The sequence below is a fragment of the Sprattus sprattus genome, assembly GCF_963457725.1.
Source record: "Sprattus sprattus genome assembly, chromosome: 12".
NCBI lineage: Eukaryota > Metazoa > Chordata > Actinopteri > Clupeiformes > Clupeidae > Sprattus > Sprattus sprattus.
The window spans coordinates 32277637-32384617 of NC_137910.1; the positions used below are offsets into that span (position 1 = coordinate 32277637).

Consider the following 106981-nt stretch of genomic DNA (forward strand, 5'->3'; position numbering starts at 1 on the left):
GAGGAATGTCGTCTATCGTTTTTGGCAAGTACCCGTATAATAAGCGGGATAATGTATTGTCCGTCGGTCATTCTCCAAAAATAATTCCCTTCAGGACGAAACAACACCCTCCGCTGCGCGTCGGGGTGTTGTTCGCCCCGTCGGGAATTATTTTTGTAGAATGACCTCCGGACAATACATTATCCCTTACTTATTATACGGCTCTTCAGAATGTTCCAAAAAGTACCGTTGATTTGAATGGGCCATCCCTACGTCATACCCATACATTAATTCCTGCTAACAGACCTCTGCGAAAGATAATCACCGCTGTCATTGGCAACGGGTTTTGTACTTCTAATTCACATCTTTCATATCATTCCGCCAGAAGTCCAGTCATTTTAACGCAACAGTAGAGAGTAATTTGAAGTCAGCAAGTAATGGGTTGCTATGCAACACCTGAAACTTCAAAGTTCTATTTGCTTGAAGAACTATTTATTTCTAAACGGGACACATGAAACGGCACCTAAATCATTAAAAATAGGTATGTTGGAGGAATGTCGTCTATCGTTTTTGGCAAGTACCCGTATAATAAGCGGGATAATGTATTGTCCGTCGGTCATTCTCCAAAAATAATTCCCTTCAGGACGAAACAACACCCTCCGCTGCGCGTCGGGGTGTTGTTCGCCCCGTCGGGAATTATTTTTGTAGAATGACCTCCGGACAATACATTATCCCTTACATATTGCACTCTTAAATTATAATCTAACCACCATGAGTACGTAATTATGTTTATTTTCAACACTTGTATAGTTGATAGGGAGCGTCTTGTATTAATTGACCTTAATATCCCTCGGGATCAAAAAAGTATCCATCTGTTAGCCAGATAAACTAGCAAAATTGAAAGGAGTTAGACCGGACTATAAATTGACATGCTTTGAATCGTTTTCGGTCAGCAGCGTTCTTTGAGCAACTATAGTCAAATGAGCTCCGGCAACTTCCGGTTACGATTTTTCAAAATAAAAGCGCTATACATGTCTATGGCAGAGACATCCGCTATTGCCAAAACCGGATGTTTCATTTACAGTAACCATAGACATCCTATTACGTAACACTGCTACGCATAGACATGTATAGATAGACACCATAGACATGTATATACATGTCTATGATAGACATGTATATACATGTCTATGATAGACACCGCCTCCACTGCTTCAGCCCGTTGCCTCGGCGAAACGCGTCGCCGCCATTTTGGGAAAGGAGCACTCTGCCGTCAGAGGTCTGTCAGACGTGTCAAACAAGCGCAAGTTGCCAGGAGCTGCGGTTTTTCTGGATAAAAATCACGATAACCTTTTACATTTCGCAACAAATTTCATGGAGTATTCAAAGGTTTATGCTCTACGTGAAGTGTGTGAAAAAGATTTGCCTCTACGTTACTTTGAATCTCGCTAGTCAAATCGCCAGACATACATGTGCATGGGTCTATGATAAACGCTCACTTTTCTTTCAAAACTCGTGCATTTTGAAAATACTGAGAAGATCTATAAACTATCGAAATAGTGCTTCTTTAGTTACTAGTATTGACCATCATTAAGAGAAAGAGCATACATCAAATAGTGAGAAACTGGCAGTCAGTGTGTTTTTCATAGTTTAATTCCTTTTCAAGTATGTGCATTAAGAAACCTTGAACAGTGCAATTGGCAATACACAGTTATTTCACAATTATATATTGTGTCAATTGCACTGCATAGATCTGAAAATGTTAGGAGCATGATTGTATATTATGTCAAATTGTACAAATGTACATATATATATATTATAATATGAATATATACTTATACTTAAAATATATTATATTGTATCACATATTATATATATCATATGTTATTCCATTGCACATTATACTGAGTCATTATATTATATTGTATTATATATATGCTATGTTATTTATATTACAGTTCAACTATTGAGATGTGTAGGCTATGTATATATTGAGATGTGTATATTTTTACTGCTATAGAAATATATAGATTTTTTTTGTAGCCTAATGTTGATTTGTGAAATAACTGTGTATTGCCAATTGCACTGTTCAAATGCACATACTTGAAAAGGAACTATTAAACTATGAAAAACACACTGACTGCCAGTTTCTCACTATTTGATGTATGCTCTTTCTCTTAATGATGGTCAATACGTAGTAACTAAAGAAGCACTATTTCGATAGTTTATAGATCTTCTCAGTATTTTCAAAATGCACGAGCGTTTATTATAGACCCATGCACATGTATGACTGGCGATTAAACTAGCGAGATTCAAAGTAACGTAGAGGCAAATCTTTTTCACACACTTCACGTAGAGCATAAACCCTTGAATACTCCATGAAATTGGTTGCGAAATGTAAAAGGTAATCGTGATTTTTATCCAGATAAACCGCAGCTCCTGGCAACTTGCGCTTGTTTGACACGTCTGACAGACCTCTGACGGCAGAGAGCTCCTTTCCCAAAATGGCGGCGACGCGTTTCACCGAGAAGCAGTGGAGGCGGTGTCTACCTATACATGTCTATGCTGCTACGCGCTTCTGCATAGAACATAGACATCATATATGATGTCTATGGCATAGAAGATCACAGTCAAGTATTTCCGGGTTATGAGAACTTCCACTGTTGCTGAAAGAACCAATCAGCCAAACTATACTGTTTGGTATTTGGCTGGTTACACCAGAGAGGACGTTGGTTACGTCACACGCAGAACGAGCGCAGGTAGTTTTACAACGCTCTGGTTGCACAGAACTCTTTGCTTTTGAGGGGTGTTGATTGGGGGGCAAACAGGACTGCATTAAGTGCAATTTACACAGGTTTGATTCGGTCTGGGATTGATTATGGGTGCTATATTTATGGTTCTGATGCTCCGAGTCATCTAATGAAGCTGGATATGGTCCAATATAAAGCTCTGAGAGTGTGCTGTGGAGCATTTAAGACCACTCCTGTGGCAGCAATGCAAGTAGAGATGGGGGAAATGCCACACAGACTAAGAAGGGAGCAGTTGGCATTGGTTTATTGGACCAACCTTAAGGGGCATAGGAATGATCACCCATGTCAAAAAGTGTTGTTACCTTGCCAGGAGAAGGAAAAAAAGCAGAGTTCAAGTTTTGGATGGACAATACAGCAAGCTGCTAGGGGAATGGAAATCTCTGAGTTGAGATTAAGTTCGACAGTTGCATATTCTAGGGTTCCTCCATGGATGCTTGAGGAGGTGAAAGTAGATTTCTCTCTATTAGAGCGTAGGGAGAATGGGGAGTGTGTGGATGAAAACATGGTCCAAATACACTGTAATTTACAGTATCCCAACAGCATTCAGATGTATACTGATGCATCTAAAATAGGAAACAAAGTTGGGGTGGCTTTTGTGATCCCAAAGTTAGATGTAACAGTGACAAAAAGAATGACTGATGACTTGGCTGTGTTTACAGCTGAACTAGCTGCAATAAGACTAGCGTTAATGTGGGTTGAAGAGAATAGACTCAAATGTGTAGCAATATGGTCTGACTCCAGTTCAGCTCTAGTTTCAATAAAAAACATGCACTCTGAATCAAGACCAGACATTGTTTATGAGGTGTTGGAGTCAGCAAATCGGGTGCAGAAGGCAGGAATTAATATTTCCTTTGGGTGGGTTCCAGCACACATGGGAGTTAAAGGAAACGAAATGGCTGATAGATTTGCTAAACAGGCAGCACTAAAACATGATGTAGACAAAAATGAAAGTCACAGTAAAACAGAGATCAAAAGCATTATTAAGGACAAGGTTGGGGATATATGGCAGTACATGTGGGACCATGAAACAACAGGAAGGAATTTTTATGAAATTCAAAGAAGAGTTGGGGGTAGCAGGAGTACTGTTAGGAGCAATCAGGAGGAAAACATCCTGTCAAAAATGAGGTTTGGACATATGGGACTAAATAACACTCTAGTCAAAATTAAAAAACATGTTGATGGACTCTGTGATTGCGGAGATAGTCAAGAGACCATAGAACATGTAATAGAGGTGTGTCCAAGATATCAAAGGCAGAGAAAGGTACTTACTAGTCTCCTGAAAGAAGAGAAAGTGGTATTGAAGATTTCTAACATTTTACAGAGAAACTCGGGAGATATTTGTTTTAATTAAATTTTTCATTTTCTTAAAAAAACAGGTTTATTTTATAGGATTTAGTTAGGGTGTTCAGATCCACACTCCAGTACAGAAGGTGGCGGTAATGCACACTAAAAGTTGCTTGCCAACTGCCATAAAACAAAAAAAGAAGAAGAAGAAGAAGAACTCTTTGCTAAATCATAAACTCTGCACGCGACGTTCCGTAGGATGGCAGCCTATATTGGAAGAGTGTTTGGCAGTTCGGTAATTTGATCAAATTGCTCTTTTTAAATTCATGTTCAGTTTTCAAAAATACTTGCGTTAAGGTTACCGTAATCCGAAGGACAGCGACATTGTAAAATCTTCCTATGCAATGCGTTGTGTGAAGTTATTTAGAGTCAACATATCTCAAGGTTACATTACTTTGGCTTTGACACGTTTGAATGTGAGGCATTCACGTTTGTAGGTTATAGAAAATACTTCGCTGTTCGTCTGGAGTTTAAAATTGACCCAACCTAGCTAACTTATGCCAATCTAATGTTAGATGAGTTGTCAGACATTCGTAGGCCTTTACTAACGTTTGACTCACCTTGACAGCAGTGGCGTTAGGTCACGTTACTTAGTTTAAGGTTGTTATCTGGACGCATTTTCCGGCTAATTATAAGAAACACTGTTTTTAGGTGAAGCGCCTTGCAGTCAGTGGGATTCGAGCAGCATCCTCACAGACTGGAATTGCTGCGGGCGGGGTGTCAACAAATCACACTAAGAATTTTTCAACCAGTAAGTTGGCTTCACAAGGAAATGTATAACTGAAGAAACCTAGCCAGCGATTTACTCTTTTAGCAAACAGCAGTCTGCTGTATCCTTCCTAATTGCGTAATTCATTATGACTAACTTTACTGTTTTCTTTCTTTATCTTCATACACAAAGCTTGCACTAGGTGTGCCGCTGCGGTTACCCAACATGCTCCTCATTTCAAAGGCACTGCTGTCCACCAAGGCGAGTTTAAAGAGATCAGCCTAGATGACTACAAAGGAAAATACCTTGTGCTTTTCTTCTACCCGCTCGACTTGTAAGTATGTTTAATGACAACATGATGCTTAATGAACATTGTCCATTTTTGGGCAGCTTACTGCTCCAAGGTGTGTGCTAAGAACAAAAAGTCTGTCAACATTCTGAGGCTTCAGTGAGGAACGGAGAGCTATTACAATTTCCTACCCCTGTACTGAACACCCTTTCTGAATGACCAAAATTGAAGTTATGCCAGTCATCTCATCTGTCAGTCAGGCTGTGACAGTGTTTTTTTTGTTTTCACTGACAGTTCATTTTGGTCCTTGGATCCAGAGCTGAGTGGGTAGATTTGGGGCTTCATCAGGTGTCAGCACCAGGGCATAAACAGCCGTCTCTAAAGTAGGCATGCGATCTAGGCCATTGGCAGATGATGGCCAGACAGTGGGCCTGACTGACGTTTGCCCCCCCCCACACACACACACATAAGAAATCCCAATTGAACCCCAATTGAACCCCTAGTAATACAAATGGTGAATGGAACCACAGAGCACCCCACATAACAAATCCCAATAGTAAAAAAAACACGTTTAGCCACAATCCACAATCACTGGGCTCCCAGTAGCATGTGTGAACTGCACCATGTGGCCAAGGTTCCAATCATTCCACTTTTTCACCAGGTGAAAGGACAGTAAGAATTTTGGAAATGTTGTGTACTGTTTTGAAGGTGACATTTTTTTTCAACATGTACTACACAATGCCAGAGAAATGGAGGAAAACCTGCCGTTGCTTGTTATAGAGACACCTAATGGCTGATGTTGAAACTGTGAACTATATTAAATGTGTTGGTTTTGAATGAACTGTGAACATCCGTTGTTAGCTCTTTTTGTCTTTTTATGTGTCCAGCACGTTTGTGTGCCCGACTGAGATCATCTCCTTCAGTGACAAGGCCAATGAGTTCCATGACATCAACTGTGAGGTTGTTGGTGTATCTGTGGATTCCCATTTCACTCACCTGGCCTGGACCAATACTTCAAGAAAGGTACAGTTAATGCCCTTTGTGTTCAACCCTGTGTATGGCAAGAGATTCAGTGTAAACAGGGACATACCAAGTTGTGTCATATTAGGGTCAGCTTTTTGCTTCATGCTGCATATTCTATTGATTAACTGTGAATAAAATTGCAGAAAACAATTTGCATCAACAATTACATCAAGTTCTGTGTTGTTCAAATGTTCAACAGTTTGAGTGGGTGAATTTGGCTGTTGCAAGGTCAACCACTCTGCTGCATCAGTGGGATTATTATAGCCTCCTTTTTGAGATTTTCTGAAATGTCTGTAATTACCAAAGTTGGTGCTTCTTATCCCAGTAGATTCAACACGGGGATGACCAGGGACCTCACCTCAAAGTCTATATCCCCAATGTTCAGTGCCAAATCTCTTATATGCATTAAATTGAGCAAAAACCATCAATTCAACATGAGTATCTAAACTCTAAAATGTATGCAATCTGTGGATAGTTGTGGTAGAAGATAGTAATAGGGATTAGGAATAGTGGATTTTCAAGTACATTTAGTCTTTCCCAGTGGGTCAGTGGGAAGTTGTTTGTCTTGTAATCCGAAGGTTCCCCCACTGTCTCAGTCTTTGGAATCTTTCCAAATCCAAAACTCTCAATTCTCAAAGGTCTGTGGCTTACAGTCTCATTTACCTCAATGACCATCGACAGTTCTCAATGGCTGCCCCTGCTTGGAACTTGGAAGTTCATTGCAGCTTACGGCTATATTTATGATTGTTATTCATATTATTATGACCACCACGCGACGGTCATATAGGTTTAGTCAGAGTTTTTTTTTTTTCCTGGTTTTTCTGTTTTTTGTTTTTTTTTCCTGTTTGCCGATTTTCTGTCAACGATTCCTGGGACACTGAAATACCGGGGTGCACGAAATTTGGTGGGCATGTAGCCCCACTAGATTAGCGTGGAACCATTGATTTTCGTTTTGATTCGTTGCACCTCCGTCGGACTGGACCCCTTTTAAAGAGGGTGGGGCGATTCAGTTTTCTGTGAATAAGTCGAAAACCGTAGGGCCTAGGAGGACCACATTTTTTTTGTATGTTGCTCTTAAGAGGCCACGTCAACCATTCCACTACCACTTATTTCATGTATAGCGCCACCTAGTAACAAATGAAAAAGCAAAAATGGAGTGTTGTAAAAAATGTTAATTGTAAGTTGACAAGGTCAGAACTGCACGAAATCGGAGGTGTGGGATCATTATGACACCTTCTGATTGCACGTTAAGTTTCGTGGAATTCCGTGGGGGCATGCAATAAATTGATCTAGGGTTAGGGTTAGGGTTAGGGTTGGGGTTATTTTGGCGTAGCTTGACGGAATTCGGTACACGTCTTCATCAAGCTTGGACGCACCAAAAAGTCTCTTGACGCCAAGGTGGCAGGTCCACAGGAAGTCGGCCATTTTGAGTGGAAGATGCGTTTTGACGGCGTTTGCACACCTCGCATCTGATCGAACTCCTCCGACAGATTCAATGGTAACGCCTTTAAATGTGGTCAGGTTACTCTTCAGCCATGGGCGACTTAAAGTTATATAAGATTTTCTCATTAGTCGGAAGGTGTGGGCGTGGCAGACCCTCAAACTTTGCCAACTTGCCAGTGCTTGCCACAAAACACAAAGTCTCTTATAACTCAATCGCATATATGTCAAAGTGCTCGAAAAATTACCAAATTTGCCAGGGACATCAAGCCTGTAACCGTCCATCTTCGGTAGAGTTTTTGTCCATGGATGGAGCAAAATGGCTCTGTAGCGCCCCCTAGAACATTGCAAAAAACCCTGCGCATTGGGATTATTTTGGCGTAGCTTGACGGAATTCGGTACACGTCTTCATCATGCTTGGACGCACCAAAAAGTCTCTTGACACCATGGTGGCAGGTCCACAGGAAGTCGGCCATTTTGAGTGGAAGATGTTTTGACGGCGTTTGCACACCTCGCATCTGATCAAACTCCTCCGACAAATTTAATGATAACGCCTTGAAATGTGGTTAGGTTACTCTTCAGCCATGGGCGACTAAGGCTAGCTTTACACGACAACGATCTGAACACAAACCGCAAAAGTGGCGTTGCGTTCCCACTTTTAATTTCGCGTTTAGACGAGAGTCTTTGGGTGGAAATCTGCATGCAGACGGTGACGCAAAAGTGTGTGAAATTGAACTTAACCGGTGCAGACGTGGAGGTACTGCAGGATGTATATGTGTCCATTCTATTCCACTATGGCTATTTTAACGCGATTGGGAGCGTATTTATTTATTAATTCACTTACATTTGCAGTGTTCGTGTACATTTACATTTAGTCATTTAGCAGACGCCTTTGGCCAAAGCGACGTAGGCTACAAGGGATAGAACAGTCTAGCTACGAGACCTAGTGTAATTAATGCGCCTTCTCTGTTCTGTTTTATCTGTGATTACTCGGCTTATTTGCTGAAATGACTCCTGGATATCAAGGCAGCTTGAATCTCCGAGTGATGGAAATAATCCGACATGTTTGTTGTTGTGTGGCTGTACTGCACATGGATATGATGTCAACGCGTATGCCAGGATAGCCAGCGTGAGCAGCTCAGAGCACACTTTTGCGTTTTCAACCCTTTAGACGGGAACGCAACGGTGGAGCGTTTTTAAGATTTCCACTCTGGAGGGTGGGTTCATTTTTTTGCGTTTTTAAGCCCCCAAAACGCTGTCGCCATCTAAACGAAAGGCACATCTGATAAAATATTTTGTCGTTTTCACCCGGGAGCGTTGTCGTGTAAAGCCACCCTAAAAGTTATAGAAGATTTTCTCATTAGTCGGAAGGTGTGGGCGTGGCAGACCCTCAAACTTTGCCAACTTGCCAGTGCTTGCCACAAAACACAAAGTCTCTTATAACTCTTGAGTTCATTGTTTGATCCAGAGAAAATGTCTTAGGGTGGACGCTGGATCCGGCCCGAACGCATACATATGCCTGACTGATATCACCTATAGCGCCACCTGTTGGTGGTTGGAAACTTCACTTTGTATCCACACCTCTTTATGTGACCTGTTTTAACAAACTACATTGCAAAAGAAAAATATACCAAAACAATCCACAAAAAAGTATTACACAAAACATTACATAACCAAATCATCAAAATCTATCACAAATAATTCCTTTAATACATAAAAATGAAACACAAACCAATTAACACACACAAAACACATAAAAACACACAAACACACCAAGACAACCATGACTCATTCTATGCCAAAACCTACTGAACAGTTCGGCGGTCATATTTTGTAATGCTTTGCGTTACGTCTAGTTGTTGCGTTACGTCTAGTTGTTGCGTTACGTCTAGTTGTTATACTTTTTACCATCATTTCCCCAGTTTATAAATAGATTTTGCCCTACGACATACGCACAGCACAGTAAATCGGCCAGGTAAAGCTCTCCCCCTTATACATACAATTCCGTTTAATGTATCAGGTGAAAACAACATGGGATGATAACAAATTTTCATTCACACTCCATAACGATAAAGTAACAGGTTTTGCGTATTCCCACCCGACTGCTACGCAGAAAGCAACTACATAGTAGGCATAATATAAACAAAAACAAAAAATAAAATTATTAGTCACAGTAAAGTAGTAGAAAAAGAGGCAAAAAGTGAAGCGCTAGCAGCAGTTCCAGAGCCGGTAAAGATGAGGGGTATATTGACGAGGATAACATTTACATTTAGTCTTTTAGCAGATGCTTTTGTCCAAAGCGAGGTACAAGGGAGAGAACAGTCAAGCTACGAGCATTAGAACCCTGGTGTAACAATAAATACTAAAGGGTAATATGTAAGGGATAATATATAGTCAGGTGGTCATTATCAAAAGATAAATCCTAACAGGACGAACAGGACTTGTGTCGTCCTGAAGGGATTTATTTGACCTCTATTTTACCTCTGTTTAATGATTTTGTTGCTGTTTTGTGATTTCCGCTAAGAAAAAAATGTTTTTGCTAAGCAACCCATTACCTGCTGACTTCAAGTAACAATGACTTTCCGTTACATTAAATGACCGGACTACTGTGGAATGATGTGAATTAGAAATACAAACCCCTTGCAAATGACAGTGGTCATACATTTTTCACAGTGGTCAATATAAAGAAATATCAGACATCCAAACGTTGGGGTGGCCCATTTAAATCAATGGAACCTTTTAGGACATTCTGAGGACCTTTATAATATTGTTATAAATATAACCTGTAAAAGACCCAATGGCTATGTACATTCAATTGTGGTGATGTACAAAGGAAGTGACTAGAGCATGCAGGACGTGATCGCAAACATGTGGTCACTGACTGACCTGATGGTCTGGGAGAAAAAAACTGTTTGCGAATCTGGTGGTCTGTGTTTGGATGCTCCACTAACGTCTCCTTGATGGCAGCAGCGTGAACAGTCCATAGCTTGGGTGGCTGTAGTCTGCTTTGATCTTCCATGCTTTCCTTAGGCATCGTGTGTGGTAGAGGCCCTCCACGGAGGGGAGGTAATGGCCAATGATGCGCTCCACTGACTTCACCATCCTCTGGAGGGCCAGGCCATCAGCAGCGGTGCAGCTGCCATACCAAGTAGTGATTGCAGCCAGTGAGACTGCTGTCAACGGTGCATCTGTAAAAGTCTGTGGATTTTGGGAGACATGCCAAACTCCTCAGGAAGTATAGGTGCTTTTGGGCAGTTGACTGTCGTGCCAGTTTGTCTGGTCCAGGAGAGGTCATCATTGATGAACACACAGAGGAACTTGAAGCAGGACACTCTCTCCACTTCAGCTCTATCAATGTGAATGGGGGCATTGTCCTGACACCATGCTGCCCAGACACTGACCTCCTCTCTGTAGGTATGGTTGGAGATGAGACCCAGGATGGTGGCGTCGTCTACAAACTTAATGATGACTTTGGAACTGCGCTAGGCCACACAGTTGTGTGAGCAGGCCGTATATGAGGGGACTGCGTAAGTATGCAGCCCTGAGGGGGTCCAGTGTTCAGGGTCAGTACAGAAGTGGAGGGGTTACCCATTCTCACCACCTGGGGTCTGCCTGTCAGGAAGCCCAGGTTCCAGTTACAGAGAAAGTTGTTGAGACCCAGGATCCTGAGCTTGCGAACGAGCTTAGTTTGCAGAGTTGTGTTGAATGCTGAGCTGTAATCTTTGAACAGCAGTGTTGCCCTTATCTAGGTGGGAGAGGGCGCTGTGCACTGTCAGGGCAATGATGTCATCTGTGGATCTGTTGGGGCGGTATGCACATGGGAGAGGATCCAAGGTCACAGGAAGGGAGGAGCAGATGTGGGTTCTGGCAAATCGCTCAAAGCACTTCATAATGATGGAGGTCAGTGCTACAGGGACAGGAGTTGTTCAGCCAGGTTATGGGAGATTTCTTTGACATGGGTATTGTTTGTTTGAGGCAGTTGGGGACTGCAGCCTGGTTCAGGGAGAGGTTGGAAATAAAGTTAAATACCTCCCCAAGCTGGTTGGGGTACACTCTGAGGACACGGACTTGAATGCCATCTGGCCCTGGTGACTTCCAAGGGTTTACTTTTAAAAGCTCTCCTCATGTCTGCTTGCAGATAGGGACAGAATGCAGACATCCTGATCCTCGGCTAATGTTGCCATAGGGATGGTGTTGCTCACCTCAAACCATGTGTAAAAGGTGTTGAGCTCATCCGATAACCCAAGGCTTTTGGCTGGAAAGTCTTAACATTGACTTTCGGGCAGATGTCATCAATGCACTTGGAAATATAGGCTGAGACAGAGTGTGTGTGTTCATCAATGTCCCCATCAGCTGCAGCACCAAACTCCTGTCAGTGTGTTTTTCAAAGCAGTTCTGGAGAGTGGCAATAGATTCCTCACTCCAGCGTTCCAAACTGTTTTCCCCTGTGTAAGACGTTGGCTGTAGGAGGAGAAGAATGGATGTGTTATCTGCCATACCAAAGGCTGGGCGGAGAAGGGGTTTATAACTGTAGTTGAGAGTAATATTGATCAAGAGACTGTTGTGGTCTTGTCAGATAAACAATGGCTGTAGAAGTGGATTGACTGGTTCTAATTGCATGTTGAAAGTAATAAGCACTTAATGTTCATAAAGATCATGAGCTAATTCCCATTTTCCCAATTTACAAATCCAAGTGGATATCTCATATCTTCAGTTTTCAATATGTGTGTCATTTAGCAAAAGACATACATCAAATATCTAAACTGTGGAATCAATGTATATTCCTTTGTCTCAAATCCTTGGTATTTTGTTTACTCACTTTCACAAATAGCTCAGTGGTCTTACAAAGTCTTTTAATCCCAAAGGTTCAGGATGCGACTGCGAACCCTGCTTCCGCCAGCTTCTGCTTTTGCCACTGTGTCTTACGTTCTCAAACGCTTCAGTTCGTAAACTCTTCATTATCATCGTGTTAAATTCCCATACCCCCCGAAATCTTTCAAAAATTCATAAGAGCAAGTAAAACAAAACTTGATACATACTGTACATACAGTGCCACTTGAAAGTATGTGAACCCCAACAAAACCAACAATTTTCGTCTGATTGTAGACCCATGTACATTTACCCCAGATGCTGCCAGAGAGGTCCGAAACTCTTTAGAGGTGATGTGTGGGTTGACACTTACCTGATTTATTCTTCTTCTGGTGCTTCTTGGTGATGGTCTTGATCGGCGTCCACCTCAAGGCAGAGATGCGGTCATTTTGAATGCCCTCCATTTCTAAATAATTTGTCTTGGATGGATGGATGGAGCTGGAATCTTTTGGAGATGGTCTTATAGCTTTCCCAAGACTGATGGGCTGTCAGTACCTTCTTCCTGATGTTCTCGGATATCTCGTTTCCTCTCGGCATTGTTGATCTCTGTGGGTACACCTTGGCACTACAGTAGTTTGGTTGGTTTCCTCTCTCTTTTAATCTGTGTTGCCCAAACCTTTCCCTAAGGATGTCTCAGTTGATGGGTTTGCTTAATTGACTAATTAAGCACCCAAATAAGTTTCACCGAATCTGTTACCTGCTTGACTTTACCAATTTAGCTGGGGGTTCACTTACTTTTGTAATGGACTAATTCCATGTTTCATGTAGTTTTGGCTACTCAAACAATTCCCTCCAAACAAGTACATGCAAATGATAAACATAAACCTGACATTTCATCTATGGAAAATTGGTGATGAAAAAAATGAAAAATCATGGTAAAACAGCAGAAAACTCTTAGTGCTCAAGGGGTACACATACTTTCAAGTGGCACTGTACACTTGAATTCCGTAGAAGCATTATCATTGATGCTATCTGCGTTAGAGCTGCTTTATTTAAATTTGAAACTTGGTGTACCTACTTTTGACCACCAAGCATGACTTAACCTTCTGTTAAACCTAGTCCTTTGTGTTGAAATTTAGCTTGTAGTTATGCCAAGAAATGTTCAGTTTCCATATTGGAAATTCAGATCGTGCACTTCTTCTTTGAGCAAGTCCTTGGAATTTTTTACTTGACAGGTTTTCTTTCATTACTTGCCCTGGACGACCGGACCAGAAAATAATTGAACCTTGTAATCTTCCCCACCTCTTTTAGTAGATATAGCACTGCAATGAGAGAATTAATTCCTAAGAAGTGTACCATTGATCCATTTATGTTTATTTTGTAGACTGGAGGTCTTGGTAACATTCACATCCCCCTTCTGTCGGACCTCAACAAGCAGATTTCTCAAGACTATGGCGTTCTTCTAGAGGGCGCAGGAATCGCACTGAGGTAAGACACTGAGGCTCAGTTCCATTCCTATTCTAAAAAGGTCTACAAAAGGGACAGGTGAAGGGAAATCTACATTATTTTTGTGCCCCCTAAAATACAATCGATAAATCAGCATGCCAATGTTATTTGCTAAAATAAAATAATTGCAGATCTATCGGTATCGATGTTTATAACTGCAGATAAATAGGTGCAGTTCGCAAATTCTAATCCCATACACTTTTTTTTGTATTGGATGTATTGTCCAAACTGTCCCCCATGTCTTGTAACCATTGTACAAAAAATGTCATTCTGGAGAGATTGCTTTCCATATTCCACTTTTTTCAACATATTTCTCTGATTTCTTAATGAAACCCCTTTTTTTTCCTGAAGATTTGCAGATACCACTCGTGTTTTACAACAAACCTGTCACAAATCTTTTCTTTTCTAAAGTAGAGGTTGATTATTATTATTATTGTTGTTGTTGTTATTACAGCTAAAGGTAATGTATAGGTGAAAAGATGATTTTAAGCAAGAAATAGCACTTGACAAAACTCAAAAGGTAGCGAAAATGTGCAGAAATTATTTCTGAATGCATTTTATTGAAGGGAAACAATAACAGTCTAAGATTAACTCAAATGACCATGTGTAGGACCGATACAACTGTGGGTGCATGGACATTACAGGTGTATTTCAACAAGAAACATGCCAATGATTTTAAAAGCTGTATAGATATTGGTTCGATTCATGACGGCTGCAGGATTCCTGTGTAATGATTTGAAAAATATTGTTTTATTGCTAAAACAAAATGTAGTGATTTATTCCTTTCTTTGTTTGTTTGTAAGAGGTCTGTTCATCATTGATACGAATGGAGTGGTGAGACACATGAGTGTGAATGACCTACCCGTGGGACGCTGTGTAGAGGAAACTCTTCGCCTGGTGAAAGCCTTCCAGTTTGTGGAGACACACGGTGAAGTGTGCCCTGCCAGCTGGAAACCAGAATCCCCCACGGTTAGTCCTACATCTCTACAGCTTTACTCTTTTGCTTTGTATGCATGTATATGGAAAGGCTCCTCGACATACACATCTCAAGTTCAGTGTCTAACTCAAAAACATATGTAGTATTGAGAGTACCACTTGGTTCTGGAATTTGAGGCCCCACATGTTTGGTATGTATTTGTTTACCTAATGTATTACTTTAATGAAACAGTGATATTTCCAATCTGTATGAACTGTTCTTGTGACTGTACAATATAGACTAAATATGTTCATAAATCATACAACCTTTTTTTTCCAGAACAGTTTCATCTTCATATATCGACGAAGATTGCTATGAATGAATATTAATAGTTTTTTGTTCCCCTTCTAGATCAAACCAACACCTGAAGGATCGAAGGAGTACTTTGAAACGGTTAACTAAGCCAACTTTTAAGCTGATAGACAGTGATCATTCCAAAAATGGTGGTCATGAAATGGTGTAAACTGAAAATAAAGTCTTGGTCTGGCCCTACAACATAAGCTGCAAGAAAAAGTTGAATGAAGCTTGAATTTACATAGACTAACCTGTGGGATTGGATTCCTGGAATCCTGAAGCCATTGGAAATGACATTGTATACATTCTGATTAGTGCAAAAGTATGTTAGTTGTTTGTTGATCTCCACAAAATAAAATCCTCAATCTCAGATTTGTGTCTGATCATCTAGTTCTTTAATTGATTTTGGATGTGGTGGTTCTTAACGACTGCCAAGATATTGCGTCTCTCAAAGGTCACCTTAATTAGACTTGTAGTCACGAATAGGCAATGTAAGCAGTGTTGGCTTGTTCATTTCTGTCAGACATGCACAGTATAGGAATCTAGAGCTTCATCAGAGCCAGAGCATTTGTCAGGGTTTTCAGTGATCTGTATTACCTTAAGTATTATTTTATTTTTTATAAAACAAAAAGAGTGGCTGAAGGGTTTGAATTCAATTAGTATGAGATGTAATATTTAAAAGCAAACCCCTTCTAATTACCATGCTGATGTTACTGAAGCCTCAAGTGGATTGAACAACTATCCCTGTCTGGACACCATTACTCTTCATCAATTCGTACTCCAGTCTAAAATATTAAAGGCCTTCATCATCAGTTCCACCATGGATTGATTTACTGGTTGGGTAAACCCAATCAAGTCTGTCCTAGGCCTTGTCATTATGTCTGCATTCTGTTCATGTGGAGCATGTGGTGTCACCAGTGGCACTCCTTCATTTGTCATTGAAGTGTTTAATCACAGTTGGTTTAGTTGGTTTTCAAAACAAAAACACCTCAGACCTGATATACAGTGCAGAATATGTAAGGGATAATGGACACACCATGCAGGCAGCAGAAATGAATGCATGTTTGAGGTGGTAATGCCCGAAGTGCATATTTTCTCTGCTACCTGAACACTGAAGTGTATATATATCCACCAGTGGATTTTAGTTCTGGTCTGGACCACCATCATTTTTTGTTTAACTGGAAGTGGATATGTAGTAAATAACCTCTAAGCATGTGTATTGTCATTAAACCAGGGGTGGGAACGAGGTTGTGGTCAGCACTCCTTTACAGGTGCAATAGTGTCTAGGACTGAGGTATGTGCAGAATTAAAACATGAAATCAGCTCATTGATGCCTGACTGCCCTGGCTGCTTCACAGCCCACATTGCCTCTGTCGCGAGGTCATGCCGCTTTGCGCTTTACAACATCCGCAAAATCAGGCCGTACCTAACCCAGTATGCCACCCAGCTCCTGGTGCAAACCTTGGTGGGTTCCCGCCTCGACTACTGCAACGCCCTCCTAACGGGCCTGCCGGCATGCGTGGTAAAACCACTACAGATGATCCAGAACGCAGCGGCGCGCCTGGTGTTCAACCAACCAAAGAGGGCACATGTCACCCCGCTACTCACTGAGCTCCACTGGCTGCCAGTAGCTGCTCGCATCAAATTCAAGTCACTTATGCTTGCCTACAAAGTGCTTACTGGGTCTGCTCCCACCTACCTAAATGCTCTTGTAAGGGCAAATGTCACACCCAGGACGCTGCGCTCATCCAGTGAGCGTCGTCTGGCACTGCCCCCAGTGCAAGCAAGGCAATCCAGACTATTCTCAGTTGTAGTTCCACGTTGGTGGAACGACCTGCCTAGCACTACCAGAGCAGGAGCGTCCCTCCCTACCTTTAAGAAACTCTTGAAGACCCAACTCTTCAAAGAGCACCTCTCTTCCTAAACTGGCACCTTGGCTCAACCTGCACTTAAGCAGCAACAGGCCCGCACTTCTTTCTTTATTCTTTCTATGTCGTTTTATAAGCAATATTTATTGTTACACCAGGTTTTTTAATGCTCTTAGCTTGATTGTTCTCCCTTGTACGTCGCTTTGGACAAAAGCGTCTGCTAAATGACTAAATGTAAATGTAATGTAATGACTGGGAGTCAGACTGAGGAACAGGCACAAAACAGACTAGCCTTGCAGTCCCTTATATATCACCTAATGCTAGAGTGCATGTATCTAGTAGTTGGGTGCAGTAGACTGGCATTTACCAACTTCACCAATGCAGATGGGGGTTCACTTACTTTTGCACATACACTAATACCATGTTTCATGTAGTTTTTTTGGCTACTCACACAATCCCCTCTAAACAAGTACATGCAATTGATAAACATAAACCTGACATTTTTTCTATGGAAAATAGAAAAATCATGGTAAAACAACAGAAAACTCTTAACTGCTCAAGGGGTTCACATACTTTCAAGCGGCACTGTATGTGACCAAAGCGAACCCTAGCTCCTGTCCATGCCTATGTTCATGCGTAGGAACAGTGACCCAATGACCTGAAACACTCAATTCCATTTAGGAAATGCCTTGCCTCCCTTCTTCTGTGCTTTCTAATCCTTCCTGCCCTATCACAAATGTGCCAGCTCTTGAACATCCCACAACACCTGGAGCCCCGTCTTCTTCTCTTCAATGCTTATTTCCAGCTCTTCCTCAGCTATCTTATGTCCCTTCTTTTAAATTCTGGGTCTACCTTCCGCTTGATGCTCATCTTCCCAATTCCCTTCTTTTATAACTCATAGATGAAACCTAAAGGGACACTAGGGACAGAAAAAAAGCCGAAACGAAAACGTGAAATATTCTCCCACAAATATTTTGCACTAAATGTATTGAAAGCACCATGATGCAATTTCATGTTTTACGCTAGAGTTGTGCAGTCAGAAAGTAAGACTGGAAATATTTGCTTAGACGAACCTGTGTAGGATAGCATAAAGTGTACCCAGTGGCGGTCCGTGCATTTCACGACTAGGCCTTCAGCGATGTCCCACACGATGTTAAACTGAGTGAATCCACCTCCTAATACCATCATTATGACGCCATGGCTCTCGAACCATTATATTTATACAGAAAGGCAGTATAAGTGAGCATTGCATCACCTTAACATAGTCGAGTACAACAGACTTTATTAATATTTCCGGAGCATTTAAAATCAATACACCCGTATTAACAATACATTAAGAGTAGTAAACTCTCAGTTAAATGATCGCTTGGATATTACTGTCACAACTTAAAAATAAAAGGCGATTTTCAGGGATTAGTCTACAAAGTTTTATTAAGTCCACCGAAAGTAGCCTATGTGAGCTTTAACAAGTTTGTCCACTAAACATCGCATTGTCCCACCTGCAAAGCAGTTTCATTAAACGTCCCATCCTCACGATATCCAGTTTTTCTTGAAAGTTCCGTCTTGAAAATGGCGTTGTAATTGTATCAAAAACTGGAATTGTCAAGTTGGTGTAAACTAGTTTATTTGAGTTGGTTAATGTAATTATATTTAGTCTTACCAATTGAAACAACTAGCATAATAAGCATTGAAACCGATGTACGTCGTTTAGCCAGCTAAACTGAGCACTGAAGCACTGCACCGGTCTGCCTCAGTATCCAATCAAAGGACGTTTACGTGTCACGTTCAAAGCGAGGAAAGAAATCTTTCGGGCCTTCTAGAAGGCCCAGTGTCGCCAACTCGAAATCTGATTGGTTGTCACAACTGTCTGTTTCAGTTCATTCAACTTAAATGAACTGAAACAGCCAGTTGTGATAACCAATCAGATGTACACGGGCCTTCAATGTGAATTCTGAAGGCCTCAGGGAAGATTTCTGTTCTCGGGGAAGATTTCTAGGAGCGTGGCAACACATGATAGCTGAAATATGATTGGATGAAAGCTCTAACATAAATTAACAACGCTGGGAGCTATGAAATGAAGATAATGGACTATGGGGAATAATTTAATACATATTTATGAAAAGAAAATATTAAAATTAAATGTATTTTATTACATTTATCTTCTGATGATGTTTAGGCCAGCAGAGAAGGCCTTGAAGGCCCTGACGGACCACCACTGAGTGTACCTTATAAAGCCTTTTTATAGAAATTAAATAATAAAATAAATACAAATTTTACAGCTTGTGTTCCTCTTTGTTGTCTCCTCATATTGGGCCTCATTCTCGACCTTTTTCTGTAATTCTTCAGAAATGTTTCTTACACGACTTCGCAAAAACAACGTAATAGAAACGCTTCCGCTGCATTCCCGCATGCTTGAAAATGTGTTCATAAGCAGCCGAAGTCTTCTCAGCTGGGTTCCTTCCGATTAGCTTCTTAGATTGATGCGCGTTCTCGTGAAAGTGGATTTGCATACATACACGCCCTGCCAGCTCCTTATTAGGAGACGCAATTTTAGAAACGTGTGCTGTCGCAATCTCCCGAATCCATCCCGTAACAGGTGTTCATTAATAAGGTGGAGATATTGTATAACGTTGAACGTCCGAAGTCCGTAAAACACATTTAAGCAGTCACTTTCTTTTTTTTATCGAAAAATAGGCACCATAGGTGTGAAGACTGGTCCCAAGTATGAGTATAAATTGTAGTCCGTCCTGTCGTTCGAAATGGCCACCATAGGGGTGAAGACTGGACACCAGTAGTAGTATAAATTGCAATAAATGCATGCCTTAAGTCTTAGAGATTGAGCTTAGTGTTTATTTATTTATTCACTTACATTTGCAGTGTTCATGTCATTCACAATCAGTCTCCTAGCAGACGCGGCCTTTGTCCAAAGTGACGTACAAGGGAGAGAACAGTCAAGCTACGAGCATAGACCTAGTGTAACAATAAACACTACCTCGTATAATTGTGACTATAAATGTGAAACGTAATTGTTAATGATACAAATATTCTCGTATTTATTATTATCATAATTATTTTAATCCGAGGATGTCTGTAGAGTTGACGTGAACGCAATCACCAACGGGTTCTCACAAATTCGCCCGTTAACCCTTTTACTGTAATACGGAGTTTTTTCAAATGTCATTCCTCAACGCGATTCCTCAAATAACCACAAGATGGCCCGTGGAATCCCATTTGAGAAGATTCCGGTATTTCGAGTTCTTTGTCTGAAGTTCAGAAGAAAGCACAGAAGAAAAAAATAACGAGAATGCAAATGTTTTCATAAATGTTTCCGAAGTGGAGTTCCTTCTGAAATCCTTCGGAAAGTCTTCCCAACTGCTGTCGAGAATGAGGCCCATTGTTCAGTGCAGGAGATTCGTACATAACAATAGCTGCCAGTTTCAGACAGCGTCAACAACCGTTGAGCTCATCTTGACAATAATTTGAGAACTCCTTCCACTGACATCAGACAAGGTTTAGAGGAATACCTAAAAGAAAATGACCCTTGATTGATGGAATGTGTATTACCTCCCTCTGAGGAAACCATGGAGGACATGAGGATGGGAGGCTAGGACTTAAGGACTATGGCCCTCATTCTCAACAGCAGTTGGGAAGACTTTTAGAAGGACTTCAGAAGGAACTCCACTTCGGTGGATTTAGGAAAACATTTGCCATTGTCCATAGTTTTTGCACCTGCGATTTCTTCTGAACTTCAGAAGACTTTCAAAACGCGAAATAGCAGTCGTAACTCTTCTGGAATCTTCTCCAATGCGATTCTTCAGGGCCATCTTGTGGTTATTTGAGGAATCGCGTTGAGGAATGACATTTTGAAAAAAACTCTGTGTTAAAAGGGTTAACGGTTGAATTTGTGAGAACCCATTGGTGATTGCGTTCACGTCAACTCTACAGACATCCTCGGATTAAAATAATTATGAAAATAATAAATACGATAATATTTGTATCATTATTAATTACGTTTCACATTTATAGTCATAATTCTACGAGGTAGTATTTATTGTTACACTAGGTCTCAATTGCTCGTAGCTTGACTGTTCTGTCCCTTGTACGTCACTTTGGACAAAGGCGTCTGCTAAATGACTGAATGTGAATCCACGACACGAACACTGCAAATGTAAGTGAATAAATAAATTAACGCTAAACCCAATCACTAAGAACAAAGACATGCCCTTACTGCACTGTTAACTCTTACTCGTGACCAGTCTTCACACTTATGGTGACCATGTCAACTACCAGCACTGACTGCATTTTATAATCCTACTCGTGACCTGTCTTCACACTTATGGTGGCTATTTTTCGATAAAAAAAGTGACTACTTAAATGTGTTTTACGGACTTCGGAAGTTCAACGTAATAAAAGATCTCCACCTTATTAATGAACACCTGTTACGAGTTGCTTTCTTGTGGATTCGGGAGATTCCGACAGCACACGTTTCTAAAATTGCGTCTCCTAATAAGGAGCTGGCAGGGCGTGTATGTATGCAAATCCAGTCCAAATCCAATTTCACGAGAACGCGCATCAATCTAAGAAACTAATCGGAAGGAACCCAGCTGAGAAGACTTCGGCTGCTTCTGAACGCATTTTCAAGCGTGCGGGAATGCAGCGGAGGCGTTTCCCTTGTTTTTGCGAAGTCTTGTAAGAAACATTTCTGAAGAATTACAGAAAAAGATCGAGAATGAGGGCCTATGTTCTATTCAATCCGTCATGTCTGATTTGTAGATTTGTAGAAGTAAGCACTCTTCTTTTCTTTTCAGATCTGAATGAAACTCTGTGTTCTTAGTTGTAGTGTTTATTGGTGTAGAGCAAAAAAGGTTTATCTGGCAGTACCAACAGCATAAACCTGAACAAGTCTCCGGACAATTTAGACTTTACAGAGTTTTCTTCTTACACCTCTAATGGACCCCTCTTGTCACTCTCAATCATCCTAATAAGCCCTTCCCCATGGAATATATCTTGCTTTTAATTGGAGAATTGGGGGCCGGAAGTTTTAATGTACGTATTTGGTCAGCCATCTGGCCCAACAAAAGGCTCCTGGTATATAACCCACACGTCAGAAAATGAAACATCAGTATGATTGCACATAATCATTTTTACAAGTTTAGTAGTCAGACTGTCATGGTGGATTTCTAGATTGTTGATTTTCTTTCCACACAGATTGAGTTTTCATTGCCATGTTTTCCACTCCACCCTCTCCCTGCCCACTTTGACTCCATTTTCATCTTCACACGGAGGGTCCGCCACGTTAAGTGTCATCCCAAACCAACACGTGGGGAGTTGGAATGCATCAATAGACTCTTCACAAGGAAGCTGTATTGTTTTTTTGTGCTGAATCTGAACCTTAAACTGATTTGTACACTGAACAACTAACATGTAAAAGTAGACCTACATAATACAAGATGTTTGTGACTAGATAATATGGAGTATGGAAAAGTGAACATAAATAAAAACATGAAATGTCCTTTGCTCACATCATTTAAAGTTTTAAAGAGGAGAGTAATCAAGTGTATGTAGCAGAATGTCTTTTCCCCAAGCATTCACTCTGTGGTTGAGTCCCAGTGAGCTGCTGTTGTTTGCATTCACTCTGTGGTTGAGTCCCAGTGAGCTGCTGTTGTTTGTTCGACTGCCTGAACCTGCAGCTGGAGAGATGTGTCAGTAGTAGGGATAGGAGATCTGCCCCCACATTTACATTTACAGACACTATTCAAAATGCTCATTCAAACCTTGGTTAAACTTTATTTGAAATACTCTATAAAGTTGTGAGAGTCAATAGATGACTCAGAGCTCAAGTAGTACTCAGAGCTCAAGAAGAAACAAATGTAAAATGGCATAAAAAAAGGCATAGTAACATCTAAGCAACACAAAAATACACTTGGTCTCAGATGGTTTCACAGTGTCAAGGTCTGTACTCGGCAGTCAATAAATAACATAATAACCATGAAATACCATAACTGTCTTCAATCTTACATTGTCAACAGCTTTGGATGGCACTGTAGTGAGGGGAGAGAGCAGTCACTCCACCCGGCCTCCACTGCTCGGACGTAAATATTTCTGATGTTAATGAAGGATAGTTGACCACTAGATGGTGCTGTTGAACCAACCAATATAACTGGTTGACCATTAAGGTGGTTCTTGAGCTGCTAGTTTTAACGTAACAAGCTGGTGAGGAAGGCTGGCTCCATGGTGGCAACTGAACTGGATAATCTTGAGGCGGTTGCGGAGGAGAGGACGAGGAGGAAGCTGGACGCCATCGTGGAGAACCCCTCCCATCCCCTCTATGATGAGCTACTGCAGATGGGGAGCACGTTCAGCCACAGACTGATCCCTCCTCGGCACACCACTAAGCGCCTTGGCCAGTCCTTCGTGCCAGTAGCCATCACACTCCTCCACTGAGGACTGACCCCCCACATAATAACTTTGATCAAATATATGCCAGCTGCGTTGCACTTATCTTGTTCATTTTATATTTATTTATATAGTTTATTCCTATTACCTAGCTGCTATTACACCTGCGTTTCCCTACGGGGATTAATACAAGTTTATCTATCTAGTCAAATTCAAATCTCCTACTCTTGCCTACAGGACAGCTACTGGATCTGCACCCATTTTCTCCTTCAGATGTATTCCCCCTCTCTACCATTCCTCTCAGCTCCGCTGATGAACACTTGTCTCTCTGTTCATTCAAGTGAGAGTCTGCATGTTTTCAAGGATTCCCTCAAAGACTTTTCAAGTTTGGGATCACCTTGAAAACAAAACTTTCCAAAATATTTGTATCCATCAAAATAGGTAAAACAATTATTGAAAATATAGTCAAGAAATATGTGCTTGAAAATGGGCTTTTACCAAAGAAGTTTCCTTATGCAGCAAAGACAAACTCTCCAGGATTACAGCATGACTGCTCCTTAACCACATAGTTCTTGCATCATTTCAAGCAACACTTTTGGCCCATCTTGTTGCAGGACCAAATGAGCTTTAGTCAAGTGCAGTCCACAGGGCCTGGCATGGAGTTATGGCCAAATGGACCTTAACCCATTTAGGCCTAAAACGCCTGGAAAAAATGCCTGTAAAATGCCTGCGATTTCAGAAACCTCCCCTAAAACCTGAAGTTTTTCTAGAAATTCAGCAATTGTGTCAACGCCTACTACATTACTGATTTCTCAGCCCCTGTAACAGATAGGAACACAATTCAAAAAGTATTTGAGCGCTTACACCTGTGGCTTTCATGGGGATTTTTATTTACAAATATTTACAATATTTACATACACCTTCTCAAAAGTAAAAAAAAAAATATGTAAAAGTGCAGATCAGCACAAAACAGTAAAAAAAAACTTAAATAAGCTATATGACAAAGTATATAACAAAGTGAAATAAAGTATATAACTATATAATTAGGGCCCGAGCTGCTGAAAGCAGAGAGGCCCTATTGGAATTGCTCAGTTTATTAGGGCCCGAGCTGCTTAAGGCAGCGAAGCCCTATTGTAACTGTATGGTTTCTTATTAGGGCCCGAGCTGCTGAAAGCTATATGACAAAGTATATAACAAAGTGAAATAAAGTATATAACTATATAATTAGGGCCCGAGCTGCTGAAAGCAGAGAGTCCCTATTGGGATTGCTCAGTTTATTAGGGCCCGAGCTGCTGAAGGCAGCGAAGCCCTATTGTAACTGTATGGTTTCTTATAGAGAGGATGGCAACATCAGCAGCCTGAAATATCAAGGGATTCTTGATGGCGATTACATTCCAAACCACAGGAGACGGCAAATTCTTCAGCAGGATGGCGCTTCTTCTCATATTTCGGCCTCCACATCAAAGTGGATGCAGTATGGATGCAGTCCTCCAAGCTCATCTGAGTCATATATGATATTGTTTTTTCCCCCCAGGGCACCATGACTTTATGCTCTGATGCTATTGTAGCATTCTTGTGTTATCAAAGTAAAATTCAAAATTAAAAAAAATATTTTTGTGTATGCGACAAGACTTTTGTCCAAACCCAATCTGACCTGTCTGTCCTTATTACATGATAAAACTCAATTAATGATACACAACTTTAAGTTGGTATAATAAGCATAATCTAGAGGCCTTTGCCTTTCATATGAGCCATTTCTGATTCCAATTGATCAACTACAAGTCAAGTTATTATCTGTTGTTCCTACAACTTGGATAAGTGACATGACTTTTGTCAGGCATTGTATTGTTCTATTGATGAACTATTGTTCCCCTTTTTTCCCCATAGACTTGCATGGCAGAACTCTGTGGCATTATGACATCATAATAGGGTTATTATGTGCTTCACTGACACCTGCGCCAAGGTTCCAAGGCTCCTCTTCTCTCCCTCTTCATTCAACTGTATAACAAGGAAGGCTGTGCGGTGCGCGTCGGCCATCGACCAGCGCCTTCCCCGACGTGCGCGCGCGTGCTCGGGCCCGCTCAACGCTGCTTGCAGCTTTAATTATAAGTTTATAATTCTTAACGGGAAAGTTTTAACTTTTGAGTTGTTTACTTGTTTTATTATGAGCAGAAGGGAATACGATTAACATCTATTTTGTTGTCCGTGTAGTTTTTACATACCAGGGATATTTAATGCTCATTTGGACACTATGGATGGAGAATGGACCTGACCGTGTCAACCTCTGAGTTGTTTACTTGTTGTATTATGAGCAGAAGGGAATAAGATTTTGATCAACAATTATAACTATTTTGTTGTCCATGTAGTTTTTACATGATATTTTTATGCTCATTTGGATACTATCACTGAGATACAGATGAACTACTTTAGTGTCAAATATTCCATTCAAAGGGAAAAAGCAGGAATAATTCAAATAAAAAACAAAACAAATTTCAAGTACATCTTATTTATCAACTGATAAATACTGTATGCTGGGCTGAAATGGAAGGCAACCAAAGCATTCACTATAATAAAGTCAAACGAGGATTCAGTAGCATTAACTGATTTTATTATAAGGCTCTTCAGAATGTTCCAAAAAGTACCGTTGATTTAGTACGTCATAGGTCACATTAATTCCTGCTAACATACGGCTGCGAAAAGATATATGACCGCTGTCATAGGCAACGGGTTTTGTACTTCTAATTCACATCTTTCATATCATTCCGCCAGAAGTCCAGTCATTTTAACGCAACAGTAGACAGTAATTTGAAGTCAGCAAGTAATGGGTTGCTATGCAACACCTGAAACTTCAAAGTTCTATTTGCTTGAAGAACTATTTATTTCTTAACGGGACTCATGAAACGGCAACTAAATCATTAAAAAGAGGTACGTTGGAAGAATGTCTTCTATCGTTTTTGGCAAGTAACCGTATAATAAGCGGGATAATGTATTGTCTGTCGGTCGGCTGCGCGTCGGGGTGTTGTTCGCCCCCTCGGGAATTATTTTTGGAGAATGACCTCCGGACAATACATTATCGAAATACTAGAATATATCCACAAGTTTCCTGGGGTGGTTACTGGGGCAACGTCAGTGGGCAGTACTTCCGGTAGAGCACTTCTTTTGGAGGCTTATCACATCGCAGCTCAGCTGTGTCTGGTAAATATTATGGCTTTAAAAAGTTCGGGAACAACGTGTGCCGTTCGTGGATGTACTTATAACCGTTCAAAACTAAACAGTTGGTTGAAATTGGAGTGTTTTGACCACAATGTGTTTCTGTGCATACGTGTGTGATCTTTGCACTTCACAACTGCCTTCCATTTTTTCTTTTAGCCTCGTCGTCTTAAGGCAGTGGATGGAAGCTGTACCATTTCGGGCAAGAACACTCTAATTTCTTCTTTGGCTTGTTTAGCTAAACTCCTTGAATCCTTGAACAAGCCAAAGAAGAAATTAGAGTGTTCTTGCCCGAAATGGTACAGCTTCCATCCACTGCCTTAAGACGACGAGGCTAAAAGAAATTGGCTAAAAAACCTTAACTTAAAACATCCGCCGAAAAGGTGTTATGTCTGTTCGTTTCATTTTGTGGACAAAGTGCCAACTGAGGAAAACCCTTACCCAACGCTTTATCTCGGTTATGAGAAGCCACCTGAGAAGAAACGCCGAAGAGTCGTCAGGATGATCGTTGACAGTCAAGTTGCAACAACATCAGGTAGGCTTGACGGCTACATTGACGCAATATTTTTTTTAAAGCAACATTACGTTAGCATACAGTTTACTCACGGTGTTAAAGCCGTCTTGTTTTCTGCGCTTTAACATGTCTTAAATTATACTTACACAGGGGGCAAAGGGATTAAAAACATTGGGCCTCATTCTCGACCTTTTTCTGTAATTCTTCAGAAATGTTTCTTACACGACTTCGCAAAAACAACGTAAGAGAAACGCTTCCGCTGCATTCCCGCACGCTTGAAAATGTGTTCATAAGCAGCCGAAGTCTTCTCAGCTGGGTTCCTTCCGATTAGCTTCTTAGATTGATGCGCGTTCTCGTGAAAGTGGATTTGCATACATACACGCCCTGCCAGCTCCTTATTAGGAGACGCAATTTTAGAAACGTGTGCTGTCGCAATCTCCCGAATCCACCTCGTAACAGGTGTTCATTAATAAGGTGGAGATATTGTATAACGTTGAACGTCCGAAGTCCGTAAAACACATTTAAGTAGTCACTTTTTTTGTTTAAATCGAAAAATAGGCACCATAGGTGTGAAGACCGGTCCCAAGTACGAGTATAAATTGTAGTCCGTTCTGTCGTTCGAAATGTCCACCATAGGGGTGAAGACTGGCCACCAGTAGTAGTATAAATTGCAATAAATTCCTGCTTTAATTCTTAGAGATTGAGCTTAGTGTTTATTTATTTATTCACTTACATTTGCAGTGTTCATGTCATTCACAATCAGTCTCTTAGCAGACGCGGCCTTTGTCCAAAGTGACACAAGGGTACAAGGGAGAGAACAGTCAAGCTACGAGCCATATAGACCTAGTGTAACAATAAACTCTACCTCGTATAATTATGACTATAAATGTGAAACGTAATTGTTAATGATACAAATATTCTCGTATTTATTATTATCATAATTATTTTAATCCGAGGATGTCTGTAGAGTTGACGTGAACGCAATCACCAACGGGTTCTCACAAATTCGCCCGTTAACCCTTTTACTGTAATACGGAGTTTTTTCAAATGTCATTCCTCAACGCGATTCCTCAAATAACCACAAGATGGCCCGTGGAATCCCATTTGAGAAGATTCCGGTAGAGTTACGACTGCTATTTCGAGTTCTGAAAGTTGTCTGAAGTTCAGAAGAAAGCACAGAAGAAAAAAATAACGAGAATGCAAATGTTTTCATAAATGTTTCCGAAGTGGAGTTCCTTCTGAAATCCTTCGGAAAGTCTTCCCAACTGCTGTCGAGAATGAGGCCCATTGACTAGATCTATGCTGTACGCCAGGGGCGTTCAGTAGCCCCCCCAAATGTTTAATTTTTTTATTTTGAGATCGTCAAATTCACAACAACCGATTTAGTGAACTTATTTTGTTTTAATTTTTAGAGTTAGAAATAAAATAGTCTCGAGTAGCACAGGACTCCCGCCTGTTTGAGACTGTAGTGGCAAGTGCACGACTATGTTTGGTCGTGAGTGAGTGAGCCTCGCGAGACAGACAGACATCGATAATGTCTAGTAAACAAACTTGTAGCGACTGTCCGACCCAAGCTGCTGAAAGCTGCCAAAATCACCAAGGACACCAAGGACCTCATTCCATGGCTGCCCCGTGACACTATCAGAGCAACAATGCCACAGGTTTTTCTGCAACATTTCCCTGATGTTACATGTATTATTGACTGCACAAAGAGTGGTCTGCAAAAAGCTAAAAACTTAGACTCGCGCTCAGAGTCTTACTCCCATTACTACGCAAGTAATACTGTAAAATACCTTGTTGCCATTGCCCCATCAGGGATGGTGATGTTTATTTCAGAGGCTTTTGGTGGAAAGTGTAGACACAGGTACATTACACAGAACTCTGGGTTTCTAGATTGTTTACGTCCTGGTGATTTGGTGATGGGGGACCGTGGGTTCACAATTAGAGATCTTGAACGGGCTAAAAGGCGTCTCAAAGTCTACAAGATCCTGTCACAAACCGTGCCAATAAGCTTAGTTCCTAAATTTGATAAAATACTTCAGATTTGTGCAGCTCTCGTAAATCTGAGAGGAGAGCTTATATCCAGCAATTAATGTCTAACATAATCTTACACAATCTAATCTGTTATGTTTTACATATTCTTACACAACATACACTGTGTGCACAATTATTAGGCAAGTTGTATTTTTGAGGATTAATTTTATTATTGAACAACTACAGTGCTCTCGGTCAATCCAAAATGTCAATAATCTCAAACCTGAATATTTAAGAAAGTGAAAGTGAGGTTTTGGCTTTCTTAGGAGAATATCTATGTCTGCACAATTATTGGGCAACTATGAGTGTGCAGAATTATTATGCAACTAAATGAAAAACAACAAATTTCCCATCTCACTGGTCTATTTTCATCTGTTTAAGTTAGAATAATAAACAAACAACTCAAACCATACAAATAAACATTTCTGACATTTAAAAAATAAAGTCAGTGACCAATAAAGTCACCCTTCTTTTTAATAACAGTAATAAGCCTTCCATTCATGGAGTCTGTCAGTTTCTTGATCTGTTGACGATCAACGTTTTGTGGAGCAGCAACCACAGCCTCCCAGACACTGTTCAGAGTGGTGTACTGTTTTCCTGCACTGAAAATCACCTGTTTAAGAAGGCTCCACAAGTTCTCAATAGGGTTTAGGTCATGTGAGGAAGGGGGCTGTCAAGCTAAAAAGGCACCGGGTGCCTAAAAGAGCCCGGGTGATGTAATGTTAACTTTCGAACGACTCTTGAGTGACAGTTGCTATGCCAACGCCAATACGTCACCCTAACGCGATTTACTTCAGAGCATCTTGCATTGTACTTTGCTACCTGAGACCAGCTTGCTTGTATTTGACCTACAATAAACCAACCAAAACAACCATGTGCTTGATGTTTGACTTTGGTAGGAAAGTGGTTGATTAGTTAGTTGGTTATAGTATCAAAGTAAGCACATTTCATTAGCTAGCTCGTGCTAGTGTAACGAGCTATCTTGTTAGCTTGAAGCTATTCATCTGTTGTTGTGCTTAAATTAAGAAAGTCCTTAATGTGTTGTGATTTTAAGACATATCTGACGGCACCCACAATTAAATTTGAACAAAACAGGGCATTGTTTGCACAACATTTTACTAAAGAACAACGGGGGCTTGCTAGCTTTGACATGCTAGCGGACATTGCTAACTTACAGGTTACCAGCAGGCAGGTGTAGCTAAAACTTTTTATTCGCTTAATATTGTGCCTAAACGGATACTATGTACCCCGACACTTTTTGGCTATCAGTCAGAGAGTCTCAAGAGTAGTTCGAAAGCCATCAGCTACGTTTTAGTCGCTTAATGTTGTCGCACAAAAGGAGGAATTGCTATTAGCAATATAGATGCTAGCGCGCGAAACCTGTTGATGTGTGCTTACTTACAAAAGACCGGCAGCCAATATTAAGCGTGTAAAAAGTACCTGATGGCTTTCGAACAACTCTTGAGACTCTCTGACTGATAGCTAAAAAGTGTCCGGGTGCGTAGTGTCCGTTAAGGCACAATATTAAGCGACTAAAAAGTAGCTGATGGCTTTCGAACGACTCTGAGACTTAAAGCTAATAAGCGCCCGGCCTACGTGGTGAACGGATTACGTAATGCTAACGTTGGCATAGAAACTGTCACTCAAGAGGCGTTCGAAAGTCAACATTACGTCACCCGGGCTCTTTTTGGCATCCGGTGCCTTTTTAGCTTGACAGGGCCATGTATTATTCTTTCATCTTTAAGGCCTTTACTGGCTAGCCACGCAGTGGAGTACTTCGATGCATGTGCTGGAGCATTGTCCTGCATAAAAATCATGATCTTTTTGAAAGATGCAGACTTTTTCCTGCACCACTGCTTGAAGAAAGTGTCTTCTAAAAACTTGCAGTAGGTTTGAGAGTTGATTTTGAGTCCATTTCACTCGTTTCAACTTGAAAAGATCCAATTAGCTCATCTTTAATAATACCAGCCCATACCAGTACCCCACCTCCACCTTGCTGGCGTCTGAGTCAAAGTGGAACTCTGTGCCCGTTACTGATCCAGCTACGGGCCCATCCATCTGGTCCGTCAAGAGACACTCTCATCTCATCCGTCCATAACACCTTTAAAAAAATCTGTCTTCAGATAGTTCTTGGCCCAGTCTTGACGTCTTAACTTATGTGTCTTGTTCAGTGGTGAACGGGTTTAAGCCTCCCTTACCTTGGCCATGTCTCTGAGCACTGAACACCTTGTACTACTGGGCACTCCAGGTAGTTTGCAGGTCTGGAATATGACAGCACTGGATGATAATGGGTTCCTGGTAGCTTCACGTTTGATTCTTCTCAAATCTTTGGCAGTTAATTTGCGTCTTTTTTTCTCAACACGTTTCTTGTGACCCTGTCGACTATTTGCAACAAAACATTTGACGGTTCTGTGATCACGCCCCAATATCTTAGCAATTTCAAGAGTAATGCATCCCACTGAAAGACTTTATACAATTTTTGACTTTTCACAGTCAGTTAAATCTCTTTTATGGCCCATTTTGCCTTAGGAAAAGAAGCTGCCTAATAATTATGCACACCTTGATATAGGGTATTGATCTCCTTAGGCCACAACCTCCCTCACTACACAGATACATAACACCTAATATGCTTAAATCCAATAAGCATTCAAGTTTATGCAGCTTGGAGTTGGAAAATATGCATAAAAATTATGATATGGTCAAAATACTCACTTGCCTAATAATTGTGCACACAGTGTATTGTATATTTATGAATTTATTTATGTATTCCTATTTTTTAATTGTAAAACAAATATTTGTAAATAAAGTTTTTATTATTTTACATATTAACCATTGTTTGGATCTCACAGAGTGAGACTTACATTGCCAACTGATATGTGGGTTAATTACAAAGAAGTTCGAGGTATTTGGGGCAGAGATGTAGTTTTTTTCCTCCAAAATCATCAGCCAACCTAGGAAGCATGTGTAGAAAATAAAATATTTCCAGTTGCTCTACTTGTTTGTCAGTGTAATCTTTGTCGAAGGGAATGTCCAATTCTAAATGTTCCTTTTGTGTCCAGACAACCAGTTTGCAGCTCTGTAGACCTAGGCACATCATAGCCACTTGTGTCTAAAAGAATAGAAAATACATTTAATTGGCACCAAATTATGAATATAAGCTCACACTATATTGTTTAACTCTTGTAATAATGCAGCTAGTATATCTTGCCCTTGAAAATAATCCAGTTTACCTGAAGGTAGTATCCAGCTCTTCCATTTGGACTAATTACGTACTTTCCATCATCCAATATTTTGATGTCACCGTTTGGACGGGTGAGAAGTTCTTCAAGAGACATCTGACTCTTGAAGGGGTACTTGATCTCGAGAAGTTTTGTCCCATCTAGGATTCCATCTGGACTGGCTGCCAACCAGGGGTGGTCAGGATGCACCACAAGGCCTCTGTTGTGCACAGCATGCCCTCTGCTCTCAAGGAGTGTGATGACCCTGACATTTTCAGAGCCATATTTTGTGGCTGCGTTCCCGGTGAAGGTGGGGTACACATGCTCATTAAGGAATTTGTTGGGGTCTGTGGTTAGTCGTTTGGGGACTTGTTTGACTGTGCTTGCAGTTAGACGCAGTCTCCTAGCATCATGCCACACCTGTGACCTACTCTGGTTCTTTGTTTCTAATTCCAATTTAGATACTTGATTGGGGGATAAAGCAATATGTGAATGGTAAAAAAATGAACATTTCCTACATGTCAGACGTGTATTATGATCAGTGTGATTCTCAATTCTCAAATCTGAATTTTGGTTTGGCTCAGTGTTGTTCTCTACATCCGCTCTGTAAGCAAGCTGGATAAGACCATTAGTTTGGAGCTGAAAGAGTGGGGCCATTACTGAGGAGTTGATGTGCGTTTTGAAATCCTCATGGTTTCTGAAAAGTCGGGGAGATGGTGTGGAATTGATTTGTTCTCGCCTTGATGGGTGGGGATATGTGTCCTGTGGTCTGTGGCGTCTAAAATTAATATGCTTTGCCTTGACCAGACCTACATTCTTCTTTGCACCACTATTCCATGTCCTTTTCACATCAGTACATGCTGTCCCTGTCTCACCTTGCCTGACTGCATTCTCAACCTACAAGAATACACATTTTGTAATCACATGCTTAACCTACTTCTATGTTTTAAGTAGACTTTCCAGCCAACACTTTTACACATTTTCAAGATCATGTTACTCTCGTTAGCACTAGCATTACTTACCTTCCACAGTATTGCTGCTGCATGACTACAGGAGCGTCCTGGCCCTGCAATACAAGAACAGCCTGCTGTCTGTATCACTCCTGTCTTCGATACTAATACCCAAGCCTTATGATGGGTTGCTTTAATACTTTGACTTGGCTCTATTTCCGCTTTCAAAAAGACTAGGTCTTCTGTGATCTCATTTAGCCACACTCGCCCGACTTTCTCGCTGTGTATTAGGCGTATTCAGTCACGTGACCAATATCCATGACAACAACCTTTGGCGGCCATGTTGGGGTCCATGTACGGCACTGTTTTGCAGTGTTTTATACCGCTATTCTCAAGAAGCTCTTATTTTCTCTTCTCTTCTCTTCAAGTCTAACTCCACGTTTCCATTGGGACGAATTATCGGCAGGCGGTATTTCGCCTAGGGGTCGTGGTCAGAAAAAAACATGTTTGGCTGTCATGTAGCGACTAGCGAGTGTCAAGTAGCAAGCTCGGCTGCAGTGCAGCGCTTATAGCATTTTAGCAGCTAGCTTCTACATTGATCTTCAATTAAAGTGTTAGCAGCAAGCTAACCATAACGGTCGAGAGCTTAATTTAAGACCTACAATATTATGTTTGCCCTGACAGTGTTCGTATAGTATATTAACAACAAACCGAGTCGATGTAGACATATAAAAGTTGTGTAAACACCTTCATTCACATACAAATATTTCCAGTTAAACAGACTCCCGAGAGCCAGGATTAGCAGCTAGTGTACATTGATCTTCAATTAAAGCGTTAACCCTAACCCACTTGACCACAGCTGCACAGCAGTCACAACTACAAACGAAATGCGGAGTAGCATGTAAGAATTCATTAACTGCATGTTTTTCATGTGTGCATCCATGTTCAGTGGCAGGTGAGGTGAAGTTGAAAAGCTTTGGGTTACAAATATTTCTGATAAGGGACTGTGAAGGCTGGGCAGGTTTTGAAGAACTGTCCTGTTTAGCGATCGAAGCCTCATCTCTCCCGGCTCTGTGTTTGAAAAATGAACCACCCATTGCCTGGTCTCTTGTGTCCTCCTCAATTACTTCCATGTCAGTGACAGAAAATTGTACGTTCATTTTTGATTAAAAGATGATTACTTGGCCCAAAAAAGCTGATTCTGATTCTTCTGACATTTAATACATGGACCCCAAGATGGCCGCGATTGAGCCTGTGACGTCAGATGCATACGCCGGATAGATAAGCTTCGGAGCTTTTCAGATTCTTCATTGCCTTACCATCACAAGACACCGACTCAACAAAGTACGAAAAAATACTGCTATATGTTATTCTCGGCCATTTTTTAATGTCGTCTTCCCATGTAGTTAGTGCGGAGGGAAAGGATATATTTATATCGCCGTTTTTTAACCCGTTATGGTTGTGTTCCCACATCGTTGAATAAATTAATGAATGACAGACGGCGATTGTTTACATCTGTCTCGTAGCAACCGGAAGTGAAGCCCACATTTCATGAGAACAATTTTATATTACCATAATTTCTGTCTTTACAGTATGCACTGTACAACACCTTTGGGTGGAGGTATGACTTCTCTCAGGTGAGGACATTGTGTAGCATAGGTTTTATGTTCACAGATGGAAAAATACAAAAATGTGGGTTGTGTGTGGGCTGACTGGGAATGTTCTGACAAGGGCTGGCTTTAGCGAAGTCTACACTGAAGTAGCATATGTTGCGCAATCTTCTGTATAATTACCAAGTGGTGTAATAGTTGATTGTCCACCTGGACTGGTGACAGCATTAACAAATGCTATTAGAAATCAGTCCAATTAATTATCAACGTATGTGTCCTCAGAATGAAATGCCATTCATTCGTGGATGTTGGCAGAACCTCCTGCTTATGAACATGAAGCCAGAGAGGTTAGAACCACATATGTGTGTATTGTCTTAACTTCAAATGTCTTTTTTGTGTATTCTTTTTTTAAACACGACACAAATTACTGTTTTAGGAAAAGTGCTGAAGAACATTACCATCACTCATTTTCCCGTGAGATTGATATGGTACAGTTAACTCACTGAGAGTTTCTGACAACCATCTCTACTGGCTAGAGTACATATTTAACATTTAGTGTACAGTACAGATTTAGTGTTGTGCATAGTGCATACTATGTCTTGTGTGTTTGCTCAGTTACCAGCAAGTCTTCTGGAGGACATTTTAATTGAAGTCGTTCTCCATGAGGGTGACCGCGCCATTCTAACTCTGGCATTGGTGTGTGCAAACTTCCGTGTCATAGTCACGAGGGAGGCATTCAGGAGACGAGCACATTTTCTTTGGTTAAATAGTGAGTTGTCTTCACTTTTCATTCAGTAGGGTGCAATTGTTAATATATGACACTCAAAATCAATCTCAAACTCTCAACACTCTCTCTCTCCCTCTTCATATTTCTTAACACTTACCTTCAACTTAACCTTTGTGCTCTTTTCAAGTATTACAATAACATGATGTTATACAAGACTAATTTGTATATAATTTGTAAGCCCTTGTTTTTAAGTTGGACTCTTTTGATCTTCAGGTGTTGCAAACTGGCAGTCCTTCTCTGCTTCATACAAATCAACATACTTTAGAATGTATGAATTGGACACGTCAGCACTGTGGTGACCAATACAAAAACTGTTGCCCAGGTATGTGCTCTAAACTTGTACGCTAGCCTTACTCTTTTGATGTAAACAGGTGAAGTTATGTTGGTGCTTTGAAAGCCCAGACAATTATAAGTAGAATTCCAAGAAATTAACAGTGCTTCCTAAATGTTTTCATGTGACTACAGACCTGCACACATCAAATATGTTTCAAAATGGCTTGCATTACATAAATGTCTGTTGTGTGTATTGCTGAATGACAGGATATGTAGGTAGAGGAAAGAGAGGAGAACTGTTTGGAAGTATGAGCGAAGACACCCACCCAGAGTACTGTAGCGAGTTCTGCCAGATTTGTGCTGCTGAGGGCATCTCCTTTGTTTAACTTGACTTGAGATCACCAATGAGCATGTGCAGAGACGTCATCATCGTCAGCGCCAAGGGGGTGCAACGGCAGTCTCTTGAACGTCCGCACAGGAGGCCATTTTGAGGACAGTATACTTCCGGTAGGGATCAGTGGTACGTTAGGTAACGTCAGTGATCTTCACAATCGTTTACACTCTTATCTCGCGGAAGTTTTTGACGGATTTACAAATGACTTGATTTACAATCGTCATTAGCCTACCTTGGTAATAATTCTGGATGCTTGAACATGTTGAAATGTGCAGCTTAATTGTGTATCACGGCTATTGTGTATCAGTCATTTTACATCAATTGGCGAGGCATAATTGTTCTTTCTTTTCAATATAACTTAAGTTGCACATAATAAAACTGAAGTTGCACATGATTTCCAATCGGGTTGATTTGTTAAACATCTTACATTATGATTTCGACAGGAAATTGCTGACTTTATTGCCAATGAAGATGCCAGAATTTTGTGCAACCTGCTCTATTGAACACTCCCTTGAAACGAGACCTGTCAATGTTATTTTCATATGAAAACCCATGTTTATAATTCTTCATAAGTACGTAGTGCCATAAGAAATATCTTACGTTTATAACAAACCAACCCGTTTGAAAATCGGTTGAAAATTGAGCAAGTTCTGGTTACTTAAAAAGTACCACTTCCAACACAATGTTAAGGGGGAGTGAGCTATACTGTCCTCAAAATGGCCGAAATGTGCGGACATTCGGCTCCGTCGGCCAGAAACGCAGGCAGGATATCTAGCCTTTATTATAGATATCTATGGTCAGCGCTACCACGTCCTGCAAGCAGCCAATCGAGTGCTGTGCCGACGTCTGACAAATGATAAGACAGCAACCGCCTGTTTCCGATAAGCCCTAATAAACTGACCCTGAATCGGGAACGAGGGCTGATTTTACTACTGGTCATTTTGAAAATAATAATAATATATAATAATAATAACACCTATCATCTGCTTTATCTGTTACCATTGTGTGTATATCCAGATGATAAGTGTATATTAACTGTGAAATAGATATGCATGACTTCGACTTTACTGATTATACTCATGGTGTGAAACCGTTGTAGTCCACCAAGCATCCAACACCCCTGACAATCAGACTGAGGTCTAGGTTAAATTATATATGTCATGTTTTTTCTGATGTCCTGAGACCCAAAGATGTGATTGTTTTTGGCATCTTAAATGCACTTTGATATAGCATACATGCTGAAATGCAAACTTCCCAGGGTATTTATAGCAGTATTTAAAGTACATTTTGATTTTTCTTTTTTTAAATGTGTATCTCAGATACCTGCAAGAGTAAGGTGCTGGTATTTTGCCATTGTTTAAATAAAGTCCAAATCTACTTTTCCTGTGTTCTTTCTGTATTACACTGTCTACATGCAGTTATGACAATTATTCTAGTGACTCATCCTACCAGCCTTTACATCAGGTATTCTCATCAAGAAATTGCAAATGTTCAAGTTTATGTGTGTCTCATTCACTTGATGCTGGGGAAAAATCTAACTTTTCAGTTAGATCTCCACTGATAGGTGAGATTTAGCTGTTTCCTTCAAGGATGACATTTAATCATGAATGGTTCCTTTAAGTAACCCAAGCAAATCCTTGCAAGTGTCTCAACCTGCTAACCTTAAGTCCTCACACTATTGTTTTGTGTTAATTCATCCCTGTCTTGAGTGGCACCCAGGGCCTGCAGAGGTTTTGTAATTGTAACAAAATACTTTTTAATGTAATTGTGCCCACCTTTGGTTATCTTTAACACTACTGCCATCAATTGTTATTACTTTACGACAAAAAAGGTTGTTGAAAGTGAGATTAATTCCATTATTTATTAAAAACTTAAATGTTTTAAATAGAGTGGTCTACGCATGAGCATGCAAGTCTGTAATGTGGTCTGATAGGATACCTGAACCTACTATAATTCAATAGCATAAAGGACCAAATCTCTTTGCATCTGGTTCGACAATCAGGGTTTATACGGTCATGAAAAACCTGGAAAAGTCATGGAAATTCGTTATATTCATATTTTCATGTCGATCATTTACCCAGGACAAGCAAAATGTGGACCAAGATCGTAGTCAAATACCTGTAGGACTAGTTCAAAGACTATGGTAAGATACAATGATGACAAGATAGTAGTCAAACACCTGTAGGACTAGTTCAAAGACTACGGTAAGATACAATGATGACAAGATGATAGTCAGAAAGAAAACACACCCATCTTATATACAGATATTAGGTTTATTTTTCGTCTTTTTACAACAAGTTCACATCTGGTTTTAAAATGTCCTGCCAACCAAGGAAAATGCCAGATGAATTTAGAATGAAAGAGAATCAGGACTGTAGTCTTAAAACTGGCAAAGCCACTTTTGATTTTTTTTTTTTGTATACCTACCGTATTTACATGAAATATAAAACACATTTTAAGCACGATGTAGCACTGTCGGGAACAACATCTAAATAATTTTACACTGAGTTGAATTTGTGCGGTATCATTTGTTGAAAATCAGCATGAATGCCATTTCTCATGACATTCACGACAATATTTTATTTCACTGATACCGAGGACAGCTCAAGGAATTCAGCTACCCAACACACAGAGAGCGTTTTAAAGCTTTAAATCATTAAAAAAAAAAAAAGGAAAAACAAACGTACAAAGACTTCCCCATTCCCCATGGTTATGACTACATCAGTGTGCAGGACTAGTCGGATAAAGAAGTGCACATGGCGTAGGCAAAGCTATATCATGTGGCCCAAAAGGAGACTCTGAAGTACCTGTCAAGGAGAAAATGTCATGCAATTTCAGGCAAGATGTAACCAAGCCAACCTGCCCAATAGTGCCTCTACACCCCTCCCCACCCCCAAAAAAGACTAAATATAGTAATAGCAATAATAATATAAAAAAACTCTCCCCTTTTCGCACATCTGTACATCAAAATTGTTTGGGAATCTACATCCAACAAACATTATGAAGGTTGTTTACATATACCCCATCCATATATTATCTTTGAGCAGATGAGAACATGTAGAAATCAGACTGGGAGGCATTTCTGCCACAAAACCTTTCCAGTCTTCCTTTATTCTCATGAAGAAACCATAGAGTTCTGCTGTGAACGCTTGTTGATCGACTGAGTCGCTTCAAAGATCCGGATGGAAACAGAACTAAACGTTACTGGAACTTAAACTAGTGTGTGCCTAATCGATGGAAAGGTTACAGATGGTGTGTGATGCCTCTTATGTGACTTACAGAAACCAAACACAAACCCAACTCTCCAACAGTCTCATAAAATAGAATAAAGCCTTTCAATATACTTTGGCCTCTTCACTGAAGAGAGCTACATTATTCCATCAATTTAAACTATGTTCACAGTTGGTGGGTGAGGCATCTGCCAGAAAGAGGGAAGCATGTTAAAATAATTAGAAAATAAACCGGAGGAATTATAGAGTACAGGAAAAGGTTGATTGGAAGGAGCTGATTAGGAAAGAATTAAACATTACTGTTCTCCTATTTTCTGTGCACTAGTCATCTAACTGCAAATCATCCAGAAAATGAATAAAGACCTATACAAGATTCCACAATCACTTTTTTGAAAACAAGTGTTGCCTGCCTCTGGAATAACCTTTAGATCTTTCATGTGTCCAAATATGTCTGTGACTGAACGAAGTCAGTCAATCTTAACGTTTGTATAGATCTTCCTCACGAAGGCACTTGTTCCCACGTATCCAACAGCCCCTAAGGAAAAGAGGGAAACACAATAGCCATAATATAGACAGCTTGGCATGTGACGACAGCAAAACAAAACATTCAATTATCTCTGATACGATATCTATACATATTTATCTCTGTGAATGTACAGAACATTGATTTATCTCTGATATGATATCTATATACATTTATCTCTGATATGATATCTATCTATATAAATGTATCTATGACATGATATCTATCCATCCATCCATCCATCTCTCTCTCTCTCTCTCTCTCTCTCTATATATATATATATACAGCCACGGAAAAAAATAAGAGACCACTCCAGAATGATCAGTTTCTCTGGTTTTACTATTTATTGGTATGAGTTAAAGTAAAATGAACATTTTAGTTTTATTCTATAAACTACTGACTACATTTCTACAAAATTTCAAATAAAAATATTGTCATTTAGAGCATTTATTTGCAGAAAAATGACAATTGGTCAAAATAGCAAAAAAGACTCAGTGTTTTCAGATCTTGAATAATGCAAAGAAGACAAGTTCGTATTCATTTTTAAACTACACAATACTAATGCTTTAACTTAGGAAGAGTTCAGAAATCAATAACATTGATTTACAATCACAGCTTTCATGTGTTTTGGCATGCTCTCCACCAGTCTTTCATATTGCCGTTGGGTTACTTTATGCTACTCCTGTCACAAAAATTCAAGCAGCTCGGCTTCTTTTCATGGCTTGTGACCCTCCATCTTCCTCTTGATCACATTTCAGAGGTTTTTAATGGGATTCAGGTCTGGGAATTGGGATGGCCATGACAGGGTCCTGATCTGGTGGTCCTTCATCCACACCTTTAGTGGCCTGGCTGTGTGGCAGGGAGCATTGCCCTGCTGTAAAAACACTCCTCAGAGTTGGGCAACATTGTCAGAGCAAAAGGAAGCAAGTTTTCTTCCAGGACAATGTTGTACTTTGCCTGGCTGAGGTTTGTAAAAGACCATAAGGATTGAACCAAAGCGAACTGGAGGTCATCTTCTTAGTTCATCATCTCTGATGAGTCCAATTTTCAGCTTTGCCCAACACATGGCCATCTGATGGTTAGACGGAGACCTGGAGAGGCCTACAAGCCACATAGTCTTGCACCTACTGTGAAACTTGGTGGAGGATCGGTGATTATCTGGGGGTGCTTCAGCCAGGCTGGAATCGGGCAGATGTCTTTGTGAAGGACGCATGAATCAAGCGAGGTACAAAGTTTTCCTGGAAGAAACCTTGCTTCCTTTTTCTTTGACAATGTTCCCCAACTCTGAGGAGTGTTTTTTTCCAGCAGACAATGCTCCATGCCACACAGCAAGGTCTAAGTGGTCTCTTAATTTTTTTTATATACAGCCGCGGAAAAAATTAAGAGACCACTTCGAAATTATCAGTTTTTCTGGTTTTACTATTTATTGGTATGTGTTTGAGTAAAATTTACATTTTTGTTTCATTCTATAAACTACTGACAACATTTCTACCGAATTTCAAATAAAAATATTGTCATTTAGAGCATTTATTTGCAGAAAAATGACAATTGGTCAAAATAGCAAAATAAATGGAATGTTTTCAGATCTCGAATAATGCAAAGAAAACAAGTTCATATTCATTCTTAAACTACACAATACTAATGCTTCAACTTAGGAAGAGGTCAGAAATCAATATCTGGAAACACCGCATCTTTTTTGTTATTTCAGTAGAAATGTTGTCAGTAGTTTATAGAATGAAACAAAAGTGTTAATTTTACTCAAACACATACCAATAAATAGTAAAAAAAGAAAAACTGATAATTTTTTAAAAGTGGTCTCTTAATTTTTTCCACGGCTGTATATATACAGTGCCCTCCACAATTATTGGCACCCTTAGTGAATGTGACCAAAACAGGCTATGAAAAAATATATCTTTGCTGTTTATCATCTTGGTCTTTCCCTCAAAATATTCACAAAAATCTTACCTTTTCATCGAAGTAAAATTCTTGAAAGAAATATTTTTTTTTGGACATTACATAAAATATTTTTCTCCAAAACATGGGTGCCACAATTATTGGCACCCTTAGAAAATCCTATAATTAAAATCTAACTGAAGTATATTACCAGTCATGTTTTACATTTTTGAGTTCACCTGTTTCATTAGGAACTCTTAAGTGGTCAACCATGGCTTCCTGCTTCACTGAGGTATAAATATGAGGTGACACATGCCAAATACCCTAAGTCATTCATCAAGATGGGAAAGACAAAAGAACTCAGTGTCAAAGTGCGACAAAAAGTTGTTGAGCTGCTGAAATCCGGATTTAGGGAAATATCTAAACAGTTGGAAATACCCACTTCCACAATCAGGGCAATAGTTAAGAAGTTAAAAGCGACAGGAGATGTCAGGAATCAGCCTAGAAGAGGACCTATCTGTTAATTAACCCCACACACCGTGAGGAGGCTGGTTCGACTGGTAAAAGAATCTCCAAGGATCACAGCTGGATAATTGCAGAGGTTAGTTAAGTCCTAGGGTTGGAAAGTCTCCAAACTACCATCAGACTGCACCTACATTTGAGGGTTATCAGAAAAAAGCCTCTGCTGTCAATCAACAACAAACTAAAGTGCCTACAGTTTGCCAACTGTAAGGCAGACTTTTATATTAGAGTTATATGGTCAGATGAGACCAAAATAATGCTTCTTGGCAACACACATCAAAGGTGGGTTTGGCGTAGACAGAAAGATAGCCATACAGAAGAGCACCCCATACCCACATTGAAGTATGGTGGCGGATCTCTGATGTTTTTGGGCTGTTTTTCTTCCAAATGCCCTGGACATCTTGTTAGGATACATGGTATCATGTACTCCATCAAATACCAGCAGATATTAAATAAAACCATGGCCACCACAGTCCCCAGACCTAAACCCCATAGAAAATCTGTGGGAAGAGCTGAAGCCGAATCTGCAAATGTGTTGACCTCAGAATCTGAAGGATCTGGAGAGATACTGCATGTAGGAATGGTCTCAGGTCTGTGCCATGTGTTCACCAACCTCATCACGCATTATAGGAGAAAGAAGACTCAGAGCTGTTATCTTGGTAAAGGCAGGCGGCTCAAACATTACATTAAGGGGTGCCAATAATTGTGGCACACCTGTTTAGGAGAATAGTATTTATTTAATGAAAAAAAAAATGTTTTCTTTCAATAATTTTATTTCAATGAAAAGGTAAGATTTTTGTAAATATTTTGAGTGAAAGACCAAGAGGATAAACAGCAAACAAATATTTTTTCATAGCCTGTGTACAATTGCGGAGGGCACTGTACACATTTATCTCTGATATGATATCTATATATATTTATCTCTGATATGATATCTATATATATTAGGGATGGGAAGATCCACTGCTGTCAATGGCCGATTCTCGTGAAGTCTATACTTTTCTAAAATCTCTATCTGTCTGCAATACCGCCCTCGGCCTCTACGCAACTTCGGCGCTCTCACAGGCAAAGACAGTGGGCAACCCTGGATAAAGGACGGCTTGTTTTTCGACTGGAAGTCTCTAGAAATCTGGTACCTTATTGAACGAAATTAAAAAGAGTGAACGTGCCGTTCACAGACACCAGAATGAACACGTTCACAGTATCGTTCATCAGGCAGTAATACAGTACGTCAGTGGAGGTTCTTCCATTGATGAAACGGAGGAAGAACCTCCCCAAACTTTTTGAGAAATGTATTTTTGTAATTGAACTGACTAAACTCCTTTAAAAATGCAGTTTGATATCAGTATTTAATACTAGGCATATTATAATTTGTTTCCCTGAGTTAAAATAACATTAGCACCCCCTATCGTAACAAGAAATTACTGCACGGAGGACGTCCTCCCTTTGGTTCCCATTGAGATCAATGTAATCTGTCTCTGATACTGGCGGTTCTTGGGGCTCATTCACTTACATTGCCCAGGGGAGGAAAGACCTCCCTAGCGTCTGAGTCTGCGCCAACATTGCTTAACCAATAAACAACGGATTTGGCGTTGGAGGGAGGGGATTAGACATTAATACCATTCTCTGCAGAAGGATATCGATAACACGTCACCCTTAAAGATTGTTGTAGAAAGATGGCAAATTAAAGAGGATGTGCAATGGAAAACGAAGATATTGTTCATGTTTTATTGAACAAACCGTTTCATTCATTGAGCTACAGAGAGAAGGTTAGTATCAAAACAACAGGGAAACCTGTTCCAAAAATCCAAGTCAATAACCCAATGGTAAAACCGCTGCCGTTAATGCTAACTGGTATGCGAAATACTTATAGCTCACTGGTACCATAAAAAAACAATCGGCTGTACTGTTTTGTTTTTAAATCGTTTATACGCCTATTGTTAGTCTGACTGTTCACGTTCAGCTGACATTCTGAATGGAAATTGTTAATGAATGTTTCAGATTGCGATGTGTTTCGTATCCATTCTTATTAGCCTACACATTGACCAACATTCTGAAACATCCATTAACATCCACATTTGCCACAAACAATGTTAGGCTAACAGCCCATGTTAATAGTTCTGAAATAATGTTCTCTTGCCTTTGTAACTTGTTGTTTAATATTGTGGAAAGGATGTTAGTGAATGATTCAGAGCATTTTAAATGGCATCACTTGTGTCTTCATTTTCTTAAAACAATTGCAGCTGAAAATAAAATTAGTCAAATAATAACCAATAGCTTTAGTAATTGAGGGGGAAAATAGGCCAAATGGTAGGCCCAAAATTTAGAATGTAGTTTTTAAAATCAAGAGTAGGCCTGATTTGACTAATTGGCTTTGCATCATTTCCTTCTGGCCTTGTCTTGTCCAAGGACATGCTGCCCACCAGCTTTTTAAGTACAATGGTGCCACACTGGTGGCTTTGTATCAATTGTATCCCTGCCTGCTATTTTGTAGTACTGTAGTCCACAAAAACACCCTGAAACAACTTGTATCTCACATACTTATGCCACCAACGAAATAAGCAGGCCAATGGCAACCAGGCGCACAGTCCTTCCTCCCTCACTTTAAAAACCACCAGCCGCCACTGCAGTACGTTCAGTTCAAGTTCACCATCATTATGAACGAGTTCATGAACTTTCATTCAATTAACGCGTTCAGACACAACACTGGCGCTTTATCCACGTTTAAAAAAACCTGGCTTTCTTGGAAGACCACGGCACCAAGACAAGATATTCATTAAGATAATAGCAGAGGCGGTGATGATGGAGGAAGAGGTAGGAATATACTCCATATACCGTAGCTAAACTCTCTATTTATTACTTGAATTTACCTGTATCTTCCTTAAATTGGAAAAGGAAATCTAGCAGCTACCTGTCTATATATATTTATCTCTGATATGATATCTATATATATATTTATCTTTGTGAATGTAAAGCCTGAAGAATACCGACTTACCACACATGATTCCCAGTGAAGAGCTGAACACTGCCATGTAGCCAAAGTAGAAGGACGTTTGAAACAACCCATACATCCTACAGACACATACAAAATGTTTGTCATTCAACAACTTGTTTTTGCAATCAAAATTCAGACATTTGTGAAATCATATAACAAGTGTAAACTGTTCGTATGTCTGTATTGCAAAAAAGGAAGGCAAGAATGCACACAAATATATATTCACATAACTAATCTGTCTGATACCAGTGATTTAAATCTTACATTCATTAATTGGAAAGGTTTAAAAGCCACAATCCACGATTATAATCCAATGCAATTCCTGTGAGATTCTTCTTAGCTGCACTCATAAAAACTCTTGTGCTCATACAGTCTTTGATCTGTAAAGGGGTTCTGACCCACCCACACACTATTCCAGCCAGTTAACACATTGCTTCAGGAGCATGGAAGGGTTTGGTGTAAATTGATTGGCTGTTGAGCTCAAATATCAACAATCTTTTGCTAGAATCATAGAATTCACGTTTACACGGCAGGTAAGAGGTGTGATATTTCTTTATATTCAAAGCTGCGAAAAATGTATGACCACTGTCATCAGCAACAGGTTTTGTGCTTCTAATTAACATCTTTCATATAATTTCGCAAGTAGTCCGGTCATTTAACATAACGGAAAGTCATTGTAACTTGAAGTCAGCAAGTAATGGGTTGCTACGCAACACCTAAAACTTTAAAGTTCTATTTGCGTGAAGAACTTCGTGAATGGGAAATAAAGAAATGGCAACAATCATTTAAAAGAGGTATTTTGGAGGAATGTCTATCATTTCGGCTAGTTACCGTATAATAAGCGGGATAATCTAGTCCGGTGGTCATTATCAAGAAAATGAATCCCTCCAGGACGAAACAAATTCGTCCTGTCAGGATTCATTTTTCAATAATGATCGCGGGACTATACATTATCCCTTACTTATCATTACAAGCAGTATTCAGAATATACCTACATAGTAGAGGTGTAATAAATAACCGATACGTATCGATATCCGTTTTTAGCGTGTAAGATACGACTACAACGATGCGTGAAGTCCCGTATCGGTTTTAAAATATCATCTACCGGGCTTTCCCCGATTTTAAAGTTATAAATCGGTTCACAAGCGTTTGTCCCTTTTTTTACACAAAACACTCGCTGGCCTGTTGCATTTTTATCTCAGTCAGAACGATGACAGCATGAACAGTGCAAATGGCAGTGCAGACATCCCAAGTATCCCGGAAGTTCCGGGAGTCTCCCACATATTGATAACGACTCCCTGATGCCCGCAAATTACTTAAAATCTCTCAGAATCAAGAGCGAGCGGGCAAGACCGCGCACACGAGACAGACGTGCTCCAAACCACATTAGCATCTGTGTAGCGCGCGCACGACAGAGAGGGAGAGGGACCTAAAGCCTAGGCCAGACAACCCGAGATTCACACTAACCGGAACGGATTCGGGTTTAGTCAATCGCGGCCAGACAAAGCTGTGCTGCGCTGTGCTGCGGCCACACACACCCACTGAAACTGGTGAATCTGCTGTAGTACATATGCAAGGCCTGTTGGTGGCGCTGTGAAGGGTGCTACCGGAAACGGAGAAGAAGACTCTGAGTTCGCGTATTCATAGATCCCAAGTGACGTCACTGTGTCTAAGTGCCGCCATCTTTGTGACCGAAAGTCTAGCTGAGCGCCATTCACAACATAGACACAGTCGGTCCAAACCCACAGAAAGTTAAAAATGCCCGGCATATGTTGTGCTGACGGATGCGACACCAGTCGCGAAAATAACCCAAATGAACAATATAATTGTATACCAAAAGATTTAGATTGGCGGAATAAATGGTTAGCTATAAATGGTTGGCCGCAAATTAGAAGAGACAAGTAGCAACAGCTAACTCCCGATTGTACAATCAACACTTTGTATTTTCCTGCACCACTATCCATGGAGATGTTGATTTTGTGTTCAGAGCCTGGGAGTGACTGACATGTTAAGTGAAATGCAGCACGTTACTACAATCGTGAACAATTGCTGTGCCTTATCAGAGCTAAACTCTCCTGACTAAGCTAGTGTGCTAATAGTTAGCATGCTGCTAGCGAACTTTACTGAAGACTACACCTAGTTAGCCCACATTGACACTCTTACCCACCACTAAAATAAATGGGTTGATAACCGCTGTTTGAGTAACGTACATGTCCTGTGATGACATACATGTGTTTTATCTCCAGATGCCATTTATTGCCACAATTGCTGTGCCTTATCAGAGCTAAACTCTCCTGACTAAGCTAGAGCGCTAATAGTTAGCGAACTGCTAACGAACTTTACTAAAGGCTGTAGCTACACCCACAATTGGCACTCTTAACCACCACTAAAATAAATTGGTTGATAATCGCTGTTTGAGTAACTTACACACATACATGTGTTTTGCCTAAAGATGCCATTTATTGGTGTCGTTAACCCATCCTGCAACTGCATATTGATATGCATCTGTACTCTTGAAAGCCTTCAGGCTATCTCCGGCGTATGGGGATGGCTTGTGTACAAGATACATGTATAAGTCGGGAACAGACAGTTGTGGCAGACGTTTTGCAGACTTTAAGGGGCAAAATAAAGTTGACGGTAGTCAATATAGATCGCAGCCAATAATTGATGTTTTTTCTCGGAAGGCGGGGCGTGGGGCTTCGAGCGTTCACGTGGGATAATTACGTCGTCAGATTCGCGGATTCAAACCCGATTTGCCTGTCCGGGAGGCCAGTTTGTCATGGTTCCGTCACGGTTAGTCTGAATCTCGGGTTTGTCTGGCAGGGGCCTTAGAGACTGTGCGTGTGTGTGTGTGACGAGGCAGTGTGCGTGTGTGCCTCAGGAGCATCCTGATTGGCCTGTTTCGGTAAGTCAACCAAACAATTTTCAGTGAGGGTGGGCTTTTATCTCCTTTCCCGAACCGAATTAATCAGTTCAGTGTATCTAGGAACAGGGGCACCATGGCACAGGGAGAGTGCCCCCTAAAAAGAAAATATAAGACAATTTACAACAGACTATACAAAGGTGTACCCCTGTTTTATAAAAGTAAATCACAATGACCGTCTTGCACGCTGAACTATCTGTGATTTCAGCATTGCCCATGGTGGGTTAAATTACTGTAATAGACATGTTGAAGTTTCATTTCATGTGCATATTATTCATGCCAGCTAGTTGCCAGGGCTACATGAAAACAACAAGCTCCATAGACTTGTTTAAAGTTGCAATGGAATACAAATAAAAGCAGTTTACATAAATAGGAAAGTATTAGCAGCATATAATAAAAAGTAAAAGTAATCTACATATTTAAACATAATTAACAAAGAATTGCATAGGACTATAGCCTATAGAATGATATTATGCTTTCTTTTAGGCACCACAACAGAAATATGTAGGCCTAGGGGGGGAATACCTCCCTGAAATTATTTTTTTGCAGGTTGGGATGTCTGACTTAGTGTTTTCAATAATTGAACGGCATCGAATCAAATCGCAGCGCATCGCATCGAATCGCATCGTATCGTATCGTACTGAATCGTTTTTTATCAACATGCATCTTTTCTTGTATCGTGCCCATGTATCGAGATACGAATCGAATCGTTTTTGTCATGAGAGATTTACACTCCTACTACATAGGAATCAATACCCAATGGAAATTAAAATATATTTGTGTGATGTTACTAAATTATGTGAGAGCATGAGTGTAAATACAAAAAGGTTCTAAGTACCCAATGGCAAGGCTATATTTGAATGAATTGTTCATGAATCGTGTTAATGTGTTGTCCCCTTACTTTGTTTTGAAGAAGTAGTAGTAAAAGGAGTACATGTATACGTAAACTGCTGTCGATGCAGCAGACAGGAAGCTTGTCCATTGCCTGCAAAGAGAGTTTCAGACTCTTAATACACAACACTGGATGGTAAAGAGTTAGATGGACAGAATTCACAGCGGTCTCTCATTACACACACATTGACTATCAGTGAAACAGAAACCATGTTCATTACTTCTATTCAAATTCAGAAAAGAAAAGAAGATTGTGTCCCTTCATGTAAGTGTTCATGAGACAGCGCTTACCACCTGTAGTCTTCTGCGTTAAGGAGGAAGTATGTGCACACGATGGTCACACACACCGTAACAATGCACAGAATCACCAGGACCAGCATCATGAAGCCGTACACGTAATAAATCTTGTAGGCCCAAAATGATGTGAATATGAAGTACCTGAGAAACATTGAAAACACATTAATGCATTTACACTGAAGCTGAGATATTGAGCTTCTTCTCTCTGTGGTGTGTTGGGCCTACTTCGGGATTGTAGACCTGGGGGTTCTATGACTAAAACAACTGAATTCAACAAAATGGAACCAAAACCATTTTCCCCCAAGTATGAACTTTTCTTGCTAAGGTTTTGAAGATGACCATAGTAAACCTTAAAATACTGAGAAACCTTTGGCCATTATGAGTGTGTGTGTGTGTGTGTGTGTGTGTGTGTGTGTGTGTGTGTCATGAAATGCATGTTGCCGGACACTTACATCTCAATGAAAATGGACCCAAATGGTAGAATGCCACCAAGACACACAATAACAGCTGGTTCCATGAACCTGGTCGAAACAAGAGAAAGGGGTACATTTGTACAAAGAAAACAGCATCATCACAGACATCTGTTTTCCCCATTCTACACGTTGGTCACTATGACACAGTATTAAACTCAGCCCATTCTACACGTTGGTCACTATGACACAGTATTAAACTCAGCCCATTCTACACGGTGGTCACTATGACACAGTATTAAACTCAGCCCATTCTACACGTTGGTCACTATGACACAGTATTAAACTCAGCCCATTCTACACGTTGGTCACTATGACACAGTATTAAACTCAGCCCATTCTACACGTTGGTCACTATGACACAGTATTAAACTCAGCCCATTCTACACGTTGGTCACTATGACACAGTATTAAACTCAGCCCATTCTACACGTTGGTCACTATGACACAGTATTAAACTCAGCCCATTCTACACGTTGGTCACTATGACACAGTATTAAACTCAGCCCATTCTACACGTTGGTCACTATGACACAGTATTAAACTCAGCCCATTCTACACGTTGGTCACTATGACACAGTATTAAACTCAGCCCATTCTACACGTTGGTCACTATGACACAGTATTAAAGTCAGGCACCATTTCTTCTCTGGGATGGGCCTGGGGACTGCGTTCACCCTGCAGGGGAAGTTGGGCTGCCCAGACAGGTTCCTGCCCAGGATGGTGCCCACCAGGTTGAGGGGGAGGATAACAAAGAAACAAATACAACAAACTGCAACCTGGAAAAAACAGAAGGGACAAAAAACAGAGTGCACAATGTTCAACTTTGACTTTTCATACTCCATTAAATATAAATTCACAAACAACATTGAAAGACTTAGTTACAAGAAACGCCTAAAAATAACCATGAACTAAGGAATGCTGACTCCGGAATGCTCAGACATGTAAACTAGCAACTTTACTGGAGTGAAAACAATAGTGATGGCAACAGCTTCACCACCAATGACAGAACTGCATAATGCATAGTCTAGGCGGCTGGTTGAAAAAGCAGGTGTATCTATTGGTCCTTCATATGACTATATACTATGACAAATTATTTGAAAAGGGTACCTGTACTGGTTGCCAATAAAAAAAAAGTGGGAAAAAGTTGCATACTGTCTCAAAGACTTTATTTGTTAGAATCTCTACCATTTCTATTTTTAGATAAATGATTCACAACTAATCTGTATAGGTTGAACATTTATCAAATCAATGTGTCCAGGATGTTTCCCATCCTTTCTAGAGCAGCTCTATTAGGCTGCTGCAGACTTACCATGGTGCCAAAGGGGATGGCCCGAGAGGCGTGGTAGTACATGGCAATGAAGTTGATGAAGAAGGCCACGCCACACACCATGGCCGGGATCAGAAAGGCCCCGATGAACATCTGTTTGATCCATCTCCTTCCTAGAACAGTGGACATACATCAACAGCTTATAGCATCTGTGCAATTCCCTTTTAAACTGTAAAGTGAAAAGGGCTGTTGGGATTCTGAAAAGTTTTAAAGGTAAAAAACACTCTACGTACCCCCTTGTTTGGCATACAAACTTCCGCCAAAGTAACCATTGACGGGAGATGTGGCAGCATACACAAAGATAGCTGTGCTCAGCATGGATCCTCTCCTGCACACACAGTAACAGGATACGCTTACAAAACAATTCCAAGAGTACACTAAAAACAAGACTTATACAACATTTACTCTGCTATTCTAGAGCTACTTTTGCCATCAACATACTGCTGTTACATATGTGAAGGACGAGACACCACAACATTCAGGTATTAGAAAAGAAAGCATGCAGAGATTGCTTAAGTTGAAGAGCTGGACTAAATGTAATATTCTAATGTTTTCTCTGAATGCTGGTGTTTTAGAGGGTTTGGAAACAGTAAAAATACTGAAGCAAGGAACTTACTCAGTATACAAATCCCCAATCATGGCCACAACAATGACGATGAAGGACACAGAGAAGATTTGACAGCCAGAACCGATGAGTGAAGAGAACATCATGGGGTGACTGGATGGTCGAAACACATCACCATGAACCTGCTTCCATCCATACTCATCCCCAAGATCCCGGTCCTGGAAGAGAAAAAACGCACATATGGATAAAGTGGCTCTCTTCCATGAAGCTTTGATCGGTGAAGAACCAAGGCAATTGTGGTTGTATGCAGAGTCTCTCCCATACCAGCTGCTGAAGATTGAAACTTCTTCAGAGTAGTCATAGGTGTCTTGGTGGCCTCGCTTACTAGTCTCCTTCTTGCATGGTCACTCAGTTTGTAAGGACTGCCTGATCTAGGCAGATTTACACATGTGCCATATTCCTTCCATTTCTTGATGATGGATTGAACAGAATTTCAGGGGATGTTAAGTGTCTTGGACATTTTTTTGTATCCTTCCCCTGACTTTTCAATGATGTTTGACTGTGTTAGGAAAGTTTGACATAGTGTCAAAGTAGGTATGTCAACAGATTTCGCTAAATGTAGCCGTTAGCATCTCGCTATTAGCAATTCCGCTGTGCTGCCTTAACGGCGATTTGGGCTCATTTTAAGATAAATGATGACGACAGGAGTAAGGCACAGTGTAATATCTGCACTGCTACGGTGTCGAGGGGCGGAAAGGAAAGTACTTCGTTTGACACAAGCAATTTGATTAAACATCTGAAGACGCACCATAGTGCTGAGCACACAAGGTTCACTCATGCCAGTGGCGCAAGAGACCAAAGCAACCAAAAGGAAAAAACGTGCACGGACACAGACAGAGAGAGAGAGAGAAGGGGAGGAAGAGAGCCAGACTTATAGTGCCACATAGGTGATTGTTTGTAAACTTGAGCCGGAGACTCTTTTGATCCTTTTGTAACTGAACGGTGCTCATGTGCTTATCCAGGAATCGTTCTGTTCACTTTTTGTTAAGCAGACTGTGTTGTTAACTATGCAGCAAATTGAATTGCCTTTATCTGGCATTTTATCTTTACATTTTGTCTAATGGGATGATATTGACTCTTTTTTTTTTTGTTGTTAAAACCAGAAAGCTCTGTTTATTTTTGGCTTGAGATAGCCTTCTTTTAATGTTGTACTATAGGCTTGACATAATCTGCAGAGGATAAAATAAAATCTTTCATGGAAATCAAATCTAAGAAGTATCGGTATTGGCAAGTACACAAATAAAAATACTTCTACTCGTATCGGTTTGTAAAAAAGTGGTATCGGTGCATCCCTAGAATGGACCTTCCAGACACAGGTGTCGTTATACTACAATCACTTGAGACACATTCACTGCACACTGATCCCCATTTCACTAATTGTGAGACTTCTAGCACCAATTGGCTGGACCTCTGTTGAATTAGGTCAGTCTATTTAAAGGGGGTGAATACTTATGCAATCACTTATTTTCATTACATATTTTTATTTAATTTACATAACCGTGTAGAAATCTGTTTTCACTTTGACATTAAAGAGGGCTTTTTTGTGAATTTTTATGTCCAGAAAGCCAACTTATATTGACCATGACTGATTTATAAAAACAATAAAAGGGTAAAACATCCAAGGGGGTGAATACTTATGCAAGGCACTGTATGCCCCTATTGTTGTTGACCTCAACTAGTTGCATTGATCTTGGCATGATTCACTTACCGGATCCCCTATTCCTATCCTTTTTCAAGTTCAACTAACTATTTGTAAACTTGTGAACATGGATACAACAATTCAATTCCTTAAACTCACGTCTTCATTAAAGCAGCACAACGGATCAATAGCTATTAGCTAAAGGTATGCTAGCAGCTAAAACTAACGAAATCTCTTGAAATGTGCTGACTTTGACATTATGACAAACTAGTTACTCAATGACTGTCCTTACACAGTCAAACATCAAGCAAGTACAACACAAGACAAAGCAAGACGGCAAATAAGCTACTTACTAGATCGGCAGAAAGTAAACAAGTCAGGCCGGCGGGCTGTGGCAGGCAAAACTACAGAACGCAGTAATATGCCTATGGGCCCTGGTATGGCAATGGCACGGATGCGATTCTCGCTATTAAAAGTCATTGTAGCGCCCCAATTTTTTTTAAGCTGTTATTTTGAGGTTAAACTGCTTATCCTTACCCTAATCCTGAAGTATAATTGTTGCATAATGGGGCTTTAAGACACTTCTGCATGCACTGCATGAACTCAATCAAGAACAGGTTCCCAAGAGGGTGAGAGATGGCTTACCATGTCATCCATCTCCTCTTCTTTGCTGTATCTAGCATAGTCTTTCCGTAGTGTCCTCATCAGAATCATAGACACCAAACCAACAAGGAAAATGACCATCATGAAGGAGTTGAATATTGAAAACCAGTGAATCTATTAAAGAACAGAACAGAAGGACACGGGACATTAGCAGCACATCACCAAACACACACAAGCACAACACAAGACATTGGTATGCCAATTCAGTCTTCATATCATTTAAGCCCACTTACAACCTTGTAGATACAAAAATAAATAAAATGCTGTTTATCGTTTCAGCTAATTACGATATTGGTAACAATCTGATGGGATTGAATAGAATAAGACAATTAGGGCCAATAGTTTTCCGCGAAAACGGAAAACGGACGGAATACGCGGAATGGACCATCTGAAACGGAATGGACCACTGAAAACGGAATTGCAACTTTTCAAACGGAAACATAATTTTGTGCATCAAAATCGCCTAAAACCCCCTGTATTTTACCCTGTAAGACTGAATGTCTTTCAAATAAACACAACAACGATCGCAACAATGAACAAACATTAATTAAAGAACAAAAGCGGTCAGAAAATGTCACGTCTGCGCTGAACTCTGCTCCGGCCACGCCCCCCTTTTCAAGGGTAGTCACGTTCATTTGCTCATCTTCCCAATCGCATTAAAAACTAAAAATGTTAAGTCTTCTGTTGTGTTGATGGCTGGCAAACAACAATCTAAGAAGGGCACGTATTATTCACTGAGTTACCAAGCAGTCTAATTTATGGGGACTAATTAGCACTGCACTGAATTACATTACCATGACTTATTGCTACACAATAACAATTACACAACTAATATTACTAGATACATATAATAGTGGACATTACACTAGGCAACATGGATGTCATTCATATCTCATCCAGTCGAAATCTTAACAGGATTGAACCCATCTTTATTACAGCGTATCAACATAAGAACAGAACATAGCTAAATCTCCGCTTAGCATCATGCTAATCACTACTAATAGCACGAGCAGGTAGCCCAAAATTTGGTATTTAATACACGCTCTATTACAGAAGCAACTTCATGAAAACCCTTACTTTCATTAAGTATGCACATAATGCCTCACATACAGGTCGAACAATGATGATTTAAGCATTGGAAATGTATAAGGCACAGTATGGTCAACTACTTAGCGACAAACTGAACTGGACAGTATCTTAACTGTGGGTGCTGCACGCACGCAAACAGCGTTGCTAGGCAACATCACTATCAACAGAGTTTTTGATACAGTTAACGTGCAGAAAGGCATTATACGGCTGTTTTTATTTTTTTTTACGCGGAATCACGGAATTTCCAAAAACGTGACACGGAATTTGCTTTTTTTTGACGCGGAAAACTATTGGCCCTAGACAATGAGGACATTCCAGGAGAAACATTATATCAATTTTATCATGTATCTCGGGTTCCAATCAGACCAACGTGATTATAGCATTAACAGAAACTTTAAAGGCTTTTCATTGCAATAAATCCATTGACAAATAAAATGATTGTTTGAAAAAGTACCTAAAATAACTGAAATATTCAGTTATGCATATGTCTCACATTCTTCACAGCATAGGACAGCGTAAATACACACCCCTTCCATAGTCGTTCTATTCACATGTTTAAGACTTTGTTGTTATTCGGATTTCACTGGCAGAAAAGTTCACTGTAAATTAAATTCCACCCAGGTCCAAGCGTAATTCCTTTGACCTTGCTGTGTGCTAGTATGAGCTATTTATTGCATTCACATAATGTGTGAGATAAACTGTTATGGTGGGTAAAACGCAACATTATTGTAAACAACAAACGCAAAGCATTACATGGCCAGTCACAAATTGTTTACTTTATGTACTAGTGAGCTCTTAGGCCTAACTCTTAGTGGCCCTTTGTAGGCCTACCCATTCAGTGAATGCATGTGGACCTTTATGGCATGTTAAATGCCCCAACACGCATGTTGGTATGTGTAGACAGGCAAGAATTAGCCTATAGTGCAATTTGTGTGGCAGTTTCAGCTTCAGTGTTCCAGGCATTCTCTTGTTGAAGGAGATCCTTGCCCCAGGTGCCTTAGCGCTGGCTCTAAGGGGTTCAGGCTCTGGGCTTTAACCCTAACCCTAACCCATTCTCTTGTTGAAGGAGATCCTTGGCCCAGGTGCCTTAGTGCTGGCTCTAAGGGGTTCAGGCTCTGGGCTCTGATGCACCGTGAGAATAGTTCCATTGTTTGTTGGTGCTCTTTAAAAAAAAATTTGAATTGAATTATGTGTGTTAAGATACGGAAGGGTGTTAACAGGCCCTTCTGCATATTTAGTATTCAAATGCCATTAGCCTTCTTACGTCACCTTCTGATAACAACCAATAATAATCAAAAATGTTAGATAGACATTTAATAGTCCATATGAATAAAGTGACTCAAGACATGTGAATCCCCTACCAAAACAGTTTATCACTGTAGTTTAGTTTTAGCACATTCCAGCACAGGTCAAAAGTTACTTTTACACAATATAATTATTTGGTAGTAATTTCAGAGAAAAATATCTATGGCACAAGGCAATCTATACGAATACCCAAGTCCATTCCTTCATGATGTGTCTATTCTCCCCCTCACTTCAGACTGTTGCACATTCTCAGCCACCCAAATCCTTTCAAAGAGTCCCCTGCTTTCTGCTGCCCATGACTGGGCTTCCCCAAGAAATGCTTGAGCCCAGTGCAGAAGTGTTTTTGAAGAGTAACCAAAGCTAAATTAATGCAAACACACATTTGCAGAGAGACAGAGCTGAATGAACGTAACAACTATGGTAAGACATACAACCTCCCAGGAATCCTTTTTAAAACCAATTGAGATTCCACATATAGTTCTCAATCTCCCATATCCAGATATTATAGGCTGAATATTTGTTTAAGCACCCTGCAGTGTACACTGGCAGCTATTCAAAGGCCAGGAGGGTTGCAAATGGACCAAATCAGTCTGATATTCAACTTAAGGTAGCCTATAACCTAATAGCAAAAAGCATTTCTATTGTTACAGAGAGAGTAAGTGTGATTGTCAGAAGTGGTTATTAATAAAAGTTCCGTCATACTTCTGAAATATTTGACATGAACCACCAATGGAAAATATAATTATTTGGGCCATCACATTCATCACCCCCTGTCCATATGTTGGTGGGTTGGTAGAGTTCCAAAGCAAAATAAGTTGTCTAGCTAGCAGAGATGAAAATGCAATGACATCTGATTGGTATTTTCAGTTTAGCTCCTGAAGAAGTTGTGGAGCTCACAGCTTCCCATTTACAGAGTCAGGGTCAATTTTTTGGTTAAAGATCTGACAGTGTGTGTCAAAAATTGCAGAGCAATAAGGGCCAGGTTAAGAGCAGGATCAAAACATGTGAGATCTGCTGGTGCCTGATCATTGAACAGGTGAATTGATCCCGACCATGAGTGGGAATACAACAAACTATGGATGCATTTACTCTTGACTATGGGTGTGACCTCTGTTTCTCTCCACTTCCGTCTCCTTCAGCAGGTCATATACGTGGCAAATAGGTGTCCTTGTTTGTCATGGGAGGACTCTCCTCTCCTACTTCAGACAGCTGTTGTGCCTGGTCAAAAACAGGAGCCTGTTGTAGTTGCTGTGTTGGTCCACCATGTGGTACGTTCTGTAAGGTTCCAGTTGAGCCTACCTTTTGTTTTCCCTATTGTAACAAGTTTGTTAAACAGTCTAGGGGAGCAGATACAGTCCTGTTTTGGCTTAGTTATGGAGTGAGGGGAGTGTTTATTCATTAAGACTGATTCCACTCATGAAAAACATTTTGTTTTTTTTCTTGTTTTAGCCTTACCTCCTCCTGAAGTCTTTTGGTTATGCTACCTGTTTTGCTTCCCTGGAGTAAATACATGTCATTATTTCACAATCACACATGGACAATCAAACTATTGTTTTTCTTAATTAGAATTAATATTAGTAGTAGTAATTCCGGTTTTGATGCCATTTCTCGCCCTAACAGCTCTGAGATCAACTGTGATCCCTCCATCCTGATCATGTGTAACGTGCTTGTGAATATTGTTGCTATTCAACCAATCATTCATTCATTTCATATTGTTATTCCTCCCTCTTTTTTCCTATTGAAATGAATGGTGAAAGTAAGGAAATTGTGATGTTATTCTCCACCAGTGCTTAGGCAGACTGATGAGGCAGTCTAAGCTTGTAATACCAGACTTCATGGATACTCATGTGCAGTAACTTTCAAATAAAGAAACCAAAACCACTGTGGATTAATTAAATGAATTGTTGAGTTGTTTACTCCACCTATAAGCCGAGTATCCACTCCGCTCCATTACCTAACCCTAACCCTATAAGCCGAGTATCCACTCCGCTCCATTTCCTAACCCTAACCCTATAAGCCGAGTATCCACTCCGCTCCATTACCTAACCCTAACCCTAACCCTATAAGCCGAGTATCCACTCCGCTCCATTACCTAACCCTAACCCTAACCCTATAAGCCGAGTATCCACTCCGCTCCATTTCCTAACCCTAACCCTATAAGCCGAGTATCCACTCCGCTCCATTACCTAACCCTAACCCTAACCCTATAAGCCGAGTATCCACTCCGCTCAATTACCTAACCCTAACCCTAACCCTATAAGCAGAGTATCCACTCCGCTCCATTTCCTAACCCTAACCCCAACCCTAACCCTATAAGCCGAGTATCCACTCCGCTCCATTTCCTCCGTGTGGACGCAGACATTTTTGACATGGCTCTGTTTGTACGTGATAAAAAAAGTACCGGATTCAAAAAAGGCCGAATTCGTTGAAACTTTGGATTCGTGTGGACGGGCCTAAATTCAGCATGGACTTGCTCCTCCCTAAAAACTAAACTAATTAACCATTACCATTTGAAAAGAACAACTAATGAAGGGGGATAACATTGTCCATCCAGTGCAAAATATGCACACCTCTCAATTTCAGTTATGGTACATTTTCAACACTATATTATTTGTCCGTGGATTTAAGGCTTTCAGGTTTATGTCCCAATCCCTATTCACTCCTTGTCGCTTTGCGGACTGACATGTAGGGGTAGGATTATCACAATTCTCTTTGGCATCACAGGGTAGAGCAACGTGGTAGGGCTACATAGTGGTTCAAATTTAGTTTTTTCAAAAGCACAATCAAAATCGAGTGGTATGATACATTTTCCAGAATGCATTGCAAAATACGCACAAGCAAGGTATAACTAATCGGCCCGCAAAAAAACAAAGCAACCATTGGGTACTTTCTTTCTTTCCTTAACATTATTTCAAATGTTTTCAATGGCAGAGCATTCATTTTAAGAGTGGTAACCGTAAACTTCGAGGCACTTGCAAACAATCGGTAGGGGTAAAAAAAAGAAAGAAAATAAATTGGATTGGATCTGTTGACGCAGTCACCACATTTGTATAAAAGTGCTGTGAAGTTTGGAAATTAAATTCAAGCCTAAATGGATCTAACTTTGGCTTGCTATGTTTACTGTTCCCATCTTTCTGGCCTCATGTACTGCCTGAATGTTTTGAGACATAAAACAGTTGGCATGTAACCAGCCAGTCTGCCACAGCGTGGCACAAACCAAGGGGCAGAAAAATATATGACACACCAGTTACAAACATCATGCGAAACAATATGTGTATTGTAGACTCTCAGCCATGATGTTTAAAAAAAATATAATACAAATTATAATAATACAAATCAAAAATTGACAGATCTTATTTCACTTACGTTACAGATTTGTGTACAGCTGTTTTGATCACTTTGCTGTTCTGTGACTGTTTTGTGTTCTGCGTTCCCAAGAATGTAAAATTCACTTACTCTGTGTTGAAAAAAGGATGGGTCAAGGTATTTATCAAATCGGTCCTCAAATTTGACATCAGACTTCTTCCATTTTACCTATGGTAAAAGCAGCGACAATGTTAACCTTCAATTCAGTCTTTTTATATACACAATTAACAATAATTGTATAATAAAAGAATAAATTAAGTTCAGCAACCTTGTAATGTTTTCAGCGGATATACGGTTAATTCTACCAATATAATGACACTGAAATGTACTCACAGAGTAGGACATAGCAATCCTTGTGTTTGGCACCAGCTTAACTTTCCCTTCACTGGTCAGGTTGACATCAACAATCCTGTCATCATTGAATCCAATCTCCAGTTTCTTATAGGTCCAGAGGAAATGATCCTCTCCATTCTCATCCGCTTCTCCAACAATGCCTGAGTAAACAAAGAGCATTGACTGACACATTGGTAATATTACCTCCTTTAAATGAGTTAACATGGTGTCAAAGGGATAGAGGTGGAAGAAAATAAGCCTTTACAAAACAAACTTTATGAACAATGTGACAACATACCAAACAGTAAACTCACAGCTATGGAGAAACAACAGTGTGTACCATTTGGTACCCAAATGTTGGTGTACTTAAATGTATCTAAGTAAAATGTTCACTGTAACAACAACATTATCTGCAATGCACGGCTGGTCCAACCATGCAGTAATACCATGCAATAAAAGAAACTAAACATAGAAATTACACAGTTCAGTATAGTACCAAGTACACATCCTTGAGGCCATTTTCATTTCTCTTCACTTGACTCAAAATAAATGTGGGAAGACAATAAGGAGGCACAAATAATTCTCACCCCAAATTGGAAGATCGTCAATGTACATTTGATACCAGTAGTGATTCTTGATAGCATAGACAAAAGCATCCCGTTTGGCTTTGTCCAGCTCAATCTCACAGTATGTGGTCTGCATGACTTCATCTGAGGACAAAACATGGTTAAATTAGAGAGATCGCAAAGCAAAAAATAAAGCAATTCATGTTTTCATGCTTTTTAAAATAGCTTGACAGTAATGCCCTTTACAGTAGACTATTCTCTCCCCATCCACACTCAGCCCAGCTTAGAAGTTGCCAAACGGGCTGAGAGAGGGCAGAGAGGGGCTGAGAGGAGCGGGAGGCCTAAACTCATGTGAATGATGAATCTCAAACAAGGACATTTAAATTGCATAGATTTCTTTCATTCATATATTGATTCAACCTTAATTCTCTGGAATACATTGAGGGTAGCCTATCTTTTCAATGATGACAAGATTACAAATAAAACAACACATCTCCAAAGCCAAACACAGACATAGAAACTGCTTCAAAAATCCTTGTTCTAGCTGGATTGGTTTCTGTAAAAGGTTTTTTGTCTATATGGTAATTCAGTGTAGGTTTCCTGCCAAGACACGCGCCAAAATATTTCTATTAAGTGACTCCCATTTGCAGTGTATATATGCAAACTGCTATAATATATATTTCTATTGATTATTTGCATTAAGTACTAGTTTAAGATTATCAGAGCTTGATGTTGAGGTTGAATGCAGTTGCATGGCTAGTTGAAGAGTCAGCAGTTCAATACATAATAGTGCCATCAGCGTAAAGATGAGCTTGACAACCATTCAATGAAGAGACAATATCATTAATATGAATGGTGAAGAGGGCAGGACCCAAAATGGATCCTTGGGGAACACCCTTAAGAGCTCCTGACCTAACCCACTAAAACCTCTTAAATAAATTGTTAAATCATTTCTGATGTTCAAATGGTATGCGTCCCGCTCCCAATTGGCTCCCTTCTCTCAAATGCAAGGGTGCACACAAAAAAGAAGTTAGCTTAACAAACAAGAAGTTAGCCTAAGATGCAACGTATAAGGAATTTCTTAATTTCTTCAGCGTTATGCTAGAGGCAATAATGAGTTAAAACCAAATATAGTCTACAATGTCTACAGTAATGGAACTCAAATCAAATGGACTGGAAAATAAGAATACTAATTGAGAAGAAAACACCAGGAGGATGATGAGAACTAGGAGTGCTCGGAGTGAAGGAAAGGTACAAGTTCAACCCTGACTGGCTTAGGGATTTCAAGTTGCTTGAATATGAAAAATAAGCAGTACGATGTTCTGAAAGATTTGTAAGGAGACCCTCGTGTCACTTGCAGACTCTACTCTCTTTATCTCCAAAAACTCACTTAAGACGTGATCAAACACAACGCACTAACAAAAGCTTCCAAGATCTTTGCTTAGCGAGGTAATAAGGAGATTGGATGGCAATTATTGAAATAATTTCTGTTACCACCTTTATGTAAAGGACTCACATAGGTCAATATCCAGACACTAGAAAATATGCCCATTGAGATAGAAAGACAGATAGGAAAAATACAGGTAAATTGCTCTGTGAATCGAAACAGACAGTCTCCAGGAAAAAGGGACAGTTGAACGTAGATAACTCCCAAACTACTACGTCAGCATCAGCCTTGCAAAGTTCAGGGTGGTTTTAGGCAGTGTTTGGTGTGTTGACACATTTTCAATTTTGTCAACCTAATTACCAGCATTTATGATTTCCATCACAGTTCAGTCGATTTATTTAGTTTACAACTCATCACATATTTTAGGGTGCAGTACACTTTAAGGATCTTATGTGACATCCACATGAGGATGTCATGTGTGACTGTCAGTATGGTAATGTTATGATAATCAATACAATAACACAGGTGTACCATCACATAGAGATGTCTCTTCATCAATACTGTATATGAATGTTCTTGTACAGTACGTTCAAAACACAATTTCCTGGGCACTGCTTTCATTCCTGTGTCTGATGTGTGTGATTAACTAGTGATCCACTACTGCTGCTTAACAAGCACACTTCACATTTTCTTGCAGAAATGCATCTCTACTTAACAGAAATAGGAAAAAGGCTAACTGGTACAGATTAAAGATGACCACACAGATTAACACATTAAGAGGTGCTAATTGCAAGTCTGGCTAGCTGTCGGCAAGCAAGCTTAATGATTTAACCCATGCCTGTAAAACCTATGGGCGATTTCAGAAACCCCCCCTAAAACCTGAAGTTTTTCTAGAAATTCAGCAATTGTGTCAACGCTTACTACATTACTGATTTCTCAGCCCCTGTAACAGATAGGAACACAATTCAAAAAGTATTTGAGAGCTTACACCTGTGGCTTTCATGGGAATTTTTATTTACAAATATTTACAATATTTACATACACCTTCTCAAAAGTAAAAAAAATATGTAAAAGTGCAGGAACAGCACAAAACAGTAAAAAAAAAAAAAAAAAGTAGGCTATATGACAAAGTATATAACAAAGTGAAATAAAGTATATAACTATATAATTATAAGTATATAATGCTTAAAGGGCAAGTTTTAACTTTTGAGTTGTTTACTTGTTTTATTATGAGCAGAAGGGAATAGGATTAACATCTGTTTTGTTGTCCGTGTAGTATTTGTATACCAGTGATATTTTATGCTCATTTGGACACTATGGATGGAGAATGGATCTGACAGTGTCAACCTCTGAGTTGTTTACTTGTTTTATTATGAGCAGAAGGGAATAAGATTTTGATCAACAATTATAACTATTTTGTTGTCCATGTAGTTTTTACAGTGATATTTTTATGCTCATTTGGATCACTGAGATACAGATGAACTAGTTTAGTGTCAAATATTCCATTCAAAGGGAAAAAACAGGAATAATTCAAATAAAAAACAAAACAAATTTCAAGTACATCTCATTTAGCAACTGATAAATACTCACTGTATGCTGGGCTGAAATGGAAGGCAACCAAAGCATTCACTATAATAAAGTCAAAATATAGCTGCAAGCAGCGATGGCGGTTTCCTCCTCCAAACATTGCAAACCAGGGAAAAATGTAGTTTTGTGACAATTTGTCACCGTAAAGAAAAATTCATGCTGCAGACTTACCAATGGGATATTAAATTTCAAATGCAATACTGTGCTAGAAAGCTGTGAAATTTGGCACACTCATTAAGGACAGTCCCTTCTTTATTCACAGCAAGTTTCATGCCTCTCATTACACCACTCTAGTGCCACCAACAGGTCAAAGTTGGACTTGTGTTTACACATGCAACTTTTGAACCGTATGACTGATTTTCAAAAATGAGGTACCATTAGATTCCCTGGATCAAGACGAATTAAACACACTCTATAACGTCAATATCACTCAAATATTTGCTGACATTTGACTTCACTTCCTGTTTGGCGCCTTTTCTGCTGAATTTGAGTGGCTGTACCGGACAAACGGTTATGAGGATCAAAATTCTAAATAGTAACTTTTGTGAGGCTAGGTCTGAAGATCATCTCTGGTGATTTTGAAGAAGATTTGCCAAAAATTGTAGGAGGAGTAGGCTTTCAAAGGTTTTTGATAAAACCGGAAATAGTGGAAAATTTATATAACCGGAAATTGACGCCATGGGGTGGGTTTAATTCGTCTTGATCCAGGGAATCCAATGGTACCTCATTTTTGAAAATCGGTCATACGGCTCAAAAGTTGCATGTGTTACAAAAGTCCAACTTTGACCTGTTGGTGGCACTAGAGTGGTGTAATGAGAGGCATGAAAACTTGGTGTGAATGAAGAAGGGACTGTCCTTAATGAGTGTGCCAAATTTCACAAAAAGTTACCATATGGTTCTAGGGGCTGCCATTGACTCCCATGGTACTAACATAATAAATATAGCTGCAAGCAGCGATGGCGGTTTCCTCCTCCAAACATTGCGAACCAGGGGAAAATTTAATTTTGTGACAATTTGTCACTGTATAGAAAAATCCATGCTGCAGACTTGCCAATGGGATATTACATTTCAAATCCAACATTTACAATGCTTTTGCCCTGAAGTTTAGACTGAGTGGAGGTTGTGTGTGTGCGCTTACCCCGTGTGTCTGTGAGAATGTATGTGTGTGACACCAAGCTGTGTGTCTGTGAGAATGTGTGTGCGTAAAACAAAGCCTGCGCGTGTGTTAAGGGGAGACTGAGTGTGTGAGATTTAGGAGCCGCGCGGATGAGGAGACAGAGAGACATTCTATAGAGAACCACCCTAGCAAGTAGTCAAGCGTGCATGTTTCAAATATTCACCAAAAATTTACTTTTCATCTTACAGTCAACTTTTTTTCAGATTTGTGTACTAAACACTCTCAAGTGTCTTCATATGAACTTGTGATTGAATCAGAGTTTCACTTTTTGACCTGCAGATGTGTAAAGCATTATTTTAGCATTAACAATGTATCCAATTTGCTTTATATCAATCATTTTTCAAGATATGAAGTTGCCTTTGCACATGGGAACATGTTGTAGTGTCTTCCAAGTGACATACCAGTTTGGTGTTGATATCTCAAAGATTAGCTGAGATATGACTTCACTTCCTGTTTGGCTGCTTTTCTGCTGAATTTGAGTAGCTGTACCGGACAAACCATATGGTAACTTTTTATGAAATTCGGCACAATTATTAAGGACAGTCCCTTCTTTATTCATACAAAGTTTCATGTCTCATTTTACCACTCTAGCGCCACCAACGGGTCAAAGTTGGACTTGTGTTAACACACGCAACTTTTGAACCGCATGACCGATTTTCAAAAATGAGGTACCATTGGATTCCCTGGATCAAGACGAATTAAACACACCATGTGGCGTAAATTTCACTCAAATATTTGCTGACATATGACCTCACTTCCTGTTTGGCCGCTTTTCTGCTGAATTTGAGTGGCTGTACCGGACAAACGGTTGTGAGGATCAAAATTCTAAAAAGTAACTTTTGTGAGGCTAGGTCTGAAGATCATCTCTGGTGATTTTGAAGAAGATTTGCCAAAAATTGTAGGAGGAGTAGGCTTTCAAAGGTTTTTGATAAAACTGGAAATAGCGGAAAATCTATATAACCGGAAATTGACGCCATGGGGTGGGTTTAATTCGTCTTGATCCAGGGAATCCAATGGTACCTCATTTTTTGAAAATCGGTCATACGGCTCAAAAGTTGCATGTGTTACAAAAGTCCAACTTTGACCTGTTGGTGGCACTAGAGTGGTGTAATGAGAGCCATGAAACTTGGTGTGAATGAAGAAGGGACTGTCCTTAATGAGTGTGCCAAATTTCACAAAAAGTTACCATATGGTTCTATGGGCTGCCATTGACTCCCATTGCAGCAACATAATAATAATACTAACCGGAGGAAACCTAATAACAATAGGTTACCTCCTACCGGAGGAAACCTAATGAGGATTCAGTAGCATTAACTGATTATAAACAACAACATTCTATAAGGGACTGATTATTGTTTCGAAATACTACTCTAGTTACTAGACTATATAATAATGCAAAGAATAGAGAGATGTCCATAGTTATTAATTGTATTTCAAATTTGCTCGTTCACACTCTTGCTTACTGGAGAAAGTTTTAACAGCAAGCTAGCTAGCTAGCTTAGTGTTAACATAGCCCTCTACCATATTCCCTTTCATTTACCTCAAGTAAACCCAGTGTTTCCCACACATTGACGAGACTATGGCGCACCGCCATAGTCTAATTTCGGCCGCCATAGTCTCTGCGTGCACTTTTTTTTTTTGCTCAGACGAAGTGCGTGTCGCTCTCATTGGGATTGCATAAAAGCACGAAGTTCGGCTGTCTGCCTGCGACTGTGCCGAAAACAAAACACTGTTGAGATATGTTAGTGTTTCCCCTACCATTGTATAAGGGGGGCGCCCCGCCCCCCCAACGGCACCCCCCCTGAAAGGTCAAGTTAACTTTGCTCAATTTAATTTTCTATAAAGCGCCAGATCACAACGGAAGTCAGTTAAGGATACCTTTCCTATAGAACAGGTCTATACTCTATAGCTTGTTATCTATCTATAAATCCAGGAATCTCTGTGTGTCTGTCAGGGTGTCAGTCTGTCTAGGGCGTATCTCACTGACGGTAGTTACGTTAGTTATGAGATTTGGCATGTAGCTTATGCATGTCATGAACCTGTGCATCCTTGATTTTGAAGATTTTTGAATTCATGGTTTAAGAGATATTTGTATTTTACCGTTTCCCGTAGGGACTAATGGGTTATCGCTTCCCGTAGCACCGAAATGACGTCACAAATTACGTCACAAACAATATTAGCGGTATTAAAACTATCCTGCCTTCACTCAAAGTTCAGAATAGCGTTGGATACGATAAAGAGGTCCGCATTCAAATTCTTCTTGGTGAACAGATACAGACTTTTGCTCAGGTAATCTTAAGACAGTGATTGATTTTATCTATTCGTTTATATTAAGCTTCTTTAGGCTATATTAAGTTTCAAAGTAATGTCTAGAGTTCAGACAGGGAATAGTAATCCATCAAAATATTCATATTGTTTATTAGTATAGTGTATTTTTACAGTACATTTCTGCACTTATTTGACTTACAACTTGGCAAACTCATTTCATAAGCATGGTTGAAATGTAACTGTGATTACAGCACTTATTCATGGCATATGCAAAACGCATGAATTTTAGCGACGTGAATTATGTCATAGTCATAGAACAGTCGTCGTCATAGATGTTACCCCAGCTGATGCGTATGGGCCTGGCATGTAACCAACTCTCATTACCATGTTAAGTAGTATATTGTAGTTTGATGTATTTGTATAAGAGTTAGCTTTCTATTCAACGTTGCCGGTTAGCCTAGACCAGTGACCATGTGTTCATGGCATGCATCTATTGACGCAATGAGAGAGGTTTTCCGATGTATTAGTGTCCCGATGTATCTGTTATAATTCGTGTGTACTTTGTTTTATCATTATTCCTATATTATAAACCTCAGTCTGCATTTACCCTGGCTGGGAGAGGCTGTCATTCCGAAGATACTGTGTGTGATCGCTAGAGATGCTCCGATCAGGTTTTTTGGTGCCGATCACCGATCACTGAAATCAGTATCTGCCGATCCGATAAAACCGATCACCGATGACGGTGTCGATTGAAGCAATCTATTAATTGTGTAGCATCATTTATTAAATGAATTATTCTTAACAACATTGGTATTGTATTTTAAGTATTTAAATAACAAGAGGAGAGAGTATCATGAATTGACAACCATCAACTTTATTGCAGGGAACGTGCAACATTCCAGTGTAGAAGATCTCACTTACTATAAAATGTGAAAATAATAATAAATATTATTAATAATAAAAATATAAATCTTTAAATGAATATCACAACAATAGAAGCACATATGCAACACGCCACTGTCTAGACGCTCTTGGAAGTATTCAAACCTTACTTCTGATTAAGCAGCATCACTGGCAGATTTGCCTTGATAAATATAAGCATCTCAGCATTTTTAGGAGTCAACCTGCCATTAAAAAATCCGAACCGAGCCCGACGTAATCAATTTCTCAACTGTTCATTCATAGTACTAATGCCACATTGACGTTCGTTTTTTTAAGAATATCCTGGCTTTATTAAACTGGGGCATCAACAGTTAAATGCTCTCTCTCACAAACAAGCGCTGTTAAACGCACAAGCGTACACAATAAGGCCAATAAGCATATTTAAATTAAATGATTCACATTGCGAGAACGTTAAGTAAAATGGTGCGGCTCCTTTAAAAGGAGGGACAACGGTGACGCATAATTTGGATGTAGCGACAAACATTAATGTGCTGTAACAAGTGTTAACCAGTATGTGAGTTTTATTAAAGCATAGCGTGTGTAGCTATTTCATCCCGTTTGTTAACCTTTTCTGCTGTCTGTTTACTAACCAGCAGCAGACGTAAAGGAAAGGGACTTAACCCCGAAGTTAAAAACATGTAATCTACTTCGGCCGTGGAGCATTGTACTCCCCTGCAATCTCCAACTACGTTCAGAGACAGGCAGCAGGAAATGTTAACAAACGGAATGAAATAGCTACACATTACACACGGTATGCTTTTAATAAAACTCACGTTTTATGCTACATCAACGGAGGCACAACAGACAAGTCTTACCATTGAAGATCTTTTAGCACGCCGACATATCCAACAGCCTAATAAGAATCTGCATCGTCTACTTAGCAGAAATATCTCCATACAGTAGATTTCCCTTCGTTTAGTATCATTTTAAACTCTCCAGATGACAGTTTCTCTTTAACTTTCTCCGTGATGCCATTTAATCTGCCTCCACGGGGAACTGCTTTGGAGCAGGCGTTGCAAATTGCAAACGTATTATCTTTCTCCGACACCTTGTAAAATTGCGAGACCGGCGAAGCCATTTTGTCTCGACTTTCGATTTTGACTTTGACCTACCCGCCACCGACAACGGGGGCCAATGAAATTTCATAACATGGAGACACAGCCAATCACAAGCTTCTTTTTTTAAAATAATCATTTTCTACCAGTAGCGGCCTGAAATGCCTGTCTCTAACGTTTTATTGAAACGTCTCTGATAGTAGTTCTCGCAGATTTTAAGTAATCTGATCGGATCGGTTTGATCGTCCGTTTTGAGAACTCCGATCGATAACGATAAGGGGGATATCTGCCGATTACGATCGGCGCCGATCAGATCGGAGCATCCCTAGTGATCGCCTTTGCTCTGTGTTCATTAAACCGGTCAGAGTGTATGAATAAACGGGTGGGTGCCAATCAAATCACAACGCAAGAGTGGAGTACTACAACGCTACAAATGGTAGATAATATTGATAAGCCTCGGAGGCTTTCAGATTGTTCATTGCTTTCCAATCTGTTGCTATGGAGTCCACGAAATACGCGCAAATAAACATGAAAAGGAAACATGCATCACAATAATACTTCAATGTAACCTGTACCTATGTGGAGTGCAAATATGTCTTGCTATTACACTACCCAACAGCTACACCTACGTCTGCTAACACTGCAGAATTCCTACGGGCACTGCACTAGTTTTATTAAACACAATAAATAGCTTTGTGTTATTTATCTTATTTGCACAACGGCATGTCATTGTTGTCACTAGATGATCGCGCGTTTACAATTGTCCTCTGCTCTCTGTATGCGCAAGGCGGACTTCTGCCCCGATGCGCACACGTTACTTTCTGTTTGAAGATAAAATAGCAGTTAGTAGTTGCCGGCCATCTAAAATGCATATTTTGCTCGCAATATATTTGGAAATGCAGACAAAAAGCTGTCCGATTTGAATGGGGGTATTTATTCATGTATATTTTGTCATCACTCGATCTTGAGAGATGTCTTCAAGTAACGTTAATGTTCCAAAGTGAAACATTCTAATGTGTGCACCCAGTCTCAGAGAGTTACTAGCCAGACTAGCGGTAGCTACTGAAAGAATGCCATGGATCCAGCAAAGCGTAGAGATAAACGAATGTATGAATATGAACACCGGGCGTTCTTGCCTGAATGGGAGGAATTATTTGCGGAGCGAAATGGAAAACCCCTTTGCTTAATATGCAGACGTCACGGTCGCATTTTAAAGCCTTGAACTTGGATGCTAACATAGCCCAGGAGTTCCTAAAAGCAGAGCTGGGCAAGCACAAGGTACATTCTTTGATACATCAGTCAGAGAAACAGACTCGGCTAAGTACTCTGAAACGGTCACGTTGGCATCGTATCAGGTGTCATGGAATATTGCTCGATCAAAAAAGTAATATAGTGAGGGAGAGTTTGAAAATTGAACAGAGGATATCTGACATTAACTATAATGAGCACCTTTAGACCATTATAGTCTTCAATATGTTTATTTTTGTGCAATATTTTAAATCTACATTTGTTAATTTCTCTTCCTAAAACAAAGGGTGGCAACTGCTGATACCAAGCTCTTCTCCAGGCACAGTCTGTTTCTCTGCTTTGTTTTGATCAGTCATTGCAGAGAAGGAGGCCTCACATTAATATGTGGAGGCAAAGTGTAGTAGCTGTTCCTAAGCTTTCTCTCCCGGGTCAGGGTGCTCTTGCTTCACACAAATCCCAAACAAAATCTCAGCAGATGTCTTCAATATGTTTATATTTGTGCCATATTTTAAATCTCAATTTGTTAATTTATCTTCCTAAAGAGGACTAGAGGACACTATTTAAAAGGTTATTTCAAAATAAAATCTTATGGGGGAGCATGCCCCCAGACCCCCCTAGTTTTGCTGGGTCACAGGAAAAATAATAGGTTTTATGTAGGGGCTTATCCCCCCCCAAAAAAGTTGGAAGCTCCTGCAAAATCAGGAATTTTAGGCCGAAACCCCCCCCCCCCCTCCCCCCCCCCCCCCCCAAAGTGGTAAACCGGTAAACATGCGCCAGCCGCGCTTCCCCACCCCCCCCAGACATGTTCGCGCCACGCACCCCCCCCCCCCCCCCCCATAGTCTCCAAAATTTCTGTGGGAAACACTGAGTAAACCTACATTTAAGCAAGTAACAATTGTTAACAACATAACCACATTCTGTATCTAACGGTACTCACAATTCACTCCTTGCCTAATTTACTTTGAGCTAAACTCCTTGGCTATAATCCTGGATGTAGTTGAAGAGACGTCATTTGGCAGGCAGAGAGAGAAAGCCAACGATTTTTTTTTTTTAAGCCAAAACATTTGAGGGGTCTGAAGAGCAAACGACACTATCAGGTGTCTATTCTGATGAATTTCATTGGCCCAGAGGCCGACAATTTGGGCAAAAAAAACCCTTATACCGGAAAACTACACAAACGCTTTCCCGTCCTTAAAGGTAGAATGACGCTCCCGGCTTTAATGGTAGAACAGCTGTAATGCTTTCCCGGCTTAAATGGGTTAATACTCCATACTCCAAGCTATTTGAAGGCAGAAGTAAATACAAAGTCTGTCCAATGTATTAATTATTATTATGTAATGTATTAATAATTACCTTCTATGAATCATGGCTTTTCTGTGTTTCTTTGTGTGGGTAACTTAGATTATTAGGTGCCAGCACCACTTAGTTTGCATATGTGTAAGACTAACATGCGGGATCAGTGAGGGAACCTCTTGTCTATGTTTGGGTGAGCTCAGAGGTGATAAGAAGGGTCAAACTGTGCTTGTTCAACCCTGTGTAAAACTGACATCCTTGCATCTCAGAGAGCGCGGGGATGACACAAAGGGACGTTTAGTCGAATGTGGATATTGCGTGGCTATTCTTGCTGATACTACAAACATTTATGGCTTCAGAATTAGATAAATCTTAAGTATATAAACCCTGTGCGATGTTTGTGAATTTGCTTCACTTTCATCCTTGTGCTGTGAGTGAGACTGATTGCAATTGTTACTGAATAAATATACTGATCTACAACTCCGGAGTCCTGAGATAACCTAAGTTTCACCTAAGTTATTTCTTCACATTGGGATGACCTCTTTAGTTACTCCCGAAATGCTTTAAAAGATGTGTAATCTGATTTCACACATTTTTGAGGACACAACCATACAATTACGGAGATTTCTATCTGGGAGTTCTCTGCCTACAGTAAGAACAGTAATGCATACCACCATAACTGGCTGAAAACACAATTGCATTTTGCTGGAATTGAAATTGTTTAGTTTTTTTTTGCCACCTGTAGGCTAAGGCGGCGTTCACACTAGACTTCTTTTTTTTTTTTTTTTTTTTTAAGTGCAGCCTTCAGCGCCTTTTGAGCTCTTCAGAATTCATGGATTTAATGTGACGTCACTGTCTTTTAAGCACCGCCATATTTGTGTCTGATGGAAACACATTACGGTCATAACCTACGGTCACAACTCACATAAAGTTCAAAACGCTAGGGTTGTGCTGTTGAATGTGACAACCTAGATATACAATTGCTAAAGATTTAGGGAATGACTGACCTGTTAAGTGAAATGCAGCACGTTGATACAGTCGTAGAAATGGCTGTGTATTATCAAAGCTATCGATATAGCTACTATCTTGAGCAAGCTACAGTGCTAGCAGTAATAGCTAGCGAGTTGTTTACGGTCACAACCCACAGACAGTTCAAAATGCCCTGGATATGTTGTGCTGTTGAATGCGACAACAGTCACCAAAGAAAACCTAGATGTACAATTGATAAAATAGTGAATAGTTGCTGTATCTTAGCACTCTACTGAGCAAGCTAGAGTAATAATAGCTAGCAAGCTATTTAGCCCTTCACCCAGGGCTTGGCTACAACTCGTTAGCCAATATTGGCACTCTTGCCTCCTCAGAAGAGTTTCTGTACGCTTGAAATCTCCGGTTTATGGGGATGGATTATGTACAAGATAAATGTCAATGTCGGGAAAAGAAAGATGGGGCAGATGCTTTGCAAAAACACAGTTAATCACTAACGGCTAGTAGCATGCTAACATTAGATAGGTAGCTCAGACACCTCGCAAATCCTGTTAAAGGTATTTTTCAGTTACAATAATGATAGAATTTAAATTGTACAGTGTCTATTTCTCAGTAACTTTCTAAAAATCTAAGCAAAAAAAAGTAAAACTAAAAACTTCTAGGTTCAAATCCGATGATCTACGGCGTTTGGTCGGCAATTTTTAAACTAAGGTAGAAGGTTACTAGGGAAGGTACGCGACTACCTACTCTTCTCGTCCTGATTGGTCAGCTGTCAAAAAGGCGCTCAACATCACCCGGCGCTTTTCTGAAAAGTTGAGAAAATTGAACTCAAAAAGGCGTCGCGTTAAAAAAAAAAAAATAAGTCTAGTGTGAACGTGGCCTAATACTCTACAGACAAGCATTTTAGCACAGTGGAGCTACAGGAGTTGTATTATACAGCATCTTTATGAAGCGAACCCTTACCGTAAAAATGTTAATATTACTAACATGAGATGATATGGACCTGGGTCACTCACAGTAATGTGGGCTTAGTCAAGGTCATGCTGACAGACAAAATAACAATAATTCAGCTAGTTTATGATTAAATTAGATTATGTTTTCTTGATGCATCAACAATTCAACCTTCATCATCGCATCAAATCATGGCATAGGACACAGACACAGCTCCCTTTGAGTCCCTGTTAATCATGTAGCTATGCTATGCTTCAACTATCCCTCACCCTGCTGCCTCAACTACCCCCTCACCCTGCTCCGGCTGCCTCAACTACCCCTTCATCCTGCTCCTGCTGCTTCAACTACCCCTTCATCCTGCTCCTCCTGCTTCAACTACCCCTTCATCCTGCTCCTGCTGCCTCAACTACCCCCTCACCTTGCTCCTCCTGCTTCAACTACCCCCTCACCCTGCTCCTGCTGCCTCAACTACCCCCTCACCCTGCTCCTGCTGCTTCAACTACCCCCTCACCCTGCTCCTGCTGCCTCAACTACCCCCTCACCCTGCTCCTCCTGCTTCAACTACCCCCTCACCCTGCTCCTGCTGCTTCAACTACCCCCTCACCCTGCTCCGGCTGCCTCAACTACCCCCTCACCCTGCTCCTGCTGCCTCAACTACCCCCTCATCCTGCTCCTGCTGCCTCAACTACCCCCTCACCCTGCTCCTGCTGCCTCAACTACCCCCTCACCCTGCTCCTGCTGCCTCAACCACCCCCTCACCCTGCTCCTCCTGCTTCAACTACCCCCTCACCCTGCTCATGCTGCTTCAACTACCCACTCACCCTGCTCCTGCTGCCTCTGTGCAGACATGGTCATGCTCACGCCGTCTGTCTGCTCTTCCTCCACTTCCCTGTTACATGCCTACTCCTCTACTTGGCAGTGGCCAGCTCTGCTTTATTTTTTTTTATTTTTTTGCAAGTGGCCATCAGGGATTAAAATTAACGTTGTCCCGTCGTCCCGGGGCCGTATTAAATTGTCATTGGGACGATCAACAATTTAATTTGGGACGACGTCGGGACGACAATAATTTCAGCCCGTTTTTTATTGCACTTGCAACTCATTTAAACGGAAAAGAAACACAATTTCAATGTCCTTGAATGAAGACATTAGACACTGACAATAAATCTGACTTGACTTGAAATGGACTCGCGCCTCACGTTTGTGTTCTATTAGTGGCGTTCCGTGCATTTCACGACTAGGCTGGCCTTCAGCGATGTCCTACACGATGTTAAACTGAGTGAATCCACCTTAATTAATACCATCATTATGACGCCATGGCTCTCGAACCATATACAGAAAGGCAGTATAAGTGAGCATTGCATCACCTTAACATAGTCGAGTACAACAGACTTAATTAATATTTCCGGAGCATTTAAAATCAATACACCCGTATTAACAAAACATTAAGAGTAGTAAACTCTCAGTTATATGATCGCTTGGATATTACTGTCACAACTTAAAAATAAAAGGCGATTTTCAGGGATTAGTCTACAAAGTTTTATTCAGTCCACCGAAAGTAGCCTATGTGAGCTTTAACAAGTTTGTCCACTAAACATCGCATTGTCCCACCTGCAAAGCAGTTTCATTAAACTTCCTATCCTCACGATATCCAGTTTTTCTTGAAAGTTCCGTCTTGAAAATGGCGTTGTAATTGTATCAAAAACTGGAATTATCAAGTTGGTGTAAACTAGTTTATTTGAGTTGGTTAATGTAATTATATTTAGTCTTACCAATTGAAACAACTAGCATAATAAGCATTGCAACCGATGTACGTCGTTTTCACATTAGCCAACTAAACTGAGCACTGAATCACTGCACCGGTCTGCCTCAGTATCCAATCAAAGGACGTTTACGTGTCACGTTCAACGCGAGGAAAGAAATCTTCCGGGGCCTTTTATCTAGAAGGCCCACAGTCGCCAACTCGGAATCTGATTGGTTATCACAACTGTCTGTTTCAGTTCATTCCACTTAAATGAACTGAAACAGCCAGTTGTGATAACCAATCAGATGTACACGGGCCTTCACTGTGAATTCTGAAGGCCTCAGGGAAGATTTCTATTCTCGGGGAAGATTTCTTGGAGCCTGGCAAGTTGACTGGCAACACATGATAGCAGAAATATGATTGGATGAAATGTTAACTATGTATTTCTGGTTATAATACTTTTACTTTGATAGGGACCGGATGTTGTACCTGAGAGGTGATTGTGTGTGTGGTACGGATTTACTTGAAGTTGAACCAGTAAATGGAGTTAAAGAAACAAGGTGTTTTCTCTGAGTTTACATGGTAGCAGAGGATGGCTTCTGCAAATTACAAGATTCCGCCGACCTTTGACGAAGGAAAGCCGTATGAAAGCTGGAAAAATGAAGTTGAAATGTGGACACGAGTTACAGAACTTCCAAAAAAGAAGCAGGCTCTTGCGGTGGCTTTGGCGCTTACTGGGCGAGCGCGAGACACAGCTATGGAGGTACCTATCGATGATCTAAACAAAGATGCTGGTATGACAACTTTGTTAAATGCACTTGATAAACTGTTTCTGAAAGAAGAAAAGGACATAACGTATGAGGCATATTCGAATTTTGATCGGATAACGAGAGACAGTAACGTGTCAATGACTGATTACATCATTAACTTTGAGCAACGTTATTTAAGAATGCGCAAATACAACATGGAATTGCCCGATGCCGTTTTAGCTTTCAAGTTGCTTGACACGGCATGCATTGAAGTAAAAGACCGACAGTTAGCGCTGACGGCATGTACGGAATTAACGTTTGCTTCAATGAAGTCGGCACTGAAAAGGATTTTTGGAGGGAAGATGTCAGCTCCAACGATGGGAATTAACCAAGACGTTGCCTACGTCACGACTGAACAGAGGCGCCAGAGAAGCAGACTGTCGTGGTCAAAAGGCGAACAGTCAAAAACACCCTTGCCAGGCACTAACCCTTTGGACAAGCTCGGACGCAGATCAAAATGTGCCATTTGCCAAAGCACATTCCACTGGGCTAAGGACTGCCCACACAAGGGTGAGCAAGTAAAATTAACTGAAGACGTTGATGAGTGTAACATTACTCTCTTTACAAAAGAGTCACCCACTGATGCAGAAATATTTTTGACAGAATGTTTTAGTTCTGCAATAATAGACACTGCCTGCACACGCACTGTGTGTGGAGAGGAATGGCTAGATAGCTATATCAGGGGAATAAGCAAAAGTGAGTCAGAGAAGATGAGAAAGACTGAGCAATGCAGTAATAGACCATTCAAGTTTGGGGATGGAAAAGTGGTCCATTCCACCAGAAAACTGAAAATTCCGGCAAAGATTGGTCAAACAAAGTGCAACATTGAGACTGAAGTTGTTCCAGCACAGATTCCACTGCTTTTAAGCAAGTTGTCCATGAAAAAGGCAGGGACTGTTCTCAACATGGAAAATGACAGTGCAGTGATGTTCAATCAACCTGTACAATTGGACTTTACAAGCTCTGGGCATTACTGTGTGAACATTATGGACACTGGGGGTGAACCCTCTCAAAGTGATGATTGTGTCCTTGTAGCCACTGGAGGTGGCGCCTCTAATGAACAAAGCGATGAGGAAATACTGGCTGTCGCAGAAAACATGAGCAAAGCTGAAAAGAAAAAAATGCTAGTGAAACTTCACAGACAGTTTGGTCATGCCTCGGCTGAACGGCTGCTAAGGCTTTTATCTAGTTCAGGCACAAAAGATGCAGAATGTGCCATCATTCTTGAGAAAATTGTGAGTGAGTGTGACACATGCCGAAGATACAGTAAGATGAAACCCAGGCCTGCTGTTGGTCTTCCTCTGGCATCTCAGCACAATGAAACCGTGGCAGTCGACCTCCATGAACTGAAGCCAGGTATGTGGTATCTTCACATTATTGATCAATTCACGAGATTTAGTGCAGGAAGCATTCTGACCACTAAGGCAGGTCCTGAGATTGTTAAACACTTCATCCATGACTGGATAAGCGTGCATGGCCCACCTCAGAAGCTGTTCAGCGACAATGGAGGAGAGTTCAACAATGATGAGGTCAGAGATATGGCAGAAAATTTCAACATAGAAGTAAAAACAACAGCTGCGTACAGCCCTTGGAGTAATGGACTGTGTGAACGTCACAATCAAACATTGACAGAGATCATACAGAAATTGAGAAACAGTAACGACTGTGACTGGGACATTGCCTTGGACTGGGCGCTCATGGCAAAGAATACCATGCAAAATGTTCACGGCTACAGTCCTCATCAGTTGGTGTTTGGACAGAACCCTAACTTGCCCTCCGTGCTGACTGACAAGCCGCCAGCCTTAGAGGGCAGTACAAAAAGTGAGTGGGTAGCAAAACACATCTCTGCCTTACATGCAGCAAGAAGGGCATTTACTGAGGCAGAGTGTTCAGAGAGAATAAGGAGAGCACTGCGTAAACAGCTACGGAGTACAAATGAGAGATACGAGACTGGTGACAAGGTGTACTACAAGAGAGTAGATTGCCCAGAGTGGAAAGGACCAGGCACTGTGATAGGCCAAGATGGAGCAGTGGTCTTTGTCAGACATGGTGGTACCTGTGTTAGGGTGCACTACCTGAGACTTATGAAAGAAAAAAACTTGACAGATGCTGCAGAAGATCACACCTCTCTTGACAGTGACATGGAGGATACAGGAACAGGAGTACTCACAGGGATGGAGACTGAAACACACCAAGCAGATGATGACACATGGATGCAAAATGCCATAGAACTGCGAAATGATGTTCCTCTGAAAACAGGGCAAATTCTGAATTACAGAGATGGCCGTAGTGGATCTTTACACAGAGCAGAAGTTCTTGGTCGAGCAGGTAAAGCTACCGGCAAATACAAAAGTTGGTACAATTTGCTATACATTGAACCAACCAATGTTGCAGGCAAGACTGATTCAATCGATGTATCAAAGTTGAATGACCTTCAGATAGAGCCACCTGTGATGACAACAGATAACAGTGAGGATGTGCTAATAACAAAAGATGTGTCATTTGACATAGCTAAACAGGAGGAGATAAAGAATTGGAGTGACAACAAAGTGTTTGAAGTTGTTCAAGACAAAGGACAAAGAAGCATCAGCACCCGATGGGTATGCACTCTGAAAGAGACCTCGGCCGGGATAGTACCTAAAGCAAGGTTAGTGGCAAGAGGTTTTGAAGAGCTTCAAGTGTCAGAGCTACAGAAAGATTCGCCAACATGTGCTTCTGAATCCCTTCGACTACTTTTAGCTGTCATCTGTCAAAAACAGTGGACACTACATTCCATGGACATAAAAGCTGCATTCCTACAGGGAATAGAGCTGTCACGTGACATTTACATCAGGCCTCCCCATGAGGCAGACTGCAAAGGAACATTATGGAAGCTCAAAAAATGTGTGTATGGTTTGGCAGATGCCTCACTGTACTGGTACAACAGAGTGAAAGAAATAGTGCTGGAAGCAGGGGGCAAAATGTCCAAAGTAGACCCCGCTGTTTTCTATTGGACTGACAAAGACTGTGCTGTTACTGGGGTACTGGCATGTCATGTCGACGACTTCATATGGGGAGGCACCCAAAGCTTCTCTGAAACGGTGATACCTTACCTCAGGTCAGTCTTTCAAGTGGGGCGTGAAGAGCATGATCGTTTCTGCTATGTTGGAATAGACTTTGTGACTGTAAATAATGCTGTGCAGGTTCATCAGGAGAATTACACCCAACACATGCAGCCCATACACATGGCTCCTTCACGAGCTGTCAAGCAAGACTCTCCTCTTTATGAAGAGGAAAAGGATCAACTCCGATCAAAGATAGGTCAGATTCTCTGGGTAGCAAGACAAAGCAGGCCAGATGTCATGTTTGATGCTAGTAACTTGGCCTCTAACCTTAAGAATGCAACAGTGCAAACGATTCATGAGGCAAACAGAATAGTGTGTAAGCTTAAATCCAAGAAAGTAGTGCTAAACTTCCAACACTTGGGAAGTGAGAGTGCTCTCAAGATTGTCATGTTCAGTGATGCCTCTTTTGGAAATCTTTCCGATGGAGCCACTCAAGGAGGTCATTTAATTGTTTTGATGGGAGAAGATGGTACATTTTCACCACTCTCTTGGCAATCAAAGAGAGTAAAGAGAGTTGTGCGAAGTACACTTGCTGGAGAAACATTGGCAATGTCTGATGGAATAGACAATGCAATTTTTCTAGCCACATTGTTCTCTGAGCTGACATCAGGTGGTGCTGCAAACGCACCACCTATAATCTGTGTGACAGACAACCATTCGCTTGTTGATGCACTTAAGTCTACGAAGTCTGTCTCTGAGAAAAGACTTCGCCTGGAGATAAGTAGCATAAAAGAACTTGTCCAAATGAAGAGGATTGAGCGTGTGTTGTGGAAAAACACAAAAGACCAACTTGTAGACTGTCTTACCAAAAAGGGCGCATCAGCTCATATGTTACTCAAAGCACTGAGTGATGGACAATGGAAGCTTGACTAAACTGAAATCTTAATTTTGTACAGTTGTTATACCTTTGCACTAAAGTACATTCAGAAAATGTTTAACCAAGTTAGGCTATATATTTGCAATATGTTCACTTTTGTTATGTTGTTACCTAAAGGGCACTGAGGTGCTGTAAGAATATACAGGTTACACTTTGACTATGCCCTGTGATGTTATGCTCACTTTAATATGTAATCCTCAAAAAGAGAGTGAGTTTGTTAACTATGTATTTCTGGTTATAATACTTTTACTTTGATAGGGACCGGATGTTGTACCTGAGAGGTGATTGTGTGTGTGGTACGGATTTACTTGAAGTTGAACCAGTAAATGGAGTTAAAGAAACAAGGTGTTTTCTCTGAGTTTACATGAAAGCTCTAACATAAATAAACAACGCTGAAAGCTATGAAATCAAGAGAATGGACTATGGGGAATAATTTAATACATATTTATGAAAAGAAAATATTAAAATTAAATTAAATTAAGAAGGAAGTTCCTTCCTGAGTGGAAAAATACATATTCTTGTATTAAATGGGATGCAGGAATAGGAATGTTATCTCAGTTTTAAGAAATTACCCAAACCAATTGAGAGTTTTAATAAAACAGTTTTGGATTTTAAATCTATTGCCAGCAGCAGTTTTAATTCTTGTATAATCTTAATGGAATTCATTGTTTGAATTAATTTGCACCGAATTTAGTTTTTTTTTTTTTTTTCATAAAATTCGGGACGGTTCCGGGACGTTTCGGGACGGTTGAAAATGTTTTTCGGGACGGTTCCGGGACGGTGGTGAAAAAAGTTAATTTTAATCCCTGGTGGCCATTTAACAAATAAGTCCTTAATTAAATGATGCTCGATATGCCAGTCCACCTCAGCAGGGTGACGTGTTATGCCTGCTAGAAGACTACTTGGACGACACTAGGTAGCACTGTGCAAAAGAATGGGATTCAGCTTCCAAACCACTCAAAGTGCATTATCCACCAACTATTTTTAAATTGATAAAGCAACATTTCTTCAGCTTTGCAGTTAATACTCAGACTCTATAAATGGGAATGCATTTGTTTTTCCTCCTGGAAGTTAATAACATGCACAGTAAATCGGCCAGGTAAAGCACTCCTCCTTTCACATATGAAACCAATTAATGTATTGATAGGTAAAAACACAGGATAGATTACAAATTCTTCATTTCACATTCAGTCTTCCATAACGGTAAAATTGTGCTGAGTCCTCATGTTTTTGACAGAATGCTACAGAGCGTGAACCTCTTTGACTCGTTTGAGGTGTAAAACATACAAGGCCTCATGCCAGTTAACCTAGCTATGTCCATCTTAAGGAGTCATCTTCAAAGTTGGTAGTTGCTAGTGTGTGTAATATGAACTAATTTTAATATGAAGTGAATATGAACTTGTGTTCATATGAAGCTGTACAGGCACCCAGACAGTTTCTACCTTTTGTTGCTTTTTAACTATTCTATATGAACTTGTTTCAACCTTTTACTATTATTATTTTATAAGTTAAATTGAGAAGACTAACATCAGTTAGATGACTAACTAATGTTTATTTAAACGTTTCCTTAGCTAGCTAGTTAGTGAGCTAGCAAGCCTGAAGATTGAAGGTTTCATTTCTCAAAATCAGCTGACCAATAAAAGGACATCTTGGGTTCAGCAATCACAACCAATTGTTAAATGGCTTCACATAGACAATAAGCAATCCTGAGATAATAAATGGGACATCAATGTAGTGAATGAAGGAGAGAAGTAGAGGTGATCCAGGTCCAAGGTCTAAATGAACAGAAGTGTAAAAATACCTTTGAATCTGATGTCTAGACCGCTGAATTCCAGCTCCACACCTTGCAATGCCTCCCCAAGGGTTTCATGGTAGTGGCTGATGGTCTTTTTGTTGCCCGCACAAAAAGGAAGGGAGAAGTACTTGTAGGTCTCTTGTCTGTTATGATACGGCCCCACTGTATTCATCCACAAAACCACTTCCTCCTTATCTGCATACTGCAAGAGAGACAAGATAAAGATCAAAAGTGGTTATAATTTGAAGAAAAAAAGATTCAATCAATCACAATGTGCACCAACACAACCAGAGGTTGTCTGTATGTGTATGTGGATGTGTATGTACGTATGCATGTATGTATGAATGTATGTAGTGACAAACTATGTGGTAAAATACTGTACATGGTTTTGTAAACACGGATTGTTTTTTTGGTTTAATTACTAGACATATGCCCAATCAAATCATTCCTTTTGTACACTCAGATTACAATTTATAAACCAGTTGCAAAAGCTTGGCCTTGGTAAATAGGGTAAGTGTCAAAAATATGGTAAAAAAATCATCGGTCTACATCAGGGGTCAACAACCCATGGCACCCGAACAGCAAGCTGTCTGCAATAATATTTTACAAAAGAACCCAATCTTCGTAATCTGACTAGACTCAATTTAAGAAATCAGCCTTAGTTCCTGCTTTTTGAGTGCAATATTATTACTAGTTAAGTAGGTTTGCATAGGGTCATTTCTTCCGGATACCTACCACCCTTTCTTACTGTTTAACTGGGTTTTTTTCTTGAGATAGTGTTGCTCAGAATATGACCATGGCCGTTTTTCATCCTGCTACTAGTTCTGGAGAATAGCTCACCAAACTGACATTGATGGGGATAACACAATGAGGATGCATGCATGGAGGACTCCAAGTCATTTATAAATGGAGGGTTTTGTTTGTTACCTGCAGCCTACAGGTGTCAGAATGTCCATGTTGAGGTCTTTATTAACACGTATCTATTCAGCTGCATGACTGAGACCACTGTACCACTCACACTGAAAGTATTCAAATAATACCAGACATGACAAAGAAATCAATGTGGAAAAGCACAGGGGGAGAAACAGACAGAGGGTGGACATAAGAGAGTTAGTCACCCTTGTCACAGGTCACCCTAGTCAGTGGAACAATGCAACTCTGGAATGTTCTTCAGTACGAACAACTAACCGAAACCTAGTAACTGCAGAGAAATATCCTGGGTGCCAGACGAACTTAGCCCCGCCCACAACATTTGAGGTCGGGAAGTTCGGTCTGGCATTGCTCCGTTGGGGCGGAAATATGCCCGCACCAGAGATGTTCGTACCAATAACAATTGTCAGGGCGGGCTTTATACGATAACGGGCAGATGACCAACAGTAACGTAATCAACCACGTCACCAAAGAGCGCTTGGGTTGAATACGTTTTCAACAAACATGGCTGCCACTGGAGAGCTGAGATGTGTAGATTGTGCCATCGAGTCCGTTTTAGAAGACATTCACAGCGCATTCATTTTGAAAGAGGAACAGAGAAACACGATTAAGGCATTTGTCGAACGAAAATATGTTTCTGCAGTCCTTCCTACGGGATTCGGTAAAAGTTTAATTTATCAGCTGACTACGTTGCTCTGATTGGTTGTAGGTCTATCCAATTGAGCGAAGATATGCTGGTTCGGTTTAAAAACGCCCCATAATCACAGCCCAATGGAGCAGTATCAGACTCATATTCTGACTAGAATTATGAGTATGACAATGGCTAGTAGAGTTTTTAAAACTAGAATTCAAGATGACGATCCACAGGTTATTGGCCCAAGCCTTACAGATTTAACAAGCACACTGCAGAGATTTACTGCAAGGACTATTTATTAAATTCAGTGTTGTAAATACGTGGGAGCCAGAGGGAGCCGAGCTCCCATAGAGTGAGGACTAGTAGGGCCAATGATTTTCCGTTTAAAAAAAATGCATTTTTCCGTTTCACTTTTGGTGAATTCTGGTTTTTTTTTCTTCTCAGCTCATTTTGTTCACCTCGAGGTAGATTGATGGCTTAAATGAGTAAATAATAAGTGCCCTTCTTAGATTGCTGTTTGCCAGTCGTGAACAGAATTGGGATTGGGAAGAAGAGCAAATTAATGTGAATGAAAGTGGCTGTAGCAAGTAAGGCTGAACGATTAATTGCATTTAAAATTATAATTTTTTTATTTTTTAAGATGGTACATTTTGCACCCAGTGTTTAAGCAGCATAATGGATCAATTGCTAATCGCTAACGAGATGCTAGTGGCTCGAACTAGCAAAATATCTTCAAATGTGCTTACTTTGACACTATGACAAACTAGTTAGCAACAACTTTCCTAACACAGTCAAACGTCAAGCAAGTGCAACACAAGACAAAGCAAGACGGCAAATAAGCTACTTACTAGTTCGGCATACACTAAAAACCATAGGGCCAATAGTTTTCCGCGAAAACGGAAAACGGACGGAATACGCGGAATGGATCATCTGAAACGGAATGGACCACTGAAAACGGAATTGCAACTTTTCAAACGGAAACATAATTTTGTGCATCAAAATCGGCCAAAACCCCCTGTATTTACCCTGTAAGACTGAATTTCTTTCAAATAAACACAACAACGATCACAACAATGAACAAACATTAATTAAAGAACAAAAGCGGTCAGAAAATGTCAGGTCTGCGCTGAACTCTGCACCGGCCACGCCCCCATTTTCAACGGTAGTCACGTTAATTTGCTCATCTTCCCAATCGCATTAAAAATGTTAAGTCTTCTGTTGTGTTGATGGCTGGCAAACAACAATCTAAGAAGGGCACATATTATTCACTGAGTTACCAAGCAGTCTAATTTATGGGGACTAATTAGCACTGCACTGAATTACATTACCATTGTGGTGCACAATAACAATTACACAACTAATATTACTAGATACATATAATAGTGGACATTACACTAGGCAACATGGATCTCATTCATATCTCATCCAGTCGAAATCTTAACAGGATTGAACCCATCTTTATTACAGCGTATCAACATAAGAACAGAACATAGCTAAATCTCCGCTTAGCATCATGCTAATCACTACTAATAGCACGAGCAGGTAGCCCAAAATTTGGTATTTAATACACGATCTATTACAGAAGCAACTTCATGAAAACCCTTACTTTCATTAAGTATGCACATAATGCCTCACATACAGGTCGAACAATGATGATTTAAGCATTGGAAATGTATAAGGCACAGTATGGTCAACTACTTAGCGACAAACTGAACTCGACAGTATCTTAACTGTGGGTGCTGCACGCACGCAAACAGCGTTGCTAGGCAACATCAGAGTTTTTCATACAGTCAACGTGCAGAAAGGCATTATACGGCTGTTTTTATTTTTTTGACGCGGAATCACGGAATTACCAAAAACGTGACACGGAATTTGCTTTTTTTTGACGCGGAAAACTATTGGCCCTAAAACCAGGCGGCTTCAGGCAAACATACATAACGAAGTCATTTGCCTACGGACCCTGGTATGGCAATGGCACGGAGGCGATTCTCCATATTAAAAGTCATTGTAGCGCCCCAATTTTTTCTAAAGCTGTTATTTTAGGGTAAAATTGCTTATCCTAACCCTAACCCTGAAGTACAATTACTGCAAAATGCCACTTTAAAAAGTGCATGCGTTGTGTTTATACTAACAATGACTTTGTTTCAATTACTTAAATGCACAGTGGCAAATCCACCGATTTGCTTCTGTAATGAGCAAAAAAAAAAAATCGCAATTCGATTATTTTCCCAAATCGTTCAGCCCTAGTAGCAAGGTGTGTATGTCAACCGTTGAAAAGGGGGGCGTGGCCGGAGGAGAGTTCAGTGCAGACGTGAAGTTGCCTGACTGCTTTTGTTCTTAAATTAATGTTTGCTCATCGTTGCGATCGTTGTTGTGTTTATTTGAATACAATTACAGGCAGTGGCGGTTCTACATGGAACTACGCCCCGGGGCGAGACCCCCTCCGAGCGCGGGATTTTGCTAACGCTAGCTAGTCTAGTGGTGTCAAAAGGAAATATATGGTCTAACCAGCTTTAGCTATCGACCTGTTAATTATTAAGATTATACTAGTACTCTGTATGCTGTGACATTCTGTTAATTGTGGCTAGCGGGATTTCGCTTACACTAGCCTAGTGTCAGATGAATGAATGAACATACATACATACATACATACATACATACATACATACATACATACATACATACATACATACATACATACACTATGATCAAATCAGCTAGCTTACGCTAGCTAGCAAACAATTCTGCTGGTGCTCAACATTAGCTGGTTGCCTTAATAGGAATTTTAATTAAGTTACACTTGACTGAAAACACATTTTTACGTTGTCCACTCGAGCAACCTTCAATAGTTATCTTGATAATGTAATAGACTACTATGTAAAAGATGTATTAAATTTCCCTCTGGATGAATAAAGTATCCATCTATCTATCTATCCATCTATCTCTACTCTGCTCACTACTACCTTCACCAGTTGGATAAGTTGATGGTCAGTGGTCTCCTTCCACCCATTCACCTTGCCCTTGGTGACCACATAATCGTAGCCTGACGATGTCATACTCATAATTCTAGTCAGAATATGAGTCTGATACTGCTCCATTGAGCTGTGATTATGGGGCGTGTTTCAACGAACCAGGAAAGAAAATGCCTCTTCGCTCAATAACGTAGTATGACCATCTTATACATTCAACTTTTACCTGATCCCGTAGGAAGGACTGCAAAAACATCTTTTCGATCAACAAATTATCGCGTTTCTCTGTTCCTCTTTCAAAATGTATCGCTCAATATCTGTGTGATATGCATGCCTACGCTATACTTATTAGCAGCGAGGCTAGCTAGCTACTATGTGTTTCGATGGATTTTTGGTCTAGACGTTAGCAATAACCTAACAATAATGGTCTAGAGCTTCAGTTAAGACCTACAATTCTTTGCAACATTCGTGTTGCACATACACAACTAACCGAGTCAATGTAGACATAAAAAAGTCGTGTAGATAGCTTAATTAACATAAAATATCCCACTAACAGGCTCCTGAGACACGGCCATCTTGGTACTATTTCGAATCTACTGGTTATTCGACTCAAGCGTTGGTTGATCATCTGTCCATCATCGTATAAAGCCCACCCTGACAATTTCATTGGTGAGATCGTTTTGCTGAAAACTGATCATTTCTCCCCAATGGAGCAGCGCCAGACCGAACTTCTCAGCACAAACATTTTGTGGGCGGGGTTCAGGCTGGTATCCAGGCTAACATAATCGTTCTGTATCCATTTGTATTAGCCATTTTGCACAATTCAGACAAACAACGGAGGGTACGTGTCAGGTTGTGAGTGTTTGGAGTGATAGTTTCTGGAAATGGGCCTCTATACACCCATGTAGATATTTAATTAAAAACCAGATATTTCCACCTAGAAGAGTCATTTACCACATTAACAAGGGCTGAGTGACGTCATGTGTGAAAAATCAAACGGGAATATCTATGAAACCATAATAGCAAAACAATTTCTTTTGACGGCACAAACCAGCACAAACGTAGCACTAACGATTGGGACTATTTTGATGAGATTTGGGCGTGAAGGGGGGGCTGGGTGACGTCACATGCCAGAAAATGCAATTTTGAATTACTCAAAATCCTTACCAGCACAAACGATATTTTTTACGGCACAAACCAGCACAAACCTAGCACAAACGAACAGCAGTGTTATTTTAAAATTTTGAATGAGACGGGGTGCCAACTTCACACAGGAGGAATTACTCTCTGAAATGTTACCATGTTTTGCCCCCCCCCCCACAATGAAATGGGATCTCTTTTGCTCTATACAGTTCCCCCTTCTCACCCAGGATCTGCGCGGCACCTTCTTAGCGAGCAGAGGCGCCTGCAGCTGCAGGGGGCGCCAATTTGCCAATCCCCCACACAGTGATATGATAGAAAATAGAAAAGCGCTTCGCGGCCCAGATGTTTATTTATTTATTGTATTTTTTTTAAGTGATCGTGCCGCCCCCCACGCGTCTTGAAAATGTGCCACCCCCGTGCCTAAAACCGCCCCTGGGTAAAATACAGGGGGGTTTGGGCGATTTTGATGCACAAAATGATGTTTCCGTTTGAAATGTTGCAATTCTGTTTCAAAACTAGCTAGTGAACTCTAGCCTACAACATTAACCTACTCACTTGAGCTGCAAATCCCTACCATGCTACAGTATAGTTAGCACCTATCTCAGCAAATATCTTTAATATGTTGATTTTTGTGCCATATTTTAAATCTAAATTTGTTAATTTCTCTTCCGTAAACCCACTTTTTAAAAGGATATTTTCCGTAAAATTTTTATAGGGGAGCATGCCCCCAGACCACTCTAGTGTTGCTGGGTCACAGGAAAAATTATAGGTTTTATCTGGGTGCATAGGCTATTTAATTGTATAACCTTGGTAGGTATGTGCGCGGTGCGCCAACTGTTGTGAGATAGAGACCCCCTTAGAAAAAAAAAGATTCGAACCCTGATTAAATTGATCAAAATCTTGTTTATTAAAATATCAGCAGCTATTCTCGGACTTCGAAAACAAAACGGAGAGTGCAGAACATTCTAAATATGCCCCTCTCCGCAAAGTAATGGCCATAAAAATGGCAACAAAATCAAGGACAAATGGTCATCAAATCAAGGAAAAATTTAGGAACAAGAACTCTGATGGGCCACTGGAATTGCATCATTGTCATGAAGATGTGAAGTGTAAAGGAAAACTTTTATTTGTATAATTAATTTTATAGATCAAAATCGGTCAAAATAATAGGGGTGCACGATTCAGAAAATGCCACGATTCGATACCGATTTTTAGGCTCACGATTCGATTCAAAAACGATTCTCAATAAAAAAAAATTGATTCACAGTATGTAAATGTTAGTGCTGTCGAACGATTAAAATATTTAATCGCGATTAATAGCATTTGTGTCATAGTTAACTCAAAATGAATCGCGATTAGTCGCAAATTAATTAATCGCAAATTTTATTTTAACGCTCTTATCATGGAAAAGTGAATTGGCTTGCTTTATGCAATATTTTATTTTTTTGAAAAACAACATTGCCAAACAGGGCGGTACAAAATAAAATTATAAAGTGTACATTTCAGACTCAGCCTATAGTGCAGTTAAACCATGGCTTAATATTTTCTTTTTTTTCAAGTTTGCAGTGAACATAGAAGTCAGGCCTCTTATTTCAAAAACAATGAACCGTAACAGTTAGGTTACCAATAAAAGGTAAGCCTACGACTTCTGTGCTTTCAGCCAGCTGCCTGTTGACATTTTCAGACAACAGTGAAGCTCGCTTCTTGTGCACAACACAACTTTTAAAGGTAAACTTTCAATTCAGAAACTTTATTTCAACCATTTCGCCGTATCGTGCTCACTATCACTCAAACCGTAACGTTAGCCTACTAGACAGTTTGCGAAGCCAAAAAGAATGTAAATCTCGATTTTTGGAATTCTTTGAATCGATTTTGAATCGGAAGCACTTGAATCGCGATACGAATGTGAAACGATTTTTTTTGCACACCCCTACAAAATAACACCAAAACCACCAACCGCATAAAAGCTATACAATCGGATCCTCTTTAGCAAGCAGGGAGATAAAGTCAACTGCTTGTTTTAGCCACTGACATGCTCGTAAATGTTATTATAAGCGTCGGTCACGATGGATAGAGAGGTCTGTGTCCGTTTACCACAATAATGGTAAAGAGTACTGTTTGCACAACTGACCTACTGTGTGATGCTGGAGTGGCCACTCAAAGAAGAAAAACAATCCCTTCATTGATCATCGGTTTAATGTAGTTTGGTTACCAAGTTTGGAGTGAGACTTTCTTATGAAAGTCAGTGGCCTATGTCATGAGATGGGTATTAGTCAAAGGTAAGTATTCACACCACACTGTGAAAGGTAATGGCCTGTCAGTCTGGAATGTAATTTTGGCCCTCTCTGCCTCCTACACAAACATAATGTAGGTGTGGCTTTTGGATATTGTAGAGGGAATAAGGGCCTTCTAACAGTTTATTGAAAATGCCAAATTTCAAAAATAGTCCAAATCCAAAAATTCAAACAGAAAATTAACTCTTAAAGTTGTCAGTCCTAAGTCTTTAGCCTGTGTGTACCAATCACATGAGTTCCAGAGCTTAGATTAGCCATCACCCATCTTCAACTGTTCATTCTCAAATTCTTGAAAACAAATATACCCAAAAAATTGCATTACAGTGGAATCCGCTTATAGTGGTCACGGATATAGTAATCAACCGCTTATAGTGTTCAAAAGGCTTGGGACCGAATCATTTCTATACAAATACTGTTTAAATAATTTGTTTGAAGTAATCAAGAAATCCGCTTATAATGTTCATTTTTGGCCATTTTATGAATGTAAACATGTGCAAAAATTATTATTATAAAAAATTATTATTATTATAACGTGTAGTTATTGTATTTTTTACCATGATTCCTTTCTGGACGTCCGCTTCTGCCTAGCTAGCTAACGTAAAGAGTTGACGACCGGGCAGCTAGAACTAGCTTGCGAATCATGGAAATCATTTTCGATGAATGAAAAACGTCTCCTCGATCTCCTCGAGGAATATGATAAATTGCCAAAAAATGAGCCAACGAGATGCTGCGGCGAAGCTTGGCATTCATCAGGCTACCTTGTGGAGTGTAATTAAGCAACGAGAGACAGTCATGAAGGCTAACGACGGAGACCGAAAACGATGGCGCCCGGGCAAAGCACCTGCGGTTGAGGCTGCCCTGGTGAAGTGGATTGATTATGCCCTGTCTCGCAACGCTCCGCTGAGCGGACCCTTGGTCAGGGAGAAGGCTGAGTCATTAGCAACAAGTCTCGGAGAGGAGAGTTTCAAAGTTTCTAGCGGCTGGTTTGAGCGATTTAAAAAGAGGGAGAACATTGTGTTTAAGAAGCTGCACAGGGAGTTACGTACCAGAGTTATGTCTGCGCACAGCGCAGTACAGGTATATGTAATTAAACTTGCATGATACTGTAAAAAAAAAACTGTAAATGTGGAAGCTATCCGTTTCATTTCATTGTTCTCATTGAAAAACCATACAAATTATATTCTGCATAAAAAATAAGTGAAATAACGGTAAATTCGGTTTTAGTAATCATCCGCTTATAGTGTTCAAATTGGCTCTGGACAAACGTGACCACTATAGGCGGATTCCACTGTATTAATTTGTATATATTAGCTGAGGTAAAATAATTGCATCAAAAGAGCATAAGCCCCATCAGTTTCCCTCACTTATTATGGGCAGTTTACTTCAATTACACAGTCCTTCGTAACTCGGTGAAATAACATAGTGCTGTGAAAAAGTATTTGCCCCCTTCCTGATTTCTTCCACTTTTTTACAAACCGATACGAGTACGAGTATTTTTATTTGTGTACTTGCCAATACCGAATACCGATAGCTAGGGGTGGGCGATATGGCCAAAATCTTCTATCACGGTATGAGTAATTTTATATCACGGCTACGGTATACATCACGGTATCGATTTTTCTGTAAATTTAATAAAGAAATGGTACAAAATAACCGTAATGTGTGTCATGTGATGTCATGCGTGATAGTGTTTACGTTCAGTATATAAAAACCATACGCGCATGTACGCGCCGTCACCATTTTGATTGCACTTAAGAGATGCTACACATGTGCTGAATAAAGAGCCATTCATTGTTACCAAACAGCGACTAGTGAGTCCTGTTATTCGTCCCGGCGACGAACGCCACAATGTGTAGCTATTTCATTCCATTTGTTAACCTTTCCAGGGGCCGTATTCACAAAGCTTTTTATCTTACCACTAAGAGTGCTCCTAACTCGCGCTAAAACATTTTACGTAGGAGTAATTTCTTAAAAGTGATTCACAACGCCTCTGAGACCTACTCATACTAAGGATAATACAAACTCCTAAGCTTAAGATAAAAGCACCGTTGCTATGGATGACGTCGATTCTCATGCACGAGTTTAGAAGGGGTGAGGACGGTGATTGGTTGTTGACAGGCTCTCATTAAAAACTCATTCGTGACGTCCCTCTCACAATCCCACTATATCAACTGAAAATAAGAGAATAAGCTAGGCTTCAAATTAAGTCATATTAAATAGTTATGGACAGTGCAGTTAGCAGAATGCACACGCATGATGACAAGTTTGTGCATCCAACGGGAATGACACTTTGCACGTTAAGAGAAAAAGAAAGCGATCAATATAAAATATGGCAATTGCATGTAATCAAGGCAGTAATAATTAAAGCACCCAGCAAACTGTTAGGCTATTATATTTCCAGCCCTTGACCACTTCAAATATCAGCACATACGGCCCTTCAAGCGAAACGAACGTGAAACGTAGCCTAAGCGAAAGCCTACTGGTCCCAGGACCAATAGCCACTGTCACCCCAGCGGCATCCAGCTGGTAAGTTCTCAAAAACCTGCTGCAGACCGCTCTCCGTTGAAATGCACGAGTCATCGGTACATCCAGGCCACGGTGGACGAAAACGTCCTCATCTTTTGATGGGGCAATTATTGTAATGTGTGTCCCGTCACTGGACATTCCTGCGATCGCCATGGAATTTATTTTGATCTTTGGACAATCGCCAATTACACAAGGCAACTGGATAAACTGTTGGATGATATGGGGTCTACAGTGCGTTGATAGTTTGATGAATTTAACGGCTGACTGATGATTCCCAGTGTCGTCATTTGCGTTTTCCGCGAAGCCAAATAGGCTATCTTTATGTTTCCAAACATTTCACTTCGGGACACATCGTTGTTTAAAGGCGTCATTGCATCCCGCGCTAATTCTACGACAATATTAATACCTTCACGGTTTAAGCAATGTCTTTTATCAGTTCCAAGTCGGCTGCAGCCATCTTACGATTTTTTGTGAATAAGTCTTAGTGACTTAGGAGTCCTCATGAGGAGTTTTAAGCTGTCTTAGACTTAGGTGCTACTTTTAGGGATAAAATACTTTGTGAATTGCTCTTAGTAAAAAAAAATAGGAGTCCTAAATTTAAGACTGACACGCCCATTATTTTTAGGAGTTTCTCCTAAATTCGCCACTTATGAGCTACTTTTAGCCCTAAGATTCTTTGTGAATATGGCCCCAGGTGTCTGTATTTCCTAACCAGCAGCATACGTAAAGGAAAGGGAATTAACCCCGAAGTTAAAAACATGTGATCTACTTCGGCAGCGGAGCATTTTACTCCCCTGCAATCTCTACGTTCAGAGATTGACAGCAGGAAAGGTTAACAAACGGAATGAAATAGCTACACATTACACACGCTATGCTTTAATAAAACTCACGTTTTATGAGACACCAACAGAGGCACAACAGACAAGTCTTACCATTGAAGATCTTTTTGCACGCCGAAGTTCGTGCTGAAAACTATCTACATCCAACCAGCGAGGTTTATCCATGTTGTTGTGGAGAACGAGAGTTGCATCAATCATATTTCATTAAAACTTCACACTTCTTACATTGGACATATCCACCAGCCTAATTAGAATCTGCATTGTCTACTAAGCAGAAATATCTCCATACAGTAGATTTCCCTTTGTTTAGTATCATTTTAAACTTTCCAGATGACCGTATTGCCCCCGCTCGTCAAGAGAAACGTGTCCGGAAACAAGGCTCCTTCGTCTGGATAGCCAGAGCTAGCATAACTGCCATTCAAATCCAATGGTAATGCTACCTAGCTAGGTATGCTAACTGTCGGTATCCATCGTTAACTCGTTAATCGGTAACCATCATGTCACTGGCTTTAATTTGAGAATGGCATGTTAGTAGTACATTTAGTAGTACATTTAATATCAGTACAGTTGATTCATTACTGCTGATGTGTTACTTATATGTTACTTATTAGCAGCTAGCTACCTAGCCACTATGTGTTCCAATGTGTTTTCAGTTAGTGTTAGCGGCAAGCTAGCTGTAATAGTTGAGTTGAGCTTCAGTTAAGACACTGCGTACCGTACTTCATCATCACATTCGATTATTTATTACAAACAAAAACAACTGCCTCACATGAGACACTCAACACTTGATATATATATATATATATATATATATATATATATCTCATGTGAGGGGGGGGGGGGGGGGGGTTATGGCATATATGCTTAATAAGAATATATGAAATACAGAATTTAAACTAATAAAAAATATATATTATAAAAAAAAAATAAAAAAAAAGTATTTCACGGTTTAAACGGTATCGCAAAATCTAATCCCGGTAGACACATTCATACCGTCACACGGTATATAGGCCCAGCCCTACCGATAGCCTACTTCTTAGATTTGGTCTCCATGAGTGTGAAATTAATTTGGAGGCAGATTTAATTTTATCCTCTGCAGATTATGTCAAGCCTATAGTGCAAAAGGCTTTCCCAAGCCAAAAATAAACAGATCTTTCTGGGTTTAACAAAAAAAGCCTTAAAAGAGTCAATGTCATCACAGTAGACATAGGCTAACCACATAAAGGCAATTCAATTTGCTGCATAGTTAACAACACAGTCTACTTAACAAAAAAGTGAACAGAACTATTACTGGATTAGCACATTAGCACATTTCAGTTACAAAAGGACCAGAAGAGTCTCTTCCTCAAGTACACAAACATCACTTAACCTATGTGGCACTATTAGTCTTTCTCTCTACCTCTCACTCTGTGTGTGTGTGTGTGTTTTTCTTTTGCAAACCGTCAGTTAAGGTTGGTTGCTTCCGTCTTGCGCCACTAGCATTAGTGAATTCTGTGCATGGTGCGTCTTCAGATCTTACACTGTAGCTTACTCCTGTCCTGACATTCCCTAACCCTAACCCTAACCCTGAGGAAAAGCAATTTAGACTCCTCAGTTCTAAACAATGTATGACCCATCTCCAACCTCCCCTTTCCGGGCAAAATCATGGAAACAATTGTCGTTCAACAGTTTAATCATTTCCTAGATGCTAACTGTGCCTTTGATAGTTTCCAATCTGGTTGTTTTTTGGCTGATGTGATGAGCACTTGTCAGTATGTTTGTGTATATTGTTTTGCAATTATTATAATAAAAATATTTTTTTTTAAAAGACACGTCACTTGGTCGCTCGCTGTTACACGCTCCTCATGCGTCAAACAGGTTGAGCCTACAGCTAGTAGTGTTTGCTAGAGTTAGCTTACCATTCAACAACTAGCCGTGAAGCACTGGAACCGAGGTATTGTGGTACAGTAGTACACCAGAATCGTAGAATTGTGTAACAATGTGTGCCTCATTTAAGTCAACGTTAACAGAAACATTACTAGTCGCTACTGTAGTGGCTGTACATTGCATGAATTAAATAGACTTCACACGCTTAATGGACTGGTTTGATTATTTGCCGTTTCATGCCAAGTAAAGGAAATGGGTTCAATGTAGGTTCCATACTGTAAAACTTCAATATTTGTTTCAATCACTGAATGAAGCCTGCCATATTTGGGACAAGAATTGCAACCTTAAATTGCTCTCGCAAAACTCTTGATCAACACTCAGCATTTGTTTATTTCTGTCGTTCATTGAAACCGCTTTGTGCAGAGAGAACTGGAATGGTCTTGTATACTTGCTTAGCGCCTAAAACCCATCGAAATACATAGTAGCTACTCGGTCTGGGAAACTCCAATTCGGATCGGAATATTTTTGGAGTAATTAGGACCTATCTAACTGGCCCACAGCTCAAAAAACATTTGTATGACCTGTGGGGTCCCTCAAGGATCCATTTAAGGGCCCTTCCTTTTCAGTCATGTTACCACTTGGTAGTGTCATTAGGAGGCACAACATCAACTATCATAGCTATGCAGATGAGTCCAAGCTCTATATTTCTGTAACACCCAACAACTACAGCTCTATTGATTGTTTGGTAAATTGCATTTCTGATATAAATGTATGGATGTCACAAAACTTTCTCCAGCTCAACCAAGATAAAACAATAAGTAGGTTAGTAGGTGAAAAGAACAAAAGAGAGAAACTATCTGCACATTCAAAAACACTAGCACTTAACACCAAGCACCAAGCCAGAAACCTAGGGTAAACGTACCTATTAAGCCCACGTACCATATAAGCACACTTGTGACTTCTGAGTCAAATTAAAAAAAAACTACATCACCATTTTGGCTGGTTCATGGTTCTTCCAGTGAAGCTGCTTGTTACATAAACTATACTTTTTATTGTAAGCCAATCAGATGTGTCGATCTTGAGTTATCGAAGCACATGTGCGACATGTGCCTGCTGCTACCAGAAGCTTCATGTATTTTGATGCTATGAAAAAAGAACATTTCTGACGTATTTCTGCTCCTTCTTTTGGTCAGCACTCATTTGTTATCAAAAATTAAGAGATTAGTGCTTTAAATAAAACATATGTTAGAATTTTACTAGAATTAGACATATATATATTTTTTAAGTGAAAATATGCATATTGCCATACTAGCAAACCGCTCACATGCTGCATCAATACAGTTGCTGCATAGCATTGTTCATTGCAATGGCATAAAGCATGATAAGCATGTAAAGTTTACTTTTTTCTATGCAGAATATATTATTATACTATTAAATTGATAATATATGTGTGTATTTATCTTTATTTATTTTTTATTAAACACTTTTACCAAGTGGGCTTAAAGGGAACACTAGCAAAAAAATCACATAATTTACAGCGGATGTAAATGAGTATAGCTAATTACTCAAATGCATGATCAATTAATTATTTTCATGTTATGTTAGTGCAGCATATATAGATTAATGGCATGTAGTTGTTTCTTTAATGTCATGTGTGTAGGGATGCATACCTAAACCCACGTTCAGGTTCAGGTCCGAATTCGAATCCAGAGGTTTAGGTTCAGGTCCGGACCTAATAAGTCCGGACCCGAACCCATGGCATATTTGAATATATGAACTGTTAAAGTATACTATTAATATAAATACATACAAAACATTTGGCTTCAAATTACAGCTTTTTTTTTTACTTCAAACTATGAACATTATATTAACTGTAAACAACAGTTTATAGTCTACTTAAATACATATAAATAAGTACAATAAAACACACACACAATCTGCACACACTACAGCTTCAAACTTATTTTGCAAAAATATGAGCATATTTTAGCCTGGATACCAGCCTGAACTCCGCCCACAAAATTTTTGGTCCGGGAGATTCAGTCTGGAGTCGAGCTAGTTGGGAGGGTTTAAACGGCCCCGAAAAGGGATCTGACCATTCAAATTGTAAGGGCGGGCTTTATACGTTGATGGACAGACATAGATAGAATACCGGTATACATCGAACAAAGATGGCGCCGTCTCGGGAGCTTAGTGGGACATATTTGATATGATTTAAGGTATCTACACGACTTTTTTTATGTCTACATTGACTCGGTTAGTTGTGTATACGCAACACCAATGTTGCCTAGGATTGTAGGTCTTAACTTATGCACTCTAGACCATTATTGAAAGGTTATGCTAACAGCGTAGACAAAAAGAACATTAGAACTAATGGTAGCTTCTAGCCTTGAGTGCTAATTAAGTAACGTCTCAACAGATATTGACAGCGCATTCATTTTGAAAGAGGAACAGAGAAACGCGATCAAGGCATTTGTCGATTGAAAAGATGTTTTTGCCGTCCTTCCTACGGGATCAGGTAAAAGTTTAATCTATCAGATGGTAATAATACTACGTTGCTCTGATTGGTTCTAGGTATCCAATTCAGCGAAGAGGAATTTTCTTTCCTGGTTCGTTGAAACACGCCCCATAATCACAGCCCAGTGGTCCGGTCTCAGACTCATATTCTGACTAGAATTATGAGTATGACATCGTCAGGCTAAGCATATTTGCCTTTGGAGTCAAAATTGTATTATTTATTTCATGAAATTTCACCATTTCTGATTTGTTTATACCTATCTTTTCTATCTGTTTATAGTTGGTCTAGAACGAAGAGGATATAGTTTGTGAGTGCTAGATTTTTTTACAAGTCCGGTACCGAATCCCTGGGGTTTCGGTTTTTCTGGACCTGAACCTAAACGTTTTTTACAAGTCCAGAACCGGTCCGGCGTACCGGTACGCATCCCTACATGTGTGTAGAATAAAATATTCTGACTTTTAACCAGATATTCACTGATGTTCCCTTTAAGCCCACCTGCTCCCATTAAGCCCACTTGGCTGTGTTTCAATGGAGATGTTCTCCCATTGAGCCCACTTTGCTGTGTTTCAATGGAGATTTTCTCCCTTTTGACTTTTTAACCATTTTCTTGCCTAACTTTGACCTCACCTAATTACTGAAATTGACTCATTTATTAACCTTAGAATATTACTATCGAACCAGGAAACTGTCTTTCTTTCAGTCATTAGGTCTTCAGATATCTAGACAAAAACAACTGCACTTTCAACCAGCTGTCTGGACCAGAAATTTTGGCCAGTTGTAAATGCCAACAGTACAATGTAGGATAGAGATGGCAACACATATTGAAAGATGAAGTATTGAAGATACATTTCCATTCTAATTTTGATTTTGTTCATGAATAGTTTTTTGGCTTCATTCCCAAGAAGACATGTTGTATGTTGAGCTTTTTCTGTGTTAAAAAGGCTGATCACGCATAATCACGCCTATTTCAAATGCCATTTGCAGGCCAAAGGAAAGGAGTAGAGACAAAATGAAAATAGCTATTGAGAGCTAAGAGACTACATATTTCAATAGAACACGTTTGGATTGTTAGTACTTTTTAATATATATTTGTATTTATCAACAAATCATGAAGTGGGCTTATTTGGAACACCCATGGGCTTAAAGGGTACATAAATTACCCATTAAGCCCATGCCAGACTTTTGACATATTTTGACAAATTAAACAATATAAACATTGAAAATTGGTATAAATTAATTATTGACAGTTCAAATGAGACATTAGACTATCATTTTAACTAAAATGTTCAAACTTAAATTTAGGCGGTATATATTATTAATGTCTGAAAAGCAGATTTGGTGGGCTTAATAGGTACGTTTACCCTAGTTGTCATATTTGTAGGGCTGCCGCGATTAGTCGATGTGGTCGACGAAATCGACGGTAAAAATACGTCGGCATCAATAATTTAAGTCGATGCATCTTTTTTTTTATTTTATGAATTTACCTTTTCAATTTCTAAAACGCTTCAGTTCAGTATAACAAATGTGCGTCTTCCGTATCACTACGTAATTGCTGCGTGCCTGACGTCAGTCTTTTTTTGGCACCAGTCATTGGTCGCCTTCAGTCAACGCTTCAGTTTTTAAAAAAAATCATGGCGGCAGCAGCGGAGTCCGACCATAGACATGAATAGATACATGTCTATGAGTCCGACTTGGTGGGGAAAGAGACGGAATCTACACGTTTCCAAAGACCAAAGGCTTCAAAAGTAATGGAGTTTTTCAAACAAGCACCTAACAAAAGGGTGGTTTGTGCACTCTGCAAAGTGTCGATGGCTTATAACAGCAGCACCACCGCTATGCGCGAACACCTCAAACGAAAACATACAGGCGCCGTTGTGGACGATGGACCGCCAGAAAAGCCACCATAGTATTGTCTATTCATGTTTATTAAATTGCCGTAAGTTTAAATATCTTTTGTCATTGTAGCTGCTAAATACACGCATTATTAAAGCCATAAAGTTGTTTGCCTGCGACCTTAGAATTTCCATTGAATACGTTTTTACGTTTTAAATAACAGAAAATGTGTATGCTTGATCTGGGTTTATTCTACGTTGATTGACGGTGCCAGTGTTTGTTCGTGCTTGTTGAGAATGTACTGTATCGAAATATTTTATTTCTGCCATTATTTGAAGCACATTTGTGTGGGGGATGCCTTTAATACAATAGAGGTTTAATAGAAAGAACATTTCTTTTGGAGTTGCGCTGCTGACTTATAACAAGTCCTCTTTTCTTTTTTTTTTTTTATCATGTTGGGAGTTGCTAGTTTAAACTTGCAGTTTTGCACTTTAATATGTCAGCCTTGGTTTACATTTTGTTTTGTGCTGCATTATGTAAAAATAAAATGAATGAACTGAGCTGAAATGGTGAATTATTATTATTTATTTATTTTTTTGGGGAGGAAAATTAATCGTTTAGATTAATCGACTAATCGATAAAATAGTCTATAGATTAATCGATAGAAAATAGTCGTTAGTGGCAGCCCTACATATTTGCCTTAGATCTCAATTTTGAAACCCATATCAAAAATATAATAAAACCATCCTTTTATCACTTAAAAAACATTGCTAAGGTGCAACCATTTTTTTCTTTTGGGCTGACACTGAGAGACTGATGCACGTGTTTATCACGAGCAGGCTTGACTACTGGAACTCGCTTGTCTGGTCTACCAAAAAAAGCCATTAGTCACCTACAAACAATACAGAATGCAGCAGCCAGAGTCCCCACTAAAACAAGACAGAGAGCGCACATCACACCAGTATTAAAATCACTGCACTGATTACCTGTTAGTTTCAAAATAGATTTCAAGATTCTCTTACTAGTCTATAAATCACTCCATTGTCGTGCACCTGAATATACAAGTCATGCTCTCAAGGTACACACCCAGTAGATCCCTGAGGTCCTCTGGCACTGAACTCCTAATAGTACCAAAAGCCAGGCCAAAGAGACAGGTGAAAGCAGCTTTTAGTTTCTATACCCCCAGCCTTTGGAATACTCTGCCAGAATACCTAAGAATGGCTGATACGGTAGAAACCTTTAAACATACACTTAAGACATACCTCTTTGGTCTTGCTTATCACTCAATGTAACACTTATCTGTTAATTTATGTCTGGAAAATCTGTGTCTCTTAAGTGTTTATAATAACCCTCTCCCCAGCAGCTGTCTCTTAGTTTGATGATAACGGTACTGAGCAGTCCTTTACGGTGCCAGTGGTTCAGTGGCGATTCCCCCATTGAGGAAAGGGAGGAAGATCCTCCCTAAAAAAAATTACAGAAGAAATTAGAATAAAAATAAAACATATTTATTAAATAATTGTTAGTATTTCATAGGTATTTGATGGGTTATTAGCGGTAAAAGTCTATTTTAGCACTTCTAAATCGCTAAACGGTCCGCTGAGGACCGTCCTCCCTAACCCCCTCATTGACTCCCATTATAAGCGCTCAAAACCTGGGCGAAGCGCGGGCTTCTCATTTTAACATTGAAGTGAATGGAGGAAAGGGAGGACGGTCCTCCCTTTGGGCGGGTCAGTTCGAAATGCTAGCCTGTCATCAAGCAGCCAATCAGCAACGCGGCATTCGTCGATGTGCCCAATCAGAATGAAGGGCAGAGCAACAGGTATTCGGAGAAGATGACAGCGCGGTGTTGTAGCTGATGAGAAGTGTTTCTAACGAACTGAAAGCTGTAAATCAAAAGAACCGGGGGACGGCTGGCGAGTCTTACTGAGAAGACGGCGTCGGAGTCCACGGTACACAGTGATTTGCACGGCGGGTTCAAGTGTATTGCTCTCTCTCTCCCTCCCCTGGTGTCTCCTCCCGTTAGCATTCTGCCACTCCATATTCTCCACAGTAGCACTGGGCTAAGAGTTTGCCAAAGCTGCTGCTACAACTGAACCAAAGGTAACGATACGTGACTGACTTGCGTGAGTGAAATGGACACTTGACTGACTGGTGAATTGAGCAGCACGAACTTTATGGACAGTTACATTGCAGTGGATGGACTAAATGCCTTTAATAACATGTATTGAAGCTTCTGTGATTTCATGTACTATTTTGTTGGTTGAATTGAATGGTTAATGTGAAAAGTGATTCCCTGTGTTTTAAAAGAAAGGATTCCCTGTGTTTTAAGAGAAAGGTTTAGAAAGGATTCCCTGTGTTTTAAGAGAAAGGTTTAATTTGAAAGAAGCTATGTGATTTGTATTTGACTGAATTATTATTTTTATGATACTCCTGGGGAAAATAAGTTCTGTGTTTAGTTTAAATAAATGTTTTATTTTTCCCGTGAAGGAAGTCTGGTCTATGGGAAGGGATGGGGTTATTGGGGTGACTACATAGCTAACACATCACCAATGTCTCCAACAAGACCCCCAGTGGTATGAGCATGTAATTGATACATTTGCCACCCAGAGATCCAGGAGACTTGATTACTTTTTCAAATAAATTCCAAATGCTTAGGCCTTTTAAAATACCTTAAATTCCACACAGCCCATTCAAATGTAAAAACATCATCTTCAAAAACATTTCTGCCACCTTTACTATATTTCAGTGTAAAAACAACCGACATGCCCACAACAACTTACACTTTTTATTAGGCCTACATCACTTTATTACAAACAATTCAACCCCTTTAACAGTTCCTCACCAAGCCCCGAAATACCAAGATAACCTCCAGGTCTCTCTCTCTCACCACCGTCCACCTCTTCACCACCTGTCCTCCCTCATTTTTATGACCAAAAGTCGCCACTGGTGTGGTTAGTACGTCATTTCCTGTTTTTTTATCTCTGGAAAATCTGTGTTTAGGTCAACATAAAAAAAACATTTACTGACGGAGGGATTGTCAAGGAGTGCATGAGTGCGGTAGCTGAAACCTTACTTGAGGGAAAACAAAAAGAAGAGTTTTGTAAAAAAGAAAATACCTATTTAAGCAAAACTGAAATATTAACCCAGGATGTGCTAGCACAGCTGGATGAAATGAAACAATTCATAAGGCACCATGTGTAGGCTTAGCTGTAGATAAGTCCACAGATGTGTGTGACAATGCTCAGCTGTAAGGCTAGTTTATGTTAGGTTCTTCAACAAGGAGAAGAAAGAGTTCTGTGAAGACTTGTTAGGTGTCCATGCCCTTCAGACCAGTACAAGTGGAGTGGACATCTACCTGACCATAAAGTAGATGTTAACAAAGAGGGGAATAGAGCAGAAACAAGTGGTTTTAATTACCACAGATGGAGCCCCCAAATTATACTTTCTTTATTTGATTTGACAGTCAGTTGTTGACTTCATGCAGACGTTGACACATACTAGGCTACTTTAATATGGCACTGAATCATAACGCAAGTTAGACATTATGATGTTCTGGACCTCTGCTTGAGGACATTTCTCTAACTGGACCTCTTTGAATTTGAATTGTATACCACTGCACTGCACTACACTATGAAAAATGGCTTCCTCAGCTCCTATGTCACCTCAACTCCTATGTCACCTGCATAACGTGTATGAATTGATTAATTGAACTATTATAATCCAACAGTTGGCATATCTACCAGTTATGCCATAAAATGTATATAAAACCGCAACATTTAAAATTAAATACACAATTAAGATAAATGTATTCAATTCCTAATTGCTTGAGCATTGTTCTCGATGTCAATAACCCTTGTAGGCCCTCTACTCTTTTCAACACCACCTCCTTGGGTCTCATCATCCACTCTCCTACCATTCATCTCTTCCCTTCCTTTTCCTATCAGGGCACCCAATGAGCACCCACAGAGCGCCAATGCCATGTAGATGGAATGGTTATTGCATAGTATTCAGTTGTGAAATTGTAAATTGTTCGTCTTCCACAGAGTATGCCTTCTAAATCCATTCGTATTGAAGTTTACTTTATTTGATTAGCAATTTCAATCAATTTCAAGGTTGAACAATACAAAGTGTATGATAAAATAATTTAAGCCTAATGATAACCATACTGAAAGTAAAATTAGTCTTATTTTTTAGAACCCAATCTATATGGTGTACAATGAAATAAAAACTACAAAGGTAGTTTGTTACGCATCAGCACCTAAAATAAAGTTATGAAAACCACTGCTTAATTTTGGTTATGCCTAGTCTGTAACTGTTTTCGTCTACTGGCCAAAAAGTGGCATTTTGTGCTCTACTCTAGATACATATCACTGAACTGTAAAAAGGCCTTTCTTCTCTATTGCCATCCTTCCAGACTGATGGGACCACCTGTGCCAACGCCTCTCAATATGCATGATGAGGGCCACTCTACAGTGTGGATGTTATACGCTTATGTCTACAAAGTTCAAAGGTCTTGGCCTTCTTCAAAAAAAGAATGTGGAAATTCTGTATTGACAATAGATTTAATACAAAATTAGCAACAGCCGTATTATTTAACAAAATCAAAATACATATGCTGCACTTTGGGATCAGTTTATATATATGCAATGCATAGCATTAGTATGAAATGTTTTTTTCATATATATATATATATATATAAATAGTACATGAATGCTGTTAAGGTATGTCAAGTTAGGCTTGCTCCAGTGTCTGACAAGTCCCATACTCCAAAGGGTTAAAAGAACATATGAGAACCGGTTAAAGGGATGGAGAAAAAAACATTTCATACTTATGCTATGCATTGCACTCATCCAGTCTCAGTTTCAGGTGTTTCGCATTCATTACTTTACACTTAACATGGACTGATTAAATGCCATAAAGGGCCCAAATGATGTGCATAATGCACAAGAACACCAGAAAACCTTCAAAGACGTTTTGGTTTTGACAACCAACACTACAGACTACACCTTTAACTGCCTGGCCACAAATTACAGAAATCAACTGAGTGGATATAACCAGGGTTATTAAAGAATTCCAGATAAGGAGTCATAGACGAGGGTTTTCACCCCTAATGCATCCATGAAGCTTGATGTTCGTCGCACTTCTGTGTCTCCTAAAAAGTAATATACGTCCCAAACCTAATCGGTTATAAATAAAACAACATACCTAGACACGGAGTTTTGCATAACCTTGATGCAGCTAAAAGATGGAAGCTCAAAATGTAAGCCCATTTCAATTAGGTTCATTTTAGCCCAAATATAAAGTCTGACAGGCGATTCAGAACTCCAAATAAGCTTTCAAGGTAGAAATTGACGTGCCAACTCAACATTTGGTATAGGCAACGATGAAAACTAACATTATGCAAAAAAAAATCCTAAAATAGCCACGATAGCAAACTAATCATTACGAATTTAAAGCATTAAGAAACACATCTCAAACTAATAAAACCAGAGCTAGTCATGGGCTTCATCTAGGACAAGATCTAGCCTTGAGCTACATCTCCAAAAAGACCTGATAATCTTACCATTAGGTAACGTTAGTAATAAACCATTGAGGGCCCGAACCGGATGTGGACAGCTAGCTGATAGTTAGCTAGCATTGACAATGGTACGGACACACAGGCATTAACCCTCCAGTGAACGGCATTCACTGTATGCTTGTGCTAATCTACACAAAATACCCGTTTCCTTCTTACCGATTACCGTTGACTTAGGCTTGATAACTGGGTTATTATGACATATCGTAGGATACTAGCCAACACTTAATGATAGCTTCCTTGAACCTGTAGTCCACGCATTGAGCAGTTAGCGTTGACGTTAGTCAGCATCTCATTAGCCATAGCATCATGGAATACGCAGGATAGGCTGGCTACCACGGCGAACAAGTGGGGTTTGCAAGATTATATTGTACCTACTTCAACGGCTGATATAGTGAGTTCAATAAGAATCATTCCAACTATTATTATTATTAAACCCGGTGGATAGCTAGACTGCCAGTTTGAGTGTCTATAATGGAATGCAACCGTCCATTGCGTTTGGCATTCAAGAAAAACCGATGATTTTCATCTTCGGTGGAACGTATGATAGCTAGCTAACATTAGAGGGCTGACGTTAGATGTCTTACCGTGTGCTCATGCTCGTCTGCTTTCGCTGGTAACAACATGCTGAAGGCAAAGAGTAAGACCATTACTGTACTTTTCCATCTAGAAGATCCCATCGTTATCATTAACCAGAAGTTTTCCAACAGGTTTGGGACGTTAGCCTTCCTTGCTATCCCGCTATCCCACCTTCCCTCTTCCTGCTTCTGCCGCTGACAGCACTAACGTTACCTATTGAAACGTCTTCATACGTCATTGTCGTAAATTACTTTACGAATAATTATCACACACAATTCCGATTGGCAAAACCCCATCACATGACCACGTCTGGCCAATCTTGCTATGCTGCAAATACGGCAAACACTTCACTGCTTTCAGCCACGTCACCCGACATCGAATTTAGGAGGATGTGCACTGTTGGATCTCTGCTTTATACATACATGTCTATGGCGACACGTGGCCTTTACAATAATTTTTATCACCCACAATCACCTGCGGCGTTTTGTTACTGTGGTGTGTATTTTTTTTTTACCGAGTGACATTTTATATAAATAAAAGCATGCTTACTGGGTACAACATTATTCGCTATGTGGACAATTTTGACCTTACTTCGAGTTTTTTTAAATGGGCGAATTGCGATGGTAAGGGCCACATCCTATTTCTCACGGATGTCTCCTTATCTGCTCGGTCTGGCACCTCTAGCCCGTATCCTAGAAATCGTTCGAGGTGAAACATGACTATGTTGAATCTGATTCTGATGATTCTGATGTTTTGCAATGTGTAGGATTTAGTGGCATCTCGCGGTGAGGCTGCAGATTGCCACCTACTGAATACCTAGCTCCAGAGACGTTGTAGGGAGGTTACACCAAGGTTACACCGTCACTGTTGGGGAAACATAAGGGGGAAATAGGAGGGAATCCGTAATTACAAACATTGCAGATTTGTAACTGTAAGTTCTGCCCAATAGCCAATTTGCAATATT

General features: G+C 40.1%; 2 protein-coding genes across 3 annotated transcripts; one reads left to right on the plus strand and one right to left on the minus strand.

The window, feature by feature from the left end:
- The first annotated feature begins 2745 nt into the window (after window positions 1–2745).
- On the plus strand, window positions 2746–15549 carry prdx3 (peroxiredoxin 3). Its single transcript, XM_080849461.1, has 8 exons — window positions 2746–2764; window positions 4287–4368; window positions 4785–4884; window positions 5035–5176; window positions 6019–6154; window positions 13788–13891; window positions 14713–14878; window positions 15237–15549. The coding sequence occupies exons 2-8, from the start codon at window positions 4333–4335 to the stop codon at window positions 15285–15287; spliced, it is 735 nt and encodes a 244-aa protein (XP_080705587.1). The 5' UTR covers window positions 2746–2764; window positions 4287–4332; the 3' UTR covers window positions 15288–15549.
- Window positions 15550–38721: 23172 nt separating this feature from the next.
- Window positions 38722–106200, minus strand: tm9sf3 (transmembrane 9 superfamily member 3). Of its 2 annotated transcripts, XM_080849274.1 has the most exons (16): window positions 106189–106200; window positions 106026–106065; window positions 82318–82513; window positions 61115–61237; window positions 60528–60688; window positions 60285–60362; window positions 54417–54548; window positions 52124–52290; window positions 51741–51835; window positions 51490–51620; window positions 50817–50956; window positions 50160–50228; window positions 49702–49848; window positions 49421–49504; window positions 45597–45673; window positions 38722–40198 (listed from the first exon to the last, which is right to left on the minus strand). In XM_080849274.1, the coding sequence occupies exons 2-16, from the start codon at window positions 106062–106064 to the stop codon at window positions 40131–40133; spliced, it is 1707 nt and encodes a 568-aa protein (XP_080705400.1). In that variant the 5' UTR covers window position 106065; window positions 106189–106200; the 3' UTR covers window positions 38722–40130. The 2 variants fall into 2 exon arrangements, with proteins under 2 accessions (XP_080705400.1, XP_080705399.1); XM_080849273.1 differs by lacking the exon at window positions 106189–106200 and having other exon boundaries at window positions 106026–106180.
- Window positions 106201–106981: the final 781 nt, after the last annotated feature.

Excerpts from the sequence above, each read along its gene's own strand:
- prdx3 (XM_080849461.1), top strand. The coding sequence starts at position 4,333 with ATGGCAGCCTATATTGGAAGAGTGTTTGGCAGTTCG. Across the intron at positions 6,155-13,787 it reads GGACCAATACTTCAAGAAAG|ACTGGAGGTCTTGGTAACAT; the intron begins GTACAGTTAATG and ends TTTATTTTGTAG. Across the intron at positions 14,879-15,236 it reads GGAAACCAGAATCCCCCACG|ATCAAACCAACACCTGAAGG; the intron begins GTTAGTCCTACA and ends TTCCCCTTCTAG.
- tm9sf3 (XM_080849273.1), bottom strand. The coding sequence starts at position 106,127 with ATGATAACGATGGGATCTTCTAGATGGAAAAGTACAGTAATGGTCTTA. Across the intron at positions 54,549-60,284 it reads CATCCTTTTTTCAACACAGA|ATTCACTGGTTTTCAATATT; the intron begins GTAAGTGAATTT and ends GTTCTTTAATAG. Across the intron at positions 51,836-52,123 it reads ATTGGGGATTTGTATACTGA|GAGAGGATCCATGCTGAGCA; the intron begins GTAAGTTCCTTG and ends CTGTGTGTGCAG.